Source organism: Sminthopsis crassicaudata, chromosome 4 (genome assembly GCF_048593235.1).
Source record: "Sminthopsis crassicaudata isolate SCR6 chromosome 4, ASM4859323v1, whole genome shotgun sequence".
Lineage (NCBI taxonomy): Eukaryota > Metazoa > Chordata > Mammalia > Dasyuromorphia > Dasyuridae > Sminthopsis > Sminthopsis crassicaudata.
Genome location: NC_133620.1, coordinates 34,332,620 through 34,476,798, shown reverse-complemented (window position 1 = coordinate 34,476,798; position 144,179 = coordinate 34,332,620). Strand labels below are relative to the sequence as shown.

Sequence of the window (144,179 nt, the reverse complement as noted above, 5' to 3'; positions counted from 1 at the left end):
ACCCTCATCAATCAATGCTATTTCCAGCTAACAATATTTATTCCTCTCTTCAGGGATGAATTTCATTTGATTAAATATTAAGTGAGTGAGTGTCTCCTTCTGAAATAGCAAAAAGAAAGATAAAGTTTATATTTCTTGGCTACTTTTTTTTTCTTTTCCCCCCCTATTCCAAACTAGCTTCAGTGGTGTACTAGTAAATGTTTAACCACCAACTCTTTGAGAAAAATGGATTCATAACAGAGTTTTTGGTTCCATCCACTTTATTAGCATTTTTCAACACTTTTTAAAGCCTAACCAACAAAACAGTAAAGTAGTCCCTGATTTATAGTGTGTGCCAATTAATAAGTATAAATGCTTACACTGAATTACCTATTTCAATACAAGTTGACTCCAGCATGAATACAAGAATTTGCGTATATGACAAAAGTCATGGGGAATATTTTCCAAATATCCCTTACTGCATAAGATAGTGCCTTGTGATCAGTGGCTTGTCAATTCAACATCATCATCATCACTATTTATGTGACACTTTTAGATTTGTAAAACACTTTATGAATGGTATCTATCTAATTTTATCTTTGTAACAATGTGGGGAGAGAAAATTCCATTCAATCTGGAATCAGAAAAACCAGATTTCAAATCCAACCCCAATCCCAGTGGGCAAGAAACTTAACCACTGCCTGCCTCAGTTTTTTCATCAATCTTACGAGAATAATAATAGCATCCATATCTTAAAATTATTGTGATGATTTAATGAGGCCTTTTTAAATCTTGAAGGACTATATAAATGTTGACATTTATTTGTTTGTTTATATATTTAAGTGCCTATTCTAGTCCAAGCCTGTGCAAGATGCTGAGATATCAAACTCTAATAGAAATAGATCCTCGTGGGTCACATATGGACTTAGAAAATCATAAATTAATGTCTTCTAATGTATTTTTATTTCTTTCACTAAACACTTCCCAATTACATTTTAATCTGGATCAGTCTGCACTTGGAAATTCTTCAGGTTTATGGTCCATAAGCAGCAAGATTGACAGTTCTGCTACAATTTAGCTTGAAAACTCTTCCATTAAGGAGATTGGATGAAAAATTACACCTTTCAAACAAAGCACACTATTGTGAGGAAACTTGAAATGAAGCATCTTTTACTCTCTATCTCCCTCTATTGCTGGTAAATGAAAAAGCACCCTAATGCAATCAATCCTCTGCTCTGTTAGCTAGAAAATAAACAAAGTCCTCAGGAAGACTGACTTCGGATCCAATGTCATCATCTGTAAAATGAGAGAATTAGGCTAAATGTCCTTTGAGATCTCTTTGCAAAACTCCTAAATGGGGCCCAAACCAGATTAAAATGTAATTGGGAGATGTTTAACAAAATAAGCACAAATTCAAAACACCGTAGATAATGTTAATTTGTGGTTTTCTAAGTCAATCAACAGAGATCCGTTGCTGTTTAGGTTTTAGGCTCATCCTCTTGAGCAATGGTTCTCAAAGTGTGGTTCACAGAATCCTGGGATTTCTGAAACCCTCTCAGAGAGTCTACAAATTCAAAATTAGCTTTTATTTCCAAAATGAAAATTATCTAAAAATATAACCCACATACACAGATCCTCAGTAATAATTGTATAAAGATACTGAGGACAAAAGTTTGAGAAGCACTGCTCTAGAGAATCAGGAAGGGGGTGGACACACCAAGCAAAAGGATTCTTCCCGACCTGCACTGGCAAATTTATGCCAGATATGGAGCCACCTCCTTTTTATTTCCAGGATCTCTGAGAACTGGACATTGCCTAGATGACTTCGGTCCCAGCAGCAGTACTTCTCATGGACAAGGCCTCTGGATGTATGCCCTGGAGCTCCTGCATGAGGTAGATTGCTCAGCACCAGAAGAGAAGGTCTAAGCAATGGCAGGAGTGGAATGGGCCCAGATGAAAAGGTAGGGGGGAGAGAGACATGGAGAAAGGTAGAGAGACACAGAGAAAGACAGAAACAGAGACAGAAAGACAAAGACAGACAGACAGAGACAGACTGAGATAGAGGAAGACCCACAGAGGCAGAGAAAGAAAGGCAGACAGAGAAACAGAGAGATGGAGACACAAGGAGAGAAAAACAGAGACAGAGAAAAAGACAGGGAGACATGGGGGGAAGAAAGCAAGAAAGACACACAGAGAGAAATAGAGAAAGACCAGAATAGAGACTGAGAGGCAGAGACAAAGTCAGAGAGACAGAGACACCAGAAGCACATGGATAAACAGAGACAGAAAAAGAGAGAGAAAGACAGAGGCAGGAGGGGGAAGAGAAACAGAGAGAGATGGAGACATGGTGATAGAGGCAGAAAGAGACAAATAAAGAGACAGAAAGACAAAGAGATGGAGACATGCGGAAGAAAGAGAGGGAAATAAAGACAGAGAGACACAGAAAAGACAAAAGACAGATGCAGAAAAAACAGAAACAAGACAGACAGAAAAAGAGACAGAGACAAAGAGAAGAGTAAGAGAGATACAGAGAAACAAATGGAGACAGAGAGACAAAGACAAAGAGAGACAGAGATATGGGGGACAGAGAGAGACAGACAGACAGAGACAGACACAGAAACAGAGACAGAAACACACAGAGACAGAGAAAGACAGAAATGGAGACAGAAAAACAGAGAGATACAGACAGAGACAGAGACATGAGGAGAAAGAGACAGAAACAAATAAAGAGACAAGAGACAGACAGAGACAGAGTCAGAGAGAGAAACAGAGACAGAGAGGAAGAGAGGAAAGAAGAGAGGGGGAGAAACAGGAAGGGAGGGAGGAAAGAGATTGTCAGATTATGATCAATGGAGAAGAAATATAAACTGATTAATTAGCAGCCTTGCAAAAACTGTTTATGTCCCAATGAGAATTGAATATTAACCTATGAAATTATGTTGTATAATAATAGTATGATGTTTGAATCATTCTTTGATTTTTTTATTGCTTAACATTCCCTTTTCTGTGTGGGAATAAACTACCTTATAAATCTGATCCATGTTTGTACATTGGGTACTTTTTTATTTATTACATTGGAGAAGGGAGTAATCTCCTAGACTAGTACCAAAAGTAATATTATTATAATTACCTATTTTTCTTTGAGAAGTTCAAGAGCAGATAAAAACCCAATGAATATGAGAATTGGGAAGCATGTTCCCTACTGAGAAGTCAGCTTTCCCGAGAACTGACACCTTAACAAATGACAATGTTGGGACTGGAATTAACACCCGGGAGAAGTGGTACCTGGTTAATTACTATGCTAGAAACAACTGTTTCTAGGAAACACCTTATTTGATAAGCAATGAATCAAAAAGAAAACTTTTCAGCCACAGAGAAGAATCACAAATTTTTTTTTAATTTTTCAAAAGGGCATCACATTGGAGATCTAACGGTAAAGAACCAAGAAAGTACCATCACTTGACCACACTGACTACACAGTTTAGCTAGGGACTTTTCTAATTTAAATGGAGGCATGGAATAAGATCAGAAAAGAACAAAATAAATTTTAAAAGATCTATTAAGATGTATATACATACAGAATGATTTGTAAGGAACAGCCAGGTGATTTTACCAACCTTCTTTAATTAAGTAAAATAACCAAATCCTGAAGCAAACTGGGTGGTGGTGGGGAGGGGGAGATTCTGAAAAACTTAAAAGTGAATCATTTAAACCCAATGAAGAACTGGTGATAAAGTGTGAATGTGCCTTATCTCTCTGTAAAATGAAATTAGATTAGATAGCTTCCGGGGCAGCTAGATGGCACAGTGGAGAGAGTACTGGTCCTGCAGTCAAGAAGAGCCTGAATTCAAATCCACCCTCAAACACTTAATATTTATTAGCTGTTTGATCCTGGGCAAGTCACTTAACTCACACACACACACACACACACACACACACACACACACACACACACAAAGACTAGAAAGCTTCTAATGTCCCTTTTATCTCTGATCCTTTGACCTAAATTCCTAATGTTGCTAATTACTAGCTCTGTTAAGTCACTTCAAATCTCTGGAACTCAGTTTCCTTTCCTGAAAAAAATAAGGAGATGAGATGAAATGTTCTCTGAGATCCTTTCCAACTCTAAATCCTAGAAAGCCTGTGAAGGAGACAGTATAAGGATTATCATTAAGACTACCACCTTCTGAGGAGTCAAGAGAAGTTTTTTCTGAGCTACAGAATAAATAATAAATAGATATTTAGAAAACTTTTTCCAGGGATCATTAGACAGGAAGTCAATTTGATCCTACAGATGATGTCTTTGTCTTGTTCTGTGAAATTTTCCTTTCCTCATTCAGGTACCCTTCCTTAATGGAAACTTGTCATATGAAAACAGAAATAATCTTGTTTTGCTTGGCTACAAAGGGCAGAATTAGGACTAGAGGGTGGAAGTTACAGGAAGGCAGATCTCATCCCCAAAATGTTGATAATTAGAGCTTGTCAGGAATGGTATAGAAAAGAGAATTTTTTTTTCCAATAGGAGTTGGACTGTCATTGAGGTCCCTTCCAAATCCCTAATTCTGGGATTCTGTAATTCTGGGCTTTGTCTTAAAATGAAATAAGCTGCCTCAGAAGGTAGAGATTACCTTATTCCTGGAAATCTTCAAGGAGAGGCTAGATACCCATTAGTTTAAAAAAAAAAAGTGCAGATGGGATTCAAGACTTGGCCAGGGCTTGAAATTAATATCTGAAGTCCCTTTCTAGTGTCCTCAATTGTTGAATTCTCAGGCTCTAACCACTTCACTGGTGGCTTTCTAAGTATCTAGGGCCCCAGGCGATTACTGGTCCTGCAATACTTGATTGACTTGATATGCATTTATATATAGTCATCTTTTTCTTTCTTCCCTTCCTCCCTTCTTCATTCTTTCCTCCTTTCTTTTCTTCTTTCCCCTCTCTCTTCCTCCCTTCCTCTTTTCCTCCACATATCCTTCCCTCCTTCCTTTTCCCTTCTTTCCTTTTTCCTTTCTTCCTTCCTACTTTTCTTCCTCCCTTTCTCTCTTACTCCTTCCTGTCTTCTTCCAACCATCCCTCATTCTTCTTTCCTTCCTTCCTCCTTTCCTTCCTCCAACTATTCCTCCTCGCCTCCCCCTACTCTCTCTCTCCTTCCTTCCTGTCTTCTAGACACACTGTCTTTAAATAATCATGGCTTGCATTTGTATAGCACCCTCATTCAATCTTGCATTTTATTAGTCCAAAAGCTAGAGTAGACTTACAATCCTATCTTTTGTCTGCTTCCCCAAACTGCCCTCTCAGCAAGAGTGTTTGAGACCAAGGGCTCTATTTTGGTCCTTGTCCTTGAAGAATGAAGAATATCTTGATTAGGTCTCTAGAGCACAGAGAACTCATAAAAGCCTGGAATAACTCAGTTTGTCCCTGACTCTCCTCCCAGTATTTGCAACATCTCCATTTCCACACTGACTGCTCCCATACCCTTGCCTGGCATTGCCAGTGGCATTCCAAGAGGTCACTCTCCCAGAGAGCAGAGACATGAGACGTGCCTTCCGGACATGAGATTGAGTTTGGTCAACTCAATCTCTGAGAATGAACAGAGGCTAGAGAGAACACAGGAATTCCTTCTATTGCTAATTGGAGGACCACTCCTAGTTCTAACTAACTTTTCTCTGGTTTCTATGGCCATGGAATGCCAATGGGCACATTTCCAAATCACTAGCAGATCTACTTTTTTTTCAAATCAGCCCTTTGGTTTCTTCAACGTGTGGAGCTTCCAACAAAGAAATTCTACTGATGTAAATTGTCACCCACTATACTTGAAGTCAGGTCTTTCTGACTCTCAGGCCTCAGAGTATACTCTGACATGCTTCCTTTCTCTAAATTTTACATTAGATTCTATATTCAATATCCTCCACTTGGTCAATCACTATTTTTTTTAATATTTAGTTTCTCTAAATGTATCTTTTGCAGAATTTAGGGCCTGTTCCTCCTCTCTTTCTTTACTGGATTGAGCCAGTGTATAAGTATTGCTGTCATCTCCACACCCCCACCCCAATCCTGGCAAGCTATCCACTCATGTAGTCTTAGCTCTGGAACATTATCTCTTGTTTTTGAAAAGTTTATATGTATCCTAGGAACTCAAGATGTCAGATAATACACATTTGTTTTTTTAAAAAATTCACACAGAGAACTAAATCTTTTTTCTGTAGTTCTGTGTTTATTATATTTAGAAAATATATAGGTTGTATTTCACTGAGCACTTGAATATAGGGAAATGTTATGAGATACTGGTCATCTCACTCTGCCTGAGTTTGGTTGGATAAGTATTGGGGTGTGCTAGAACTAGCTTTTACTAGTTTAGGAGAGCCAATGGTTAAGATTTCAACAAAAACTACAAATCAGAGTTTGACTTATTGTTTATGAGTTCTCTAGACTTAAAAAATGATGGAGAAAATGTTGATAATAAATATTAAACTTCATTGTGTGTTGTGAAAATATATGTGTATCCTAGAGAGAGGACTGTAGGAACTGAATGTGGATCACAACATAACATTCTCACTCTTATTGTTGTTGTTCGCTTGCATTTTGTTTTCTCACTCATTTACTTTCTTTTTTTGATCTGATTTCTCTTGTGCAGCAAGAGAATTGTATGAATATGTTTATACATATTGGATTTAACAAATTTTAACAAGTTTAATATATATATGTATATTATCATATGTATATTATATTTACCTTTTGGGAAGAGCCTTTAATCATGTTGCTGTCATTGAAGGAAATCGGAGAGTAATATTGGAGGTTGCCTACTCTAGCTTATGTGTATGTTTGGGAGTCAGCTGCTTTATGGGCTCTAGTTATATAGCTAGAATAAATAGTCCAAAGCAAGGATTGCCATCTCAAAGGTGGGGGCAGAGCCATGCTAAGGGGAGCCATGTTGGAGACAGTCCTTGGAACCTGGCTTACAGTATATGTTTATACATATTGGATTTAACATATATTTTAATATGTTTAACATGTATTAAATTGCTTGCCATGTGGGGGAGGGAGTGGGGGGAAAGAGGGGAAAATCTGAAACACAAGGAGATGCAAGGATCAATGTTGTCAAATTATCCATGCATGTGCTTTGAAAATAAAAGGCTTTATTTAAAAAATAAAATAAAATATATGTGTGTATATGTATATATACATATATATGAATACATAGACATAAATGAATGAGAGCATATTTACCAGTGCATCCTTAAATAGGTCAAAATCTTAATCTAATGCTTATTACCTATATGAATTCACCTCCCTGAACTCACTTTCCTAATCTCTAATGTGAAAGAGGTCCCTTCTGGCCCTTGATCTCTGAAACTATCATTCATATAAGTACCAGAGTAATTCAGAGTTATTAGAATTTCATTTCAGAACATTCCAAGTTGCAGTCACAGCTGCCAATCCACTGTGTTTTTCATTCTGGTATTTTGATTCTATTTTAATTCCCACAAGAATCCTGATTTATAACATAAAAATGCTGGCCCTCATTTTAGTCTTGTGGAAAGAGCCAGGTGGTATCAACCCACCAACATAACATGGGCTAATATTATTTTTCTTTTGCTGATTTATGTAAATTTGGGAAAGGGGTGGATTCTTCTTGTACTTCATGCCAGGTCTCAAATAAACTTCTCTGATAGACGAGAAGCAGGCTCCTTCTTTCTTTGGTGACAGGATGATGATATTTCCATGGCCTTGCCTCTGAGACTGAGCCCAAAAATAAGGAGGGGAAAACTGGAAGCCAGGTTCCAAAGACTGTCTCCAACATGGATCCCCTTAGCATGGCTCTGCCCCGACCTGAGATCCTTTGAGATGGCAATCCTTGCTTTGAACTATCTTATTCTAGCCATATGACTAGAGCCCATAAAGCAGCTGACTCCCAAGCATACACATAAACTAGAGTAGGCAACCTGTGAAGTTACTCTAATATTACTCTCCGATATCCATCAATGACAGCAACATGATTGAAGGCTCTTCCCAAAAGGTGAACCCTCAATTGATTTTTCTTTTTTTCATGAATTTTCTACTTAGAAACAGAAGGAGTGATTTAATAGACCAATAAAACAAGGAAACTTCCCTTTTTTATTTTGCTGGGGTGAATCAACCAATTAAAATTTAAGTGCCTATTATGTACCATTGCATTGTGCAGAAATATAAAAAACTTTTGAGAATGTGGGGGAGTTATGGGAGAGACAGCATGAAGTCACCCATATACAAACAAGATTTATATACAGGATAAATTAAGAATGATCACAGAGGTAAAATACTAAGACTGATTTGGAAAGAATTAATTGACCCATACTCCCTCCTTCCCTCCAGATTAGAAGGAAGGACCAGCATTAGTGATGACATCTCATGAGGAATATCATAGATTGTGAATTAGAAAACTTCAGGGATCTTCTGGTCCCACATCTCAGATCTTATCTACAACATTCCCTACAAGAGACCATATGCCCTTTCCTTGAAGGTCTCCAGAGACAGAGAACTCATTACCTGCCAAGGCAGCCCATTCTGCCAAAGGATAAATCTGATTGTTAGGAAACTCTTCTTTATGTTGGGCTGAAATTGTCAGACCACATTCAAATCAGTGACAAGCATTTATTAAGTAAGCACTTTCTGTATGTCAAGCATTGTGCTAAATACTAGGACACAATGAAAAACAAATTTTTCCTAAGTATTGTTCTAGGTATCACATTTTAAGAGGGATATTGACAAATTGCAGTGTCAGGAGGAGGAGGATAGAAGATAGTGGGAGAACTGAATAAAACTCATGCTATGTGAAGATCAGATATTTTAACATAAGGAAGACATAATTTATGAGAAGAAATAAGAATCATGTTTGAAGGACTTTGGTGGGGAAGAGGGCCAGATTTATTCTTCGTAACCCCAGAGGACAGAAATAGGAGTAATGGGCAGGTGAAAGGGAACGTGTCAGGAAGACAGATTTCTCTTTCATAAAGAGAAAAATGTTTGGCTTGTATACCTATTTTATATAACTATATACTCAGGGTCATGTAGAAATTTCTTGGGTGAAAAGGAGTCACAACTGGAAAAAGTTTAAGAAATCCTGGCCTAGACTAACCTCATTTTATTAAGGGCAGGAAACAGTTCCAGAAGCATTCATATGATTCTTCAAAGATATACAATTAGTGAGAAAGTTGAAACTTAAACCTAGGTCTTCTCAAAATCCAGGATCAGGAACTAAATACAAAATTACATTATTTTGGAAAATGTAAAAATAAAACATCAACAATTAGAATATTAAGATAACCATTTTGAGTTGAAACTTCATTAAAGACTTAGAAAATGATCATTGCATTGTATTGTGAAAGTAAATAGATTATTGATCCTATTAATCTAGAGCAGACAGCTGTGTGATATAGGGCAAAACACTTAACTCTGTTTGCCTCAGTTTCCTCATTTGTAATATTAACTGGAGAAGGAAATAGCAAATCATTCTTTGCCAAAAAGAAAGCCCAAATTGTATCACAAAGAGTCAATCACAATTGAAATGACTAAACAACAACAAATTACCACTCTTTTTTAAATTTTATTTTTTGTTTTTCTGAACTGAAATACTAAAAACCATGAATCTTTCCATATATAAAAAAGAACAGAAAGAAAAGATTGCATATTTAAGTGTGAATCCTTATTGTCTATATCTTAGGTTTTTTAAAGTACATAATAATTAGGCACGTTGGTTTCAAAACTATCTTGTTTGACCATGTTGTTCTTGAAACTTCTTTTTCTTCTCTTCTATTCATATAAAAATACTTCATTTAATGCACTTTTCTTTTTTTATCTTCTCTCCTATCAGCTTTTTTTCTCTTTCAATTTCCCCTCAAAAAGGAGTTTATAAAAGCTTCAAATAACTAACAGACATAAATAAAAAAATAATAAAATAAACTTGTTTTTGATCATGTCTGAAAACATTTGCCTTATTCTGTATCCCTAGTCCATCACTTCTTTGTCAGAAGGGAGGCAACACACAGCAGTCCTTTGGAGTAATGAATGAAGATTGCCATCAATCAGAATTCTTAAGTTTTTCAAATGTGTTTTTCTTTAAAATGTTGCAATTGTTTTATAAATCATCCTCCTATTTCTCCTCACTTTGTTCTGCATCAGTTCATAGAAATCTTTCCAGGTTTCTACGAATCCATCTATGAATAACTTCACAAAACATCACTCATAGCCCAGATTAAGATATAAATTCTTCAATAAAAACATAGTAACTCCCAGGTGAAAGTAGTACACAAAGAGATAAAAACTAATTAGGAGATAAAAGTAGCCTAAAAAAATTCACCTGAGGTCTTCAGGGCTGCCTAATAGACAACTAGAATTCTTTGTTCTAGAAATGTCTTACTGATATACTCCTTGCCTGAAGGACAATTTTTAGAGCTGGGTCCCAGGTAAATTTAACTCAAACAGGCCCAGGTCTGCTTATAACAGATCTGATGAGAATGTATTATATGTTTCTATAGTCTTTTAGCTAATATTTAATTTAACTTTTTTTGCAACAAACATATTAAAGATAGTGCCTATAATTTTCACTTTCTACTTTGTCACTCCTTGGTTTAGGTATCAAAATAATAATTGTGTCCTAAAAATCATTTAAAAGATTTCTTTATTTTTCTTTTTCTCCAAGAGTTTATCAAGTATAGGAGATAAGAGGAAGTATGATTTATTGGGAAAAGTACTGGGTTTAGAATCAAAAAAGCTGAATTCAAAATCTTTGCTAGCTCTGTCACATGAGCTATGCAATCTTAGGCAAATTACTTAACCTCTATGGAGTTCAATTCCTCATCCATAAAATGAGGTGGTGACCTCTAATGTCACATTTACCTCTAAATCTAGCATCTAATAATATAAAGATTATCTATTAATCTAAATGTATTACCTATTAAGATAGCTGAAGGTTCCAAAATGGGAAGGAGAAAGGGAAGGCAAAAGAAGATAGAATGTGGCAAGAGATAGGACTGAGCTGGATAGATGGATAAATGAGATTTTTACCTCAGCTCTAGCTCTGAACTATAGTAGAAATCAAAATTCATTCTAATCCCAAACTATCTCTTTTACACAGCATGTGGTAACATTCACCTTGGATTTATCACTTCTCTACCTAAGAGAAGGAAGAGTATATTATCACCAATTCTTGGAATCTAGGTCTCAAGAATTGTATATATAAAATTGTACAAATCATCAAAAGAGAAATAGAAAAAGAGGACTAGAGGATGTCAGGGAGACCCTTTGGGGACAATTTAGGGAGAGAGCTGATCAACAATTGTACAGAATGAGAAAGCTTGAAAGAGCTGTAATCTATACTGTTAGAGGGGGATAAATGCTTAAGAGATCACAGATTTAGTGAATGACAGAAGTATGAAAAATAATGATACAAAGCAATATGTGAATGTTATAATTAATACAGACAATAGATTTTACAGAGAAGAAAAAGATCGCTGTATAATACCATATTCATAGAATGGAGCCTTGACTATTCCATAATGTTTCTCCAAGACCTAAAGTGAATTTTCGTCTTGGATACTGGCCAGATGAATTGGCCAGAGCATGAAGTGCCTTTGCTAATGAGGAAAGAACCCTATAATGTACTATAAAATCATTGAGACTCCCTGGAGTCTCATGATTCTCAATTTCTATATCCTGTATAAAACTTGTATAAACATAATAATTAAGAACAATAAAAAAGCTGACATATATAGCATTTTGAAGATTGGAAAATGCATTACATGTGAAGTGCATCCTCTGGAGTACCTCTCTTAATTCATTGCATTGCTAAATTGGGTCTCCAGAAGAACAACTCCTCTTTTATATTTTAAAAGTAACCCGTTAGCTCATGAACCCTCACTGGTGTGCTTCCCTAATAATAATCATCCAGCAGGTTCAATTAGATTTTTTTTTTTTGCTGAGGCAATTGGGATTAAGTGACTTGCTCAGGATCACATAGCCAGGAAGTGTTAAGTATCTGAGGCCAGATTTGGACTCAGATCCTTCTGACTTCAGGGCTAATGCTCTATCCACTATACCAAATTAGTTGCCCCTCCAATTAGTTTTTTAAAGTGGTATTGACTCAAATGGCATAACAAGAATAATAATGATAGTGTTTCCCCGAAAAAAATCTGAAGCATATTCTCCTGTAAATTTACACCAAAAAAGTGGGCATAAGCTTAAAGTATAATGATCATGAAACATACATGTTGGGGACATACCTGATCAAAATAATTCACAACTTTGGAATATCAGGGTTTTCATGTTCTTTCTTTCTCTGGAGAGTCCTCATGTTATTTACTGCAGGCATTGATGAGTCACTGTTAAGTTGAATTAATCAAGCAGGTCCTTTAGTTATTAAGCTGGCTCCTCACTTGGCTTAGATGTTGATGGGTTAGACCAGGAAGATTGCTCAGACACTGGTCAATGCTATTACTGGGCTGAGCCAGATAGTCTATGGCCAAACTAGGCTAAGCAGGTCACTTGGCAAGTGGGCTGCTGCTCAGGCCTGGGTGTTAGACCATTTGGTCTCTCCATATGGTATCTCTGCTATATGGGACAATTTGCTATACTCCTTGGGGACTTGTTTGTGATGGGAAGTTGCAATGTTTCCCACATGGCTGTGGCAGTTAAGGGCAATAGCCTAAGGTCAATTGTATTTCTAGTGCCTTTCCTCTGTTAATTATTTGCTATTTAACCTGTATGTAGTTTGCTTTATAATATTTATTTGCATGTGTTCTCCTAGATTGGATTGTAAATCCTTTGAAGGCAAGAGCTGTCTTTTGCCTCTTTTTGTAAACCCAGTGCTTGCTAGAGTGCCCCATACATAATAGGTGTTTAATAAATGTTTATTGATTGTGAAGCCGCTTTTTCTGACTTTCTCCAAACTTCCAGGTAGGAGATGGGACAGTTGTAGATTCCCTGTTTGATATACTCTCTGGTTTGGATCAAGAATCTCTTAGGGAGGAATCCCTTTACTTAAAGACAATATCCCAAAATATTTGGATATCCAATTTCGTATGCACCAAAATGGCTAAAAACAAAAGGGAGCAATCTATGTCCTAGTCATCCTTTTTCTTTTCTTTTCTTTTCTTTTCTTTTCTTTTCTTTTCTTTTCTTTTTTTTTTTCCTTTTTTTTTTATGCTGATGCAATTGGGGTTAAATAACTTGCCCAGGGTCATACAGCTAGGAACTGTTAAGTGTCTGAGGCCAGATTTGAACTTGGGTCCTCCTGACTTCAGGGCTGGTGCTGCAATCTATGTCCTAGGGGTAAGTTTACTGTCTGCTGAACTTTTTCACATATAGTTGAAATATAAGACTTAGATCTTTGCTATGACATAGAATGCTTCCTTTATATCTGAAAAGGTTTGTCCTTTACATTGCATTGTGTCTCACTTTTGCTCTTTCCAACCTATATCTTTTCTTAAGGACAAATATCCCCATATAGATATATTATCTCATTTGAACTTCTCTACAACAGGGAATATTATGGTCATTTTATAGAAAAGAAAAAGAGATAATCAAAAATTAAGTGAACGGCCTTGAGTCACAAAGCAAATCAGTACTAGGACTTGAATACAGCTCTTCCTGACTCCAGATTTCATTTTCTATCTATTGTGTCATAAAATACTAGCATTGGAGTTTTTAAAAAAAATCAACTTCACATGTATTAGATGGAGGAGGGATATGGCTAGATAGCAGTTTAGCTGAAAAAAAAAAAAAGATCTGTAGTTTTTATGAATTTCAAGTACAACATGAATCAGTATATTATGGAAGTCAAATAAAAAGGGTAATGGATCTAAAAAAATAAATAAAAAAGGACCATAGACTTTGGCTGAGTTCACAAAAATCTTCTGTATCTTTGAACTTAGTGACCCATCTCCCTTTTAGTCCCAATAAACTTTCCAGTGACTCTCCATGGCACAAAGACCTCTATTCTTACCAGGATGGTACATCTTACAGTAATAAAGTTAAATAAACATGCATCATAACCCTTGTAATAATCGACTTCAACAGGCACTGAATCCAAACTCAGACATATAATGTCACACTACTAACTGAAGAAAAATGTGGAAAAAGATGGAAAATGTATTTTTTACATATGTGCTGGAACTCTGTCTTCCCAGAAATCAGCTGGAGTCAGGATCACTAAATGTCTTTATTCTTGATCTTTTACGGTCAAGGTCAGGGGCTTAGGCCTAACAACCTCACACACACCTTCCTCCCTCAAACGCCCAGAGAGACTGACCCCCTGTCTGCATCTCAATTCCTCTTCCTTCTCCTACTCCTCCCACACACGTCACTTCTCCCTCTTTGTCCCACCAATCAAGTCAGCTCAGAACAGCTGGGGAGGGTCAACCTTCAAACAAGTTAATAGGGAACTGTCCAATTGGCAATTAGTCTCACGTGCTTCATTATCCAAGTGCATTGCTCAGTTCTAGCCCTTTACACATATAAAATAAACTCTCCTGGAAAAAAAAAAAAAAAACAAACTCTCCAACTCAAAGACCATAGTCACAGTCATTTCTTTTCTTTTTTGTTTATCGATTATTTTTTAAATTTTTTATTTATTTCATTTTTAATTTGTGGATTAAAATAAGCATCTCCATAACATAGCATAATAAAAAGATGACTTAATAATAAACTGCAAATCTATTATGTACTCTCACAATCATCTCTATGATAACTTTGTTCAATAATCTTACTGGTTTTGTTTTGCTTTAAAGTCTCACATCAAAATCTAATTTAACCACTGTGTTAATTTAGAAAAAAAAAAAAAGTTTTTTGATCTTGGAAGGAGTTTATGGAGAGATTTCACAGTATTTGGAGGGGCAACTAATTTGATATAGTGGATAGAGCACTAGCCCTGAAGTCAGAAGGATCTGAGTCCAAATCTGGCCTCAGATACTTAACACTTCCTGGCTATGTGATCCTGAGCAAGTCACTTAATCCCAATTGCCTCAGCAAAAAAAATCTAATTGAACCTGCTGGATGATTATTATTAGGGAGGCACGCCAGTGAGGGTTCATGAGCTAACAGGTTACTTTTAAAATATAAAAGAGGAGTTGTTCTTCTGGAGACCCAAAGAGATCTTAAAGAAAGGAAAGGCACCCACATGTACAAAAATGTTTGTGGCGGCCCTTTTTGTAGTGGCAAGAAACAAGAAACTGAGTGGATGCCCATCAGTTGGAGAATGGCTGAATAAGTTATGGTATATGAATGTTATGGAATATTATTGTTCTATAAGAAAAGATCATTAAGATGATTTCAGAGAGGCCTGGAGAGACATACATGAATTGATGTTAAGTGAAATGAGCAGAACCAGGAGATCATTGTACAGCAACATCAGTATTATAGGATGATCAATTCTGATGAACGTGGTTCTTTTGAACTATGAGATGACTGATACCAGTTCCAATGATGTTGTAATGAAGAGAGCCATCTACACCCAGAGAGGACTATGGGAACTGAATGTGGATAACAATATAACATTCTCATTCTTTTTGTTGTTGTTTGCTTTCATTTTATTTTCTTACTCATTTACTTTCCTTTTTGATCTGATTTTTCTTGTGCAGTAAGAGAATTGTATAAATATGTTTACACATATTAGATTTGAGATATATTTTAACATGTATAACATATATTGCTTGCCATCTGAGGGAGGAGTGGAGGGAAGGAGGGAAAAATCTGAAACACAAGGCTATGCCAAGGGTCAATGTTGAAAAATTGTTTGTGCATGTATTTTGAAAATAAAAAGCTTTTAAAAAGAGAGAGAGAGTAGATTCTGGGAATTCAGAGAAAGGATAGTTAAGATGAAATGAAATGGGAAAGCATTTATTATGCCTTATTATTATGCTTATATATTTTGCTATATATTATTATGCTTATTATGTAAAATAAAAATCTTTCCTAAGAATTGAGGATACAAAAAGAAAAAAAGACCTCCCCACCCCCCCCAGTTGTAGTATACAGCATCTAAAAGAAGGCACAGGGGTGGAACAAAAGGAAAAACCCAATAGACCTTAGTAGGGGCTGGCAGAAGAGTAGAAAATAAGGCCCCATACTTTGATTCTACCTCCGGGATCTGGAAGGCCTAATGGCAGAGTTTATTATAAGGCCTAATAGACCTTTAGGAGCAGTAGCAGAGCTGATAGCAAGGTGCAGTGATTTACCATTTTACCAGAATTATTATAGTGTCATTTATCAAGCTCTAGATTCAGAGAAACTCATTATAAAGCTGGCATTTGTTGGACATGGTAGGCCATGCCTGTAATCCCTACTGCTAGGGAGGATGAGGCTGCTGGATTTCTTGAATTGGGGAATTCTTAGATACAATAGACTAAAGATTATCAGATGTTTGAACCAAGCCTAGAGACAATATAATAAAGCTTTAAGCGAGCTCTGGATCACCAGGCGCCAAAAAAGGGGTTATGCAGGGCAGGCTGGCTCCAACCTTCTATTTCAATCAATCACAGGATCAGGCTTCTGAGTGACCTCTACTCTTCTAGAATACTTTCAAAAAGAAAAAAGAAAAGGAGAGGGGATAAGGAGAAAGGGGAAAGGATAGGAGGGAAGGCAAATCTGTTCTCTTTTCTGAGCCTCAATTTTTTTCCTGTAAAACAAGATTGGGCTAGATGGAAAGATAGGAGGCACAGTGGATAAAACACCGAGTCTGAAATCAACAATTTCTGAGTTCAAATCTAGACTCAAAAACTTACTATTTGTGGGATTCTGGGCAAAATATATAACCTCTGCCTGCTTCGATTTCCTTCACTTTTTGTAAAATGAGGGTTGTTTTAAGGATCAAATGAGATAGTATTTATAAAGTGCTTTGTAAATCTTAAAGTGCTATATAACTGCTAGTTTCTTATTTCAGATCACTGTGTCCAGCTCTAAATAGCTTAGACACAATTTTTCTTTTGGCTTTATTTTCCCAGGATAATAACTATAACATATGTCTGCATATCCAGACTCCCATTTAGATAAGGAAGCTAAAAATGCCAAATGATTTAAAAAAAATTTCCTTGATATTTCCATGGGAAATTTACTGAGTTGAAGAAGGAGGACATGCTGCTGATGTATGACCTTTTATGACCTTGAAGTAACTTCCCTTCTCTGAACCTCTGTTTTCTTGTCTGCAAAATGAGGGAGATGGTCAATAACTTCCATGTTCCCTTCCATTTCTAAGAGTCTACCTGTCAATGAAAGATGAAGTGGGAAAGACAAGCACAGTTGTATGCTTTGGGGCAGCTAAAATTGCATTTGCTATTCAGGGACTGGGTGAGCCCTTTTCCGGTATCTTTGGATGGTTACTACACTCCAAAAAGGGCTACCGAGGACTGGAGAGGGAGCATGACATAATGAGTAGAGAGCACTTACCTCTGAGTCAGAAAAATGTAGTTTTAAATGCTACCTTTGATACTTACTAGTTGTGAGATCCTAGGCAAGTTACCTTAATAGGAGATTCAAAGATGAAGTAAATTGAGAATAATAGAATTAATGTATTTGGTGTAACTAAGGGAGTCATATGTTTTAACTGGAATCACCTAAGGTGTCAGCTAGGGGAAGACAAGGGCAACAAGGGAACAATAGTAAAACAGCAAGAACTGCAGTAGCACCCCTCTATTTCTATATAGAAGAAAGAGCTTTTTTTGATCTGATGCTTCAAAAAGATAGTTTGTTGTAGTTTAGTAGTTTGTGATTCCAGTTAGGGTTTTGTTGGCATAGATACTAGAGTGTTTTTTTTTATTTCCTTCTCCAGCTCATTTTACAAATAAGGAAACTGAGGCAAACTGGGTTGAGTGACTTGCTTAGGATTACACAGCTAGTAAGTGTCTGAGACCAGAATTGAGGAAAATAAGTCTTCCTAACTCCAGATCCAGTGCTCTATTCACTACAACATTTAACTGTCTGTAAGACAGTACCGTACCCCCAAAACTTAGGCAATAGCTAAACCCATTAAACAATGGAAATAATTGACAGTTTCAAAGCAAGACAAGGAAGGAAAGGGAACAAAGATATTCTGGAATATTGTCCGAGAACCTTGAGTTTCCTGGTCTCAGAATTCACAGAATCATAGAATTTATAAGTTAGATGGGATCTCAACAGCCAACTTGTTCATCCCCACACACAAAGGATAACATACCAAAAAAAATGGTCCTCTAGTTCCTCAAGAAAGTGGAATTCTTTTACTCTCAAGAAAAGCTATTCATCATTTTTGGACAATTCTGCCATCAATATAAATTGGCCTCTTTGCAACTTCTACCCATCACTCTCAGTTCTTATCCTCATTAGGCAAATAAAACCAATCTTATCTCTTGACCACATGAGAACCCTTCAGATATTTGAGGATAGCTGGCAAGCCCCGATGAGTGTTCTTTTCTCCAGTTCAACATTTTCATTTCCTTCAACTGGTCCTCTTATTTTATGAGCTTAAGTCCCTTCACCACTCTAATTGACCTCCTTTGGGCATTCTTCTCCAATTTATCAATCAGAGCTGAACACAGGACACTAGATGAGCTCCAACAAGTAGGAAAGTGGGATCATTATCTTGCTGTTCCTAGAAGCCATGCCCCATGGTGAAATATTTATCAAAATATGTTTTTTTTAAGTTCAAGGATCCCAATCTAAGAACCTTTAGCTTAGAGGTAATTTAATCCAACTCTTTCATCATAAAAATGAAAAAACAAAGTTGAACAGAAATGCAAGTGGCTTGCCCAAAATCATACAGTAATTCATATGAGATTTTTCCTCTCCTCCCCCCACCAATGCACTGCCAAAATGTTAACAACATAGCCGTTGAAGATCATCATAATGAAACCCTTTACAGAGCAGAAGTCACAAGAATATACTCAACACATTATTTTCACTTTCTTATGTCCCAGTTACTGTTAAACCCCCTTGTTCCAGATGACTTAAGTGAAACTTTTCTTGAGGTTACCAGTGGTCAAGTTTTGGTTGTTTAATATGATGGCCTTTCCACAGTCTTCATTCTTTTTTACCTCTCTACAACGTGATACTTACCGAAAGTATCTGTTCTCTTTTTTGTGATGTTCTTCTCTTCCTGTTTGGCCAACACTCTCATTTGTTTTCATAGTTATATCTACATACACACACACACACACACACATACATATATTTGTCCTGGATTTTTTTTCTCTTCTTTCTCTTTAAATTCTCTTAGTAGTCCTATGAGCTCCCAGTGGTTCCAGATCATTTCTGCACAAAAGATTACCAAATCATGCTCAGTTCTTGTACTTCTTCTGACCTCTTGTACCACCAGTAGCCCAGTGGACCTCTCCACCTAGCTATATCAGAAACATCTCAAACTCACCATGTCCAAAACTGAACCCATCTTTCCACCATTACCCTCAAAGCCAACCATCTCCTGGATATTTATGTTTCTGCTAGGAGCAACATTTTTCTACCTCTCTCCAAGTTTACAACCTCAATGTCATCCTCAATTCCTTATTTTCCCTTCCCTTCATCAAATCCAATCAGATGCCAAGTTTTATTGACTCTAACCTCCAGAAGATCTCTCATAGACATTTTCCCTATTTTCTAGTAATACATCTTAATCTGAGTTTAATTCATCATTACTTCTCAGCTGTGTTATTGCAATAGTTTTCTTACTAGCTTTCCTGTTTCTCCTCTTACTTCCTCAATCTATCCTTCACATAGTTACCAAAGTAACACAGCTATAAAGCACATCTCTAAGATAACATGCAAACTTCTCTATTTTGGTTTTTAATCACTTCATAAACTTCCTGAATTCAAATCTGGCTGCAGACACTTGCTACCTGTGTGACTCTGGGCAATTCACCTACCTTGTTTGTCTTAGTAATGAGCTAGAGAAGGAAATGTCTCTTCCAGTCAAGAAAACCACAAATGGGTCATGAACAGTTGGACACAGCTAAAACAACTGAACAACAAAACATCACCCTAAACCATCAGATCAATAAATGTCCTTCCTTTTATATAGGAGTAAAGAGATGCTGTCGCAACTCTGTCCCACTGCTCATGCTTTAAAACCAATGTATAGATATCAATCTAAAAATGTTGAAAATGCCTAAGGGACATCCAGGTGGAAATATCCAGCATTCATTTTCAAGTTGTTACCTTGAACCCTGAACCTTGGGGGGCGGGGGGGAAAGACCAACTAACTTTGGAGTCAGAGGACTTGAGTTCAAACTTTGCATTTGTTACTTATGATTAGAATGAGAATTCCTGTATACTTCAACAACAATACTATATGATGATCAATTCTGATGGACGTGGCCATTTTCAACAGTGAGATGAACCAAATCAGTTCCAATAGAGCAGTAATGAACTGAACCAGTTATGCCCAGTGAAAGAACTCTGGGAGACGACTATGAACCACTACATAGAATTCCCAATCTGTCTAATTTTGCCCACCTGCATTTTTGATTTCCTTTACAAGCTAATTGTACACTATTTCAAAGCCCGATTATTTTTGTACAGCAAAACAACTGTTTGGACATATATACATATATTGTATTTAATTTATACTTTGACATGTTTAACATGTATTGGTCAACCTGCCATCTGAGGCGGGGGGAAGGGGAAGGAGGGGAAAAATTAGAACAAAAGGTTTGGCAATTGTCAATGTAAAATTACCCATGTGTATATCTAGTAAATAAAAAATATTAAAAAAAAAAAAAGAATGAGAATTCCTTGAGAGCAGAGATCTTGCTTTTCTGCTGAGTTCAAATTATGTCTTTGTCACACGATCAGAAGGGATCTTTTTTGACAGCAGGATCTGTCTTGAATTCACAGTGCCTAGGGCAGCATTTTGCACAAAGCAAACACTTCATAAATGCTTTTTCAGCCACTGAATCCTTCCTTCATTATTCACACTAGCAAGAAAAGGTGTATCATGTACAAAAATGTTTGTGGCAGCCCTTTTTGTAGTGCCAAGAAACTGGAAATGAAGAGGATGTCCATCAGATGGAGGATGGCTGAATAAAGGATGATATATGAATACATGTTTGGAATATTATTGTTCTATAAGAAACGAACAGCAGGATGATTTCAGAGAAGTCGGGAGAGACTTACATGTGAAATGAGCAGAACCAGGAGATCATTATACACAGCAACAATTAAGATTATATGATGATCAGTTCTGATGGATGTGGCTCTTTTCATCAGAGAGATGATTTAGGCTAGTTCCAATGATTTTATGATGAAGAGACCCATCTATACCCAAAGAGAACTATGGGAACTGAATGTGGTTCACAACATAGAATTTTCACTCTTTCTGTTGTTGTTTGTTTGCATTTTCTTTTCTTTCTCACTTTTTTCCCTTTTTGATCTGATTTTTCTTGCTCAGGAAGATAATTGTGTGTGTGTGTGTGTGTGTGTGTGTATGTGTGTATAAATATATATATATACATATATTGGATTTAACATATATTTTTACCATGTTTAACACATATTGGATTACTTGACATCTAGGGAAGAGGGTGGGGGAAGGAGGGGATATTAGAATATGAGGTTTTGCAGGGGTCAATGTTGAAAAATTATCCATGCATATGCTTTGAAAATAAAAAGCTTTAATAAAAAAGAAAAAGTGTGTGAATGATAAATATGCTGAAACCTTTTTACATCTTTCATGGAAACATGAAATATTATTTCAGTGACCCATTTAAGAAGCTTTTAGAGAAACACAGAATCCCTAAGTTGGAATGGGTTCCCTCAAAACTCACCTAGTCATTCCATACCTACATCGACTTGCTTTTGCATTTCACAGTTGTACTAGATTACATGTTCCCAGTCAGTAAATTATAGTAGCCTATACTAATTTTATATAATAAAAGCCAGGTGGCAAAACACAACTTGTTTTAAATATTTTAGCCTGCTAAGCAAATTGTTTCGTGTAAACAACAGTTCCCAAATATTTTCATTTTTTCAGAAAAAAAAAATAACAAAACACTTCAGAATTTTTCCCAAAGGTTTTTTTGGCCTTAATCTGTAGCTGGGATTTTGTCTTCATTATTTGACAGTCTGATTTGAGGAAAGCATTGTGATGTGAGGTTAGTTAGCCCAGCCAGAGTCATAATGCACCCTACTTATAGCAGTGCAACACAGTTTATTGGCCCTTCGGCTGGATCTGACACCCTTGAGCAACCATGGATAGAGTAAGCCTTACAAGGTAAAATGGTTATCTTTGTTTAAATGTTAGAGGTTTAAAATCAGCATCCAGTGTTGTGATTTCTTTGGGGATAATAGCAAGATTCCTGAAAAGAAATGCATTTAAAAGTTGGGATGCCTCAAAGCACCAATCCATGGTCCATCTCAAGTTGCCTTCTTTGGTGTTTATAATTTCCATAACTGGGAAATTATCTATGAAATTCAAAGAAGGAATGAGGAGCAAAGTCCTAAGCTTATAAGTAGAAAACATGAAACACTGGGAAAATAGAACCCTGGCATAAGGTTCACTAATAAAAAGAGAAAAGGAATGCATTCCTCCCTTTCCTTTCTAATTCTCCAAAAGAACAAAAATTTCAGAGCCTTTTTTTTTTAATGAAAATGTGCAAAGTAGAATCATAGAACTAAAGGGAAACTAGAAGGGCTTTATCTCATCCATCTCCTCTCCTAGTATTGAGGGCATAATAAAAATCCACTTTCTTCTTACCAGAGAGAGATGCTCTTCAGTCTCCACTGGTAATATATCATTCTAGTGTCTCATAGTTCTTTCAATCAAGTTGTCTTAAGACGTTGTAAATCAATGATCAGAATAATCACTTATAGGAAGCATTGGAATTGAGTCCTAGACTAGACTAGCCAGTCAGTTATTTGTTTATCTGATGTGATTTTAAGAGTTTCTTGCCTATTTATCAGTCCCAGTGGAGGGAGGTGAGGGGGAGAGAGTGTTTGTATGTGTGATTTTTCCTGGGAGGAACATTCACAATTGGGAGCACTATAAAAATAATGTCAGTCATTTAAAATGGGACCAGAAGAGGTACCATTGAGCAGGATGGATAGGGAGATTGGGACTTTTGAAGTCAGGGAATGATTGCTTCTTAGACATTAGTTATTAAACCTCCAGCAAATCATCCTCTCTGAGTTTCAATTTGTTCATCTTGAAAATGGAGATAGATAATAATTGCACTTGCTTCAGACAATAGTTGTGCCAATCAAGTGAGAGAATAAATGTAAAGTGTTCTGCAAATGTTAAAGGGTTATAATAGAAGTTGCTATTGATTTACGTTTTGCTGCAATGTTTTGGCAACTAGGTGGCACCATAGTGCATAGAGTGCAGGGCCTGGAGTCAGGAAAACTTCCCTGAATTCAAATCTGACCTGGGAGGTGTACTAGCTGTGTGACCCTGGGCTAGTCACTTAACCCTGTTTACCTCAGTTTTCTCATCTATAAAATTAGCTAGAGGAGAGGAAATGACAAATCTCTCTAGTATCTTTGCAAAAAAAAAAATCCCAAATTAGGTCAGAAAGTCATACACAATTGAAAAATGACTCAGACAACACTTATAGTCACAAGATACATTTGATCTTGCCTAACCTCTAAAGTCCATTCTATTTTCCACATTAATTACAAGAATATATTTAGAAATGATTTAAATAAAAAAGAACAATGCTATAAATGCTTTCTTAATATTGCAGAGAAATTTCATCAATCATATTGTAACATAAATAAGTCTGGCAGGTCATCTTGGAAAAATTAGGACTCATTTTTAATATCTTTATTAATAATATTATAGTTATTATTGATAGATCTACACTGAAAATATCCAGAAAATATTGGTGTAATGATTATGTGTGCCTACAGAAGCAATGTGGGGGTGATAGAGAGAAAACTAACTTTGGAATCAAAAAGACCTGAGTTCCATTGTACTGGATTGTGACTTTAGCTGAGCTCATTAATCTCCCAATGCTCTAAGGCAAGCCTTGAAGACAGGGATGGGGAACATCCTCCCTTTGTGCTACATATGACCCTTGAAATAATTTGCTAAGGCAAATCCGCAGAGATGATAGCTGAAAGCTAGGTACAACAACCACTTACTTATTGAATTGTATAATTTGATAAGGTTGTATGGCCAGGGAATGATGTTACAAATATCCAAATGGCCCATGGAAGAAAAAAAAAAGTTCCCCGACCCTGCTTTAAGAATATAAATAATAGAACAACCCTGGTTCTGCATTAATAGAAGAAATGTCTTCACCTGGGTTCCTTAAAACAATTATACAGACCCAGATCTCCACCATGCTCTCCCTACCCCCTCCCAACAAAAAAGTATCTATAGAAGATAACACTTAAGAGACCAGATTACGTGGTATCAGGCAGGCAACAACAACAATGCCCAAGAAAGCCATGGCAAGTTATTTAGCTAATAACTAACTTCTAGGTCTACCAAGATAGACACCTCCTGATAAACAGGGCTACTGTATCATGTGCTAACATGTAAGAATTTGAATCTGTAAACATTTGTTATACTCCTGTCTTGTGGCAAACCACTGCCATGGAAAATACAAAGTTAAAAACTGACAGCATGAAATAGGGAGATAACTGTGGATGAAGCTGACACACAGAATAATTGTTAAATGAAAAGAGAATTGTAATAAAGATGAGAAGGAGGGTATGTGATAGGCAAGGGAAATTTTGGTAGATAGAAGAGCTCAGGATAACATTGGAAAATAGTCATCCAGGTTGTATGGACAGAGTATAAAAAGTCAGGGAGGGGAAGGGAGTAGGGAGTGAGGGGAGAGATAATCTGGAATAAAACTGGTAGGTTAGAGCTAGATAACAGAAGGCCTTGTTGATATTTGAATTCCACTAGAAAGAGTCCATCTTTTATCTTGGAGGCACTAGGGAACCATTGAAGGTAAGTGAGAGTGGGGAATGAGTAATCATATCCTTACAAAGATGGTTTGGGCAGCTATATGTAAAGGGATTGTCTGGAGGAAGGTGAAGTTGGGGGTAGGGAGGAAGAGTAAAAGCCATGGTGAGAGCCTAAAGGATGATGATTGGTGGCAGGTGAATGGAAGAGTAATGTGGAAGAACACACAGATGTTGTGAGCATTCAAGAGCATTCAATGGCCAAGGTTTGTCAACTGATTGGATGTAGAGGGAAAAAGAAAGGGAATAATCAAAGATCACTCTTAAGGAAGAGGGGCAGAGAGAAAGAGAGTCAGAGACACAGATAGAAACAGAAACAGAGAAAGATCTTTTGTCTGTCCATGCTTTTTATAAGCACACTCAGTTCCGGCTCAGCAGCTCTATCTCATCACCTGATAAAGCAATGGGAAACAGTCCATGAATTTCTGTGCATGCTCTATCTTGAAAAGACTTTTCCATAACTATCCCACCATGTATTTGTATAAAATCAAGCTTCCACTCAAATTTGCTGCAGGAAAACATAATGTGCTTGCTTCCAGGATTGGTCCTCCAATGGCTAGTCACAGATTACATTAACAATCACTTTCCCATTCAAATACATTGAGCTTCCTCCATTTCCCTACCCAGTGAGCCATTGTTTCTAACAAAAAATAAAGAAGAGGAAAAATCTATGAAAACTTTTTTTTAAATTTTTTTTATTAATTTTATAATTATAAGATTTTTGGCAGTACATATGCATAAGTAATTTTTTACAACATTATCCCTTGTACTCCCTTCTGTTCTGAATTTTTCCCCTCCTTCCCTCCACCCCCTCCCCTAGATGGCAGGCATTCCCATACATATTAAATATCTTATAGTATATCCTAGGTACAAGATATATGTGCAGAACTGAATTTTGTTGTTGTTGTTGTTGCAAAGGAAGAATTGGATTCAGAAGGTAAAAATAACCTGGGGAGAAAAACAAAAAATGCAAACAGTTTACACTCATTTCCCAGTGTTTCTTCTCTGGGTGTAGCTGATTCTGTCCATCATTGATCAATTGGAATTGGATTAGCTCTTCTCTATGCTGAAGATATCCACTTCCATCAGAATACATCCTCATACAGTATCATTGTTGAAGTGTATAATGATCCCCTAGTTCTGCTCGTTTCACTCAGCATCAGTTGATTTACGTCTCCAGGCCTCTCTGTATTCCTCCTGCTGGTCATTTCTTACAGAACAATAATATTCCATAACCTTCATATACCATAATTTACCCAACCATTCTCCAATTGATGGGCATCCATTCATTTTCCAGTTTCTAGCCACTACAAAAAGGGCTGCCACAAACATTTTGGCACATACAGGTCCCTTTCCCTTCTTTAGCATTTCCTTGGGATATAAGCCCAGTAGTAACACTGCTGGATCAAACGGTATGCACAGTTTGATAACTTTTGGGGCATAGTTCCAAATTGCTCTCCAGAATGGCCGGATTCTTTCACAACTCCACCAACAATGCATCAGTGTCCCAGTTTTCCCACATCCCCTCCAACATTCATCATTATCTTTTCCTGTCATTTTAGCCAATCTGACAGGTGTGTAGTAGTATCTTAGAGTTGTCTTAATTTGCATTTCTCTGATCAATAATAATTTGGAACACTCTTCCATATGAGTGGAAATAGTTTCAATTTCATCATCTGAAAATTGTCTGTTCATATCCTTTGACCATTTATCAATTGCAGAATGGCTTGAAAATCTATGAAAACTAAGCCAGATCACTAATACTGGCTTCTAAGCTAGTGATGAGGCTATCTCATTTTGAGTCAGGTGGCCCCCTTGCTTTCCTAAAAAATTTCCAAGAAACAGGGCCAAAAGTCTTGAAGAGGAACCCTTTCTTCCAGTGCTGGGAAAACTAAAATAGGCGTTCGGAGTTGTTGTTTTTTGTTTTGTGCTAAAGAACGTTGTTAAACCAATAAAATTAAGAAACATTAAAACTAGAAGAGTACAAGAATATATATGTTGTTTTCAGTGTTGAGAAAGCATAGTTGGACTTGTTGATAAGTATTTTGTAAAACAAAGAACTTTTACAGGTAAGTTTCCAGAGGTGGAGTCAAATTTATGTGTGAAATGAGAGTAGTCACAATAATATTGCTTCCACTAAAGTTTCCATCCAGGGTCAGTGACAGCCAGACCTCAGAAGTAAAGGAGACATCAGAAACAACTCTCTGGATCTTAAAAGTAGACCCCTTATCAGGTCTTTAAAGCATTCCTGAATTGTTCTACCCTGTGAAGTTCTGCATAAGGTTACTAATAAAATGTAAAACGATGGCAAAATGATTTCCCAGAGAAAAGCAATAAGAAATGGGGATCCGGTTAGGGATCAGGAAAGGTCCATTTTAAGTAGTGGCACCTAAGTCAAGTCTGAAAAGGGGCTCTGAGATGAAGAGGCTTGAGGAGAAAGGCAATTCTAGGTCTGGGTGTCAGTCCATAGGAAGGCCTATCTGAGTTGTCACCCAAAGTTCTTTGCTACTTAAATATAATAATTAGAAGATTCAAAGCTGGAGTGACTTTCATTTTCTAAGATCCTCTAGTTACCTCTTAGATCTGGTTACAAGGCAAACCATAGATCCCTGGGATGTGTGCTGTGTTCTCCCTGAGAGAGCTTTATTAACTTCCCCGATTACTCGCCTGCCATTGTCAAAGCCCAGAACAGCCATTCCCTTGCGATCTTTTTAATTTAGAGTCCTGCTTTCAGTAAACTACAAGAGAACAAGAGCTACTTTCAGGGAGCATGATCGGGTTATGAATACCATATTGTGAAAGACAGGGATGGCTAGACTGACTCCAACTGCTGGGGGAAGGGCCTCAGGAACCTTGTGGAACACACAAATTTAAAGTGAACCTTGTCTGCCTGCCTGGAGAAAAGCCTAGCATGCAAGTGGGAACAACCAACCCTCTCATTTCTCAGTGTGCAAAGACACTCTGCTCTCTAAAGAAGAATTAGAAGTAAAGTCTCTAGGAGGGCTTATTTTTAGGTCCAAGGCACCACCCTTTCCTCTGGCACCAAACCAGCTTTGTTATTTTAGGTTCAAGGCAGGGCTTTTCACCTCTAAGGCCACTTAGTTTACAGAAAGTTTTCTAGAGAATCTCTTACTGTGCCCTCACTTGGCACTTTTAAAAGCAAGGATTTCAGACTCAAAACTTGCAAAAAAAAGTGAATATTAGCTCAATATTGATTGAGAAAGTGTTAAACTGGTGCAGATGTTGCACAGAAGAGGAATTTAGAGCAACTTCATGCTCCTTTTTTTCACCAGGGGCACACCCAGAGGCACAGAAACAGTCTCAGAATACATAAGCAGAGAGGATGTAAGACAGGATGGGTTGGGTGGAGGTGTTAGTTTTGTTATTATCACCAGGCACGATCAACTACATTTTACAAAAGGAATCCAAGTTAATTTCAGTTTTTAAATAGTAAGATGAGCAATATTGACTTTGATAGATCTATGGTTAACTGATGTGGCTTTTCCTTCCAAAGAGACAGATCGAAGCCTATTTTTGTCTGTGGAGAACTGTGTCTGGTGTTCTGGGTCCATGCCCTCCCCTAACTCTGCCGTCTAGCAGTAAAGTGCTAGTGAAAATCCTAGATTGAAAAGTCAAGGGTTTAACCACCCTTGAACTCTTGGTGGTGAATGAATGTCAGGGGAAGCATAGAATGGTTATTTGTTAGCTACATCCAGAAATCTACTTTTAACACTGGTTTCCTCAGGAATCTGATGCTTGAGATTTAGAAGAGTTCTCTGTAGTTTGGGTGTGTACGGAGTTTTAAAGTCAAACATAGAATGTTGATTTTATTATCAAATCAGGACCAATTTGAAAAATTTGAAAAGTTTCCTACCTAATTGTGCTTTTAAAAATAGCTATACATATTTTTCTTTCTCACTTCTATCACTAAACATGAAAAGAAACCCCTTATAATGAATATACATAGTCCATTAAAAGAAACCCATTAAAATAAATATACATAGTCCATTAAAACAAACCCCTTATACTAAATATACATAATCCAGCAAAACAAACTCTCACATTGATCATGTCCAAAAATGTATGTTTCATTCTACTTTTGTCTATTGCCTAGTGATACTATACTTTTCTTTTTCAATCCCCTATTTGTTCTAGAAAAAGTAAACACTATTTTTCAGGTAAATAGACATACGCATGTGTATATATGTAAATATGTGTGCAAATATATATTTACATTTATATACAAGTGTGTGCATGTTTACATGTACATATGTATATATATATATATATATATATATATATATATATATATATATATACATACATATGTGGGTGTTTCTCCTCCTTTCTAGCTCCTAGAGAAAACACAGTAAAAAAATATCTAAATTTTTCAAACCAACAACAGATTAAATAAGAGGTAAATATTCATTGTCACTTAGAGGCAGTGTGATAGAGTAGTAGTGCTCAACACTTGAAGTCCGTGAATGAATAATAAAAATAATAGTAGTATTCACATAACACAAAGTACTTTACATAGCTTTCAAAGCTAAAAATATCTTATATATGTTATTTCATTTGACAGCCTTGTGAGGGAGGTGCAGTGACTACTCCCTTTTCACAGGTGAAGAACCTGAGGGAAAGCCTAAGGTCACATAGCTAGTGAATATCTGAGGCTAAATTTGGAATCAGGTCTTGCCTCACTCATACTGTGTCACCCAAGTTGCCTCTATTTAAAAAAATTTCCTTTGGGTTCTCTTCCATGTCATCTCTCAGAGACTTAGTTTCCCCATTTGTAAAACAAGAGAGTTGAATCAGATGGCCTCTGAAGTCTTTTTTAGCTCTGTATCTGTGATCTTACAGCTAGAAATTGGGACTGCACCAGTGCTTTCATTGGTGGAATAATTCCTAGGTGAAGAAATTCTCTTTACCAATGTGGGTTGAAATCTTCTCTATATCAACATCTTATAGATATTATAGAACATTGAGAAGTTAAGTGACTTGCCTGAAATCAGAGTAGTCAATATGTATCTTAAGGCAGGTCTTCCTGGTTTCAGGGCTAACTCTATCTGCTTTGCCTTCCAACAACACTACAATGACCTCACTTCAAATTCACTTTGACCATGGACAAGTTCCTTAATCTCCCTGAGACTAGGAAAACTGAACCTTATCTTCTAAATCCTAGAAGGGTTCTAACTCTGTCATGGTGCAGGGAGTTCTCATACTCATACCACAATGAAGAATTCACACATAAGTCTCTAATTCGCATACTCTTGTCACAAAAGATTTTTGCTTAAAAATGAATCTGCCTATAGGCTTCATTGAAATAGGAGCTACTTTCCTTCCAGTAATGGATAAGGGTTCCTTTACACAGGTTCTTAATTAACAGAAAGACTTGAAGGAGAAGGGTAAGGATCCTTCACAGAGGAATTAAAACTAATGCAATGGCAGCCACTGCTAACTATAGAGCAGTAAGCAATTAAGATAAAGTATCCCTGAAATTATATGTCAATAGGAAAAGGTTTCCGGTTTCAAATATTTTGTCAAAATATAAATTTGCTATCAAAGCATTGAAAATTGTCTTCATTATAGGTAATGTTTTCAGTATCAGTAAGTCTTAGATTACTGTGGCCTTCTGGGTCAGTAGTTATTGATGAAGGGTACTGCCAGAAAGGGCTGAAGGTATAATGGCTGCAGAATTTTACTATGATATGAGTAATATTGCAAAGGAAATCCAGAAGAATCCCCCATGCCAGTGTTCCCTGATATCCAACCACATGATCAGACCCTTTTCCAGGGAATAGAGGGTTTTTTGGTTTTGGTTTTTGTTTTTGTTTTTGTTTTTGTTTTTGTTTTTGTTTTTGTTTTTGTTGGGGGAGGATGCCAGGGAACCTAGGAGGCATTATAGATGAAAATAAACACTTGGTTGGGTTAGTTCCCTACTGAAGAGGTTTTGAAGGAGGGTCAGCCAAGTATGGACTTTGAATGAACTTCATTCATATCAGGAGAGGAGTGGTAGTTTATTGGATTTTGGAGGTGAAAAAATTGGTAAGTTAGGCATCCTTTGATAGTGCTGTGGTTCTCAGCTGAATGGTTAGAACATGTGTCTGTATACATAGTTGTCCAGCTACCAACAACAATTCAATAAATTAGCATTAATATAGCTCATTAAGGTTTTCAAAGTACTGTACGCATGTTATCTCACTTGATTCTCATGATATCCAGGGAGGGTAGATGTTATAATGTAGAGAGCCACAGATAATGGGGAACCCTGGAGAAGGTATAAGATCCTTTAGTCCAGGAAAAGAACCCTGCTAATAGTGTCTGATTTGGCTCCCCACATCTGCCTAAGCTCTCACCTTCCTGAGAAGTCTATTATAATTAAAGCAGAATTATACTAAATGGCAAAGAGACATTTACACACAATAGCAAGTTGTTTATGAGGTCCCACATACGCAGCATATAGCTAGTGAATGAGCAGTGTGCTATAGTTATGTAAGGGTATTGGGGTACATAAGGCTGAGAGAATTTGGAATAAATGGTCTCCATGTTTGACCATTCATGTTTCACCCTTTCACTCATCTCCTATGACCAAGAACTAGTACTGAGCTCCCACAGTGAACAAGTCTGCACATTACATTATGATCCCCATTTTACAAATAAGGAAACTGAGGCTTAGAGAGGTCCTGGTAGTGTCTGAGGCAGCATTAGAACTCGGGTATTTCTGATTCCAAACCCAGCCCATTATGCATTGCACCACCTCATTCCCTAGATCAGTTCAAAAAAACCTGAAGGGGTCCGTGGTTTATAGGAGACTAGTAACTTGAGTTTCCATAGTGGCTGGACAACCATTGAAGCATCTTAGTGTCAATAGGGTTCTGGGGACATTAACATGAAATAAAGGCCAGAAGTAAAAGTCTTGACAAGACATATTCTTTGATAAGACATCATCATCAGTATTCAAGGGACGGATGTCAATAAGTATTTAGTAAATAGTAAGCAGAGCAAGGAGAACATAATAATAGACCTCTGGAGCCCTAGGTATGTTCCTACCAAGTTGAGCTGCCTCAGAAGATACAAGGACATTCAACCAGTGAATAAATATTTATTAAGCACCTATGTATTGGCACCTCTGGCATGAGGGCTTGCTGAGCCCATTTCAAGCTGCTCATCTACCTTGGTATCTTAACTCTCTAACTTGTGGTCCCAAGAAGCTGTAGCGTACACAGCAGTCACAGCCTAGTAAACCCTCTCAGTAGATGGGATAAACAAACCTGTTAGTGAATTAGGAGGATCTCTACCCCAAGTGTGTGAAAACTTGATAGAATGCGTGAATGAGAAGTATTTGTTCCAATGGCCATGAAGATGATTGAAGGTGCTGTGGAGCAAGCTTGGTCATATATCAAAGACTCCAAGGGACATCTACTGAATTCTGGACCACCAACTTTTGCCTTGCCACTCGATTTCAGTAACTCTGGAAGAGAGACTAAGGCTGATGATTCTTCACAACTCCTTCACTTAAATCCAGTTCATTTGAAAATCAAGACATCATCTATGATGTCATTGATCATCTTCAAAAATGAAGGACAAACAACAGTGTCAAGCACTGTGGGAAGTTCTGGGTACACTTTTGCTCTTGAGGCTCATGATCAGTGGGAGATCAAACAATTCACAGAATAAAATGAGAAAATCAACAGAGAAGAAGGTACTAGAACAAAGAGAGAATGAGAAAGGTGTCCTGTACGAGGTGAGATTTTAGCTGGTTTGAAGGAAGCCTTCTGGGACCAACTTGAATGAGTCTTCACACGGAGATATAAACACTTGGAAAGCAAGAGTGACTTCAGTTATGTCTTTAAATATACCAGGCCAAAGGGGAAAGGATGAGGAGGGAAGGTGGCCTGCTCAAGGGGCACAGTCAGTATAAATGCTTAGAGTAGAGAGATATGTAGCAAGGAGCGGCAGTATCAATGGATGGAAGCATGGGAAGAATACAGCTATCCTTTTCACATCTTGACTTTTTCTCCTCCTTAGTTTCAATATATTCAATATATGCTAGTTAGCATAAGAAACTAAATGGGAATTTGCTGGGAGAGAGTTTTGCAGAAGCTGCAGATAACATGTGAAAGTCAACAGTTGACAAAGAAAAAGTTTAGAAACTCAGAAGTGGATATAAAGATATATACACCCATACATATATACACACATGTATTTTGTTATATAATATTACATATTTTCTTTTAATACTATTATAATTCATACTTCTTCCCTAGTAAAAAGGGAAGGTCAACACATTTTACATGGATTTTCCAGGTTGGGGGGCACCACATCCCAAACTCCCTCGATGTAGAAGTTGTAACTGTACATGAGGGGGAAGGGTTGTGAGAAGACTGGGAAAACAGGGAGGGGTGAACAGATTATGAAGGACTTTGAATGCCACAGTTTTTATATTTGATCTCAGAGGTGAGAGTCACTAGGAGTGACCGGGGGAAGTGACATGGTCAGACCAATGTTCTAGGAAGATCATTTGGATCTATAATTTCCCCAGTATGGACCAACTACCCAAGTCCATCAGTCAAAGTGAAATGTTTCCAGTTCTGGGGATTTCATTTTAGAAGAGGCACCAATGTGGTGGAGCTCTCCCAGAGGAGCTTGAGCCAGGATGGTGAGGAAGGACTGGAGACCTGGAGGAGCACCTGAAGGAAGTGGATATGTTTAGCTTGAAGAAAAGAAGAAGTGGGAAGATCCTTCAAGTGTTTTAAGGACTGATGGATAGAACTCAATTCAAGGAAGAATCTATAAAATGTCCACCTGTGAGATCTTGCCACTCTTAAGCATTTACACTGGCTATGCCCCCTTCCTGAGATGCTCTTCCTTCCTTATCTCTTCCTCTTGATTTCTGCCTTGTGAATTCAAAGACAAGATCTAAGCAACCTCCGCCTTCCAAGTGCTTGTATTTTAGGGTGGAAAGCCAGTGGACTCCTTCTGGCTAACCCAAGAAGGCAGAAATTCAATGGCAGACTTGGTCTGATAAACAATTTCTTAGTTTAGAGTACAGCCAGCTGCCCCAGGGGAAGCTAAGGACTTTCTCTAAGGGCTCGTCTGGGGGTATTGCAGAGCACCCGTAGAGTTAGTCAGGATCCAGTCTAGACTAAATGACTTTGAACAGCCCTTTCCAAATCAATGTCTAGATCTTCCCCGGTTTTTCCTCTACATAGTAACATCCTCTAGTAAGCCCCGCCCCCTCAGGCTCCACGCCTTTATCTGTTTTGTCTTGGGAATTTGCTTCAGATGCTGGGCAAAGGAAGTCCAGCTTTCTGTGGCAGTTTGGCTAATAAATAAGCCTGGGGTTAGACATCTTTAGAGCCTTCTTAAGGACATTCGAGGTAGGCTTTCTGGAAAGAAGAATGGAGTCGTAAAGAAGTTCTAACACAAGGTGACTTGCTGGAGCTTCAGCCAGAAAGTTGTAAAAGGAGTCGAACAACCACTGAATAATTTTCATCCAGCCTGAGACAGAAGTAGAAGGAGGAAAAGGAGGTGGAACCTATTTTCTGGTGGTCTTTTTGTTAGATCTGATCCCCTTGCTTCCTAATAATTCTCCCGATGGCACAAATTTATTTCCCACCCACTTTGGCAAGCCAGAGTTGCGTAGTTGTTTTGTTCTTCCAGAATCCTCCTTTTATTGCTATCGCTCAGAGAGCAGTGTCTCCTCATAACCTCTCCAGGTCTGCAGTTTGGGCCCAAGACTTTCCACTCAGACGGGGCCGTAAAGATGAAAAGCAAGCTGGGAAGGAAGGAGAGCCAATGGAGCAAAGAGGAGGAAAGGCTTTCCAAGTGGCCGACATGCACAGCCCTGACGCTGCTAGGGGTCAGAGAGCGGGAAGATTAAACCTGGTTTTGCGGATAGTAAATTAGTGAATGAACTCTTAACAGCAACTTTAGGGAACGTGTGGGGATGTCCGAGGGAAGCGACTAGCCAATTAAATAGGTTTATAGCTCTCGGCCCGGGGCTACCTGGGACTGGGGACTGTAGGGGGCCAGACGGTTCAAGAAACTGCAGTTCTCCCCAAGCCCTCCCATTCTGCTCCTACATCTCGGCCCAACTGGGCCCTGCCCTTCTTAACCCTTCTCTCCCGGGCGCCGGCTCGGCCAGGACGGAAAGGAAGGCAAAGAAGGGGGACAGAGGGGGGGGCGAGGGAGGAGAGATTATGGCCGTTCCCATCCCCGGGCTGGAGCCAGGAGCTCCTAGGATGGCTATTTATTTATAACCCCAGCTTCTTCCTCCCAAGCTTTTCGGTTTGATGGAGAGGCGGGAGGTGGGGGGTGTTTCAGCGCCCCAAAGAGCCCCCAGCTTTTCCTAGCATTGTTTGGGATGTGGGACCTTGCGCAGCCAGCAGCCGCCGCCTAATCAGTCCCCCACCTCGCGGAGGGAAAGCGGGGGCACTCCAGCCAGGGAGTTAGGGTTCGCGCCCGTCCAGCCCAAAAGCACAGGGCTGCGGCCATCGCCTACCCCGCTGCCAGCTCCGAGCTAGGGGTGCTGGGGAGAGCGGGAAGATCCCCCTAGATCGCCGGCTTGCGTCACTACGGCCAGAGCTCAGGAGTGGGTGCCGCTGATTTCAGCGCGCCACCGCGGGTGGGCAGGGGGGCGGGAGGCGCGGCCCGCCCTCCCTGGGGCCGGGCGCTGGGCGGCGCTGGCCGCAGCGGCGGCAGCCCCGGCAGCAACGGAATCACAGCGGTAGCGGCGGCGGCGGCGGCAGCAGCAGCAGCAGCAGCAGCAGCAGCAGCAGAAGAAGAAGAAGAAGAAGAAGAAGAAGAAGAAGAAGAAGAGGCAGCAGCAGCAGAAGAAGAGGCAGCGGCAGCGGCAGCAGCAGCAGCAGCAGTAGCAGAAGAAGAAGCGGCATGGGGCCGGGCGCCGGGGGGCGCTGAAGGCTGCTTCATCATCAGAGGCAGCAGCAGCAGCAGCAGCAGCCTCAGCTGGAGGAGGAGAGGAGGAGGAGGAGAAGGAAAGAGGAGGAGGAGGAGGAGAGGGAGGGCTGTTTAGGGGCAGGGGCGTTAGCTGCGTCCTGCCTTAGAACCGGGAGGAGGAAGCCACCGCTGTCGCCGCCGCCGCATTGCTACCACCGAGACGAACCATGAACCGGGCTCCTTGGCGGCCTCCCCGTGGCCCCAAAGACGGCCCTCCCTTCTTGGAGGACAGCCGCCTCCTGTGAGTCCGGCTCGGAGCAACCTCTCCTCGCCTCATCAGCACTCCCGCCCGCCCGAGGACCCAAAGGTAAAGGCGATGGGAGTGGGGGTATTGTCAGGGCGGGGGGGGGGGGGTAGCGGAGGCTGGGGGGGGGGGAGAGGATGGTGAGTGGTGCCAGCCCCAGCACCCCCAGCACCGCCCTCCTGGCTCTGGAGCCTGAGGGAGGAGGAGGGTGGTGGCGGCGGGGCTCCGTTATGTGTGACTACTACAAGAACTTGCCACCACCTCCACCGCCGCCTCTCTTCCTTTTCCTTCTCCCCGCTTGCTCGGGGCTCTCGGTAGCAGCTTGCCTCCGCCATCCTCCGCCCAGCCTCTGCCGTGGCTGTGCCGCAGCTGCAGACAGCCGCCTACTGTGGCAGCTCCAAAAGCTGGCCTCAACCTCCTTGGCCTCGCCCCTTCGCCCAGGCTGGGCTGGCGCCCCCGGTTCCCCAACCTGCCTGCGCTCGGCTCGTGGGCTGCAGGTTCTGGGAACTGGAAGATGGAGGAGGAAAAAAGGCGGTGGCAGGGAGGAGGAGAGATTAGCATCTGTGGGGCTCACCTTGGGCAAATCCCTCTGGGGAATAGGAACTCCTTTCCTCTCAGCCTTTCCCCACACCCAAGCGAAGTCCGAAGTTGAAACTGGCTCTTTAAGACTAAGAAAAGGAAGTGGGAATGAAAAATCAGAGATGGCCAAGGGGTGTCCGAGAGATGTCTATCGTTCATCGGCTTCCTCACCGTCAGGAAGAAAGAGGTGGTAGCCAGACCCATGGGGGCGGGGAGGCATCCCAGGGCTCCGAGGCAGAGGCTGCTCACCTCTTCCCGTCAGAACCTCCAGGCTTGTGAAAACCCTTTTAACCCTTCTCCTGCTTCTACCTTGTTCTTTCTGTGGCTTCTAAAGAGCTCAGTAAAAAAGTGCGGTTCCAGAGGCAGGCAATTGTACCTTCCTTTTGAATCCACTTCCAAGTCATCCTCACAAAACCAGGAACAATTTTAGAGCATCCCTATACATCCATCCTACATCCCCTCCCCCCCACCGTGTGGGTCTTTCAGAATGTTGCTGCAAACTTTAGGAACTGAAGATTCCTTAGGCTTTTAAATTTTACCAGGAAGTCTGGGAGTAAAAAAATTTGGGGAAAGGGAGTGGTCAATGCAGGTTTTGACTATTAGAGGCCTTAATTAGAATATCAATGTCTTTTGGGTTTTTTTTTTTAAGACCGCTAAGAAATCTACACAAGACTGTCAATGGTTCCCGATAAATAACAAACGATTTCCAAAGAAACCAGACTTCGGCACACCTACTTCTTTTAACGAGTCTATTTGCAAATACTGGGAGGGTGGGGAGGGGGAGGTAAGATACTGGTATCTGCAAAAGTTGGGCTCTGGTCTAGATATATTGCAAAAGACACAAACTAAACCAACTGAATGAATGAGATTTGGGAGAATACAAAGTTGGCTGTACTTTCGAAGTTTTGCTGAGGTCTATATATATATACCTTAGTGGAAATAGAAAAATAGCAGATCAGATGTGTACCAAGAGGAATATTTTAAATATCTTGCTTTAGACGGTGGGAGAGTAGAAGAGAAGCTTTCTGGGTTTATGGTTAAATTAAATACTCTACCTAAAATCTAGGCTAGAGGGGGGGAAACACCCCTCCCCCCAAAAAAAGAGTAAGTTTTCTAGGATTGATGTCTAATGTTGCAAATAGTCTGGGTTGAAATGTGTGTCACATAGAGCAAACCAGTCTAATTTTTTTTTTAATTGTCACTAAGCCGATTGAAGGAATGGCATAAAGTTTTTTTGGTTTTTGGTTTTTTTTTTGTTTGTTTGTTTGTTTTTTTTGGTACTAGTCTTTTTTCCAGACAAGCTAATATTTAGTGTAATATATTCAACAAGGAAAATGTTTTCAGAGAGATTTGTGACTTATTAATTACTACAGTAGATAATGGGACACTCATCAAACAGAGCCCAAATTCCAAAACTTTGGAATAGTCATCCACTGTGGTACAAAAAAGAAAGCACTGGAAAGTCTGGGGACCTGGATTCAAATGTTGCCTCTGCTCCTTGTGTGACCTTGTTGAGTCACATCACCTTTTGAAGTAACTTGCATAAAATACTTTTCTGCATGCAGGACATGTATTTCACTCTTTACTTTTCAAATGATGTATCTTAGTAACTACTGATGAATTTTTTTGTGTAAATGGCAATGTAGGGATCTGGTTTTAGCACTGCTTGGACCTTTCAACCTTAAAGCCCTGATCTTAATGCAAAAGTTAAATTTCTAAGCTGTTCAAATTGTTATTGTTGTTACTCAATCATAAATACTTGTGTCCTACTCTTCATGACCCCATTTGAGGTTTTCTTGGCAAAGATGTTGGAGTGGTTTGCCATTTTGTCCTCCAGTCCATTTTATAGAGGAGGATAACTGAGGCAAACACTTAAGTGATATGCTCAGAGTCACATAGCTAGTTAAGTGTCTGAGGCTAGATTTGAATTTTTAAAGATGAGTCTTCCTGATTCTAAGTATCTAAACAGTCTGTCATTTTATACGTGAAGTCAATTTTAAAATGTTGCTCTCAAAACTGTCTTGCTGTTCTTATTAAATGTATTACATGATCATATCATTACTATGTAACAGAAGGCTGGTGGAGGCAGAATACTGGATTGAATCTGGGCTTGAAATCAGAAAGACCTAGCTTGGAACTTCACTAGCAGCTCCATAAGACATCTGCTATATCACTCAAGAGTAGCCATCTGTGAAGGGAGTTTCCCACATTGATGAAGTCATAGATACTTCCTGTATTACTATATGCTCTACATGTGTGAATATATATTGTATATGTTCACAGCTTGATGACTAATCGGTTCAAATAGTGATTCAATTTTGGGACTGATGCATAATTAAGTCATTTTACAAAATCTAAGATGTTCCAAGTATTTTTCTCTGTTGATTTGAACCTTGATTCCTATAAAAGTTTTCTTGACCATTTCTTCCAATTTTCATTACCTTTCTGCCATATCAAAGTTAAATATGTCGCCGAACAGGTAGTTTTTACAACTTTGTGCATATTTCTGAGACTTTTAAAGTAATCTAAAAATTGGAAATTTCAAAATGGCTACCCCAGATAAATTGTACTAATACCTGAGATCTGTCTTATTTAGTTATTTGTTTAATTTTATTTTTTCAGTTGATGATTGGATCATTTAAACCCCATCTCAATTGCCATATTTTTAGTCTCCTTAATTCTTGAATTCATGTTAAATCATTGTAGCTCACAGTTCTCTGAAAATCTCATTTGAAGAAATTGAATGTTTCTGAATACGAAATAGTCTTACAGCAATTCAGTCTTCAGTTGCCATGTAATGTAAAAAAAAAGTTAGCAGTTGCTAAGATACATGATAGTGTCATTTGTAAAAATAAGCAATGAGATGCTTCCTTTTATGAGAGGCCAGAAAGATACTTCTGGCAAGTCATTTTAAAATTTAAAATTTACATAAAAATAGTCAGCAGTTGCTAAGCTATGTAATACTGTAATTTATAAAAATGTACAATATATTGCTACTCTTTAGGAGGGCAGAAAGGTAGTTCTGGCAAGTCAGTGAATTTCCTGATGTCTCAGTTCCTTCATCTGTAAAATAGGGATAATAATAGCATTTCCCTTATTGGATTATTGTGAGCATTAAATGAAATACCATAATTATCACTCCCCAGAATTATTCACCATTGGCCTATCCTTTCCATTTTCTTTGTGTATCTTCCCCAAGGTTTAGCATAGCACCCTGCACTTAGGAAATCAGTCAGTATTAATTGAATTGAATGCCAACACCCTATTAGGAGAAGAAAATAGTATATTTTCTATACTAATGGCATGGCATCCTAATTGGTCCCTAGTCCCCCAACTGTGGTATGCCCTCCAACTATTTTGCATGTATCTATGAGTTTAATTCAACCAATCTTTGATAACTGCTATAGAGAGAACCCCATGCTAAGTGAAGTGAAGAGGAGCAAGATAAATAGGTTCTCTAAGACATGATCTTGCTCTTGTAAAATTTATAGTTTTCTTAGAAGGAAGTGATGGCAAAATGTAAGCTCCCTGAAGTTAGGGAATATTTTGGTTTTGTCATTGTGTCCTTGATTTTAGGATAATGTATTAAATATATATAGTAAGAACACTAATATATATATATGTATATATATATGTATACATATATATATACATATATATATATATATATATATATATATATATATATATATATATATATATATATATATATATATAAATTTAAACTGAATTGCATTTAGTTATGTGCATGATAAGAGTTTAAGGTATTTGTAAACAAAGTGCTTTGTGAGATTGACAAGAGATGAGTTGCCTGGAAAGGGGTCAGAGAATCTTCATGGATGAGTCAAAGTTTTCTGGTCTGTGACAGATCAGGTAGCACCTACTGACAGAAGTGATGAGACCAAGATGTAGAATAAAACATATTTTGGGACAGGACCAAAGTAGAACTGAACTCTGCATGTTGGATATAAGGACCTTATTTTTCTTTTCATTTAGGGGTGAGTAGGAAGGGAAAATGGAAGACTAGAGATAGGATAGCCAAAAAAGAAAAGGAAGAAAAGATCACATTAAAGTAATTTTTTAAGCATAGATAAGAACAGAAGGAAGGTGGACAAGATCCCTAACAGGCCTGCTGCTTTTAAAGTTACAAGATAAATGTGTTATATAAGCTTAAAAGGAAAAAGAACCTTTAGAGGCATAGAGATTCAGGGATGGTAGTGGACAAAGATAGGAATAAACAAATGGGAAAGAAGCTGTCAGATATAGGATGTTGGAAAGGAGGAACCCAGAAATTCCAAACTTTTCAATTAGTGAATAGTGGTGGCCCCGATAAAAATATTGCTGTCAGAGAGAAGTAGATAGTGGGGGAAATTGATGAGTTCAGAGATTTGGATGCTCTTTGTGAGAGCAATTTTAGGAGAATGGTGAGCATTGGAGTCAGATTTAGGTGATTAAGGGAATAGAGGGAAGTGATGGAGTAGAAGGACTGTTTTTTTCTGTGAATTTTGGAAAAGGAGATAGATGGACAGTAGCTGAATAGGATATCAGAAATTGAGGAAAGGTTTTATACTAGAGTATGTTCATATATGTCTGGGAAAGATCTAACCAAAGGGAGGAGTTAAAAGAATGTGAACTAACAGCAAAAGGCTGGAAGTGAATAGGACTTGATTACATAGAGGGGTATAGAGGAAGAATCAACGCCTACACCACAAGGCACCGTGCTGGAGTTATCAAAACAAAAACAACCCCAGCTTTCAGGGATTTTGCAACTTTGTACAACTCTTCCCCACCAATGATACTTATTGGCAAATAAACTTGTAAACCACAAAGTGAAAATGATTTTTTAAGATTTGTCTAGTCATTTTTCTGTTGTATCTGACTCTCTGACCACATTTGAGGTTTTCTTAGAAGAGATAGCTGGAGAAGTTTGCCATCTCTTCCTTTAGCTCATTTTGTAAATGAGGAAACCAAGGCAAACAGAGTTAAGTGACTTGCCCAGGGTCACACAGTGTTAGTATCTGAAGCTGCATTTGAATTGAGGTCTTCCTGATTCTGGGATTGCTGCTCTATCCACTTCACCTAGCCATCCTGTGAAAATAATTCAAGAAGCAATCATAACATTACTTTGAGCAAAAGAGGAAACACTAGTTGCCATCAGGCAGAGGGAAAGAGAATTGATGACAGACAAGATCTCACCTAGTATGCATGTGTTAGGTAAGAGTCAAGAGAAGTTGGCTATTTGCTTATTTCTTAGCTTTAAAAAATGATTCTTGTTAAGTAAGTGCTAAGATCTATTAAAGGAATGGAAATGTCAACATATAACTAATTTTTCAAACCTCACAATCTCTTAAAAATCATCATTCAACAAACACCCTGTTTTTTGGTATCCTAGGGCAAAGCCCCTGCTATTCCACCTTAGTCATGGCTCAAATATATATTAAATCAATATTGTCACTCAAATAGATATTAGATGAATAAATAACTCACGAAAGAAAAAAAAACTTCAATATCTTTGTCCCTATTTAACCTTATTAAGAGAGGGAAATAACACAAGTCTCTATAAACTGTGGATATTGCTGGTCACAAATTAGGCTTCCCTTCTCTGTATTTTGAGAATTGTTTCCTCCATTTGTGCTTCCTCACCCATTAATTTGAATAAAGTAGTGAGTTTGTTTGGAACCCAAATTCCCCAAGGTGAGTTTAGCCCATATGCCTATGGTTTTTATTTAAATATTCTTGATAATCAAAATCTTTCTCTCTGAGGTGTACTCCCAAAGATTAGTATGTGTTTTGTTACTCTTAAAACATTTACCTCCCTTGGCAATATAGTATCCTCTTCTGGATTACGATACAAATGTATATTATTTATTTAGTAAGCCAATAGCAGTCAATGTTATAGCATTCTTGGGAGGGAGTGATGCTTCAGGAGGTGCACCTGCTGCTTAAAAACCATCTTCATTGAGCTGAACAAAATTAAGGGGATTTGAAGTTAATTTTTTTAAAGAAGGAATTTTATTTTTTTAAATTAATTGTATAATTATAACTTTTTTTTTGGCAGTACATATGCATGGGTAATTTTTTACAACTTTATCCCTTGTACTCCCTTCTGTTCCGAATTTTCCCCTCCTTCCCTCCACCCCCTCCCCTAGATGGCAGGCATTCCCATGCATATTAAATATGTTACAGTATATCCTAGATACAATATATGTGTGCAGAACCGAATTTTTTGTTATTGTTGTTGTTGCAAAGGAAGAATTGGATTCAGAAGGTAAAAAGAACCTGGGAAGAAAAACAAAATTGCAAATAATTTACTCATTTCCCAGTGTTCCTTCTCTGGGTATAGCTGATTCTGTCCATCATTGATCAATTCGACTTGAGTTAGATCTTCTCTTTGTTGAAGATATCCATGAAGTCAAATCTTGACTCAGACACTTACTAGTGTGATCCTGGGCAAGTCACTTAAACTGTTTGCTTCAGTAACCTTATCTGTTAAATTGGAACAATAATATGATCTACCTAACAGAGTTGTTGTAAAGTTCAACTGAGATGGCATACATAAAGTGCTTTGTAAACGTACAGCATTATATTAATGCTAGTTATTATTATTATCATTAACTGTCCTTAAACTATCTCTATTCTCCCCCATCCATGCCTGATATATAATATGTTCCTTCTTCACTTCTGCCTCTTTAGAAAGCTCTGGCTTGTTTCAAAGCCCATCTCAAAGGTTGATTTGCAAAAAACCTAGAAAGACTTGTATGAACTGATGGAAAGTGAAGAAAGCAGAACCAGGAGAACTGTATACAGTAACAGCAATATTGTATCATGTATCATTATCAGCTGTGAGTGACTTAGTTCTTCTCAGCAATGCAATGATCCAAGACAGTCCCAAAGGACTCATGATGAAAAATGCTATCCACATACAAAGAAAGAACTGATGGTGACTGAATATAAATCTAAGCATACTATTTTCAACTTTATTTTGTGTGTGTGTGTATTTTTCCCCTTTTGGTCTATGTCTTTTACAACATGACTAATATAGAAATATATTTTGCATGATTGCACATGTATAACCTATATCAAATTGCTCACCATCTCGGGGGAAGGGGTGAGAAGAGGGAAGGAGGGAAAAATATTGGAATTCAAAAGTTTTTTAATGATTGTTAAAATTGTATTTTCAATTGGAAGATTGGGAAAAATTGGGAGAAAATAGTATTTTCTTAACAAGCAAACAAAGCCCAGCCCAAGTATTACCTCCTATGAGAAACTTTTCCTTGTCTCTCTATATATTAGTATTTTCTTTTTCTATACTTCTCTATTTATGTGATATAGGCTACACAAAAGGATCATAGGTATTTTCAGGGCAAGGACTATTTTATCTTTCTTTTTTGATCAAAGGTTAGTGTAGCATCTTGTATCTAGTCAACACTTATCTGTTCAACTGAGTAAACTGTTCAACTAAGTAAATACATCTTGGTTTGGCTAGTATTTAATATTATTGAAGAAGTCACTCCTTCCATTGTGCAGAACAACCTTTCCACATCTTGTTAGCCTGGGAAATTATTGTTTTGCCTCTGTAGAGGGGAATGCATTATGCAACACTATGGAGCTAAGCCTTTGTTCTTAGAGCATTTTGGGGGGTCCTAATGGGTCATTTGAGCTGATTATTCTTTGCTTCTCCTCCTTTATCCAGGAATGGCCCACCTTTGACCATGCTCGACTTTTATTATCTGCACTGATGTCATATATCAGTCTGCTTGTGTCTGTCATACTTCTTCCCATATCTACTGAGTTACCTCTTTTCATTCTTCGTTAGCTCTTGGGTTAGTAAGATTTAAGAATCTTACTAACCCAAGAGCTAATGGGTATAGCATAATGTGAGAAACAGATTTTGTCAGCAGAGTTATTGAAAGTATAGCCCAATTTCCAAAATACATAATAAGTATCTTTTTCCTTGCCCTCCATTCCATGACCCATTTGCCTTTTGTCTATAGCTCTTGCCCAAGATAGCCTCACATGTTAACAGATTGTGGACCGATTTAATCAACTTCTCACCGAACTGTTGTATATTGTGAACTGTTCAAATTGAACTTTCCTCTCATGTTGTTTTTTCCACCACTGATCTTGGGCTAAACCAGTCCCTTGTGTACTTATGGTCTTCTTGAAGTTCTGGAGGCTTTCACAGATGACAAAATCTGCATGATAACCTCATGTAAGGTCCTCATGAGCCATCTTGGATCAACCAAGACATGAAAAAAAGAATCCTCCCTACCACAAACCTTAAAAATACAAGTCCTCTAGCCTGAGCTTGAAGGTCTCTAGTGATGATAAACTTACTAGCTCCCCAAGCAGTACATTATACTTTGGGGACAGCTCTAATTGTCCAGAAGGCTTTTCTTACAGATAATTAACTTCTGGCTCTGTGTGGGTTCCACCCACTGCTCCTTATGCTGCCCTTTGGGACATAGGAGAAAAAGACTAATCTCTTTTCTGTAGAGTATTGTTCCCAGGCTAGATACAATTAGTATGACATCATCTACAAATAGGGATGTTGGAGCACTTCTCATCAATAGGAAATCCTTCCTTTGTCCCTTTGTGAAAGAACTCTTCCACAACACCTTTCCTCTTCTCTCTAATTTAGCCTGAATGTGCTTAAAATCTAAGGAATAGGAAATCTAGAAAAACAGTTAACTTTATTAGTAAAAGTCGGAGGATCTGAAAAAAAGACAAGAGAAAAAGGAAGGGGGAAAGAACAAAAACTTCAACAAACTGTTCCACTAAAAACAGTGGGAATGATAAAAACAGGAAGTTTTGTTATATGACTAATATGGCATAACAGACTAACTAAAGAACTCCCCATAGAATTAATAGATCTTTATAACTCCTTCTTGATCATCATTTTATGATCCTAAATTGAAGCTAGGGATAGGAAGTGTGAGATGCAGAAAGGTCACTGAGCAGAAGAGTTGGTTAAGTAATGGGAGGTATGTGGGCTTCAATTCAAGAATAAAGACAGCCTAATTTATTTCTAGAGATGCAACTCAGGGGCAGATGGGAAAACACTGAATTAGAAAGGATAAGGGGACCCGTCAATAGGGATTTATCTCAAAGGAAAAAGATGATTGAGTAGTGTTTTGACCAAGAGAAAAGGAATAAATGATACTTATTTCCCAAAGATGTTCAGCTCCCAAATGAAAGAATGTCATATTGTCTCACAAGTACCCATAGTTGACTGAGGATTACTTTTAGGTCATGGCATTTTCCCCCCCATTTAATATATGAGCTAATTGAGTGTTGTTGGGTTTTTTAAAGGAAGGTTTGGGGCAGCTAGGTGATGCAGTAGATAAAGCATTTGGGCTTGGAGAAAGGAGGATGTACCGCATTATTTACATATTATCTACCCAAATTAGAATGTAAATACTCTAAGGGTATCATGATCTTTCTCTCATTCTCTCTCTCTCTCTCTCTCTCTCTCTCTCTCTCTCTCTCTCTCTCTCTCTCTCTCTCTCTTTTTCTCCCTTCCCTCCCTCCCCCCATTACTTAGCACAGCATGCTTGTTGAATAAGTCATTTCTTTCAGGACTCAGTTTAAGGGTCATCTTTCACATGTCTTCTTTATTAATTTCTTCCACAATTAATCCTCTCCATCTTTTATCTTTACATAATTTCTACCTCTCCACTTGTACATATTGTTTTCCCTGATAGAATGTAAGGTTTTTGGGGAGCAGAGACTTTTACTTTTGACTTCAAATCCCCATAATAGCATACATAATAGGTGCTTTAAATATATATATATATATATATATATACATATATATATATACACATATATATATATATGTATATATATATATATATATATGTATATATATTTGTTGGGAGCAGCTAGGTGGTGCAGATGGATAGAGCACCAGCCTTGAAGTCAGGAGAACCTAAGTTCAAATCTGGTCTGACACTTAACACTTCCTAGCTGTGTGACCCTGGGCAAGTCACTTAACCTCAACTTTTGCCTCAGCAAAATAAACAAAATAAACTTGTTTATTAGAAATCCAAAAAAGAAATAGGAAGGAGTTAATTAAAAAGTCAATTTTAGCAAAGCATATTTCAAGAAGCTTAAGGGATTATCTAAAAGGCCCCACAGGGTAGAAACATTTAGTATCAAAGGCATCCAGGAGAACTGTCTGTCCTTAAAGAGCAACATGGTAAAGTCCCAAAGGAAAGCTCCCTCCTACTCATGAGAAAGTGAGGAAGACAGGAGGAAATTGAGTTAGCTAAATCCAGAATTCTACTAGGTTCTGGGAGGTCTGAGAAGTCAGAGTACTCAGGGTCATTACACAGAGCAAGTGCAAAAGAATCCTGCCATTAGGGCTGATAACCTCAAATGGGAAATATATAACTATATATGTGCACTGGTGCTGGGTATTCTTGGTGTGAAAATCCCCTTTACCAATCAGTTATTTGTCTATTACTTGGAGGATTATTTATCAATGGCATGGAGAAGTTAAACAATTTACCGGTCATATAATTTGTATATGTCCAAGCCAGAATTGTAATCAGAAATTCCTGATTCCAAGGTAGATTTTCTATCCACTAGACTACATTGCCTTTCATATATGTTAAGTGCCTGTGATCATCATTCCATTAACAAATCCTCCAGATAGATGAATTTAAAAAATTTTAATTAGGCTTCTGATGTTCAAAGTACTGGGGATACAAAACTGTTTCCCTTAGAGCTCATGTTGTAATGGAGATCACACATATAAGAGGTATCAGTTGCAAGTCAGATGGAAAGATCCTTAGGATGTAGTATCAAAGCAGATGGTCCTGACTCTTCTTTGATGTCATTTCCACTGATAGAATCATATCCATTTCTGGTGCTGAACAATTTGGCAGCATCAAGGACTTTGGTGCTGAGAACATTTTTTTTCTGGGTCTTAAGTAGCTCTGGCTATAGCCCCTATAGAGGCAGTTCTCTGGTCTTATCTCTACAGGGCCAGGATGTTGGGAGGTTGACTTCAGGGGTTGAGCCTAGAAACAGGCACAATGATCTGAGAGACCAAGAGATCATGAGTCTGGGTCTTTTAAGTTCACATTTATTTTCATGAAAGTTGGCCATAGTTTGATGTTGGTAATAGTAACATGGTAAATAGTCTCTTTATCTTTACCAGAGTCATCATCTACCTTTAATTACCCTAAATCTGACTTACCTGAAAACAAAATGTCTTCAGAATTCTATGTATTTTTCCTGACTTTTGGCAAATCCAGGAAGTTTTTTCTCTTTATCCCCAGCTTTTCCTTTGTGGAATAAGAGAATTAGATTTGAGATCACATTGCCTCTTATATATGTACACACACATCCTTTTCTATTAATAATTCCTCTGAATGAAAATGAAGAAATGAATTGAGCAGAATAAAAGCGTGGAATAATAAATCCATATAATGTACAAAGCACTATGCTAAAATACAAGTAGAAAAGCAGAAAAAATCCCTTATTCTCAACATTTCAGTGTAAGAGACAACACATCTAAGAACTTACAATCTAAGGTCCCTTTTATCTCATTAAATTGAATAAAAGCATGGAGTAAATCCATACTATGTACAAAGCACTGTGCTAGTGTGCTAAAATACAAATAGAAAAGCAAGGGGAAAAAATCCCTGATCTCAACATTCAATATGAGAGACAACACATCTAAAAATTTACACTTTAAGGTCCTTTTCATCTCTAAATTTATAATCAATCCTTTGGCTCAAAAATCCTACTTGCACTCTAATGGTGAATGCTAAAAATCTGTTCTCTGGAAAATAGCATAATGAGATTTCCTATATGACTTCATCGCTTTCTTATTTCCTTCTTATTATGAGTTCCCTAACAAACAGGGCTGGGCTGTGGATACTTCTGAAAGAATGCCCATCTCCAATTCAGAAGACCTTTTTCAGTCAACAAGTCTAGTTATCCAAGGCCTGGCACATATTATCTGCGTAATAAATGTTTCTTGATTCTTTTGTCAAGTATCAACAGAGTGTCCTGAAACCATGCTCTACGACAAGAGCATCATCACTAATAGATGTAAACAATTGAATTGATGGCAAGGACCAATATTCAGGCATAGGAGACAGCAACAGCATCTGCCATGCTCTTCTCTCTGTCTTCTGGGTACATTGGTTAGTTTTATTTCTCTCTCTAGCCTAGGACTTAATAACCTGGGGTGCTCAGTGTCATCAGCATCATCCTAGTATTTTGATAACTGTATAGTATTTCCCAAAATCTTAATGCACTTTTGAGCTTAGTAATGTCAGAAGTAATAAATTTGAAAGATTAATTATTTATTAGGTATTTAATTAAAAATTAATTATTTAAAAATTTAAACTTTTGAAAGATTTATGATAAAATTAGAAAAACAAGAAACAGTTTACTTGTCAGATTGATGGAAAAGGGAAGAATTTATGAGCAGATGAGAGAGAACACATCATAAAATATACAATGGATAATTTTGGTTATGTCAAACTTAAAAATTTTTGAACAAATAAAAGTCATCGTCATCACCATTTTAGATTATACATTGTTCTAGATGATTTTTGAATTTTGTAAAAACTTTTCTTAGTTATTACTACTCAAAGAATTGCATGAGTGGGGTAGCTAGGTAGCACAGTGGATACAGCACCAGCCCTGAAGTCAGGAGGATCTGAGTTCAAATGTGGTCTCAGACATTTAGCACTTCCTGGCTGTGTGACCCTGGGCAAGTCACTTAACCCAACTTACACACACACACACACCACACACACACACACACACACAACAGACACACACACACAAAGAATTGTATTGGTAATCCTAGGCTTAAGATCATACATTGAACAAGATTTGGATCTGCATGTGACAATTTTGATGTGAGCTCAGAAAAAGTGTTCATGCAGATCAGATGATCGAGGGGGCTAAAGGAGTCCCCTTTAGTAACCCACCAGCTTGAGAAAATATCATTTATATTAGTTAAAAATTTATTCATAAAAATCCACAAAATTACTTAGATGACAAAGAAATATAAGTAATTAATCTTATGTTTTTGGAACTTTGTAGCATTTATTCGTCTGAACCTCTTAAAGCTTAAAACTGCACTAAGACTTTGGGACACAGTATAATTTTTCAGCTTCCTCAGTTTCCTTTGCTCTCTTACCTTTTGGTTTGGGGCACTCCAATGTTTTTCTGAGAATATTCACCAGACTGCCATTAGGAGTCCATGCCACAAAAATGAGTTTGTCTCCTGCACTAGGGATAAGTTCCCTTCCAAACAGTACTGCCCTGCTTCCAAAGCTATTCCCACCATCTTTTCCAAGTGGCCTCTGAAATGTTAAGCTACTGTGATGATGATGTTACTGTAGCTCAGCCAGCTTAAATCGACTTGTAACAGCTGGAATGGAAAGAAGGTGGAAACGGTGTTAGAAGTATTGCCAAACTTAGGATGACCTTTCCTGCTGTACTGAGCTCTTTGGGATTTATGTGAATGAGACAGAACAGAAGAGAGTTTGGAAGTGGGCAATAGAATGGATTATGGGAGCCAACTTGCCTTTTTTCCAGATGCTCCTGGAGAGAGCGGATAACTGAGCTTGATCTCTCTCTGTTGGTGACCCATCTACTACTGTGGTGAGGTTGTTGGGTTTTTTCTTCACATAACAGGTTCTGACAGATGTCAGAAATAATGTGGGTCAAGACGTAGGAATGGTCTATGTGGCAGTGGTTGGGTTATGTTGTGTCAGGAATTGGCTGACTGGGAGATGGAGTTAATAAGGAACCAGAAACAGTTACATATATGCTAAAAATGATGAGAAGCCTCTCAATTTCAGTGATGATTATACATTACATGTACCTTCCACCTTGAGTCTTTGGCCAATTTTCCAGAATCACTTAAAAAACAAAACCTCTGGTAAGGGTGGAGTTGGAAGGGTATGGATATTGAAAAGAAAGTGATGTAAAAACAAGAGATACTTCACACACACACACACACACACACACAGCACAGCACAAATAACCAAATGAAATAGATTCAAATAAGAGAAACGATGGTGAATGGTTTAAGTCTTCTCATTCTTCCCTTCCTCCCACATTCTACCACCTTAAACCCATATCTGCCTCTAACTTCCTTATTTCCCTTAATGGCTCCATCATTCTCCCAGGCCCAGACCTCACTTAGCTTTGACTTCTCTCCCATTCTACCTTCAATATACTTATCCTAGTCAGTTATAGAAAGTTATGTCAGCAAAAATCTTTGATATTTCCATTATCACCACTCTGGTTCAGAGACCCTCATTGATTCTTGACTTTATTATTATAAGAGTATCTGAAGCATTTCTGCTTTCTCCCTTTATTGTTCTTCACTCCCTCCCCCTGCCCTCTAGCAAACACACACACACACACACACACACACACACACACACATACACATTCTTTCATACTTCTGAAAGACCAGTTTTCTTCAAGTATAATATTAAAAGCATCAGAAAGTCTCAGCTCTTCCACAAACTAGATGTGTAAACTTAGGGAAATTTTCTGACCCTCTACAAAGTGTGGAGGGACAGGAGGAACATTAGTACTTGCCTGCCCTGTTAACAGATTTTTTTTAATGGCAAAGTGTTGTATAAAATATCAACACATCATTGCCCTGCTCCAAAGTGCCAATAAATTCTTCATCATTAAATACAGGCTGCTATTTTGGGTCTGGCATTCAGGGCTCTTCACAGTATAACCAAAGTCTGCCTTTCTTACCTCTGCTCCCATGATCCTCATTCTGAATTTCAGTCAAAGTGGTACTTCTTATGTAGTACAGGGGAAAAGAGTTACCTTGGGGACTCAAATCCTACTTCAGGTACTTAATACTTGTATGACATTGGTAAGTCATTTAACATCCCTAGCCTCGGTTTCCTCCCTCTTTGGTGTTAAGCTATTTCCCAGTTGCCAGTTTTGTTCATTCTACACAGACTTTTGCTTTTTTGTCCCCTCTGTTTTGTTCGTGCTGTTCCCTCTAATATCTTTACCTTGGGAGAAGTACAAAGTTCAATTGAGCTCATACCTCCCCTGTGAAGCCCTCTAGTATCCACACAAACTGGACTTGGTTGCTTTCACCTGAATTTTTATCCTTTCTTAAGACACTTATCATTATCTCAGTGATATTTGTCTACCCCTTTCAACCCCTAACCCATATTGCAAGCTCTCGAGAGTAGAAACTGCAGCTTATTGTACCTGCCCTAGCACCCAATAAAATGTACGATAACTTTGTACGTGCTCAGGAAACAAATTCTCTAACCATAGCCATCTTATTTCTCCTTCAACTAAGTCTCATGTTCTTTTATTTCAATAAATTGCTTTTTAATGTTTCTATAATAATAATATCGAGCATTTATAAAAACCCTTTTAGGTTTGCAAATTACTTTACAAGTGTTATCTTATTTAATAATCCTATTAAGGAGATACTATTATTATCCCCATTTTACATATAGAAAACTAAGACTAAGATTAAGCCTAAGAGAATTCCCCAGGATCACATGGCTAGAATCTGTTGTCTTCAGTTTATCCTGATATACTTTGTATATCTTTTATATATATGTATACTGTATATATCCTGTGTATGCCAGTATATATCTGTCATACTGTATGTATACTGCATATCTGTATAGACCTTGTATATCTGTATAGACTTTCTATATCTGTTTGTAAACTGTATATTTTAGTGATCTGCTTATTGTCTACTTCTTCAGACTATAAGCCCCTTGAGAAATCTAGTTGTCTTTTTCATTTCATCATATCTCCAGGGCTTAGCATAATGCCTGGCGCACAGTAGGCATTTATTATTTTGAGAGAGAAGGGGGAAGCAATCACGATTATTTAAGAAATTTGCCCAGGGTTACTTATACAGCTAGTAAATGTCTGAAGCTGGGTTTGAACTTTGGTCCTTCTGACTCCGGGGCTGGTGTTCTATCCACTGTGCTACCTAGCTGCCCTATATATTGTAGGCATTCATTAAATCTTAGTGGGTCAACTGATTGAGGCAGAATTTGAACTAGAGTCCTCTTAGCTCTGAATCCAACATTCAAGCCACTCAGTGAATTACCAGCCTAAGAATCACAGCCTTGGCTGTTGGCAGGATTTCGATGTAAAATACATGGATGACTCTTTCACTAAGGGCGTTCCTCTAGGGCAGGACTGGGCTTTCTTCATCTCTGTGTCTGGGACACAGAGCTTCTCCCAGAGCAGGCCCTCCTTAGCATTCAAAGAGTTTGTTTTGGCCCCAAATGGCAGCGGGTTTGGCCAGCGGTTAGGGGAGTCTATCTGAACCACAGAGGATGAAAGCAGTTAGTTGAGAACACCTTGAGGGCAAATTCTTGTTCAAGCCAGTGCCATGCTGTTCTGAGGGACTCTACTGGTTCCTCTCGAATTCTCTGATTTCCTGGGAGTTTGGGACTAAGTATGCTTTTATCAGGGGGTGAAGTGGAGGGTAGATGCCTGTGATCTTAGCACAGGGGACTTTCCTCATTTCCTCATGTTCACTGGCTCCAATAGTGGTTGGTTTAATGAGGATTTTGGGCGATGGAATTGCTCAAGTCCCAGAATGAGTTTGCCTGAAGCTTGTATGTACAGCTTTTCTTCCAGCTGCCCTATTTGAACTGCATCAACATCATTTGTTTTGGAGACCTCAGAATTCACCACAACAGATGCTTAAAATAGCCCAAGTAGCTGGTTTATTAACCAATTTGTGATTTACTGAGACCTCACAGAATCACAAGATCTCAGAGATGTTAGGGACCTCAGCTAATCCAAATAGTTCCTCACAGGAATCCCCTCAATGACCTAGCTAAGTGGTCTTCCACTTCCTGCTGAAATGACCTCCGTGAGGAAAACCTTCCCTTGAATTCCCTACTAGGCAGATCATGCCTCTAAAATTTGCTTTCCCTTATATGAAGCCACATTTTTCAGTTTACAATTTCTTCTCATTGCTCTTAGCTGGTTATTATTAGCAACAATTATTAATAGTGCTGTATTTTTAATAATATGTTATTACAAAAGTAATAATTATTAAATAATAATAATGATAGCAGCCAGCCTTTAGATAGCACTTACCATGCTCCGGGCACTGTGCTAAATGTTTTACAATATTATCTCACTTGATCATCCTCATAGCAATCATGAGAAATAGGTTTTCTTACTGTCCCCATTTTACAGGTGAAGAAACTGATAAATATTATTTCCCTTGATCCTCACAGCAACCATGGGAGATAGCTGCTATTATTGTCCCCATTTTGTAGATGAAGAAACTGAGGCAAATAGTTTGTGACTTGCCCAGGGTTATACAATTAGTTAGTGTCTGAGGCTGGATTTGAACTCATATCTTGACTCTCTCTACTGGGCCACCTAACTCCCTCTTGGTTCAGCCCTCTGAAGATTAACAGAAGACATTCAGTGCCTTTTTTTAAGAGACTTCTTCAGATTCTTGAAGTCAGGTAATGTGATCCCTACCATCTGAAACACTCACTTCTCCAGGTTAAGCATCCTTAGTTGTTTAGCATCAATAAAAGACTCTTCAGCATCCTTGCCCTCTTCTGCATGCTTCACTGGCTTATTCCTATTCACATACGTTGTTTGGTTTCTCATCTCATCAATATAGAATTTCACCCAATCAGGGCCCAATTTATCCATTCCTACTTATTCTATGAAACCTTTAATCATGTCTTTCCATGAGCTCACCAAGAGAATCCATCCATGGTGCTGAGGACCTTCACCTCATTGCCTTCCCTTGTGAAGGTCCCAGTGGAACGTAATGGCTGTCCATTAATTACTCTTCACTCTCACCATGTGACTCTCTCATCTTCCTTTCCTTTGATTACATCTCTCCCTTCTATTCATGATCATTTCCTTATTGATTATATGGTACAGTGTGCTCACTCTCACCATGTACCTTTCTATTGCCCTGTATGGTGCTCTTTAAAAAATAAATGAATCTCTGAATAATTGAGCATCTTTAGAAAAGACAATCTAGGTTATTCATTTAGAGATATTCATTGGGCTGACTGTGGTATATAAGAGAACACTAAATTTTAAAGTTTATTTTTTCAAGTCCCCAAACACCAGAGATTGTATCTTGAAACCATTCATTACCAACTTGTTGACCTTAAGTCAGTCATTTGAATTGGATTCAGCTAATATTTATTAAGCTCACCAAAGTCTGCTAGGGAACAAAAGAAAGGAAGATACAGGCTCTTAAGTCTGCTCTTAAGACACTTACCACCTATAGGAAAGAAAGACAAACACAAACAATTGTGATACCAGGGAGAGGGATATGCATAAATCAGAGATTTAGGTAAAATACTTTGAGAAACTTGAAGAGGGGGTACCACTTTCACCTGCAATAAGGAAGATCTGAGTTCAAATCTAGCCTCAGATACTTCCTAGATGTGTGACCCTGAGCAAGTCACTTAATCCTGTTTTTCTAATTTTCCTCATCTGTAAAATGAGCTGGAGAAGGAAATGATAAATCTCTCCAGTATCTTTGCTAAGAAAACCCCAAATAGGGTCACAAAGAGTTTGAAATGACTTGATAACAACAATATATAATAAATTGAAAATAATTGACAAAGGGAAGGCACTGGAATTAAGGGGAATCAGAAAGGGTTCCCATAGAAAGTGAGGTTTTAGCTGAGACTTGAAGGAACTTAGGAGATGGATTTGAGGAAAGAGAACATTCCATGAACAGCCATTGAAAATGCCCAGAATTTAGAGATGGAGATTTAAGATGAGAAGAAGCAGATAGAGATGGCATGGAGAGGAGAGGAGGAAGGAAGTTGGGGGAGCAGCCTCTGGCTGCTTAATCTGGCTGCGTGGATAGGAAGGAAGGTCATCTATTGAGAAGGGTAGGGCTCTGGGAGATGAGGTTTGAAACAGCTGTTATGGAGGATGTGCTAAGAAGTCACTAAGAGATAATTAAATTTAAAAATTGACACAAACACAACAGTGCGGGCCTGGTTGTAGTTCTATAACATTTATATGTGGTCAGCACAGTCCTATGACTTTCTCTGGTAACACTTGGCTGGGTAGAGGAAGTTTTAAAATTCTTCGGAATTGAGGATTTGCTCTGCAAGAATGTTATCTGGCCAACAGCAAGGAAGGTCAAAGGTGGAAGAAATCCCATCCTTCTTCCTTCCTCCACGTAGCTGCCATCTGCACAGTGTTGCTAAGTAACTCCACTCCAGTTCCTTCTCCCTCTCGAGTCCTCAATAGCTCCTTCATGCTTTTGCCTGGTATTTAAAGTCTTCTCAAAGCTGGCTCTCAATCTTATTTAAGGTTATTCCCCTTCCATGCAGGGCATTCTCCCTCCAGTACTCCATGCCTCGATTGTATACCTTTTCCACCTCAAAATTGGGGAAGCCTCAGTTTCCTCTCAGTGTTCATGTGCTAGCAGAGGGCCAAGTCCTAACTTAACCAGTAGGAAAGGCTGAGCAAGGGGCCAGTGTGGCTGTTGTCTGAGGATCATCCCAGCAAAATTCAGAACCTACTCATCAGGTTCTTGGCTGGATAGTGTAAATTGAGCAGCAACAACAGCTTTTGGAGGCCTCTTATTAAATTGGAATGAGGTCAGAGGCTATGTCTGTTGACTGAGTGATTGCTCTCTCCTGACAAAATCAAAGTCTGCAGTGAGGGAAAAATAGTAAAAGAATTTGTTAATAATCATGACTTCATTTCAGGCCTTCCCTAACTAAATACTTCATCACTGATCTCATGAAGTGTTAAGAGTAATTCTGAGAGTATCTTTTATGTTTACTCAGCTGTGCTGAAGTTAATTCTTTAGGAAAAAATATCTGTTAGGAGCAATAAAACAGGCATTGGATAAGGATTTGAATTCAAATCCTAGCTCTACTTTTTATTACTTGCACGATTTATGTGGGCTGCTCGTGGATGCAGTGGACAGAATCCCACGTCTAGAATTTAAATTTAGCTGTGTGACTCTGGGCAGATCACCTAATCCAGTTTGCCTCAGTTGCCTCATCTGTAAAATGAGCTGGAGAAGAAAACGGAAAAGTACTCCAAACTTTACAAAACAAGACAAAATAAATGGAGTCGCAAAGGGTCAGACAGTTGAAAATAACCAAAATCATGAACATGGCCTTGAGCAAGAAACATTGCCTGAAAGCCTCTAATTTATTTTTTGCATTTTCAAAATGAGGAAATTTGGAAAAAAAGACTTGTTTTATAAGGTCCTTTAAAACTGAAAATCTGTGATTCATATTGGGGAGGAACCTTATCTCCATCTCTTTCTTAGAGCTATCATCTTACTGGACCCATGATTTCTTTTGTGTAGCATACTTTTATCAAAAAACTCCCTTTTCTAATGTATATCTCACTTCCTCTGCACTTAATTGTCTTAGAGAGTTGCCCCAGTGAAACTAGGAAGTCAATCGACTTATTAGAGTCACACAATCAGTAATAATAATAATAGCTGGTATTGATTGAGAACTTTAAAATTCATCAAGAGCTTTGCAGACACAATCTCATTAGAATCTGTGAGATAAGTACCACAGCTATTAGTATCCCCATTTTACAGATTAGGAAACTTGATTTGTTGAAATTAACTGATTTACATGTGGTCATACAACTAGTATCAAAGGCAAGCTTTTATCAAAGGCAAGCACTGCCATGGAAAGAACACTGGCTCTGGGGGAGAGGATTTAACTCTTACTTACTTGCTACCCAGGTGAAGTTAAGTCATTTAATTCCCCTCTTCCACTTCAGTCTCTTCCATCTTAAAATGAGGGCATTGGGTCAGTTGGTCTCTGAGATCCTTTGTAACTTTGATTTCTGATCTTATGAGGAATTCAGATCTTCAGTGTCCAAGGGCAGCCCACCTAACCCCATTGTATAAGTATTTTCAAAGGTTAGGAAGATCCAGAGTGGATATGAATCCTTACAAAGATCAGTTTTGGGAAAAAGGATTACCCTGAAACCCAGACCAGAAGCTCTTAACTTTTTTTCTATCATGAACTCCTTCTCTTAATCATGTTTTTAAATAACTGAAGAATATTTTAAATTTCCTTTAGAGGTTACTGAAAATAAAGAAAAAAAAAATTTTTGCTATCTAAATTCAAAGATCTCTGTCTGTAGTTCTCCATGGCATCCTTGGGCAGGGGTTTGGAGCCTAGTCTAAGAACTTTGCCCATTAGAACAAGAAGGGTTTCTAGAGCCCAATATTTCTCTCATTAATGCTACCAAAAAGTGTAATTTTGTGTAAAATAAAGGGGAAAGAAGAGAGATGGAGTAGTCTCTTAGACCTCATGTCCACTTTTTTAAAAAATCTGCATGATGGAAAGGAGATAAACAGTATTTCTACTATATCATGGCTTTTGTGTAAAACTTCACTGGACATTTTCAAATCAACATATAAAACATGACCTATTTTAACTGGAAGTCTGCCTGTTTAATTTTTTCCATTCTCTGCTGAAGCACCTTATCGAAATCAACTCTAATGGGAGTTTGAAACAAAGACTCAGCTCATTGTATGATGTAAGTTGGCTAGGTATTACATGACAGCTTTTAGTTACAGTGACTTAGCACAATCCAGAAGCCAGGGATTGGTTTTCTCTAATATTTTGCTTCAAAATGTGTTCAAAATTTGCCTCATTACTAAATGATTTTAATTTTTTTCTATATGTATTCTGAATTTAAATACAAAAAGACAAAAAATGATTTCCACATGTACAGCACAACATAAAAAAGAGAATTTAATGTAAAACCATAAATTTCTATCTCATGCTGTTTACTTTTTTTGAAAAACTAATAAATACTAGGTACCATTTCCAAAGCCATCCTGTTTTTCTATGCTTCCTTCTAAGTTTTCTTTTTCTACCATACACTTTTTTTTCTCCCTCCCTTAGTACCCTGCCCTAGGGAAAGCTAGGACACTAGCACCAAGGGAAAACTTAGACACTAACTATGTTTGCGCACACACACACACACACACACACACACACACGCGCGTGCGTGCATATGTACATATATACAAGTGTTTATGTAGCTGTATGTATATTGTATGTATTCACATATATACATGTATGTGTATGTAAAACATTTCTATTTATTAGTTCTTCCTCTGATATGTTTAGGGGCAGCTAGGTGGTCTAGTGGATAGCACACCAGTCCAGACCTGAGTACAAATCTGGCTTCAGACACAATTGCCTCAAAAAGAAAAGAAAAGAAATTGATTTTTAGCATTTTCCCTTAAAGGTCCTTTGCAGTTGATTTGAGTATTTACAATACTCAAAATGACTTAGTTGTTTAAAGTTGCTCTTCAGACAACATTATTTTTATATATACAACACTCTCTTGGTTCTGCTCATTTCACCTTTCATTATGTCATAAATTATATCCACCCTGGCAAGAGTCAGATTAGAATCCATGTCTCGAGGGTCACTGGGGTGACCTCAAGGGTCAAAGAGACAGTACTTTAGACTGCTCAGACTGCACCCTACTTACTTAAATCAGTTTTTAAAGTTTCTCAATTAACTGTGTTTTGTAGAATTTTCCTGTGTGCCAAGCACCATGCTAAGCCCCAAGGATACAAGGAAAGGTAAAAACAATCCATCCCCACCCTCAAGGAGCATACTTTTTAATGGAGGAGACAGTATGTATATGACTAGGTACTTCCAAATGTAGACAGGAAAACCATGCTAATATAAGAGCTATCAAAGTGGGATGTACCGTCTTGAGACATAGTGGGCTCCCCATCACTGAAGGTTTATAAACAAGCTGGACAGCTTTGCGTGCCATACAAGGCATTATTAGGCTGATTAGTTGCTATTTGGATTAGATGGATTCAGAAGTCCCTTTTTACTCAGCCATGAACTGGCTATATTCTCTTGTCCCTTTCCCATCATCTTAACCCCTTGGTGAATCACTTCAACTCTATATTGTCCTCTTTTCTCAAATCCCAGGCTCCTCTTCTTTATCCTCTCACCAATCTTACTTGCTAAATCAGCCCTGGATTATTCCCACCATGGATTGCCTTCGCTCCTACATACATACATTTGTGCTAAAGAATCCCAGTTGGGCCCTTCTCGTGGCAAGGCAATCCTTCTGCACCTTCCTCAATGGTTCCCTATATTTCTCACCAGAGTAATGCTTCAAAACCTTTTCATCCCTTCTCATAACTCCTATTGCTTGCCCTCTGTCATCCTCTCAGCTGAGAGCCACCCTTTCTTTATAATTTACTGCAAAAATTGAGACTATTCACTGAGAGCTCCCCCTACTCTCTCTCATCCTACACCACTGAAGTGTCCTTTATTTCCTTCACTCCATCTCATATGAAGAAGCAGCCCTACTCTTTGACAAAGCAAACCCCTCCACATGTACTTTTGATCCCAGTAGGTTGCCCTGCCATTAATATTCAATCTTTCCCTGAGATTTGGGAATATGCTTATGTCCTCCTATCATTAAAAAGCATTCTTTAAATCTCAATGATACCTTTTGAAAATGTCTTTCCTAGTGCTTTTTGATGCATACCATGTCTTCCCTCTGAGATTATCTTCACTTGACCCTGTATATATCATGTATGCAAGATTATTTGGATATTGCTTCCCCCATTAGAATGTGAACTACTCGAGGGAAGAGACCATGTTTAGTTTTTTTCTCCTTTCTTTGTAGCCCCAGCATTTAACAAAATGCCTGACCACACAATAAGTGCTTAGTAAAGGTTTTTTTTTTAGCTAACTAAACAGGAATTCCAATAATTAGAAAAACCATTAAGAAGAACTGATATAAAAATTAGAGAAAAATTAAGAAAAAAATCTCCAAAATTGAGTTAAAATCTCAATGGTCAATATTAATTACCCTGAAATTCATCTTTTTTAGAGCCCATCTGTTATAAATTGTTTATTTTTATTGTGACTAATATTTAAGCAATTAATTGTGACTTAATAATTAAGCAATAGTGCAATTGAATTCAGTATCTATGGTTGAACAACAATTTAGGAAGGCCACTGATTATTAATTGAAGAGCAACCAGGGTTTCCAGTCATTGTAGAATACTTGGTTGAAGGAGTTAGGAAGGTAGCCTAGAAAAGAGGAAACTTTGGTTGGTAGAGCTTATATATAGCAGTCTTCAAATATTAGAAGGTCAGGGCTGTCTTATGAAAGAAGAAATTAGATTCATTATGTTTGAGCTCTAGAGAGCAGAACCAAGGGAAATTTAGCTCTTATGTGAGGGAATATATCTTCCTTGCCATCAGCACTATTCCAAATGCCATGAAATGTTTTTAGGAGGGTACAGGTTAGACCTCATTGGGTCATCAAATAAAATCTGAATGGTAACTTGAAGGGTTTGCTGCAGAGAGAATGCTTATGGAGGGATGGGTTTGACTAAAAGGCTGCTGAAATTCTCATTCAGATTGTGAAAATGTCTTTCATCTATTAGCAAAGGTAGAGCTCTTAAGGATGTTTAGCAAGGAAAGTCATGAGTTATATTCAGCCCTAAATCAGGCCCATTTCACACAAACCTTCATTCTCATTGTGAGAATAATTCTATACACAAATTTGTAATTGCACAAGAATTTAAAGAAAGATGAAAATATTTCTCCTCCAAAGATAACTATCTTGTGCCATCAAGTAGATATTTCTTTGCTCTGCAAGTAGGAGAAAAGGTAGTTTAGAGTTTCTTGAGAGAGCATTCAAAGGCACAACTTACAGAAGGATTAAGATAAATGTGAAAACAATGCATCTCTAAATCCATGTACCCTGAATTTTGGCCCCTCTCACATGTTCTTTAACTTTCACAAATCTGGGCTCAGCTTTTATAGGTCGTTATTTTCCCAGAAGGCATTTCATTTTGACTTATTTCTAGGAAACACCACATTCTTTCTCCTGTTACAATATGTTAAGTGAATGTCGGGGGGGGGGGGGGGGAAGGGGGAGGATGTAATAGTTTTCCATAACCCTTTTTAGTTTTCACATGCTAGGCCTTCATAACAATTGACTCAAGCAGCCTAAACAGGTATTACTTTTTTAGAGGCAAATAAAGTGAGACTCAGAGAAGCTAGGTGAGTGACTATGAGTGATCATATTGCATTTAAGAGTCAGAGTAAGAACTGTAGATTTTTGACTGAATGGCTGAATAAGTTATGGTATATGAATGTTATGAAATATTATTGTTCTATGAGAAACAACCAAAGGATGATTTTAGAAAGCCTGGAGAGACTTACAGGAGGAATACATACTAAGTGAAGTGAACAGAACCAGGAGATCATTGTACATGGCTACAGCAAGATTATACATTGATCAATTCTGATGGATGAAACACTTTTCAACAATGAGATGATTTAGATCAGTTCCAAAGGTCTTGTGATGGAGAGAGCCATCTGCACCCAGAGAGAAAACTATGGGAACTGAGTATGGATCATAACATAATATTTTTACTTTCTTTGTCATTTGCTTGCATTTTGTTTTCTTTCTCATTTTTTTCCCCTTTTGATCCGATTTTTCTTGTGCAGCATGATAATTGTGGAAATAATATATAGAAGAATTGCAAATAAAAAACCTATAGTTTTCTTGTTTTTATTATTGTTGATCAGTTATTTCAGTCATATCCCTGATTTTATGACTCCATTTTGAGGGTTTTTTTGGTAAGGTACTGGGATGGTTTGACATTTCATTTCCTTTCTCCAGTTCATTTTACAGATGAGGAAACTGAGGCAAACAGGACAAAGTGACTTGTCCAGGGTCATACGGCTAGTCAGTGTCTCTGAGGCCAGATTTGAACTTGAGTCCTCCTGATTTCAGATCCAGTGCTTTGTCTACTGCACCACCTAGCTACCCTTATCTTACTCTCCCAGTTTAGTATTCTATCAATTAAGCTAGCATAAACAGAGCCCTTCACAAACCTTAAAATAGCCAGTTATCTGTTCACTCTAAGCTGTATGGCTATTGATTAGCTCTTCCAGACAGTTAAGTACAATCAATGATGAAACCATCCACCAGAGAAGACTTGGTTTTTTTCTTCCAAAGTTTTCCACAGTTAGAAGTTATGGAACTTCACTTAGTCAGCTCTTGTTTCGAATTACTAATAACAGCAACTAAAGGCAGAGAACATTCTGATTGCTCCTTAGTTCTTCCTTAAATCTCTTTTCTGCATCTGGGTCCCTCATTTTATTTCATTAGGGCTAGGTCAGCATTCTATATGGGTGCTCTTCAAAGGGATCATTTCCCCCATATTGTTATTGTTTCCAATTTACCCTGGACATATCTTGGGTGTACCATGGTATATTGCATCCCCCTTTCCAATGTTGGAGCTGCTTGAGGACGGGGCTTGGGTTTGCCTTTCTTTAGATCCCAGCCCTTAGCATAGTGCCAAGCATGGAAAGGTCACTTAATACATGTTCACTGACTGGCTAACAATTATTTCACTCTTAGAATCATAGACTTAGAACTGGAAGGGATCTTAGGTGTTTTCTAGTCCAGTCTTCTCATTCTACAGATGAGGAATTTCACCATCAGGCCAAATAACCCAACTTATTTAACTTTTCCATTTAGATTCTGTTTTCTACTCCTTTGTTAATTTATTGTTTTAAAATAAAGGCTCTTTGTTGTTGTATTTTCCTTATCATCGGACAGAAGGAGGAGAGCACCCTGCACTGTGCTAAGCAAGTCACAAATATCCTCATCTCATTTGATCCTTACAACCAACCCTGTGAGATAGATGTCATTATTATCCCTATTTAACAGTTGAGGAAATTGAGGCAAATAGATGTTAAATTACTTGCTCAAGATCACATAGCTAGTAAATGATGAAGCCTGATTTGAACTTGTGTTCCTGATTCTGGTCCAGTGCTCCATCCGATGGACTACCACCTGTCTTTAATAGGGCTCCATACTTAAATGCAAAACTCTAGTGGCAGTCCGAATTATACTGAAGAGTCAACTTTGAGCTCTAGCATATTCCCCATTTTAGGGTCGGGTTCTCTTATATTGGTTATGTATTCAAAGCCTAGATCACTGAAACACACAAGTATAACCAGTACCACTAACTACCTTGTACTAATTAACTATCTCCTACTAACTAATCACCTCCTACCTCTATTCTTGGTTTAGTGATGGTCATACTGGGTTGTGCTCTTCATTCTCCAATGGCAAATGGATGACTGTAGACATTCTCTATTTTGGGAGGAGGGTGTAGGGTGCTTCATTCTATTTCCTCAGAATTACCTGATACTTCCTCTCCTCTCCTCTCCTCTCCTCTCCTCTCCTCTTCTTCTCTCTCTCTCTCTCTCTCTCTCTCTCTCTCTCTCTCTCTCTCTCTCCTCTCTCTCTCTCTCTCTCTCTCTCTCTCTCTCTCTCTCTCTCTCTCTCTCCTCTCTCTGTCTCTCTGTCTTTGTCTCTGTCTCTCTGTCTCTCTCTCTCCTCTCTCTCCTCTCTCTGTCTCTCTCTGTCTCTGTCTCTCTCTTTGTCTCTGTCTCTGTCTCTCTCTCTCTCCTCTCTCTCTCTCTCCTCTCTCTCTCTTCTCTCTTTCTCTGTCTCTGTCTCTGTCTCTCTCTCTCTCTCTGTCTCTCTCTCTCTCTCTCTCTCCCCCCTCTCTCTCCTCTGTCTCTGTTTCTCTGTCTCTGTCTCTGTCTCTGTCTCTCTCTCTCTCTCTCTCTCTCTCTCTGTCTCTCTTAGAAGGGACAAAGAAGCATAGGGAAATTTTAGTGCATCTTAGTCTAAGAAGTAAGAATTAGAAAGGATGTTAGCATGTCATTCTCTTGGAAATAGTTCTTTAACTTCCTCACTAGAAATAGAGAATATTATTCATCAACTTTACCTACAATTACTTTAGGTATTTTTTTTTTTTTGTAAAACCATGGCACAGTGAATCAGGAAAATTTGAATCCTGACTTAGACATTTATTTACTTTGACTCTAGGCAAATCACTTAATCTCTCTCAACTTTGGTTTCCTCATCTATAAAATGGAGATAATAATATCTGTCTCCCAGTGTCATTGTACAGATCAAATGAGGGTAGTATTTATAAAGTGATATAAAATAAATATTTATTAAGTGCCCACTATATGCCACTGGGGGAACAAATCCTGTTCTCAAGTAGCTTACAATTTAATGGGGAAAGATTCACAAAAAGAAGCTGAAAGAGGAAGGGAGGGAGGGAAGGAGGTGCCTTAGCTGGAGGGACACAATGAAGATGATGAAGGAATTGAAACCAAAGAGAGCAGCTGATGGCAAATGAAGAGATGGCTGGCATTTTGAGTTCCCTCTGATGAGAGGGAATTTGTTTTTTACTCCACCTTCCATCCCTGCAAACAAAGAGGCAGAATCAGTGGAGAATATTGATGAGACTGAAGCAATCCCTATGATGAGGAGCTTATTCTGGACAGGGTAAACTTAAAAGCACCATGTAAATTCTATCATTATTGTTATTATCATTATTATTAGTATTACTCCAAAAATGCTTCCGAGAGTACCCAGAGGATGAGCTGACCTCCCAATAGTTTTATTCAATTACAGTAAGCAGTAATTTGATCCCCCTACATAATAGGAGTTTACAGAACAGGACAGATAATAAGACATAGCCAGAGAGCAATATGTCCTTGGGCTACCTCTATCAACTCCAGTGAAAAAAAGGAGACTAGTAGCAATGATAACAATAACTCCTGACATTTTGTGAAGCTTTAATTAAGATTTGCAACATTCTTTCCACATATCATCTCATTTGAACTTGACAATAGTCCTGTAAAACAGGCATAATACAGGATGACCTCCCCCTCTCCCCCCAAAACCCCCTAAAACCTCTTAGTGCCATTTAAGTTTTAAAATGCACAAAGATTTTGGGGACACTGTTTTTACTGCTTTCATTTCTAGATAAAGGATAAGTCCTTCCTCTATAGTGTGACAGCGTGTCTCCCTACATGGATAAAATCAGTCTAGACAAAAAAACAGATAACCAGCCAAAATACAAAAACCAGATGAGAATATGGAAGAAGTAATATGTGACATGGCATGTCAAAGTAACTCTTACTATAGAATACGATGAGGACGGTAATAGTAAAAATGACTGGCTATTATATATGTATTATCTATAATATGGTGCTATAAGGTTTCAAAGTGCTTTATATGTATTATATTGTTGGATTCTCATAATGACCTCATGGATATTTACATGTCCATTTACAGATGAGGAAACTGAGGGGTAGATTAACAAACTTTTCTAGGATCAAATCACTAGGAGGTGTCTAAGAGAGGATTAGAATTTGGGTATTCATGGTTAGGATTACCAGGTGAGAACTCAGGTTGTCTGGACAGTGACAAGGTGAGAATTCAGGTTGACTTGACAGCTCTCTGGCTCAGACCTTTGGTTCGGACCTTTAAAGGGAATTTACACGTTAGGAATTCTAAGAGGAGCAAGTTCATTGGTGAAAGTATTTCTCCATGCCCCGTTGAGTCCTTACAAGCCCATTCTCTGGGAGGATAAAAGAAGGGCAGCATTGGGTCTGGGAGAATCGACTCTGGGATAAAGTTTTGACGCCAGGCAGGCTGAAAGGAGACCAGTCTGATTTGAGGAAGGACAAGAGTTGGAGGAGATTCAGAGCTCTCAAGAAACCTGCGCACAGAGGAAAAGATTTTACAGATCTCCCAGAGAAGGATTATAATTGAGCAGACAGACCCTCACAATTCAAGAACATTACAATTCATGACTCCAAGTCCAGTACTTTTATTCATTATGTTACCTCTTAAGGTAGAAAACTTTACTGAAATAAATTTCAACCTCTCAAAATATATTTTCCCTTATTTTAAATTATATCATCTTTGAAGCATTTTTGCTTTTGCAGTCTACAGAAGGTGAGATCGTCTTTTCAGAGGAGATCTGATAATGATATAGTATTATATTTCCTGTTCAGGATGGAGGAGATAACCAGTCAGATTCTTGCAGAGGCAGAAATGAGACTTTGTTCTTTTGACTTCAGACCCGATGCCATTTCTATACCCCTGAGCTCCTTGAGTCTTAAACTATTTATTCAATAGAGTGAATAAATAGTTCAAGACCTTCAGTTTCTAGCCTGCAGTCTGCATCAAGAATAAATCACAGGATGACTTTTCAGTAAGGATATGCGCACACATATAATACATACATAATGAGAAAAATATATCAGATCAAACAGAATTTATTATCTTTCCCTGCACCTTCCCTTTCATTGTAAAGGGCAATACCATCCTCACCATGTTTCAGACTGGCCTACTTAGTATTATCCTTGACTCTTTACAATCTGTCTTATATTCAATCTGTTGCCAAGGCTTATGTAATTCACCTTTGTAACATACCCTTTTTTTCTTTCACACTACCAAGCCCCCGGTAAATAAAAAACCCTCATTATCTCAAACCTGGATTACTACAATAACTTGCTGGTGAGTCTGCTGTCTCAAGTCTCTCCCCAGTCCATTCAACCTCCATTTAGCCACTAAAGTGATTTTCCTAAAATGCAGGCCCTATAATGCAGTGTTTTTGTTCTTTGTATCTTTGTACTATTAAAAATAATTGAGTATCTATCTGTCCAAAGAGATTTTGTTTATGTGGATTATATTTATAGATATTTACCATTTTTAGAAATAAAAACTAGTATTGAATTTATAGACCCTCTGAAAAAGGTTTCGGAGACCCCCAGGATTTTCTGGATCCTACTTTGAGAAATACTGATATAGTGTCCCATTTAGTGTCCCCCCCCCCCAAAGTGAACCCTTTTTTTGGCATACAAAACCTTTATAACTTAGTGTCCTCCCTCCACCTTTCCTGTCTTCTTATATTTTACTCCTCACCATATACTTTCTTTCCTCCCCTCTGCCCCCCATTTCCTGTTTATTTTCAGGTTGGAGAGGGTTCATCATCTTTTCAATGTAAAAAAAAAAAAAAAAAAAGCAACAATTTCAACACAAAATAGAAATCTAGGAAGTGGGAAGGGGAAGAACTCAAAATAGAAATTGCAGAAGTGGAAAGAATGAGAGAAAGTGAAGGAAAGATTTGGTGATGAGAAGGGAAGTGTCCTGTTACTCTGCTTCCTTCTCTTGGAGGGGATTGATTTTGGGGAAGAATGGAAGAGAATTGAAATCTTCCCCAAAAGAGGGACTTCTCTGGAATTTTGGGAGTTCAAGCAATTCTCACTTCTTACATTGGGAAAAGGTGGGTGAATCCCAAAGTGAGAGGAAGACAAGAACTGAGGGGGCCCATCTCACCATATACTCTTCTGACCAATGCAGACTTTATTTCTCAACTCCAGGCATTTTTTCTGGCTGTCCCCCATACTTAGAATGCCCTCCCACCTCATCTCCACCTTCTGTGGCTTCCTTCAGATTCCAAGTAAAATCTCACATTCTACAGAAAGCTTTTCTTGATGGTACCTTTCTTCTTTTAATTATTTCATATTTATCCTGCACGTACTTATTTGTATGTTCCCCCTCTTCCCTCATTAAATTGTACGTTCCTTGAGAGTTTAGTGACATTGGGCCTCTTTTTGTATTCCCAGTGCTTAAGAAAGTACTTAATAGGTGCTTAATAAATGTTTATTGACTGGCTAGTCTGACATCCCTCATTTAAAAAATGTGTAAGCTAAATGGCCTGCCCAATGTGACACAGATGTAAGTGAAAAGAGTTAGAATTCAATATCTAAATGCAATACTCTTTCATCCTCTGCTGCCTCCCCTCCTCTTATTAGAGAGGGTGAAATGAAAAAAAAAAAACAAACAAACAAACACACACACACAAGACATATTCCTTGCTTTCAAGGAGTTTACAGTTTAATTCAGGAAGGGGACACAGAATATTTAATAGAGTTCATTTTTAGGTTGGGAAGTACAGATACTTTGAAATATTTGGTCTCCACAAGGCAGAAATAGGAAGAAAGCCTAGAGGGAATAATGAAATAGATTTGATTTGAGGACATGGGGAGAAGAAAAGCCAGCCAAAAAAAACCCTGGAAGTTCCTAGCATTAGAACTGTCTGTAAAGCAACTGGTAACTCAACGGTTAGAGTGCTGGCTCTAGAAGACCTGAGTTCAAATGTAGCTTTAGACACTGGTGGATGACCCTGTAAATCTGTAAAACTGGGATAATAATAATAACACCTGTCTTGCAGCGTTGTTGGGAGGATCAAAAGAGATAATGTTTGGGAAAAAAAGCACTTAGCTCAATGTCTAGGATGTAGTAGGTGCTAGTAGCTATTCTTGTTTATTTTTATAAGAAGAATGGGTTGCCTGGGACAGTTTGGCTTTGGAGATCTCCAGATAATCCACTGATTGGATATGTCACAGAAAGAAATTTTATTTAGGTATGAGTTGGAATGGAGACCACTGAAGGTCCTTCCAGGTCCAAATTTCCATACCTCAATGAAATCATGACTGTTCATGTTTGTAAATAAAAGGAATCGGCACACCTGTGAAGTCAAAGCTAGTGCAAGAGCGATCCCCATTGGGGATGGCCAAAAGATTCTTATTTCAGGGCCATCTTGGTATTAGTATTTCATATAATCCCTGGAGATACACTTGAAGGGAGTGTTGGAATCCCAAGTTTGAAATCTGGACTTTGGACTTGTCACATTAGACTTTCTGAACCTCAATTTTCTCAATGATCTTGATGATTCTTGTACTGTCTACCTTATGGCCTAATCAAAACAGGACTAGGTCAGTCTTAAAGCTAAATTTCTCAACCTGGAGTCTATAAAGTTTTTTTTTTTTCTTTTTTCTGAGGCTGGGGTTAAGTGACTTGCCCAGGGTCACACAGCTAGGAAGTGTTAAGTGTCTGAGATCAGATTTGAACTCGGGTCCTCCTGAATTCAAGGCTGGTGCTCTATCCACTGTGCCACCTAGCGGCCCCTATAAAGTTTTTTTTTTTTAAATATACACTTTGATGTATATCAACATAATTGTTTTCCTTGATAATTCTATGTGTTTTATGTATTTAAAAGTATGATTCTGAGAAGAGGATCCAGAGGTTTCAGCTGACTGATAAAGGATCCATGGCACAAAAATATGGGAAAGAAGGAAACAAGCATTTACTATGTGCCCACTATGTGCCAGACACTATGCTAAGTGTTTTATAAATGTTTGCTCACTGGGACAACCCTGGAAGGTAGCTGCTATTATTATCCATATTTTATAGTTGAGGAAACTGAGATAAACAGAACACTTGCCCAGACTCATAAGTGTTCTTAGACTGAAATCTTATTGACTCTGGACCCAATGTTCCACCTGCTTAATACAGGCAATAAGTAAATGTTAACAATGCATCCGCTTATGTCAAGAGGAGGAGAAGTGAATACAAGGGATAATGTTGTAAAAAAAAAAAATTACCCATGCATATGTACTGTCAAAAAAAAGTATAATTATAAAAAAATTAATAAAAAAAAGAATACATCTCTTACCCCCCCCCAAAAAAAGAGGAGGATCTGTAATATGCCTTCCCAGCTCCAAGGCTATATAATTCTTTGAGGGACTATAATCAGGGAATGACAAGATGGGGTTTCTAGCATTTGGTTGTGCCATTAAGTAGCTGAGTGACTGGGTAAGTAGTGTAAAGACATCTCTGGGACTCAGTTTCTTCAACCGGTAAAATGAGGAAGTTGCCCAGGCTAACCTCTAAGGTATCTCTAATTCCATAATTCTGTGGTTTTGACTCCCATTGTCTATCAAGTCCTATCAAGTAGTTCACTGAAATGAAGCCAACTGCTGCACATGAGGGACAGAAAGGTGGACTGCCCCTTCTCCTTTGCTCTCTATAAAATCCATGCACTAGTCTAGCTTTCTCCCTAGAGGAACAGACATTGTGTCCTCTTGGTTTGGTGCAGAGTGATTGGATGCAGACCCAGAGCTTTCAAATCAACTTCCTACATTGGCAGAAGAAACAAATAAAGTGGCAAGATGTTTATGTAACAACCGATTTGCTGAATAGACAAGATATAGCATTACAAGAGTGAAATGCCAGTACCATATTTGTTTACCTTGGCTCTGCTTTACATAATTCAGGGTTTCACCAGTCCCTCGCACAATGTTGGCAGCTCGTAGCTCTCTTTCTGGCATTTTAGGCAATGTACTTGGGTATGACCATGGAGCTATGATCTCATCGATGTGCAACTCAATGGGCTTGCTATCTTAGATTTTTATTTGGCATCTACCAGTCAGACCTGGGGGGCCATTCAGCCTATCAACATTTATTAGGCATTTACTGTATGCCAGACACTACTGGGCCATTCAGCCTATCAACATTTATTAGGCATTTACTGTATGCCAGACACTACTCCTGGGAATATAAAGAAAAGCCCTCAACAAGAGTATATCAAATGAGGGAAGATGGTTACTGTGGATGGGATGATCTTATTTGTGAAGTGTTGTGGCTTGAATCAGGCTAATCTCTTGGGAGTTAAGATTTGAGATTGGAACCAAATGAGACACTTGTAGGTAATTCCAAAATTAAGGTTTACTTGGCCATTAGTTGGAGACAGAAATATACATTGAAGACAATTGTAGTGAAATAGCAAAGTGAAATAATCCTTTATGTGAATCCCCACCACCAAGCTAGAAAACTCCTGATGGCTGGTTTGTATTTAGGTGATGAGGAAACCAGTGATAATAGCCTGAACCAACCAAGTGTTATTATTGTCTTTTAACTTGCATGAAGGTGAAGAGTTAGGATTTCCTGCCACAGATGACCATCTTTTGTTCAATTCAATAAACATTGATTAAGGGTTCTCTTTATGTTAGGCACTAGGGACCAAAGACTGTATCTTCTAGTTTACATTCTAGTGGGGACTGGGGAGTAGGGAGTACAACATATACACAGATAAAGAGAACCAAAGTGTATATGAGGTAAGTTATATTTTGAATTAAGAAGGGGCAGGAATTGAAAGAATATCCTTATAGAGAAGGTAGATTGCAGTAAATCTGGAAGGGGTCTAGGCTTACTATCCTTCTTACCTGGCCTCTAATACAATAATGAAACTGTAGTTTCATTAGTATCTTTGTTTACACCCCAAAACACTGTAATATCTGGGGCTGCTGTGAAGCTCACCTGAGCATTCTAGGAAAATAGATCAAATATTTTTGTTCTTGTTGTTGTTGTTCTTTTTACAGTCTGGAGTATCTCTGTCTAACAAACACATCTTTGGTCAACCCAAGCTCTTTTCAAGCAAGGTGTGAACTACTCTCAGAAAAGAGAAAGGTCTTTATGGTGGCAGGAGGTGGATGTAGGGAGTCGACTAGAAAACAGCTGGAGAGTCATGAAGGCAGATTGTAGGGAGTCTGATAGCTTCCTAAGTGTTTTTACCCCAAGACTCTTTGAGTCTGAGTATTTCCAGTTCTTCAAGCATCCTTTTACGCTCTCATCTTAACACTGAAAGGGAAAGTTATACAGGCAGTAGGAGATCCTTCTCCTGACCACAGGGATGCATATTCAAGTGATGTCTCTTTTCCTCTTTCCACAAGACCATGTTATAAATTCATGAAATGGGAACATTCTAAGATATCATCTCATCCACATTTTAACTATTCCCTAACTCTCCTCATTTTGAAGATGATGAAATAAAAAACAGAACAAACAGCAGTCTCCCAAATTGTTATCCATGGCCCAGACCACTGAGTCATTCTGAAAAAGAGCCCCCATTCAAAGAGGCTATGAGGACTTTTCCCTTCCTTTTGCTGGATTTTAAACCATAGTGTTCAAATGCCACTTTTCCTCTTTTCTGCTATGCTGCTCGGAGATGTGTCCATAATTACTAAAGAGCCCATCGCAACATGATGAGCCTCAAAAGTTATTTCCTTTTCTTGGACCCCCACTAGAAATGCTCCTGCAGAGGAGTCACTACTTAATACTGAGTGACTGATAATTTATCTCTTGGCCCAACATCAACTGCCCCTTCCCAGAATCAGTAACTTCTATTCCCAGCACTAGAGTTTATATTCTAAATATGAACTAGCACCATACCAGTTTAATATCATCATCTTCCTTGGAAATGAATTAATGCTCTTTTTGCCATAGATTGGCAGCCTCTTATCTATTCCCCCTAGGAAAGCGATTAAGAATGCAGGGAAAATAATACCAAGGAAAACGCATTTTTCTTCTCTCAGATAGTTTTTGTCTTCTCATTTTTTCTTGTAAAATAACCAGCCTGAAGCAATGAGTAGAGCTCCTCCACCAAGGGATGAAGAAATAGTTTAATTTAAAAACTTTCCAAGTTCATCAAACTAAACCAATCATTATCTATCCCTTGTTGAAGCAGTATTTTCCTCCTCTTCCTCCCCCTATCCATTTCTTTTTACAAGTAACACAGAGAACCTTTATTAGACCCTTATTGTAATAGTTGCTTTTTCCCTGAATATTTTATTTAATGCTTCATTTGCTCTTTGTTTTTAAATGAACCTTGTAAGTGTACACTAGATAATGTATTCTGAGAGTATGAAGTTTTTTTAATTTTAAGGAAAGTTTTCCTTGGGTTTATTCTGCATTATCATGTTCTTATTTTGTCCAAACATAACACTGTGGGCATTTCTAAGTAATTTCACTTCCTTCTTGAAGTTATACTCTTAAGGGACTTGAGCAATTAAGGTTTTTGTCCTCATGCTGATTCATTACCATTTTGAAAAACCCACAGATTTCTCTTTAGTTTTAATTTTTTTTCAGATACTTGTTTTCATATTAATTCTTCCATTTCCTTTCACCATTTTTCTGGTATATAAGGACAAAAATGCTGAATTATATATTAGATTCTATAGAGAAGACCTTGGAAGACAGAAATTCTTTCTACCTTTGTATAAGCATTTTGTGTTGCCTAAATTGGGGCAGGCTAGGTAGGATAGGACCCACTTTGCATTGGCAAGGTTTGTGATGCTTATTTGGGAGGAGGGAAAGAAGGAAAAAAGCAAACAAACATTAAGCACCTACTATGTGCTCTAGACACTATGTTCAGCCCTTTACAAATACCTTGGGGGAAGTAAGTGCTATTAATAGCTTTATTTTTCAGTGAAGGAAACTGAGGCAGATAGAGATTATGTGACTTGCCTAGAGTCATACAGCTGAATTCGAATTCAGTTCTTTCATGCTCTATTTCCACTCCCTAAACTGATCTACCTCCAAATGGGTTAAGGGGGCTAGTGTCAATGCCAGAACCAGAAACAATACTGAAAAACTACAGCAGGGATCAAGATTGGGGTAACAAGGAGCAGATTTTAGGCTGCAAGTGTGTAGTTCTGGAAATTGAGATAAATGGATTGGATTTTTCACATTGAGAGCTTCATGAGCTCCAAAAAATAACCTCTCTCTCCTCTTCTGCCCTCTTCCCCTTCAAGCCTCTTTCAGCTAGAAAGCTCTCCATGCCAAGGCCTTCATTAAACTTTATGGGATAGTGGCCAGACTAGGGTGTAACTACAAATCCATAATTTATTTTACAAACACAAGGTATAATTGAAATTCTTAAGAGAAAAGCTCCTATTCAGAAGGGAGGTTTCGACAAGCAGAAGTATGGGGGAAGCTCCTATATTCCATTTGGAGGTTGAAAAAGATAGGACTCGTTAGGGAACAGCAAGTAATCTCTTTTGGCTAGTGGGGAAAATAGGGGAAGATTAGTATGTGTGTGGAGTGAGATAGAGTTGGGTCATTCTCTGGAAAATCAGACAGAGAAGTTGGAATTTAAACTAAAATGAAGAGGATTGAAGAATTAGAGCTAGAAAGTACCTTGAAACATTGATTTCATTTTCTTCATGTGGATCTTGAGTCTCAGAAACGTGCTTATCTTGTAAACTAAGAGTCAGGGTTGGAATTGGAATTGGTTCCCCTTAAATCCAAATACTGTGCTGTTTCTTCTCTACCTTGTTGATCTTTAGGAAGCTATTAAAGGTTGAAGGAGGGGAATGATAGGAATGGAAAAACTGCTATACAATAAAAGACAAAGAAAAAAAACATTAAAAACATTACAAATTATTGTTGTTTAGTTTTCTTTTTTATTAGAATATTCAGCTCCCGATAATTAACTTACTTATCAATGAATATTTTCACTTTTATCTTCATCCAGTTGTCTTAGAGGATAGTCAGTAAAGTAGACTCAATAGTGTTAAACTAGTCTAGAGAGTGTCAAAAGGAATCCTCAGAGCTAAATCAGATTAAAATGTAATTGGGAAATATTTAACAAAAGAAAAAATACACTAAAACATAGATAATATGTAGTTTTCTAAGTCAATATGTGGCCTTCATGTATATTTACATATAGTTTCAGTTCAGTCCTTTTTCAACTGGGTTCAGCTCTATGATCACATTTTGGGTTTTCTCTTTTTTTTTATTTAATTTTTTTTCTTTTCTTTTTTTTTTTGGGGGGGGTTCTTTACAGAGATAATGGAGTGGTTTGCCATTTCCTTCTCCAGCTCATTTTACTGATGAAGAAACTGAGGTAAACAGGGTTAAGTGATTTGCCACACAGCTATAGTAGTAAGTGTCTGAGGCTAGATTTGAACTCAGGAAGAGTTCCTGATTCCAAGCCCAGTGCACTATCCACTGCCCCACCTAACTTCCCTTAAATACGTTTTAGTGGCCCCTTTTTCTATTTGTTTGACTAGTGACTTACCCAAGATCATATAGACCACCGTGTGTCAGTACAGGGAACACAGGAATCCTTGAGTCAGATTATCCAACACCCCGTGCTTTTATCCAATGATTATTAGATATTACTCAAGATTTTACCTGAATTTGAACAACCCGATTTTATGGATTCAGAATCTTTTTAGCTGTGGATTTTCTTTGCTCACTTTTCAAACCCCAAATTTTCAGGCTTTGATTCTGTGGCAAGATGAGTTTAAAGGATTAAAGGATAAACAATTCTCAGCAAATCAAGCTTGGTTCAGGCATTTCAAAGGCTAGGAAGCTTTGTGTGACATCACAATCTTCAGTGAAATGCTTACTAGTTCCTGAAGCAATCTTCCTTAAGCAGTTATCTTTAGTTGACAGCCATCTATAAAGAGACTTTTAGGGAAGCTTAGTATGATTTGATGGGTTTTTAAGTAACAGTTCCATTGATGATTTCCTTTGTTTTTTTCTTTTTGATTTTTTTTTCTGCCTGTCTCATTGTAAATTTCCCTGTTACAAGCTGAAGCATTAGTTTGTTGATCCTTCTATATTTGATAAAAGGATCTTTTTTTATGGCTGCAGTCCATAAATCAATTTCTTACAGAACCATTGATTGGCCTTAAGTTCCTGTGGTCCCAGAAAAGTGCTTCCTTCACTTTGTTTTCCCATAATAAAATAAAGCAGGAACAAAATCCTAACCCCAACCACTTTTCCACACTGCCTCCCCACAGGTTTCTTTCCCAAAAGCATATAAAAGATTTCTTTTCCACCATCCCTTAATTCCTAAATTTTCTTTTTTGCTTGACTTCAAAGGTCTTCTTCCTTTTAAATTTTAGCACATAATTCTGCCCAGTTTCCAATCTTTTATAGATGAATTTTAATCTTTTAAGAAATTGCTATTGTGTATTTGAAACCTCCCAATATAACACACTTTTTACACTTATCCCCACCTTTATTCCTTTGTGTCCTTCACACTTTCCAACTAATTGATGAAGTTCTCAAATAAAGCTAAATCAAATAAAGCCATAACTGAGCATCTGAATACTACTTTCAATTCTACGTACATATTGTAGATATGCAAACTGATTTTATAGCTACATAATACAACTCTGTAAACAATGAGAGTGAATAATAAATGCTATATGATTATATATGTATAAATATATTATGAATATTGTAGAAATACATAGTATAAATTATGTAATCATAAATGCATGTATGTGTAAGTTCATGCATCTTTCACAAGTATGTTTTGTGTATATGAATAATCATTACTTTAATTATTTTATTTGTTCTGTTTAACCAAAAAGTTTACATGAAGTAGCTGGTATTTTCAGACAATTTTTAAAGCAATAATCAGTTCTTATTTAGGAAAAGTAATTGAAAAACTTCGAGGCATATAAATATATGAATTGTCATAGATGTGTTTAGTGGATAGAATACTACAACCAGAATCAAAAGAGTCTGGGTTCTAATCCTGGCTTAGGCACTTATTAGCTTCATCAGTGACTCAGTTTCTCCATCTGAAAAATGAAAAAATAGCCCTAGCTGACTGTTAAGGTGCTTTCATCACTTCTAAATCTCTTTAGACACTAATTTAAATAGTTTTTTCCTAGGAAGTGAATCCAATCTATTATGAACAATTAGTTCAATTTGTCTTATAATTTTCTGATTATTACTAAACTTTTCTCTTTGTTCTGTTATCTGATGATGAGTTCAAGTTTGACCATTAAATCTCATCCATCCACTTTCTGTTTAGAGATTGTTATTAAGTTGGCATCTTGGCCTTTTGCTCCCTTTGCCCTAGTGACTATTCAGATTTCAAAACAACTCATTTTTGCCATGTCCTCAATATCTTGTAATTTAAGAAAGCTGATTCCTGATGTTGAAATGCTCAAGTTTTCAGTCCTTAATGAATTCTGTTTTCTTGAAAGAGTTGGTAACATTAACAGATTGACAAAAATGACAAAAGATAGGATTCATCATTGTTGAAAGGGTCCTGGGAAAAGCTGGAGAGATGGTTGGGAATTGGTACAACTGTTTAGGAAAACAATTTGAAATTATGCAAATAAAATAAGGAGAGTACTCATGGCCTTTGACCCAGAAATTCCACTTGCTTTGTCATTGAAAAAAAGTAACTAAATATATACCAAAATATTTATAGAAGTTCTTTTTGTGGTAGCAGTGATTTTTGGAGGCAAAGTTGATGCCCACAGATGGGGAAAAGGATAAGCAGATTGTGATCCGTGAGTGTAATTGAATGTTTCAATGCTACGTGAAATGACAAATATGATGAATACAGAAAATTGCTGACTTATATGAAATAGAGCAACCTGAAGTAAGCAGAGCCAAGAAAACAATATAGAAAATGACTATAAAACAACAAACACCACAAAACATTTGAAAATAAATGTAAAAAAAAATTCTTAAGTGAATTTTAGAAAATTACAAAGAACAGTTTGCTCCAGAGAAGAGGGATGAAAAGATTCCACCTTTATGCAAAAGGTGGGAGGTCTACTAGTATGAAATTGGCTGGGTTTTTTTTTTTTTTGAGACTTTTTTATTGTAATAATTGTTTAATTATTACTTCCTCTTCTACTTTTATTTAATAATGTATTTTGTTCATTGAGATGGCTCTCCAGGAAGGGGAGAATACTGGGAGAAATTTAGGTGATATAAAAATAAAAATTAACAGTAAAATCTATATTAGTTTTTTATTTTTTTTAAATAAGGAAGATTTTTGGGGGGCCTGATAACTATGATGAATTTTTTTCAACTTATTATTTTCTTTAGCTAAATGTAAATATTTTTGTTATACATGTATATTCCATATGAGTCATGTTGGGAGAGAAAAATTAGAACATGAGGGAAAAAAAGGCGAAAATAGTACATGTGGATCCACATTCAGTCTCTATAGTTCTCTCTGGATTCAGATGACATTTTCCACCCAAAGTTTATTGGGATTGCCTTGGATCACTGAACCACTGAGAAGAATCAAGTCTATCATAGTTGATCATGACACAATCCTTCCATTGCTGTGTACAATGTTTTCCTGGTTCTGCTTGCTTCACTCAGCATCAGTTCATGCAAATCTTTCCAGGCTTTTTAAAAGTCAGCCTGTTCATCATTTTTTATAGAACAATAATATTTCAGTACTTTCATATACCATACCTTCTTCAGCCATTCCCCAGTATATGGACATCTACTCATTTTCCAATACCTTGCCATCACAAAAAGGGCTGCTATAACATTTTGCAGATGTGGGTTCTTTTCCCTCTTTACTGTGATTGATTTTTAAATCACTGGCAGTAGTTTAAAAGATCACTGTGGCCATTAGGTGGCACAATGGATAGAGTATTGGAGTGGATCAGGAAAACCAGAGTTCAGATCCAGCCTCTGACACTTGGTTTCTGCCTCAGTTTCCTCAACAGAAAAAATGTCTGTATAACTTTATTTTCTTTTTGAACAGGGTTACTACCTCTAGCTTAACTAGGAAAATATTTGACCCAAACATTATTCTCTTGAATAAAAGAAAGCAACCGACTTCTGTGGTGAGGTGGTTGAATGGTGATAAATAAAATAGTATTTCTTTTCATTGTTTTAATATTTTCTTTTTTCTAATTACATGTAAAAATAATTTAACATTTAAAAAAAAATTGAGTTCCAAATTCTCTCCCTTCCTCATTTCATCTTTTTAAATAATATTTTCTTTTTTTCTAATTACATATAATTTTAACATTAAAAAAAAAAATTGAGTTCCAAATTCTCTGCCTTCCTTCCATCCCCTTTCCTGAAACAGTAAGCAATTCTGCAAAACATGTTTCCATATTGGACATGTGGTTAAAAAAAAAAAAAACAGATCATTAAAAATAATACTTATTAGTGGTTTTAGATAAACATTGCTTATCATTTTAAGGATCATTTATTCCTACGCTTTCTAGTGTGTAGCGAGCTGTCGTCTCTAGAAGCTGCTGGATCGCTCTCTGGGAAGAGATCTGCTGTGTCTTCTACTCAAATCTCTCCGACAGATTCTTCTTCCTGTAATGAACCGTTGTCTCCAGGCAGTTGCTGTTAACTCTTGTCCAAAGAAGTGACTTCCCTTCCTGCAGAGAGCTCCGTCAAGCCTGATGCAATTCAGAGTCTCCTTCTTTCTCTGAGAGTCCTCTCTTTTATTCTCCCAGAGAATGGGCGTGGGATAATGCAAGGGCTTCTGGGAAGAACCACCCCAGCCAATGAGCTTGCCCCCTCTATCAAGTCAACCTGAGTTCTCACCTTGTAATTGTCCAGAAAACCTGAATTCTCACCTTGTCACCATCCAGACAACCTCAGTTCTCACCTAGTAATCCTAACATCTCCCCCTTTCTTTTGATTTAGAACATAGGACAGTCATGACCTTGAAACATAAATCCATCAATATGGGAAGTATTACAGATAATTACATAAATTACATAAGCACATAGTAACATAGTAACATAACACATGCTAGAAGTATATAACATAATCATAATCAAATAAACATAAATTGAAAATTTATAAATGTCCATAAGTCCATTGTCCATTAGTCTCATCTTGTGTGAGGAAGTCCAATGATTCCTGCTGGTTTTTAAAGTTCTTTAACAGTCTTCTTATTATTCATGATCTTTCAGTGTCAGATGTTTCTTAGATCTTCTCCTTTATTTTGAGGTCTTTCTCTTTTTCTGTCTCTCTCTGGTGGACAAGCCGAATATGACTTGTTGGCACCCATCTGATTCCTTCTCCTGCTGAAGAAATACAAGCAAACCCTCTCTCCCAGGCAGTTAACCTATCTAATTACCTTCTATTTACCACTTTCTAAATATCTTCTCATCATCTGGCAATTACATTGGAATTGTTTGCACTGGATACAGCCATGTTGGTTTAAAAGGCCTGTATTCTCCCCAAGTGTAATCCATTTTTGCAATCTGATTGCCTTTTGACTCACTTATCAGGTAATCCCTTTCTGCCATGTGATTGCTTCTCTGCTGATTGATTAAATCAGAGTCCTGGCCTTCTAAAGGTTCTTTGGGTGTAACATCAGCTGCCATCATGCCCCAAGTCTTTTTTGCCAGGGGCCCTGGACCTGGGCCCCTCATCCCATTTCCCTGAATTATTCTACACTCTGATGCCCAATGGAGTCCTCTGTTGCATTTTGGACATGGGGTTTTAGGTCTTCTTTCACCCTGTCTTCTCACTGTATCTCCATACCTACACTGAGCTCTTAGATGTCCAATTTTTCCACATTGAAAACATCGCCGAGTTTCTCTAGAAGTCCCTTGCCAGGAGGGACCCTGCCTTTCCACATTCATCATTGTCCGGGTGTAAAAAGCATTTGTTCCCACTGTAGCACAGCGTCTTATGATCTCCTCTAAAGGAGCATCTTTGTCTAATCCCCATATAATTCTTTTGCAAATCTCGTTGGCTTTTTCCTTAGCCAGATGTCTGGTCATTATTTCTGTAGCTGAATTTTCTCCAATAGTTCTTTTGACAGCAGTTTGCAAACGTCCCACAAAATCTGCAAAAGGTTCATTGGGACCTTGCTGTATTTTAGTGAAAGCCTCTCCACGATCTTTCTGTCCAGGAAGGACACCCCAAGCTTTTATTGCAGCCTTAGCAATTTGTTCATATATTGTCATGGCATAATTAATCTGTTCCGAATTCTCTCCATACTGACCTTCACCAGCTAAGTGCTCAAAAGTGAATTGTGTGTTAATTCCTATTTCCAAATTGCATCTGACTTGAATTTTACATAATTCATGAAATTCCGCAAGCCATAATAAATTTTCTCCAGGTTCCAGACATGTCCTTGCTATGGATTTCCAATCATTCGGGGTTAGGACTTCATAAGACAAACCATCTAGTAACATTTTGACATAAGCTGATGTAGCCCCATAAAGGGTACAACCTTTTTTCAAATCCTTAATTTTATTCAAATCTAAAGGTGCATATCTTCTCCTTTTTTTACCTACAGAGTCAGTATTTTCAATCACAGGATATGCATGTATAAAATCACTTATATCCTGTCCTTCTCTCTTAGCTTTAACCAATGCTTTTTCTAATCTTGTCATAGGCTTAGGCTTCTTCACAGGCAATTCTGTTTGTGTTTCTGCCTCTTCCCCTCTTTCTTCCTCCATCTCTGAAGGTGGGGTTGATGTGGGCCTGTCAATAATCTGTTCTCTAGGCAGGGTTGAAGCTTCTTCAAGAGAATCATACCATAATTCCTCATTTAAATCCTCTTGCTCTAGGGAAAGATCTTGATCTTTCCTTTTTTCCTCACACTTCCTCCTCTGTTCATTTTTAGAACTTTTCCTTCTCCTACAACTTGCTTGATAGTTTAAGGCTAATTGAACTATGTTGTAGATATAAAATACTTCTGCAGAAATTGAACGAGGCCCATTTTTTGCTTGAAATTCTTTCATTTCATATCCCACTAGCTTCCATTTATCTACATCTATCTTTTCTTCCTCTAAGAACCAAGGGGATGTGCGTCTTAATGCAGCCAAGAGTTTAGCAATCTGTACCCAGGTTACAAGTAAACTCTGCTCCTCAATTATCTTGATTATACTCTCTATAGTACCACTCCTGAATGGAGCTGAGGTTGCGTCTGGGGCTGAGGTTGAGTCGGCTGAAGTCCAGGGATTGAATATAGCTAACATCTGCCCCATTTCAGCTATAAGAGATTCCTGGTTTAGCCCTTAACAAGTTAAGTTCCTTATTTATCTATTAGCACGCTCACTTAATCTTTAACAAAGTTTCCTCGTTACTCACAGTTCTGGGTCAGAGAGACTGAGATCTAGATTGGAAGCTTTTCCACTGGAATCAGGACTGTGTCTGTCCCTGTTCAGGCGCCAAATTGCGAAGGTCTGGTCTAGCTCCTCTTGTCAGGATAAGCAAAAGTCCTTGCCCCACGTTGGGCGCCAAATGTAGCGAGCTGTCGTCTCTAGAAGCTGCTGGATCGCTCTCTGGGAAGAGATCTGCTGTGTCTTCTACTCAAATCTCTCCGACAGATTCTTCTTCCTGTAATGAACCGTTGTCTCCAGGCAGTTGCTGTTAACTCTTGTCCAAAGAAGTGACTTCCCTTCCTGCAGAGAGCTCCGTCAAGCCTGATGCAATTCAGAGTCTCCTTCTTTCTCTGAGAGTCCTCTCTTTTATTCTCCCAGAGAATGGGCGTGGGATAATGCAAGGGCTTCTGGGAAGAACCACCCCAGCCAATGAGCTTGCCCCCTCTATCAAGTCAACCTGAGTTCTCACCTTGTAATTGTCCAGAAAACCTGAATTCTCACCTTGTCACCATCCAGACAACCTCAGTTCTCACCTAGTAATCCTAACACTAGTGTTTTTTTTTTGTTTGTTTTTTTAAGGAATGGGTGTTATATTTTGTCAAAAACTTTTTCTGCATATATTGAAATAATCACATGATTTTTTGGTTTGTTACTGATATGCTCAATTTTGCTGGTTGTTTCCCTAAAACCAGATCTGCATTCCTGGTATAAATCTCACCTGGAATAATGTATGCTCTTGTTGATATATTGCTGTAATCTCTTTGCCAGTATTTTATTTAAAATTTTCACATCAATATTCATTAGGGAAATTGGTCAATAGTTTTCTTTCTCTATTTTTGCTTTTCCTGGTATAGGTATTTAGCACCATATTTGTGTCATAAAAAGAATTTGGAAAGACTCCTTCCTTGCCTGTTAATCCAGATAATTTATACTGGAATTAATTATTCTTTAAATGTTTGGTGGAATTCACTTGTAGATCCATCTGGTCCTGGAATTTTTTTCCATAGGGAACTCATTGATGGTTTGTTCAATTTCTTTTTCTAACATAGAGTTATTTAAGTATTCTATTTCCTCTTTTGTTAATCTGGGCAATTACATTTTTGTAAATATTCAAAAATTTCACTTAGGTTATATAAGATTTACTGACATATAATTGGGCAAAATAGCTTCTAATAATAGCTTTAATTTCCTTTTTCTCGGTAATGAATTCATCCTTTTCATTTTTGATAATGATAATTAGCTTTTCTTCTTTTCTTAAATCAAATTAATGATATGTTTTTAAAAAAATTTTTTTAAACAGCCATTTTTATTTAGTTCAATGGGTTTTCTTACAATTTTATTAATTTGTCTCTTAATTTTCAGAATTTCTAACTTGGTGTTTAAGGTGGGGATTTTAAATATGTTCTTATTTTAGAGGTTTTTTTTTTTTAGTTGCATGTCCAATTCATTGATTTGCTCTTTCTCTATTTTATTGATGTAAGTATTCAGAGACATACATTTTCCTCTAAGTACTGCTTTTGCTGCATCCCATAAATTTTGGTATGTTCTCTCATTGTTGTCATTTTCCTTAATTAAATTATTGATTGTTTTTATGCTTTGTTCTTTAATTTCTGCTTCCAAGGTCCTTGTTGAATGTAATTTTTATTGCATTATGATCTGAAGAGGGATACATTTAATATTCCTGCTTTTCAGCATTTAGTTGTGAGTTTTATATACCCTTTTATACACTCTTAATGTGTGGTCAATTTTTGTGTACGTGCTGAGAAAAAGGGCATATTCCTTTCTATTCTCCATTTTTCTTTTTTTTTAATTACATTTTATTTTCAGTTCCAAATTCTCTCCCAGCTTCCATCCCTCCCCTACCCATTGAGAAGGCATGAAAAATAGAACTCATTACAAATACACATAATCATGAAAACAAATTTCTACATTAGCCAGGCACCTAAATCATATTAAAAGGGTTCTATGTAAGACTGATCTTTTTTTTTAATCAGTACCTTGACCAAAAGTATATGTAGTATGCTCCCCAAAATTTGCAGAGAACAAAACTGGAAGGGATAGCTAAAATTAGTCTTTATATAATGCTTTCAGATTTGCAAAGCACTTCATAAACATCTCAGTTTTTATCCTTACAACATACCAGGAAAGAAGGCATTATTATTATCTCAATTTTACAGGTGACTGAGAGAAAGTGACTTGTCTAGTGTCATACAACTAACAGATCTTTGTGTCTCCAGATCCATGACTCAATCCACTGCACCACCTAGCTACCTCCTGACAGAGTCAGGAACCCAAAAGATTTTGACAGGGCAAAATGTTAGGCTGAATCTAGTAAAAATAAATATAGAAGGGATAAAAACATAGTTTTATACATATGAATTTTGTAAATCCAAACAGCTAGACAGAAATTTCTGGAAAATATCTTGGGCTATTTTTTAGTGAATGATGAACTTAATGTGAGTCTTCAGTGTAATCTCTCTGTGGACAGAGAAGCTAATGTAATTTTAGTGTCCAGGCCCTAGGGTTTGTAGTGAGCCTGGTATACTCTGCCCTTGGCAATCACCCATTCAATCAGCCAGTACTGGAAGCTCTGTGTTCATTTCTGGATGCCAAATTTCAGGAAGGACAATGGGGAGAAATAAGGATTCAGAGGGAGAATGATAGATTGATGTCTTCAGTATTTGAAAGGCTATTCATAGAGGGATAAGAATCATTCTTGTTGCATGATAAATATGGAAATATGTTTAGAAGAATTACTCATGTTTAACCTATATTGGCTTACTTGCTGTCTAGGGGAGAAGGTGGAGGGAAGGGAGGGGGAGAATTTGCAAGAGTGAATGTGAAAAAACTATCTTTGCATGTATTTTGAAAATAAAAAAAAAGTATTATTTGAGAGAGAGAGAGAGAGAGAGAGAGAGAGAGAGAGAGAGAGAGAGAGAGAGAGAGAGAGAGAGAGAGAGAGAGAGAGAGAAAATCATTCTGTTTGGGCCCAGAGGGCAGAGTAGGGATCATTGAGGGCAGGTTTGCAGAGAAGTTGGTTTAGAAACTAGAGAAATGTCCAGAAGTGGAGGCTGAAGTGGAGACTCTCATTGGAAAGCTTGAGTTGAGATGGAATGATCACATATGCATGAGTGATGTAAAGGGAATAATACATAGAGCTGGTTTCTGTCCAAAAATTTGAGATCTCTTTTTGCAATGAAATTGTACTTCTATTAAGATAATGAAGACAGCACTCCCCAAAGGGGGCATTTGATTCCCTTCCACACCAGTCCCTGGAGTAAATCATTTGATATAAGCAGCAGATGTGATTAAAATTTATTCATCTTCATAATGATAAAATAATGACTTGAGGAAATCAAATCTTATCATCTAATGACTCACTTGGAAGAAAGATTCTATTAAATTAATATTGAGTTTGGAACCTATCTTGGGTTTAGGTTTTGTTTGTTTTTGCTTCTCCAAAATAAATTTGATATGATAATTTGAATGAATATTCATTCCAGGAATCTTATGTTGTTTTTTTCCTCCCAAGTGAGGGGGAAGGTAGGAAAAGAAAAGAAATGCTTACAAATTATTAAAAATTGTTATTTAAAAAACAAAATGAAAAATTTTCTTGGTGCTTCTTTTTCTTCTAGGCTCAGGTTCATTGCCTCCTATTAGAAGGAGAACCTGGTATCAGTGATTTTTCTTAAACTCACTGGGGAAAACATCCTCATTTGGTTTTACTTGTCCCATCCAAAAGAAAAAAAAAAATCTAGAGCAAAAAAAAAAAATGTTTCCTTTGAATTCCTTAAAAAAAAGAATGAAAAGAAAATTTTTTCATTGGTTCCAATTTCTCTATTGCTTTTAAGAACTCCAATAAGACATCTGTTGGTTTGGGGGCCTATAATAAAATTGAAAAATTAGCAAATAGCCATAGAGGCTAGATGGATAATGAAGAGAAAAATTTCATAATATCTTAGCCTTTCAATCCCATTACAATTTTGATTACTTTTGGATACTACAATCATGCTACTTTTATGATTATCTGAATAATGCTTATTTTATTTCCCCAATAACTTCTGCTTAGCTAAATGGTGGTAATTTTTTTCTCAACTTTCTTTTAGGTTTGCTTAATATAGAAGAAATGTGTTCCTTTAAGAGAAAGTATGATAGTAAAAAATGTTTCATTTGTGAGTTTTAGGTGCTTGAGGACTAAAGCCACATTATGGGATTTGGATAAGCTACATACAAAACAAACCCAGATTTCCTAGGGAGAAAAGATAAGACAGTAAATTCTCTGTAGAGAAGGGATCATGACTTATTTACTTATTCATTTTAACATGGTTACCAGTAAAAAATTTTACCATAAAAAAATCTTTACCAAGGCACTAAATTGAACTTGGACACTATTTCATAAAAAGAATTCTAGCAAGAAGCAGAATATGGCTATGAGGGGAAAATGAAGAACAAGAGGTTATAATCCTTTTCATTTGAAAAATATTTATTTCAAATTAGACTAATTGAAAGTGACTTAACTTCATCTTACCCATTCCTTCTCAGTCCAAAAGGCAGAAGTCTTGCATAAAGGATCCAGGATGAAGATGCAATATTTGTAGGGAGGAAAGAAACCATGCACAGTGTTGAATCTTTTTTTTAATACAAAAAGAAAAAACCCTTTCTGACCTCTCATCATTTTCAAGAAAAGAAACATCCCTGCCTATTTTATTGCATATAATACTTTTATTTTTGAATCTGTTTTCTGTCCATCACTTCCTAATATGTAATTGCTTCTGACCTGGGGAATAATTATAATTTGTCTTTCTCCTTAGCTCCTGAGCTGAGATATAAAACATGATGTTGATCGAAAGAACGTTTCATGACTCAGGCAGAATGCTTTATTTCAAAATATCAGTGAACCTTAAAATTGAAAAGATAAATTATTCCTGTTCCTCTTCCATCTAATTCTCAACCACTCTTTGGTAATGTTGTTTGTATTGTCAAACTGGACCATTGTCAAGCCACAATAGAATAGATTATTTTATTTGTCACTGTCAAGAAATTGAGAAATACTGGCAGTAAGGAAAGCTTTGGGCCTTTAGCTACTTGTATCTTTTGATTTTGTTTCTTATATTCTACATTTTACAGTTTAAATTCTATTTTTAAAAACCAACACTATACTGCCTCCTTCATTTAAAAAGCAAACCATTATTCATCCATAAGTACAGCAACTGGCTTTTCAAACAAATTTTGGTGATGTCAAAAATAAAATATGTTGTCCTAAAAGACTTTGAGGATTTTTTAAAGAAATGCTGTGAATAGGGGCAGCTAGGTGGAGCAGTGGATAGAGCACCAGCCCTGAATTCAGGAGGACCTGAGTTCAAATCTGGTCTCAGACACTTAACACTTCCTAGCTGTGTGACCCTGGGCAAGTCACTTAACCCCAGCCTCAGGGGGAAAAAAAAAGAAATGCTGTGAATAAATATCCTTTGAAAAAATTTCAGGAGGATAGGGAAGAAATAAGATGAAGAGAATATCAACATATGATAAACTATAGAGGATGAATTCACTAAGGGATGGCCAGAATGAGAGAGGATCTGAAAACTCATTTTCTCAGGTTCAGTTGATGGATCCTAGGAAAGTAAGTAGTCATTCAGGCAAATATTAAGTTTTAGAAGTGAAGTCCTTTCTGATGTTTGAGAAAGAAAAGAGAATCTATGTTGATCCAGTGGGCAGAATGAGCACTCAAGAGTAAGTGTTATAGGAGACAGATTTCAGCTAAATTCAACTTAAGAAAAAATATTCTACCAGCTACATATGTCAAATGGTGAAAATAGGTTATTTTGTAAGTAGTAATTTCCATATTATTGGATGTACCTGTGCAGGTCGCATCTTGCTCATCATCTTAAGAAATACAGGTATTAATGGAGGGTTGTTTTTGATGACTTCAAAGATCCCTTCCAACTCCAAAATTGTACTTTTCTGTGGTATTAAGGTTATTTATTATGCCCTAAGAGTTATTTAAATCTGATATTAACTTACTGATGACAATGTTCTGTCCATCTAAACCTAACAAAGGAAGTGGACAAAAATGTCTAAGAAGACACTGGATTTGAAGTGATTGTTTTATAGATCTGAAATGTCCAAGCATAGATATTATTTTGATGTAGCCAAATGAGGTCTACATCGAGTCAGGAGACCAGGTGGCAGGCCTGGGTATGCTGTTAACCAGCATGTGACCTTGATTAAAACTGGGCCTCATTTTGCTTCACCTGGCAAATAGTAGGATTGGAAGATTGTATCTGGGTCCTTTCCAGTTATGGGAGCCTCTGGCATCTGTTCACCATTTTCTTTTTTAATATAATGATCAATAATCATGATAGTCTTAGGAAGATTTTCTTTCTTCCATTCTTTCTTTCTTTTTTTCCTTCCTTCCTTCTAGATGGCTTGCTCAGGGGTCCCACAGCTAGTAACTGTTAAATATCTGAGGGCAGATTTGAACTCAGATCCTTCTAGCTCTAGGGCCAGTGCTCTATCCATTGTACCATCTATCTGCCCCAGAAAGATTTCTCTCTTTATTTTTTTAAAATAATAGTTTTTCATTTTTACAGTACATGCAAAGATAATTTTCAACATTCACCTTTGCAAACCTTGTGTTCCAATTTTTTCTCCCTCCCTTCCCACCACCCTCTCCCCTAGACAGCAAGATGTTCAACATATGCCATTCTTCTGTACATTTTTTAAATGTGCCATGTAAATGACATGCAAATTCAAAATTTTATTTGTGTATATATATATATATATATATATATATATATATATATATATATATATATATGTATACATAAACACTCCCAGGATTCTAGAGATGTAAACATTTCTCAAACTCACATGAATTATTATGCTCCATGATCCCTGAGTAATCTTCACAGGGTTGTGATCTGATTGGGAAAGTAAACTGATGTATTTATTTAGTTAATGATCAACTCTCTGGAGAAGGAGCCTCCATGAATTTAGCTAGATTGGTATTATCTCAGAGGACAAGTACATGGTTTGTCATGTTGCTAGTACTTAACTCAGACACAGTAGCCTTTCGAAGCCCTGGGAGAGCCCTTTTATAAACATGATATTCTGTCCCAACTTCTTAGGTCCCTTTCTGCTGAGGGACACAGAGATGGTCAGAGGTCAATATAGAGACAGCAATGCTGCCTCCCTGAGATAGAATATGGTAGCAGAGCTTCTCCAGAATTCTTGTATCTGATAGCTGCTAACTAGATGGTGGATGTTAAAATGTTTTGCAAACTTTAAAGTGCTACCTGAATGTCAGTGGTTGTTTTCTTATTACCATTATTACTCTCAGACAACTTATCCAGGTCAGAAAGTCCTGGGTTCAGAAGATTCTGGCTCAGCTACATGATCCCTCAGTAGCCCCAAGCAAGTCCCTGAGACTAATTTCTATGAGCTGGTTCAGCTTTTTGTAGATAAGTGGAGTTGTTCTGTGGAAGAAAACACTGGTTCAGACCCCAAAAGAACATGTCACCTACTACTTTTATGGCTGATGATCTTTTAAGTAGGAATAGATTGACCTAGTCAGAAGGGTTCAAATTTGAACACTTTGGTTCATAGGTTTAGAATTGGAAGGAATTTTAGATGTCCTTGATTTTAGGCCTCTCATTTGACAGATGAGGAAACTGAGGCTGAAGTTGAGAAGTAAAGGGACTTGCTTAGGGTCACTCACGTAGGAATTGCTGAGATATGAACCTCTCCCAACTGAAGCTCCTTCTACCCCGTGATTCTGCCTTAGCTTCAGCCCTTCCTTGAGATATTGAGATTTAAAGGACTTACCCAAAATCAAACATTCAGAGATGAGATTTGAATCCAGGACCAGTGATACTTCTTCTTTCACCTTATTCCTTTGTCTCTGATATTGGGTTCTTCTTTAAGGCTTCCTTCTCTTTGCCTCTCACATCCAATCGGGGATCCCATTTGTAGCGTTACAGCTGTCCCTTTGTCTTTCTTCCCTCTGCCAGTCTCATTACATCATTAGATGAAGGCTCATAAACACCAACCCAGACTTTGGCAAATGATTCTTCGAAAGCCCTTCAGGCTCCATTTCCTGTCTCTTTCTAGTCTTATTTTATAGACCTAATTATGTTATATTTATGTCACGTATATTATATGACATAATTATGCCCCGTGTTATATATGTCAGAAAATTATATTTATAGATCTAATTTATAAATTTAATTATGCTTTACATATATTACATGTCATATATAATTGTTATATTGATATATCTATTTTATGAATAGATTTATAGATCTAATTCCTTCTCTGCTCCAAAATCTTCAGTAGATCCTTATTGGCTCCTGATTAAAGAACACATGCCTTCCCTAGCATTCATAGATTTCTCCAACTTGACATTCCTCCACACATTACAAGCATTTGTCATATTAACCACACGCTCTGTGGTCTGCCAAAACCATTTTCCAAGCTGCCTTGGCTCATGCATTATACACTCCTACCTGGAAAATCTCAGTTACCCTCCCTGCGTCTCAAGTAGATGGGGAAGACTTGCCTTTTCTGGTCTCTGTATGTTTTGGCTTCTTGCCTATAGAAGCTCAATCACATAGCTTCATAGACTGTTTGTTCCTCTAAATCCTATTTTGTTTGCTATGATTGACTACTTAAACTATTAGTAATTTTCATTAAGAAATTTATTACCTGCTGGTCTTTTGACCTGTATGTATATGATTAAACCATAAAAAAAAAACAATAGTAATATTTGTATACTTTTTAAAGGTTTGAAATGAACTTTACATATGGTATTTCATTTAATGCTCACAACAACCCTGTCTAGTCAGTGTTATTATTAACCTTATCTTAAAGATGAAGAAACTGAGGTTGAGAGTGACTAAGTGATTCCCCCTCTTTCCCCCAAGATTTGCCAACTAATAAATGTTTGAGGCAGGAATTTAAGCTGAGTTCTTTTTGACTCCAAAACCACCACATAGTGTGAGCCAGCACTGGCTCACAGAAAAAAAAAATGGAAAACTTGAAAATAGAGATGGAAAATCATTTATAGATTAGTTAGAAGTTCAGAAATGCAAATGGTTGAACCCAATTCAATGCTTCTTCCCTCCATGAAACCCCACAATCTACTTAGCATTAGCATTAGTGATGGAGTTATGTGTGGAAACTCTAGGCAAAAGTGGAGTGAAAGTCTTGAATATTACAAAGTAGTAGAAAGTGTATAAAGAAAGGCTGTATGGGGAAATAGCTTAAACAATGACCCAAGCTTAGCTCTTACAAGTTTCCATAACAAAATGTTATTACTTGTTTACCTCTGGGAGGCCATGATTTGTTATGAAAATGTATTGTAAGTACATAATAACATTTTGTAGTGACAAACATTTCAGATTGGAAGAGGAAATGTGTTTCATTTCCTTTCTGGGAAAGCTTAGTGTGGGGACAGAAAAAGAGTAGATTAAATGATTAATTCTTGTTGATCTTAAATAAGCATCTTTTTGGATTCCCTTTGTTGTCTTTTGAGAGATCTCTTTCTTAGAGCCCCCTCAGAAGTTGGTCATGGCAGATAATTTGCCATGGGTTATTGAAGTTCTTCCAGAGAGAGAGTAGATTCTCTGGAAAGGGAGCTGGAAGGGAAGAATGGCCTTGATATGCAGATGGTGGAAGGACCAGGCTGGGTAAATTAGGAAAAGTTCATCATCAGGTTGATCATATTATGAGAAATGTTTTGTCCAGAGCAATTCACAAAGACTAGTCGCTCAACAGGCTTTTGTGAAATGCCTTCTTTATGTAAGGCATTGTGCTAGATTCTGGGATTACAGAGACAAAAATTAAAATGCATGCCCTTAAAGAATATTGTATATTACCAGGAAAAACAAGACCATAAATAAGTAAATACAGCTAGAAACAAAATTGAGAAAAGATTTAAAAGGACCCATAGAACTCTCAAAGGCTATCTATAAATCAATCCACAAGCATTTATTAAGTACCTACTATGTACTTGTTGTGCACCCCCTACTGAGTATTATATCATATATATATATATATATGTATATATATATATATATATATAAAATATATATATATATATATATATATAAACAGAGAGAGAGAGAGAGAGAGAGAGAGGCATTGTGATTATAAAAACAAATCCTTATCCTCAACAATTTTACTACCTGGAGAGATAACATGTACACAAGTAAATAAATATAGATTAAATTACCAAGAAATGAAAGCCTCTTCCAATAGGATCATAAATTTGAAATCACATAGGGATTTTAGAGGCCATGCTTTGCAGATTAAGAAAGTTAGGCAGGAGTGAAAGGGAAGATATTAGCAATTAGGGAACCGAGGAAAGACTCATTTAGTGTCTTTTTGGAGTAATGTTTTGAAATGCATAAAATAGAATACAATGCATTGCAATGGAAAATAATTATACTCCCAGAAAATCAAGTTTACAATCTGAATGTTAAGAACTCTTGATGTATAAAAGATTATGCTTAATTAAGCTGACTCTTGAAGTAAGAGATTCTAAGAGGTAGCGGTAGGGATGGATGGATGGATGGAGGAGAATGTTATTTGTGTCTGGGGAGAGAATTCTCAGGCTTGTTAAATTACAAGAGCCTGCACCCAGAGAGAGGATTGTGGGGACCCAGTGTGGATCTCAGCATAGTATTTTCACTTTTTTGTCATCGTTGTTTGCTTACGTTTTGGTTTTTTCTCATTTTTTTTCTTTCTTGATCTGATTTTTCTTGTGCAGCATAATTGTGGAAATATGTATAGAAGGATTGCATATGTTTAACATATATTTTGGTTAACTTACCATCTAGGGGAGATGGTGGGGGGAAGAGAAGGAGGAAAAAATTGCCACACAAAGTTTTGTAGAGGTAAATGTTGAAAACTATCTATGAATGTGTTTTGAAAAGAAAAAGCTTTATTAAAAAATAAATTACAAGAACATAAAGTAGCCAATATTTCTCAGAGAGCATTGTGTAAATGAGGTTGAATAAAGGGAAAAGAAAGGGTGGAGACCCTCATCATTTACACTTGTGAAAAAGGGAAATTTTCAAGATATAGAACCTGAAAGGGGAGGAGGGGAGAATAGACTAGTTAGCTCCTACAATTATTTCAAAATGGTTCCCTCTCAAAGAAATGGTGATCCAAAGTTGAGCTAAATCATTTGCTTCCCACTGAGTAGTGATTAAAAAGTAAGCATGTATAACTATAGCTGCCATACAAGGTCTTTGTGAATGTGGAGAAAACTCCTCAGGACAAAAAGTACAAAGAATTCCCTGGAGCAAACAGTGCCCATGTTTTAACTAGAGTTTCTAGTTTGACTGACTTTTTATAATTTTCGGTTTTGTCTTTTGTTTTCATTTGTTCTATTTCTCAGGCTATGTAAAACCTGGCAAATGACAGTAGCCTGGACCATCCTGTTGCAAAGATCTACAAATATCCAACAGAGGAGTTTTCATTTTCTTTTAGTGGTCCTCAAGGAGCCACTGCATTTTCTTGAGCAGAAAGTAACATAATTGGATCTGGCATCTTTTCTTCCTGGGAAATTTGGTATAAACATTCAAGAGAATCATAGTATTAGAAAACTTTGATTCATTTCTGCCAGCTGAGGGTAAAGTCTAGCTTAAATAAGCAGTCCCAAGACTGAAAAGCAAAGCACGAATTTAGCATGTATAACCTTAAATGTTGGTTCAAGATCCAGTAAAGTGTAATTATTTCCTCGTTTGTCCGTAATGATGATGTTGTTCAGTCATATCTGCTCTTCACAATCCCATGGACCATACTGTCTGTTGGGTTGGCAAAGATACTGGAGTGGTTTGCCATTTCCTTCTTCAGCCCTTGATAATAATATTCAATTGCCATGGAATTCCTATGAATCCCTTGTGGGTGAGAGCTGTAAGCTATAGGCCTTAGTAATGGATTCCCTGAAGAAAAGTTGAAAGAGGACAATTCTGTTTTATTCTTTGAGTCCCTGAGTACTTTGTACCCAAAACTACCCTAAACTTAAAAAGTCATTTCAGGAAATTTATTTTCTATCATACTAGTCACAATCAGAGAGGAGAGAATAACCAACCTCTTATTTGTAGGATGCATGCCTGTGCAAGGTTCACATTATAAGAGCGAATAACCAAATAAGCAGTCTACTTTAGCTTTGTTTATAGCTGAATTAGAGAAAGAGTTTGAATCCTGCTTTAGATACTTAATCACCAAACTAATCACATATAACTTACAAGCTTCATAACTTCAAGCTCTTCTTTCATCCTTTATTTTTTTATCTTTAAATACAATATGCTAAAGCTTTATTAATTTTCTGCTGTGTATCAGTCACTGTGCTAAATGCTAGGATACAAATAAGGAAAAGAAGTCAGTCCTTGCCCTCAAAGAACTTACTAATTCACAGAAGCTGAAAGATGAGACCCAGACAGTTATGGACTTGGCTGAGGGGCGCAGATGAAGATAATGGTGAAATCAAAACAATTGGAAGGATTGGTGGCAAATGAAGAGATGGCTGTTTTGAACCTTCTATTAAGAAAGGTTTTTGAAAGAGTTTTTTGCTCTGCCCTCTAACCCCCCAATCAAAGAGGCAGAAGCAATTGAAAACAAGGAGGTTTGAACAATCTCCAGGATGATGCATTTTTCTTATGATGATCCTGGATTGGGCAAGATGTAGATGATAATGGTTTTGGAATCAAGCAGAGAACCTCCTGGCAAGTGAAGAGTGTAAGATGGGAAAAATAAGTATACCTGTCTTCTGAGGTTGCTGTGAGCCTCTAATTTGGTGGCGTATAGGAAAGATGTTTATACATATCATCTTTATGCTTGTTTTAAGATTGGCAAGTTTAACAATCCTATAAAAATGTTAGCAGCTACTACTGCTACTACTACTACTACTACTACTACTACTAAACTATTTTGGCTATTACTATCAAGGGCTAACTTCTCTCCTCCTCTTCCCATTTGCTGTTACTGCTAACAACAATAGCAATTGCTACTACCACCACCACCATCACTAATATTACCATGATTAATTCTACTACTACTACTACTACTACTATTGCTACTACTACTTGGGCTGTTATTATCAAGGGCTAACTTCCCCCCTCCTCTTCCTATTTGCTACTACTACTAAGAACTGTAGCAGCTGTTACTACTACCACTTCCCTCAGTATCACTACTACTACTATTACTGATGTGGTTGATGATGTCGGGTTTGGTTATGTGAAGAATTCACAACAGTCATTCTCTTTGGCAAAAGAGGTTGGGGAAGAAAATATAGACAAAATGAAGTAGACACTGGGAATTTGTCCCACTCTATTTCATATTTACCATTCCAGATAATTTTAGTGGAACCTGACTTATTTCCCTTTAATTGCCCTTGAACCATCTCTAACTTTTTGAGGACAGGGATAAATCTTTGACTCCTTGTGAAGATAAAAGCAATATGAGTAACTGAATGAAAATAAATCCAACCAGAATTTTTGGTAATATTGGGGAAATGGATTGTCCTTGGAGATCATTAATGGGAGAACAAAAGCAAAAGAAAACATACATAATATAGGAGAAAACTCAAACAGTCCTGAAACTCCCTGTATTTCTTTAAAAGTTTTTTAAGCTCCATATGTTCCCCCAGTCCCTCTGGTTGGAGATGGTAGGAGTGGATATTTAGGAACTGATCCTCTACCATGTAAGGAATTCTCCTTAGCTATGGAATTCTCCTTATCTTTTCCCACCTGGCTGCTTTCCTGGATTTCATCATCTCCAGAAATTCATCATTCTACAAAATGAAATCAACCCTGAAACTGTCGCTTCCTATGATGACTTCATTATCCCCCCAACTCCTTCTGTGAACCTAACCTCCCTTATTCTTTTCAGCTTCTTTTTATGAGTTCTCTCTCCCAGTGTTGGGTACACAGTAGTCACCCAAATAACTGTTTATTGATCTTGATTTTATTTCTCACTGTCTAGCAATGTGCATTATATGTTGCACAACAGAGATATCAAACTTGCTGCCCATGCAAAACTCCCAAGTGGGACCTGAACTAGACTAAAGTGTAGTTGATTGGAAAATGTATAATAAAATTTAAAAAATACAATGGAGAAGGTTAATTTGTATTGACACAACTGCTTTACAGTACCAATAATGTTCAGTCAATTTATTCATTTATTCCAAAAAGTGGTGTTTTTTTCCAAAGCTATAAGTGCTGACTACTAGGCACCAAACTGCATAACCATATCAGACAATCCCTGCCTTCAAAGAATTTATATTCTGTTCAAGGGAAATGAAAGTTTATATAGATAAACTGATACAAAATAGATTTTATTATAATCATTTGTTTCAATCACATCCAATTCTTCTTGACAAAAACATTGGGGTGGTTTGCCATTTCCTCTTCCAGGTTATTTTATAAATGAGGAAACTGAGGCAAAGAGAGTTAAAGTCTGTATATAAAATGTAAACAAGATGAATATAAGTATTATGGAGGGTGAGGAATTAAGACTTGATAAAGATTCTAAGAGGTAGAAGAAAACACATTCTAGGCCTGGGGACAAGCCTGAGCAAAGTCTAGAAACTGAAAAGAGAATGACTACAATTCATCGCCTTTGGCAGCACAATAGTGCATGAAGGAGAGTGAGTGAAATGAACTTGGAAAGACTGGCCAGACTTAGACGGTGAGAAGCTTTATTTAAATGATGAAAATAAGAAGTTATATTAGAGGTTATAGGGAAGCACAAATGCTTCTTGAGATCAAGGTTAGATATGGGCAATTTTCTAAATCTATGAATGATGCAAATTGTTGGTGGCAGAAAGGAGAGAACTGATTTGTGTTCATTGAAAAATATTTTAACTAAAAAAAGTGATGAGTTTTCATAGGTACAAATGGAATGGTACGTTGAGTAATGGAAAGAAAAGTGAACTGGGAAGTTAGGAGCGACCTGAGTTCAAATCTTGGCCCTGATAAAAGTGTGACCATTGTCATCAAACTGATGTCCTCATTTGTAAAATGAAGAAAATAGGATATGTAGTCCTTGCCTCATTCCAGGTTTTTGTAAAGGCCAAATAAGCTAATGTTTGTAAAGCACTTTGTGAACCAGAAGAGATTACATAGACAACAGCAATTATTACCCAGTGTTGTTACTAATTTAACACTGAATATTTTTGAACATCAGTTTTCTGAATATGTGAGAATCCCCAGGCAAATTACAACCTCTCAGTGGCAAAGACAGCTAAGACTATCGATTGTAGAACTGCATGGTAAAAGTTTTGCATTCAGGAATTCCTTATACTAAAGAAATTATAGGATCCCTCCCTCCTCCTCATTTAGCCCAATAGGTCTGTGTGACCCAAGCTTACCAGAAGATTAGCCAATCTAGCTGCCTGTCTTATATAAATTGGGCATAATAAGTGTCTGATAAATCTAAGTTTAAATTGAATCTAGATATTACATAAATATGATCTAGTAATATATGAAAAACATCAGATTTACCTATTTGTGCTTGGCTTTTTGAGACTCCCAGGCCCTTCTATTCTTCACTATCTCCCAAAGTCTGTCCAAGTTTGTCTTGCTGCTTCCATGACACTGTCCATCCATCATATCCTCTGCTATCCCCTTTTCCTTTTGTCTTCAATCTTTCCCAGCATCAGCATCTTTTCCAATGATTCCCATCTTATGTGGCCAAAGTATAAGCTTCAGCTTCAGTATCTGACCTGCCAGTGAATAGCCTAATTTTTTTTAACTACCAACTGTTTTGATCTCCTTGCTATCCAAGTCTTCTCCATCCCCACAATTCAAAAGTCTGATTTCTGTGGCATTCAGCTTTTCTTATCTCTATGGAAATGTATTTACTTGTTAAACTCATGTGTATTTCTCCTTGTTTTTCAGAATCATGATTCCGGTAACGGAATTCAGGCAATTTTCTGAACAGCAGCCTGCTTTCCGAGTACTCAAACCATGGTGGGACGTGTTTACGGAATATCTCTCTGTAGTCATGCTAATGATTGGTGTGTTTGGCTGTACCTTACAAGTAAGTAAATAAAACCTTAGCATAAATCCAGAGGTGGGAAATGTGGAAACAAAGGAAAGCTTTTCTTTTAAATAAAATTTTTGGTGCCTTATATTTTTATATGTTATTTCCAGAAATATTCTCCCTCTTTTCCGTCAATCTCTCTCTCAAAATTGAATTAATATAATAAAGCAAAAACTCAATATGGAGACTACTACCCACAAGGAAATGACAATACTACACCTCAATAGTTCCCCTTCTCCTCTGCTTTCTAGTAACATTGGCATCTCTGAAGTTCTTTATATGCCACTTTCTATCTCCTGGCTCAGCATTTTCATTGCCTGAACCCCCAACGCCTAAAATTGTCTCCTTCCTCAGGGCCAGCTCTTGGTTCTCCTGGCTTCCTTCAAGCTAATTTACAACTATTCCTACCTGCTACAAGATGCCTTTTCCAGTGCTTCCCTCTCAGCCCTACACCCTGATTATCTTATACATATTTTGTTTGTTTTGTTAACATATTGCCTCTCTCTTTAAACTGTGAGTAAGTTCCTTGGGAGCAGGATCTATTCCATTTGCCTTCTCTGGATGTCCAGTGCTTAGTAAGCACTTAACTTTGGTTGACTGGATAAAAGGAGGGGGAGGGGAGGATTCATTATCTGCTCTCCAGGATCATCTTTAGTTTTTCATTTACTTTTATGATCCTTCACATTGTTGCTGTCATTTGTGTATGTCCCAACTTTTTAAACTGTTGATGACCCCATATGGAGTTTTGTAACTGAATGCAGGAATCATGAAATTATGATTTATTATCAGTAAATTTTGATTTGTCTACCTATTTTTATATGCCTATATATCTAGTGTCAAATAAAAATTTCTCTGGTGAAAAGGGGTTATGAGTAGAAAAGAAGCCCTGGTGTATGTTATTCTTTGGGTTCTGTTTATTTCACCTTGCACCTCCCCCTATTTCTCTGAAATGAAAAGAAACCATTTTAAAGAATCACTGGAGTTTGATTTTACATGTATCCTTTCCAGGGGTTCTCAAACTATGGCCCGCAGGCCAGATGCGGCCTGCTGAGGATGTTTATTTTTGATCTTAAGAATTTTTAAAAAACGAAATTTATTAAAATAATTACATTTTTGAATTAGGATCTCAAGAGCATAAATTCAGAGCCAGGGACAACTTTAGATGCAATCACCCTCTCCTCCTGATTCTATTGGTGAGGAGCTGAAGCTCAAAATGGTTAAGACTTGTCCAAGGTCTCACATCCCTTGATTTCAAACCTAGTCACTTCCTCCTATGCCAAATTCTTTCAAAGGGCATATTTTTCTTTTTCTATCTTTTTTTTTTTTTAAGGTATTGAGGGATAAGTGACTTGCCCAGAGTCACACAGTGGTAAGAGTCTTAAATCCAGATTTTAATTCAAGCCCTCCTAATTTCAAGGCCAGTGCTCTATCTGCTGCGCCATCTCAGCTGCTGAATATGTTTCTTTTTTTAAGCTTCACAAATGAATGCCTTTCTGCCCAATAGTAATCTCTTATCACACCTCCACCGGATGGGAGTGGAATGAAACCCACCCTCTGCCTGTCTGAATATTCCTTGGCTGCTAGTGCTCCTCTGGGCCTTGTTCATGAAATACAAACACAAAAAAGGATCTGTCCCTCCCTTCAGAGAGCTTCCATACCAAGTGTGTGCTAACAGTGTCCCCTGTAAATCCTTTTGGGATTGTCTCCACCATATTTGGATATGTGACACTTCTCAGAGCTTGCTTAAGATGCAATGGAATCATTAACCTTTAGAAGTAAAGAAAATCTTAATGTCTTTTCATCCAGCTCTCTCCTTTTAAGATGAAAATACTGAGACAGAAATAGTTCAGAAATTTAAGATCAGGTATTTTGGGGCGAGTTTGGGGATTAGAAAGTAACCCTCACATGGCCAAGTCTAGGATTCTTTCCAAGTCTTCCTTATGTTTGTATTTCCTATGACAAGGAGACTTTATGGAAACTCAGAAAAATACTATGAAATTCAAGATTACATAGGAAAATAGTATCACTGAGTATTCTTTATTGTAGAAGTGTAAAATATAAGGTCAGCCAGGTGATACCATGGATGTAGGGCCAGACCTGGAACAGGAGGACTTCTCTTCATAAATTCAAATCTGGGCTCTGATACTTTCTAGCTGTGAGACTCTGGGCCAGACTCTTAGCCCCATTTGCCTCAGTTTCCTTATCTGTAAAATGAGCTAGAGAAGGAAATGACAAATCACCATAGTATCTTTGCCAAGGTAGTCACAAAGAATGGGACACAGCTGAGAACCAACTGACCAAAAGTTGTCAAACATGAGGTGGCTGTTGTCTTCCATACTCCTCACTGTAGCAGAACCAGATAAAAATGTAATTGGGAAATGTTTGACATCTAATAACTATAATAAATTAGTAATAATACAAGTATAATAAAAACATCAGTAATGTTACATTTTAAAAGTAAGTCAGTGTGTGCCCTTGGGGATTCTTATGTCTGGGCCCGTTTCTATTTGAGGTTGACAGCACTGATTTAGAGAACAGATCTCCCTTAGGTCCAGGATAACGTTCCAACATTCTCTGCACATTTGGCCTCATTAGGACATATTCCTACATTACCACATTACCATGGGGGATAGGGAGGGAGACTGTGCAGGCTATGTAAGTCCCTTAGCTCATGGGAGCATTTCTGCACTCCGATCTGAAACTCTGCTCTTTGTTCTTTTGCAATGATGGGCTTCTGTAGTTTGTCTTGGAAGTTAGATAGTCTTCATTTATTTATTAAGTTGAATACTAGAAACATATAATAGCAGGAGCAAGTATTAAAGGGGCAATCAATATAGATGAGAGCACTTGAAAAGGGGAAGAGATGGTCATGGGCTGGACTGTTAAAGGAAGGTTTTGAAAACATAATAGGATTTGAGTGAGTCCTGAAGGATATTTAGACTTCATAAGCAGTGGTAAAGAGTGTTAACGCGTGAAAGATCAATAAACATAAAGAACACAGTAGTAGGCTTACAAAAGTCCTTGTGTGGAAAGACAGGGAGTAGATAAATTGACTTAGAATGGAGGTTTCCTTTGGTTCCCAATGGGTTAAAAAAAAAGCTGAGGCTAAGGACTACGATCTTATCCTATAGGCAATGAGAACCACTGAGGACCTTTGAGCAGAGAAGTGACAAGCTGAGAATTATACATCTGTTTGAATGTGTGTGAGATATCCAGTTAGAAATGTAAACTAGTGATATACACTCTCAAAAGGTAAATTCAAATATACTACTTCTAGATAAGGCAATGAGTGATAGTAGGCATGGATTTAGGCTACCGACTAAATCTATAGGATGTGGGTTAGTGATATCCCAGAACAGGAAATACCCTCCTTCAATCCAGGTCAGCCTCTTTTCTGAAGCTGATTCTTAAATAATGTTCTAGATCAGTAACTTGCCCTGTAGCTAGAATGTGGTAGAGCCCAGATGAACTTGGCTTCTAGGTCTCTCTCCACTTTGCACTGTTGCCTCTTTTAAAACAACAGAACCAATCCCTGCCTCCAAAGAGCTCACCTTCTGCTGCTGCTGCTCCTGGTATACATTGATATAAGCACTGGGGTATATTCAGGAAGGATGAGCGGTCTGAGGCTAGGGCTGCTCATTGTTTACCCACCATCCCAAAAGCTGTAGCTTGCACAGTTGCCACATCCTGCCTAAACCGTGCTAGCAGACCAGCTAAATAAGGCCTGAGGGTAACCAATAAGCTTCAAACTCATCAGTGAGTTAGAGAGGTTCTAAACCAAGCATGTGAAGACCCTCCCCTGGTGGAATGGATGGAGCAGAACAACTTGTCCCAATGGCCAGGAAGGTGGGAGAAGCAGCAGCTATGGAGGGATTAAAGTTTGATAAGACATTGAAGAAGCCAAGGTCAGCTGAATCCTGGACCATCACCAATCATCCTTGACTTTTATCTTGCCACAGAACTCTGGTGACTGGAAGAGAGAGTGAGATTGATGACTTTGGACTGTTCTGCCTCACTTAAATCCAATTCACTTGAAAGATAAGACATCACCCTGTTATGTCATTGGTTCTCTTTGGGAAAAAAAGGACAAGCAACAATATAAGCACTCTACAGTTTCTAAAATATTTAACTGTACATTATCTTAATGGAACTTCACAACAACTGTGTAATGAAAATGCTTACACAGATAATTATTCCCATTTTAAAGAAGAGGAATAAATGCCCTTGGAAGTTAAGCAATTTGTTGAGCTAGAAGGCACAGTAAATAGAGCATTACACTTGGAGGCAGGAAGATATGCGTTCAAATCTACTAACTAGCTTTGTAACACCGGGCAGGTCACTTAATTTCTACTTGTCCCTATTTGTTCATCTTCAAATTGGAAATAATAATAACACCTACTTCCCAGGGTTGATAAAATAATTCTCTCTCTCTCTTTTTTTTTTCTCTTTCTCTTTCTCTTTCTCTTTTTCTCAAAAAGTGGTTAAGACTTACACAGAGAAACACAGCTAATAAGTGTTAAGTGTCTGAGACTGCATTTGAACTTAGGTTCTCCTGACTTCTGTCATCCAACTGTCCCCATCATTTTAAATGTTAAAATGCTGGCTATTATATTTTTTTTAGTCACCTGCATAATTAATTGCTGCAGGATCTGCACCTAGATTTTCCAGATACCAAACTCAATGTTCTTTTCACACTATACTGCTTTTCTAAAGAGGTCTGATTTCAAGTGTGACCTCATGCTAGCTGTGTGACCCTGGACAAGACATTGTACCTTTTTCAGTCTGTTTCTTATTTGCAAAATGGGGATAGTAATACTTCCTACCTTCCAAGGTTATTGTAAGGATCAAATGAGATAATAATTGTGAAGCACTTAGCACAGTACGTGCCACATAGTAAGCACTGTGTAAATGTTAGCTATTATTATTATTAAATAATAGTACTTGATATTTAGGTATGGGAGGGGGAAAAGACAAGATTCACAGAAATGACACTGATGTTTTGACTTTGCTTAAATGAGAGACCTTGTATGGAATAAAGATATTAAGAAGAAAAATTCTTTGTGAAGCCAAGGGAGGAAGATTTGGAGAGGGAGGAGAGGAAATATAATAAATTAAAATAACCTTTCCTGAGCCCTAGCTATTGAATGTTTACTCAATCTTTGAATTATCAAATACAATGTATATTTCCTATCGGGAGAATTTTTTATTTTTGGCTTTTTATTTAGTACTTGGTAAAAAGTAGTAGGTTCCTTAATAATTGCTTGTGGTATTCGAAAACACAAGAATAAGATTCCTTGCTTTTTTTCCTTTAAGAGACACTTTTGCTAATTAGTTTTATGGGGTAGAGGTGGGGGGCAAAAAAGTAGGAATTCTAAGCTTTGTTGCTTGACCTTTCTTTCCCTTTTCAGACAGCTGGGAGGCAGGCAGATGTTCACAAAAGGGACTCAGTGACGATAGGGATCAGCTGAATGTGTTCCCATTGGTTCTTTTTGGCCTTGCCCAAGGTTCTGTCAGAATTATTGTCCTGTCCAAGTATTTACTGACATTGTCCTCTCCTCTGTGATCTGTTCCAGTGCAACAGACCATTTCCCATCATTTTTCCTTATAAGTCTGGAGCTTGTTTATGAAAACCAACAAAGGTTGACAATGGTGTGCTGATTTGGACCAATGTGTGGACATTTGTATGCATCCTGTATTCAAATGGAGTGGTAGAGGAAACCACAGATCATGTCCTCTTTCTGGGCAGTGCCAGTAGCCATATCAGGTCACATATACCATATTTATAACATGAAGGCAAGGAACCATTGGCCTTTGGCCAATTCATACTGCATTAGATTTAGTGTCAACCTTATACATGAAAACTGACAAAGGGGTCAAGTGGGATAGCTTTCCATGACAGCTGGATAAGTGAATCAAGTAAAAATGAAAACAGAATTACTAAGGAAAATAAAACTACCCAAAATGCTTGCAGAAGGAAGCAGTCCAACCTTGGAGAGAGATATAATAGAGGCTTTTAATTTTAGCTCTGCCCAAATTATCTAATAAAGTTGGACTTAATGATGCCTTCCCAGCCAACAAAGAGTCCTTTCTGAGGCCATAACTTGGAGCACTAGATTTCTATTCCCATTTGGCGTTGGCATTTATTGAATTGAACAGATCAGGACTATTTCCTGGGACCTTGATTTTTCCACCTGTAAAAATAGAAATACTGCAGTATTTTCAGGACTTATTTGTAAAGTTCAATTAAGGTAGAGAGACAAAGTGGCATAGTGAGTCAAGTACTGGATTTGGTTAGGAAACTTTGGTTCCAATCAGACCTCTGAAACTTAGCTGTATTACTATGGGCAAGCCCTTTAACCCCTCTGAGACTGAGTTTCCCCTCCGTAGAAATGGGGTAGTAAAACATAATTTTGTTCTTTAGTAATGTCTATTGAACCTGCCTCACTGGGGTATATTATGAATACTAGTGAGATAATGAATGTGAAGTGATTTGCAAACATTAAAGCACCATGTGAATTATTAGTAGTAAATTTATTAAATAGAAGCTTGGTACCTACTTACAACAAGGTGACCATATGTTGTCCTCGAGGTAGGCTTTGAAGCCAGGTCTTTCTGATTCCACATCCATTCTGTCTACAGTAAGACAGTCAGCAAACTGGCTCACAGTGGGCACTTACTCATTGCTTATTGATGTGACTTTACTACTCCTTTCTGTGAATATTAGTTGGAGCTTTTGATAAGACTTTATAAGATTTAATAAAAATTAAAAAATCATTTAATCATTGATTAATTATAAAATATTTTTAGTAATGAATGCTCACCTGCTAATTCACATACAACATTTGAGTGTGATAAATCACACCTTCCAGGGCACTATTGGTAAATTGACAATAATAACTAGTAATAAGAATAACAATATTAATAATAACAATAATAGCTAACATTTATATGGGGCTTTGACAATTTAGATCTTAAAATATATTATCTCATTAAAACTTTGAAAACTCTTGTGTGATAAGCCATACGAGTTAATATCACTCACTGTTCTATAAGTCCATCATTTGCCTTGTTTATATTTACATGTATGTGTGTTTGCTTCCACAGAATTTAAGATTCTTAAGAGTACCTACTAATAGGTTGTGTTTTATTTTTGTATTCTTCAAGTCCAGCACCAAGAATATTGGGTGCTTAATGAATTTTATAATAACATTTTAATAATGATGATGTTATAATAATGATACATATTGATAACATTAGACTGTTATAATGTTGTGTCTTATGATAACAGAACATTATGATGATACAAGTTTTATAACATTAGAATATTATAATAACTATATGTTTATGATAACATGGGAGTGCTATAATAACACTGCATGTTTATGCTAATGTTAAAATGATATAATATATGTTTATGATACATTTAACTATTACAATGATACATTATGATAACAGAACATTATATAATGATTTAAGTTTATAATATTAGAATGCTATAGTGATAATACATGTTTATGATAATATTAGAACATGATGATAATGATACATATTTTATAACATTCAACTTGTTATAATGATGTATGTCTTATGATAACATTAGACCATTATGATAAAACATGTTTTGAACATTAGAACATTATAATAATGATATATATTTATGATAAATTAGAATGTCATAAGTATATATATTTTATTATATCTTTAGAATTTTATTATATAATAAATCAAATGTTGATTGATGAGATGGTAAGTTCCAAGAAATGACAAGGTGATCATATCTTGTCCTTGAGGTAGGCTTTGAATCCAGGTCTTTCTGACTCCACATCCAACATTCTATCTACAGTAAGACAGCCAGCAAACTGGCTCACAGTAGGCACTTACTTATTGCTTATTGACTTGACTTTACTACTCCTTTCTGTGAATATTGGTTTACATGGGGAGCTTTTGATAAGATTTATAAAATTGAACAGTTAAAGATGAAAAAGTCTCTCAGGTCAGCCCACTAAAAATTACCTCCTAATTTTTCTTGCTTACTTGCTTTTGTAAACAAACAAAATTCATATAGAATGTATTCACATCATCCCAGTGATGCAGATTCAACAGATATTATTAAAGAACAAAACAATGTATTTGAGGAAACTAAAGCCCAGAGTAATTAATTGACTTGATTGAAGTCAGGTGGGTAGGAAATAGCAGAGATGAGGGTGCCCTCCCTACTCTCCTCTCTGTATCATGTCAATCTACTTCGGAATCTGTCTACAAATATTTCTACCTATTTCCTTATTAATCCTTGTGGGAAATATTAAGTAGAAGTTTAATGAAAGTATAAAATTCACATGCAGGATAGGTGTCTTTTAAAGGTGGATGGTAGTCATAGCTCTGCCCCATAAATATTTATCCAATCTGTGAATGATTCTTGAAATTGTGATTCTTCTTGTCATTATAGTTTAGCTTTTGCCAGCTGAGGTATTTTGTACATAGGCTATTTCACCAACTTTCAGATCTAGACTTCAGAGACCATGTGTAGTAGTCCAACCCATCTCTGAAAAAGACACCTACAAAACTCAACAAGTGGTAATGTTTAATCTTTGCTAGAGGACCTCCAGTGAGATGGAACTCAGCACCTGCTGTAGCAGCCCTTTCTGCTTTTGATTATTTCTAATTGTTAGGAAATCCTTCTTTACATCAAGTTTAAATTGGCTACCTAGAAATCATTCTACCTAATTCTGCTTTCTGGAGGCCCAGCAAAAAAAAAAGCTAAACAAAAAAAAAAATTAATAACTAAATAAAATTTTAAAAGAAATTTAAAAAGAAAAGATTAAAAAGCTAAATCCTTTTCCAGTGATTTATTTCTAGAAAAGTGATTTTTTAAAAATCATTGTAGAAAACAGTTCCTAGAATCACCCTTGTTTTAAATAAAAAATTTGTTATTCATTTAAAGGCAGACAAACATACAGCATATTCCTAGGAGGCTGTGTATGCCCAAGAGACTAATAGGGTAAACACCCAGATTAGTGTGGTATAAACATTATTTAGAAACTAACTATGTTATAGACCCAGTCCTAAAAGGTCAGTCTGTTGCTTCCTGGAAAAATGTTAACTTTATTTTTTAAAACACACACACACACACACACACACACACACACACACACACACACACACAAACACTTTTTTTTTTTTTCCTGAGACATTTGGGATTAAGTGACTTGCCCAAGGACACACAGTAGGAAGTGTTAAGGGTCTGAGGAGATATATTTATTTTATTCTGAACTTTAGAAGTAAAATAAGCATTTCCATAGAAAAACAGAGGATTGTACCTGAAATTGCAAATCCATTATATACAACTTGCTATTCCCTTCAAATATACAACAAAACTGTCATGCAGTTTTTCCCTCCCCCCCCATCCAACCTTTGAGAATGGCTACCATTAGACATAAATCTGTATAGGTATGTGTACATAAATACATATACTTGTGCATGAGTCTTTTTCTGGATCCAAAGAACATCTTCCTTCATAGGATCTTTGTGATTAATTTAGTTGTTTATAATAGAATGACTTAGTTGCTCAAAGTTTTTTTAAAACAATACTATTACTGTATACAATGTTGTCTTAGTTCTGCTCATTTCACTCTTATTTTGTGAAGTTCTCTCCATGTTTTTCTAAAAACATGAAGTTTATAAAGAATCTCTTCCTTATCTCTACTTTAACTCTCCTTTTTCTTGTTCAACCTACTCCTTTAAGAATCCTTCCTTTTTTCTCACCCCACTCTCCTAAATCTTAATCTACATACCTTTCTAACCACCTTTCATCCTGTTCCCTTCCCTTCTTGTTTCTTTACAAATTTAGAAGATACACACCCACACACCCTTCTAGCAGTCTATATTCTTCTGTTTAACCCAGATCTGATGAGAGAGCAGGGTTCCAGTACTACCGTACCTGATTTCTCTGTATCAATTCTTCCTCTTATGCTTTATTTGTTCTTTTTACCTTTTCCTATACAATTTTGCTTCTTAGAATCAATGCATCATATTTAGTACATTCCCAATCTTTCTTTTGAGCTACCCAATTACTAATAACGGCAGTCTTAAAAAAATAATGGTTTACATTTTTATATATAAAAAGTAAACATTTTTCCCTTATAGAACCCCTTGTAATTAGTCTTTGAGTTCTCCTGGATCTTATATGTCAAATTTTCCATCAAGTTATGGTCTTTTTATGACAAAAATCTGAAAATCTACCAATTTATTGATATCCATTTTCTTTTCATTCATAAGTTTGCTGGTTATTTTTGTTCACAATCCCAGTTCTTTTGCTTTTTGATATATAATGTTCCAAAATCTGCAGTCTTTTCTTGTAACATCTTGGGTGGTTCTAATTATGATTCCTTAGTATTTGAATTGTTTTCTTTTTTCTTGTTGTTCATAATATTTTCTCTTAACCTGGGGATTTTGAAATTTGGCTATGATAATCCTGTAAGTTTTCATCCTAAGATATCTCTTAAGGTTTTTATTGGTATGTATTTTTTTTTCTATTTCTACTTTTTCCTTTTGTTCTAAAACTTTAAGCCAATTTTCTTTTATTTTTTGTAATATTGTATCAAGATTCTTTTGAGGAGGAAGGTGTTGTAGCTTTCAGGTAGTCCAATAATCCTTACTTTTTCTCTTCTTGATTTGTTTTCTTTTGAAATTTTACATTATTTTTTTTTTCATTTTTAAGTCCTTTTTAAGTTCTTTCAAGAACTCTTTTTGGACAAGTGACCATTTGGTGTTATTCTTTGAGATAGGGGAGGCTTTTTTTGTTTCAGAATCCTCCTCTGAAAAGAAATACGGTTCTTCTGTATCCCCGCAGTAGCTGTCTGTGATTGGGTTTGTTCTCCTTTGCTTATTCATTTTTATTTTGTTGTTGTTGTTTTAATTTTTTATCAGCTTTTTAATCACTTCTAGTTCTGGGGTATGTGGGACAGTGACTCTGGCTTCAGGTCTTTCTTACTATTATTTTCTGAATATGTCCAAAGCCTAGCTTGCTCCTTTAAGCTTGAGTTTTAAGGGCATTCTCATCAGATTGCTAAAACTTGCATGTGTAGGTCATAAAAATTAACAGTAAGGCCAGGACCAAACATTTGTGTTTGTTGAATTTGTTAAAGTTCTTCTAAGCATTTTCAGTGCTTTGCTTTGTCGGCACCACTTTCCCCCTTGAAGTCATAGGGCTTCCAGTCATGCTATGCTGAAAATGCTCTTGCTCCCTGTGGATCTTCCAGTGGCTGAAACTTTCAATTCTCTGACCTGAAACCAAAACCAGGAACTCAGCTCCCCTGCAAGTGTCACAGCCAGCAGCATCCCTCAAGTACTGCTTCTGCACTCACTGGGCCCATGCTGGTTCCTTCTCACAGCCCAGGTTTATACAGTTGGGCTTAACATCCCTCGGCAGCAGAGAATCCTTCAATCTTGCCCTGCTCAAATGTTTGACCCCCAAAAATGTCTGGGAGTTGAGAACTTCAGTGGCTGAGGATGAGGCTGAGGCTACCAATTCAATCCAGCTGCCCCCAGGACTTATTTGTTGCTTCAATGGAAATAGCCTGGCAATATTTGATATTTGCTTTTCACACAGGCCAAACTTTGGTCCCTGGGGGTCTTTCCTAGGGTATCTTCACTGGGGTCTTCTCTAGTTGTCCCAAGAAGACCACTGCTCTGCTCCAACTCATATATTTTTGCCCCTCTACATGCACAGTGCTATTTTGTCTTGTTTATAGAAAAAATCTGGAGAGCTGGGAATTTTCTGACCTATTCCGCCATCTTCCCAGAATTCCGCCCTCCCAACCTCCCAGGTTATCTTCTTAAAATCCAATTCAAAACAACCCAGACTCTGACCAAATATAGCTAAATGTTCTAAAATGGAAACAGGAACTAGGAGACATCCACCCTTTTGAAGCCCCAAAGGACCTATCCTTGTGAATTCAACAGAAGAAAGGTATTTCCTGCTCTCTTTATTAAAAAAAAAAAAAAAAGTCATTGAAATAACTCAAGGCTACCATAGATGATTTGTCCCTCTCAGCCTTCAAATGGTCTCTATTGTGGTTCATTCTAGGAAGTGACATCTGATATCCAGAATCCCAGAGTCTACATCTTTAGAAGTCACCATGGACCCTCAGCAGCTCTGGGATCTGCAAGTAGGATGAAGTAGTATTGATTGTTTGATAATTTAGGCCAGTGGTGAATTCTTGAGTAATTCAAAAAAGATGATGTTAGAAACTAAAGATACCTAAAGATAGTTGGCTTTTACATTTTACCAACCCTCACGGATTCTTTTTTCCCTTCTGCCAAATCAGATTTGACCTCATGAAAGGATGCTCAGAAATTTTCACTTGCATGGGCATATTTTATATGTCGGAATTCAGAGTGTGGGTGAGTTTGCAAAGGGTGCTAATGGGGATGCTTAAAATAAAACCTGAATTAGGACAGGTTTAGATATACACTGATAAAACTCTTTGCCCAGGACAATTCAGCATTCTGCTCAAGTTTGGGGAAAGAAGTAGGCTAGGACATTTGAGTATTAATGTTATAAGAGGAAAAATTTTAGAATTTTTATTAACATATCTTTAAATTAATATAGCCACAGGTAGGACCTGGGTTCAAAGCTCTGATAGGTCAATTACTTCTTATGGAACAATTGACAAGAATCAACCATCTCTAAACAGGGAATGATAATATTCTACAAACATCTCCAAGTCATAGAGCTAGAAGGGACCTCAAAGGCCCATGTAATCCATCTTCATCAATTTACAGATGAGGAAACTGAGGCATAGCAAAGTGAAGGCAGGATCACAAATGCTAAGTAGTCACAAAAGGCAGGATTTGAACCTAGTTTGTTCCTCTGACTCATGAGGCAGTGTTCTTCCTACTGACTCATGGTACTGGTTATACTTTGCAAACTGTAAAAACCCTTTATAAGTTGACTACCATTATGTAGTCATTTGCTCTTTTTTTCTCTAGATCTGTGATTTCACCCATGTGAGAACTCTTTCTATCAATGTGTATGGACAGACCTCTATAACCTAGATCAACAGTTTTCAAATTTTTTGGTCTCAGGATCCTTTACTCTTAAAAATCATTGATGGCAAAAGAGCTTTTGTTTATGTGGGTTATCAATATTTACCACATTAGAAAATTAAATTAGAAACTAAAATGTTTTGATATTATTACAAAAACAGAACCATTTTTTAAGAAGCATTGACTTAGAGAATTATCAGGGAAAATTGACAATTAAATTGACTTGTCCAGGATTGGATGATTTCTTTATACCAGAGATAAAAAATCTTTCACATCTAAGAATTCCTAACTCTAGGGATATAATATAATAAACCACCAATAAGGCAGGTAGGAGGTAAAGTGGACAAAATAGTGGCCCTGATATTAGGACTAACTAAGTTCTAGTCTGGTCTCTGACACTAGTATTTACTTTCTATGTCATTTCATCTTTTGCTTCAGTTTCATCATCTGTAAGATAAAGACAATAAAATGAATGCCTTCTCCCGGGATTGAAGAGCAAATGAGATACAATTTATAAAGAGTTTTGCAGATCTTCAATCCCTACGTAAATGTTAGCTATTATACTATTATGAATAAATAATGTTATTCTTATACTTTTACTTTTCATCTTCCTAGAACTTTTCATTGTGAGTTCATCATTCTTTGGAATATTTCCATATAGAGAATGGCAGTCCTTGATGAGAATGAATGAGCTTTTCTTTTTTTCCTCCATTCTCTATGATTCTATAATACGGTGCTGAAAAGAATTCTCTTAGATCATCAGATGACACCATTTCAATACTACTGGCAATTAACAGGAAACACATTTGTTCTCTCAGATCATTGTTATGGATTTTTGCACTACTCTTGTTGATGTTATAGATTTTAGCAACACATGGCATCCTCTTCAAATTAATAATGTAAGACATTGCTATACATATTGTGAATTTTCTTTTGTCAGTCCAATGAAAATGATCTCTTTGACAAGAGTGTGAATACTTCAAAACTTGTGCCTCAGGGTTCATATATCCCTTGGACACCAAGTAGAGCAAAAAAAAAAAAAAAAAAAAATGGATTTTATATACAATTATAGCCTTTGATCTTGGAATTTTTTACAATTATAGCATTGCACTGAGAGACTAATTTTAGCAACACCTTTTCTCCTTAGTCTATTCTTCCTTCAACTCTTCTCTATAGTTGTAGGTTCCTTGTAATACTCGGGTTTGATAGGGATTTGTGAGAAACCAATAGCAAGTGCTTTTCTCTCTCTCTCTCTCTCTCTCTCTCTCTCTCTCTCTCTCTCTCTCTCTCTCTCTCTCTCTCTCCTCCTCCTCCTCCTCCTCCTCCTCCTCCTCCTCTTCTTCCTCTTACTCTCCTCCTCCTTCTTCTTCTTTCTGTCTTTTAAAGAAATAAAATCTCCATGGCTCATGGATTCTTAACTATTTTTCTGTCATGGATGCCTTTGGCTCTCTGGAGACTATAGCCATTTTATTTTGTTAAATATTTCCCAATTACATTTCTAAAACTTTTAAACATTTATTTAAATTTTTTTAAATTCCAAATTACTCCCTCCCTTTTGCTCTTCTCCCATCCCTTGAAAAGGTATGAAGTAGAATATTGGTTATACATGTGAAGGTCATACAAAACATATTTTCTTATTAGCTATGTTGCAAAAGAAAACATACACAGGGAAAATAAAGAAAATGAATATATGTGAAAAGATCCAACCGTTCTGGAGAACAATTTGGATCTATACACAGAGGGCTATAAAACTGTGCATACTCTGTGACCCAGTAGTGCCATTACCATGTCTGTATCCCAAGGAAATCTTAAAGGAAGGAAAAGGACCCACACGTGCACAAATGTAACAGCTCTTTTTGTGGTGGCAAAGAACTGGTAAGTGAGTGTATGCCCATCGATTAGGGAATGGCTGAGCAAGTTGTGGTAGATGAAGATCATGGAATGTTATTGTTCTATAAAAAGTGTTGAACAAGCTGATTTTAGAAAGACCTGGAAAGATTTGCATGAACTGATGCTGAACGAAACAAGCAGAATCAGGAATACATTGTACGTGATTACAGCAAGAATGTGCAATGATCAACTGTGAAAAACTTGGTTTTTCTCAGTGGTTCAGTGACCCCAAGGAATTCCAATAGACTTGGACAGAAAATGCCCTCTGCATCCAGAAAAAGATCTAAGGAGACTGAATGTAAATCAACACATGCTATGTACACTTCTTTTTTTCTGGTTTTTTAATCTGGTTTTTCCATGGTTATTCCACCTTCTTTTTTTCCCTTTTGCTCTTATATGTTTCTTTCCCAACATGATTCATAAAGTAATGTATATTAAAAATAATAAATTTACCAGAAGGAAAAAAATGAATATAAAGTATACTTTGCTTTGTACTCAGAATTCACCTTTTTCTCTCTCTAGAGGTAGATGGCATTTTTCATCATGGATCCTTTGGACTTGCCTTGGATCTTTGTCTTGATCAGAGGAAGAAAATCTTTCACAGTTGATTATCCTTAAAATATTGCAGTTATGCTGTGTACAACATTCTCCTGGTTCTGTTCACCTTGCATGAGTTCATGTCAGTCTCATAAAGTTTTCTGAAACCATCTTGCTTATCATTTCTTAGAGCACAATAGTATTCCATCACAATCATATACCTCAACTTTTCCCGATTAATGCGCATTCTTAGCTACCACAAAGCTGCTGTGCATAATTTTGTGCACGAAAGTCCTTTTTCTTTTTAGAATAATGTTTTTAAATACTTTTTAAAAAGTTTAAATTTTAGAGGTGACTGGAAATAAAGTCTCAGGAGTTTATTTCTTTGTCTCCATTGTAATGGATCTTCTGAAATCTATCCATGGACCCCAGACTTTTTCTAAGTGATTGATAGCTTCAAGGTTTTTTGTTTTTTTTCTTTCAAGAAAAGGCTGGAATGCTGCCCCTTGTTGGTTTTGTTTGTTCTTTGTTCTCAAAGAAGACCATGACACTAGGAAGGTGATACTATAAAATGTGAGTGAAATGAATTGAAGTGAAGATTTAAGGAAGGATTTAAGATCAGCAGCCTTACTTTTTCCTCTAGCATTATCTAGGTCTAGTGATCCTATATAGATCAAGATGACTGTAGATGGCCCTGGATGCAATGTGAGACTTTAAAGCTAAGGTCCTTAATAGGTCTCAGTTTAACTGAGGTAATGTCCAATCAGCAATTAAGACTGGGTAAGAAATGTGCAGATAATAGCCTCTTTTTACCTATCAAAAAAAAAAAATTTCAATCTGGGGGAGTGGAAGACCTTCAGGCTTTCTAGCTAAGACAGAAAAATTGCTATTTACATTCACTTCTAGCTGAAGAAGCTGTAACCCCCACAGAGTTTTTTAGCCTCTCTCCCATTTTCTTTAGTAGAATTTCTGGGAATAGCAATCCTGTCTTTTTAGCCTTGGCTCAATATTCTAAGTGTGCGAATTGGCATTGATTTTTAAATCATGTTTCATACATTTGAAATTTCTGGTTCTTATTTCAGAGTATTTAACTTTGTCTCCCCATCAGCTCCCCAACAAATTATGAGAACTATATCAAATACCCCATTTCATGGATTAATACTTAGGATATGCTTTTTTCCCTTTTTTCCCCTAATATCTTATTCAGCTTCTCTGTTCAAATCCAGGTGCCTTCCTAGCTACTGGATATATTTCTATAGAAAATTGTCTATTGTATTCTGATGGACATTGAAAACATTTGAACTCCAAAATAATGATAGTATTATTAACTAACCTTTATATAGGGCTTTTACAGTTTATAAAATGCTTTACAGATATTATTTCCTGATTCTCACAACAGCCCTTTGAGGTACATGTCTTTATTATTCCCATAGATTTGTTCCCCAAAGAAGCCCTTGTTAAGAAAAAACCCTCCATCCAAACCAACATATTTATAACAGCATTTTTTTTCTGGTAGCAAATAATTGGAAACAAGATAGACGCCCATCAATTGGGGAATGGCTAAACAAATTATGGTATATGAATATAATAGAATATCATTGAAATGATGAATGTGATGAACACAGAGAGAAGTCTGGGAAGACTTACATAAACTGATGCGGAGTGAAATATACAGAGCCCAGAAAATAACCTACATAATAATGGAAATGTAAATGGAAAAAACAACCACACAGAGAGACATGAAAAGTGAATATTGCAAAATTAAAAAGAATAAGCAAGGCTCAAAGAAGAGAAATGAGAAGATGTCTCCACCTCCCACTCTTTTGCAAGACAGAAAAGTCTCAGACAAAAGTGAACCATATTTTCATTCCTCCTTCATGCTTATACCGGTCTCCTAACAACTTGGAGCCCAGCCTCCTTGACACCACACCAGACTAAGTGTGGGGCAGAACATAATCAAGTGATTGGAATTCTAGACAGAAAAATAAGAGCATAGCCCAGGCTTGTCTGGGTAAGGATCATGGTATTTAGCCCCTGGTTGTCTATTCTTATAATTTGCAGGGCAGCTAGGTGGTACTATGGATAGAGTACCTGACCAGGAATCAGAACACTCTGCTTTCAAATCTGGCCTTGACCCCTTAGTAGCTATGTGACTTAGGCAAGTCACAGCACCCTATATATCACTTTTCTCATCTGTAAAATGAGCTAAAAATAAATGGCAGACCACGCCACTATCTTTGCTAAGAAAATCCTGTGGACAAGTCTATGGGGTCACAAGAAGTTGAACAGGATTGAACAATTCTTAGAGGAAGCACTGTAAAAACTACAAGGAAATAACTAATATAGCTATGGGAGAGGAACCAAAACCAATATGTCAATTGAGGAATAATGCTGAGGATGTCTCTTAAACATATGGTTGTTGAAACAAATCATTTACTTTAATTAAAGTTAGCTCTCTCAGCAATGGGATTTGTCTGTGGGTACAGTGGAAAAAGCACTAATCTTAGAGTCACAGAACCTAGATTCAAAGCCCAGCTTTGGTACTTAACTATACATGACTCTTAGGGAATCACTTGACCACTTTGCCTCAGTTTCCTCATTTTTAAAATGAGAGAGTCAGACTAGATAAATTCCAAGGGCCCTTTAATCTCTAAATCTTTGGCTTCCCTATATCATCTGACTCAGAAGTGGGAAATTACATGAGAAAACTTCAATTAGCTGGTTTAAGCTAAAAAATGGGATTCTTCTATTCAATGAAATTTTTGGTAAGCTGAGGGTTAATTTCACATTTTGCCTTTATATCTACTTCAATTTATATTGAATTATATAAGATTTCTACATGGTGTCTATTAATTAAGGCATTCTAGAGGTAAAAAAGAAAATCCTATTTTTTCTAAATTCTGATTTGCTCCATATAAGTGTGCACAATAATTTCTGATAATCCTTGTTACATTTTTCTCTGTGGTTGAATTGACTTTGTTTAAGCATTGTGCTCAGCCAAAAATCAATACATTATGCAGATGGTTGGCAGCAACCACTTGTATTAATCCTTTTCACTTGCTTTGTTCCATTTTCTTAATTAATAACATGATCATCGCTTACTGCTTGTGTGAGCTTGGCAAGTTTGACTTGTCTTTTGGGGGCCTCAGGTTCTTATCTGTAAAAGAAGAGAATGAATTAGTTGAATTCTAAGGTCTCTAAATCTCTAATCCCATTATCCCTTTTGTCTTAAAATTTTAGGAAAGCTCATTGGGTTGTAGGCCTTGGGATTCATCCCAAGAGGAGTCTGTTAGTGGTCTATTAGGTGAATGTTGAACTGGAGATCAGGAGAGCCATGAGAACTGGATATATAGGTTTGGGAGTCATCTGCCCAAAATCATTAGTGGGGCTTGAAACAGCTGAGGACATAGATCACTTCTGAGAACAATCTTGACCATAAGCTAACCCCGGCCTCTGGCTTGTCCTTCCAAATTTGCTCTGGTACATGTTGTTCTGGCTTAAATGTGGTGTGATACAATACATCTAAAAATTCTCAGGAAATTCTGCCCCAACAATAGATTCTTGTCATGTATTTGGCAATGGGAGTACAATAATGACTTTTGCTAGATTCATTAAAAAGGCAATATGTAGAAATGAGAGACCCTGAACTTCAGTCCTGTCTCTGGAATGGATACTGGGGAGGGGGAGAAATCCCTTACCCTCACTGAATCACAGTTTCTTCACCCCAAAATGGGGGGAAATAATGCATTTCCCTCCAAGGATAAGGAAAGTGTTTTGTAAGCTTTATTTTATAAAGTTACCTGATTTTATATATATATATATATATATATATATATATATATATATATATATATATATATATATATATATATATATATATATATATATACATATATATATATATGTATATATATATATATATATATATATATATATAATGTTCTTTGTTGAAAAGTGACATTTTTTAAGAGAATGAAAATTGTGATTCTGTATTGACCTTACAAAGCATAAGTATCTTGTATAATTGTTTCATAATTGCAGATAAGTATTTAAAATTCTCTCTGCAAGAAGAAACAAGGTTTTCAGAGTTTACCATGTTATTCTGTTATTTTGCCACTTCCTGCTTGGCATGAACTTCCTGTCAGACAAAGGCTGTCTGAAAGTGGAATAGATCACCTAAACAAGTAGTGTGTTCCCTGTCTTTGGAGGTGTTAGGGCTCTGAGGCTGGAATACCCTTTTTTGGGTGTGCTTCGGTGCAGATTCCTTCCGAGTTTGGATTGGATTTGGTGGCCACAGGGGTCCCTTCCAGTTCTCAAATTATGTGATTCAATAAATTCCTTTCAACTAGCATTTTTTAGTGCTTACTGGGGGGAGGACGGGAGGACTGAGTAGACAGACAAAAACATGATAGAGAAGCTTACATTTGGTATGGGGGTAGGAAACAGAAGTGCACAACATATTCATATAAGCAAACACAAGATATAGACAAAAATCAATATAAAATAATTTGGAAAGAGGGAGACACCAGTAGCTTGATGAATCAGGAAAGTAGATTCCAGTAGAAGGAGAAAGCCTGGGGGACAGGTAGGAGATGTTTGTTACTCAAAACAGCGAGTAGACCTCTTTGGTTAGAATAGAGAATGTGTGTTCAGAGAGAAAAGTAATGTGTAATTACTCTAGACAGATAGTTTGGAACCAATTTATGAAGTTTTAAGTATCAAACAAATGAGTTTGTATTTTAATCAGGAGTCAAAAAAGAACCACTGAAGATTTTGAGGCAGTGAGGTGGTATAGCAGACAAAGTGCTGTAGTTAGGATGGGCGAGCTCAAATCTGGCCTCAGACGCAGACTAGTCATGTGACTCTGGGCAAGTAACTTAATTTCCTGATGCCTCGGTTTCCCCAACTGTAAAATAGGGATAATAATTATATCTACCTCCCAGGATTGTGATAATAGAATGAGATTGATTTAATTTGTAAAGCACTCACCTATACATGCTTCCTTTCCTTCCTTTCTTGTCAGGACAGTGACATAGTGCTTTAGGAATATCGTTTGAATGGGAGAGTATAGAGACTAAAAGCAGACCAATTAGGAGGTTTTAAAAATCATTTGATAAAGACCTTAACTAGGGTGGTAGATTTGTCGATGGAGAAAAGTAGGCAGATCTGAGAAATATTGTAGAGGTAGAGCTAATAAATCTACACCACTGATTGAATGAGGGCAGGGGAGAGATAAGAGTGGAGTCAAGGATGATGGCCAAGTTGGGAGCTTGGGTGACTGGAGGAAGGAATGGGAGTGCCCTTGACAGGATGAGGGAAATTAGGATGTGAGAGTTTGGGTGGAATGATAATGAGTTTGATTTTGGAAATGTTGAATTTAAGATGCCATGGGGATATCCAGAAGGAAGGGCTGAATTGGAACTAGAGAGAGAGAGCTCAAGAATTGACCTATAGATTTGGGAGTCATCTTCATGGGGCTGATGGTAGAACCTGTAGTAGCTAATGAGATTGTCAAATGAGAGTATAGAGAAAGAAAAGAGCTGAACATTTGAAAGAGGGAACATTTGGATATTGAGCCTTCAAGGGAGATTCAGAAAAGTTGATCATGCTAGTAAGCGGAAAGCCAGAGGGAAGAAAAATCCAGAAGGCTCAGAGCCAGTAGGGGTCAAAATGCCTTATATACTATCAAGTTCCCCCATCATACCTCCCTTAGAACCATTCAACACTGTGTGGATAACCACTTATTGTAGAGATTACAGGGGATGAGGGGATTTGAGTCATCCTTCAGGAAGGCATGATCTACCTCATCAGCTTAGTGATTCTGAGTCTATGGCAAAGCTGTTAGCCACTGACAATGACTGCAGTGACCATACCCCTCGATGTTAGGAACTATAAACAGGAAGAGTAGTCCCCATTTTCTGTAGAGTTCTAGAGTGGGGAGGAACATCTCCAGTTCCCCTCATAGTGTGTCCCAAGCGCATACCAAGTGCTTATTGATTAATTGATGCCTCCTTTTGCTCTTTCTGATGTCAGTTTCCCACCTACCCTTTCATCTTCCTTTCTTGGCTTTCTCCCTGTTGGGGACTGACCCAAGGAACAGATCACTGCCTCAGGCTACCCAGGCTATTCTATATAATATCTCAAAACCCCTATCTTCTCATCAGTCCAATTCTGTATAGCCTGGGTGAGTTGCATGATTCTAAAATAATTAGGGAACATTGGCTTGACTTGGGCAAATTTGCCAGAGAGTGTCATTGTCCCAAACATTCTCCTTTGGACTTTCCCCCTGCTATTCATGCATTTTTTCTTGTATGCAGAAATTTAACACCACATTTCTGGATTCTGTAATTAAGTATTTTAGTAGGGTCTTAGAGCACCCTGCAAATTCTAGGATAAAATCTCAATCCCTATTTTCCTGCTTTAAAGGATTGCTGTAAATCAAAAGCCCCTGACGGTGCAAAAATGTATTTCAGAATCTCCAAATGACTTACTTGTGGCATCCCTGCCCAGGTTCATAATCCCTTGAAAAATGTTTACTTCTCTGTTGCCTTTGGAACTCTTTTATCATTTGGATTTTGAAATAGGTTTTCCCAACCAAGAAATCTTTTCATCCTCCTAGAACCAACAGTCCACTTGGTTGATGAGAGAGGCCATGAGTCTGGGAGTGGACATGATTCTTTAGAAATATTCATTATTCTATCAAGTTGTTCTTTTTCCCATGTTCCTTCTAGTCCATCTTCTCCCAGTAGGGGAATATGGGGCTCTTCCTCCATGAATATAATCTATCTTCAGCTAGATCATAATTATTGGTCCTTTTACTGACTGAAAATCATTCCACTAAGCAGAATGGAAGCAAAAAATTTAAATTGACAAGTGTATTCACATTCATTTCTCAAGATCCCTTTCCCCAAAGTTAGGGTGTTAAGAATCATTTTGACAAGAGAATGAGAGAAGGCTAAAGGGCAGAACATTCCTTCCAATAAAAGTAGTCATTATTTCATCTTCTTTTGGGATCCAAAGTTAGACATAATCAGTGCAAGGTCCTCCCTACTCCTCCCTCTGTGTGTCTCATGAGTCAGCACTCTGCTTTATGTTTAAAGACTTATCAGGTTGCTATCACTTAGGCAGATATGAGGTGGGGGGGCCGGACGGGAAGAGGAGGAGGAGGAGGGAGGAAAGAATGAGTATTCAGAGAAAAGAATTTGCTTTATCTCTTAGGAAGCTGGACTGCTTGTGACAAAAATATTGCCCAAGCCATGCTGACATCTGTGCACAATGGTCATGTCTGTGTTTTTGATTTTAAAACACTTTTTACTCTGCAAGATTTATTTGTGGAAGCTATATTAAATAACTGATGAATTTCCCTCATATTTTCTGCATGCCTTCTACCAATGTGACCGTTGTAATTTGAAGGGTTTTTTTTTTTAACCTTAAAATTAATGAAAGTCTTTTTTTTTTTAGATAAATAAAATGACTACAGTACTAGTGCGCAATTTAAAAAATCATTCTCCTCTCAGTTAACATATACATCAGAGGATCATAATCTGGAATGTAAACTTAGTGGTATTGTTTTTTGTGGGATTTTTTTTTTAAATTTTGGTTCTAGTTTTGATTTGGGTTTTGTTGTTGTTAATTGCAATTTAATAAAATTATGTATTTTATACATTTAGAAACATTCGTTTTAGAAGGGGGGGTCCACATTTTTTCCTTGAGAATTATATTTTTGGGGTAAGAATTTTGGGGTAAAGCAGTTTGCTTTAATGAAGTATTGGGGATAAGTCATTCAATTTTTCAATATTTCAATACCCTCTTGCGTTATTTTCAGACAGTTACATAGTTCTCATAGTTTATCATTAAAATAAAAACTCTGCCCACAACAGATAGGAAAGTGTCAATAATAACTCCTACATGTGCAGGAGGTTGTTTATCCTCCCCCACTTAAGGCAGGGCCCTTGCTTGTACCACTGTGACAGAAAGAACTTGTGGAGGTCAGAGTGGTTCAGTCTTTGCCTTGGCATTATGGCGGTCAGCCTACTCATAGGAGTTCTGGAGAAGCAGGGCCCATTAACTATAAAGGAAAATTTGATATAGAGCTCCCCCAGTGCTGTCTCTGCTTCCCTTTTACTGCTTCATTTCTTCCTATAAAGTATTACTGGATTTGAAAATGGCTGAAAGTGTTGGAGCTGTTTACTGGGGTTCATCTTATCATCCAAAAGAATAAATTTTTCACTTGTTGAAGTTAAATATATCTTAAGATCATAGATTTCAAAATCAAATCAGGCCACTGAGCACAATAGCCTCGTTTATCAGATGACAAACTTAAGGCTCAAAAAAGCTAAGGAGAGATAATAAACATAAAGATAAAGATGTGAGAGTCATTTGCCTAGAGAGTTGTCAGGGCAAGTACACATTCTATTGCTAAGGAAAAGGAGGATGAGAGAGAGAGAAGAGAGCACCTAATAACACCATAAAGGCTTTGATAGATAATGAGCTAATGAAGCAAAAAAGAAAGGGTTAAAGAGGCACCAATTTGTGTCCATTTTTCAAATTCATGCCTGAATCTTAAAGAGTTCTTCAAGCTTAAATCTGTAGTCCTAGAAAAGCTATGTTACTATTTTGAACTTCTGTTTGCCTTTTTTGGTGCCATTAACAAGGCAGCTCCTCACCCAGTTATTGCTTCCAGATTGATAACTCACAAATCTATGCTGGAAGAAACCAGCCGGGGTCTTGCTAATATTGTCTCTTCTACCCTTAATAATTCCAATGACTCACGTTTCTATAACCCTTTATTTTTTTATTTATTTTTACAAAACGTTTCTATCATTCAATTTTATAAATGAGGAAACTGAGGTTCAGAAGAATTAGTGACTTCCCTAGAGTGTAATCAGGATCAAAATTGAATCTAAACACTCTGACTGCAAACCTGGCATTTTTTTAGCACCTCTTTTCCCCATCCTGTATCCCTCAACCCAAGCCATGTTTTTGTCCCAGAATCAAATGTGCCATTTAGTTTATTGTGTTGCACTAAAGTTGTTGTTCTGCAAGGTTGTTGTATGTCCATTCTCAAAGAGGACCATGAAGGTGATACCATGACATGCAAGTAAATTGGATTTAAGAGAGGGAGGGCTGGGCAAGGTCACCTGCTTCACTTTTCCCTCATCCCACAGATGTCAGTATGGCATCTGGGTCCCCTAGGCTGATATAGCTCAGGACAATTAGAGATGAGTCTGGATGCAGTCGGAGACCTTGGCCTTTTTAAGCTAAGGTCTTTTGATCTTAAATACTGGGAATAAGGGACTGACAACTAATAGGGAAAACAAGACCACCACTTTCCTCTACTGTCCATAAACTTCCCAGAGACTTTCCTTCTCTCAGAAGGAACAGTCAGACCTTGCCTATTTTTCACATTCCAACCTTTCACCTGGGGTAGCTGTAGCTCTGGTATGCAACCAAGATAGGTCAATATACTTTTATGTTGCTCCAGTCTACATTTAACACTGTTACTTTGATGTTCTTTTTTACTTTTATCACAGCCCATTAACATCTCACTTAAGCAAATTTCCTCTTTTTTCAACTTGGTACTTATAGTCAATTACTACCCCCCCCTTTTTTTTGGGGGGGGGGTGTCATGATGTTTTCCTTAAAAGCACATCTTAAAGGAGATTTTATTTTGAATTGTTGTGATTAAGCCTTTCATTCCTGACCAAATAAAATTATACAGTGGGTCCCAATTAAGAATAATGATGATAATTTAATATCATTTCCATAGTTCTTTAAAATTTACAAAGCACTTTTACAAATATGATCTCATTTTAATGTCAGGCATTGTTATTATTCTCACTTTGCAATTGAGGAAAGTGAGGGAGAAGTTAAGTGACTTGCCCAGCGTCTCTCAACTTGTCAGTGTCTGAGGTCAAATTTGAACTCACATATTCCTGACTGCGGGCTTAGCTCTCTATCCCCCGCACCACAAGTCATAAAGACTCTGTAATAACATCTAGACTGAGGATGGTAAGAGATCCACTCCGTAGAAAACACAGCTCTTTGATGTTTTATAACATAAGACTTATATACATACATAAATGTGTGTGTGTGTCTCCCCCTCTCTTCATTGCTGAGGCCGATGGAAGTGAGGATGGGGGAAGCGGAGGAGAGGATCTAGACCTTCTTTTCAGCCCAGATTTACATGTTAGGTGATTTTCCTGTATGTCTCATATGTAACCAGATATATTCATTGTTTTTCTTTTACACCTTTTGTTGCAAAAGGATACCTTCCTTGGTAGGGGAAGAACAAACAAGTTATATAGAAATGTCAGGAATATAGAAACAAAAGCTATCAACCAAAATACAAAAAGTTTAACTTTTAATAAGAAAGTTAATAAGTATAGTTACATATAACAAAAAGAAAACTTGAAACCATAAGTTGCAGTAAATTGCTCAAAGGTCCACAGAATGCACATATCTCTGTTGTAACTCTACCTTGCTTACAAGAGGTGTCCCAATTTACTGTACAGAGACCAAACATCCATCAGGATTTTAAGGATCTGTGATCTCTTCAGTCTAGGTTCTTCCTTCAGAGATGCTGATCATAATGTCTCAGCTTTAGTAGATAATCTTCAGGAGTTATCACTTAAAAACCAACTTCCTCTTCCTGATTTCCATATTATTGTTAAGGGCAATCCTCCCTGTCCCCCAGACTTAGCCTAGATGCCATCCTGGACTCACTTTATTTCATTTCCCTCCCCCACCCCAGTCCCAACCTGTCTGTTGCCAAGTCCTGTTGATTCTGCCCCCTTCTGTCCTCCAGTGCGACCTGATGCAGATCCTTATCACTTTATAGCTTCTGATTGTTCTTCCCACCTCAAATCTCTCTTCACTTCAGTCTATCTTCCACTCAGCAAAGGTGACCATGTCACTTCCATACTCAAGAAATTCCAGTGGCTCCCCATTGCCTCCAGAATCAAATATAAAATCCTGTTTAGTTTTTAAAGTTCTTCACAAGTTACCCCCTTCCTGCCTGTTCAGGCTTTGTATATCTTCCTTTTTCTCATACACTCTACTATCCAGTGGCTTCCATGCTGTTCCTGGCACAAGGTGCTCAATTGCTTGCCTCTAGGCATTTTTACTTACTACCTCGGAGACCTGGAATTTTCTCCCTTTTCACCTCCACATTTTTGCCTCCCTGGCTTCTTTCAGCTCCCAGATAAAATTTACCTCTCACAGCCTTTCCTGGTCTCTCTTAAAGCTAGCCCCTTTCCTCTGTGGATAATCTCCATAACTTGCTTTTTTTAAATTAATTAATTTATTTTCACTACCCATTGTTTTATGAATCATGTTGGGAGAGAAAAATCAGAGCAAAAAGGAAAAACCATGGCGGGGGGAGCAGAAAAAAGTGAATGCAGCATGTGTTAATTTGCATTCAGTCTCCATAGTTCTTTTTCTGGATGCAGATGGCATTTTCTGTACAAAGTCTATTGATTTTGCTTTGGCTCATTGAACCCCTGAGAAAAGAACCAAGTCTTCCATATTCTTGTTGTTATTATGTACAATATATTCCTGGTTCTGCTTGTCTCACTAAGCATCAGTCTGTGAAAATCTTTCCAGGCCTTTCTGAAATCAACATGTTCATCATTTTTTTTATAGAACAATAAAATTCAATTATCTTCTATACCACAAGTTAATCAACCAATTCCCCAACTGAAGGGCATTCACTTGTTTTCCAATTCTTAATGTTACCATCAAAAGAGCTCCTATTTTTGCACATGTGAGTCCTTTTCCCTTCTTTATAATTTCCCTTCTTTTTAATTTATAATTTCTTTGGGATACAGCACTGCTGGGTTCCATAGCTTGTTTGTAACATAGGCATTCACTGAAAACTCCCGGAGAGTGGGAACTTTTGTTGTTGTCACTGTTTTGAAGGAGGAAAGGGAGCAGCATATTGAGATATTTTTGTTCTTTATATCACTATTGTTCAGACACTTCAGTTGTGTCCAACTCTTTGTGACCTTATTTGGGGTTTCTAGGAAGCAATATTGGAGTGATTGGCCATTTCCTTCTCCAGCTCATTTCAAATGAGGAAACTGAGGCAAATGGGATTAAGTGACTTGCCCAGTTAGTGTCTGAAATCTGATTTGAACTCTGAGCTTTCTGACTCTAGGCCCGGTACTCTCTACGCCATACACTGCCCACCTGCCCTACTCTTTATATCACTAGAACTTAGTAAAGGGCTTAATAAAAATTTGTCTACTTGCCTTTGTCACCATGGTCAATCATTTGAGTATGAACTCATTTGAACTTAAGTCCTGAAATAACACATACATGTATACATTGTCACAGTTTGGGGCCTTGTGGTCCAAACCTTGAGAATATGGGACCAACCATGAAAAAAAGGCATTGGGGAAGACTTTAGTATGGAGAAAAATATATAATATAATTGTAATAGCAATGCTCCAGCCTAACTGTAACAGACTTTCAATGGACATTTTGCTTTCTTCCTTAGTACTGTGAGAAGGGCAGTGTGGAGAAGGTAGAAAGATGGTCTTAAAGGCAGAAAGGCCTGAGTTCAGATCTCTTCTTGGTGACATATAGTGACTATGTGACTCTGGGCAACCATAAAAACCCTCAATGATCTAGGTAACTCTATTGCAAAGATGATACTAACCTCCATTGGTAGGTGGAGTTTCTTTATCCAAAAGTCCTTTCTGTAATGAAATCTCAGGTGATTCCTAAACTAGCTTGGAATTTAGAATGCGTGTGTTTGTATGTGAATGAATGTGTATGGGACAGAAAGAGACTTGATGCTCATCTCTCTTTAAAAAGTTTTTCATGTGGATAAAGCACCAGCCCTGAAGTCAGGAAGACCTGAGTTCAAATCTAATCTCAGACACTTTACACATCCTAGCTGTGTGACCCTGGGCAAGTCACTTAATCTCAATTGCCTCAGCAAAAAAAAAAAAAAAAAAAAAAAAAGTTATTCATATGAAATCTTACATTTTTTTAGTTAATTAATGCAATTCAAAAAATGTATGTAACTAGTGAAATAAACCTGACGAGTTGAAGAATTACCATACATATAGGTCTTTTATTTATAATTATGTCAGAAGCATGTCTTTAGGCTCTAAGTATGGCCATGTAGGGACCAAATATGGGCCATGATTCATCATATAACAGGAAACCATTTGAAACTGGGCCCCACAAATAGGGAGAAGTCCATCCATTAGCCCCTACAGTCTTACTTTCAGCTGAACTTCTACAAGGAGCAAGGATGGGACCACAAGGAGTTTTAAAACTAAAAACAGATAGATTCAGGCCAGAATGGAAAGTCATAATATGAACAAGTTGTGATGGGGGGCCAAGGCTAAAAGATGTCTGGTAGACTAGACCACAAGAACTGAGACGTAGTTCAAAAGAGATTTCATCATCAAAGGCTGAATGGGCCCAGAGGGTCGCACAAGGCAAATTTGATTCAGGTACATTTGCCTAAATGGGAAACAGGAGGAAAGATAAAAAACACTTGCTGGTCACCAAACTTCTCCAAAGCTTGACTCCCTAGAATTAGGCTGAGGTAGCTTGAACTCTAAAATCTAAAATAGGGGCTTCGTTTTGGGGTCCTTTAGAGAAAAATCTTTGACTTAAGCTGGTTGGTGGGAATAACATGAAGGGAGACACATTTAGGTTGTTTCCAGTAGGATGAGAATAAAAAGTCATGAGATATGACTGAGCTGGGGGAGGAAAGAAAACAGAACCTGGCCTGGCTTGGTATTCCCACACCTTAGATCAGGAGAAGCAGACACAGGAGGGGTGGAGAAGTAGATTCCTAAAGGCTAAGGCAATAGCCTAGCTGGGAAATCAGTGACAAAGGAAATAGAACAGTTAATATTGAGACCAAATAGATTAGGCAAGAAGGTGTTAAGGAAGACTGGGCCCCTAAGCCTTTGTTTGATGTTTAATATTGGCATTCAACTTTAAGAAATATGACAGGTATTTCCTTTAACCTCTCCCATTGTCTGATATGAGCTCTCTTCATCCTTCATATGCTTCCTGTGTAGCATGTTTTGAAACTAGCACTTCCTTTTAAAATGTATGGAGCAGGACATGTGTTCTTATCAAGGACGAGAGAGAGAGACAAAGAGAAAGAGGGGGAAAAGAGAGACAGAGACAGAGAAGCTTCTCCTTTAATGAACTGTATTCTAGAGATTTGTTTAAAGTATATATAGATAGATAGATAGATAGATAGATATACATATATATAGATAGATAGATATAGATATAGATATATAGGACAAGTTTTGAAAAGTGAGAAGCTAAAGGGAGGAAAAAGGGGGTAAAAAAGGGATGGCAAAGTGACCTAGAAGATGGGAGATGGATTTTAAAGTCAGGATGTTGTTGTTCAGTCTTGTCCAACTCTTCGTGACCCATATGAGATTTTCATGGTAAAGGTATTGGAATGATTTTGCCATTTCCTTCTCCAGGGGATTAAAAGCAGGGACTTGACCAGAGTCATATGAATGTCTGAAACTCTATTGGAACTCAAGACTTCCTGACTCCAGGCCCAATCCTCTAACCACTGAGCCATCCAGATATCTCTAAAAGCAGTCAGGATAAGCTGAATTCAAATTCCACCTGGACAGGTTGCCTTCCATCTTGCTGCTTCAGTCAACAAAGACCTTAAATTATTGACCAGTTGGGAGAAGGAACTTCCTCACTAGAAGCTCTCCATATTTATTTAATCACTCCTCCCCAAAAACAATGGGAAGGGTCAGCAAGGAACCCATCCTCTCATCCACATACACCTTGTAGACAACAACCAGGGATCAAATGAATGGGAGAGGAAATTTAGAATAATATTATATTTTGGATATAAAACTATTATGAATAAAAGGAAAATAGTTATAATATAGGTTCTTAACATTCTGTCCTTCATTCAAATAGAATTACATTCTATTAGCCAGGTCTTCCTAAATAGCCTATTTTTGATGTTGAGCTTTCTCCTCTGTGAGTCTGGGTCCTTTGTCCCAAACCACCCGGCTCCATGGACTGGCCCACCAAGTCAACAATCGTTTATTAAATCTACTATGTGTCAAGCACTGCTAAGCTCAGGGATCTTACAATCTAAGGGGCGACAACATGCAAATAACCGTGTATGAATAAGATACATACAGGATAAATTGGAAAGAGTCAGGGAGAAGTACAAGATTTCAATGGGATTTGCAAAAGCTTCTTGTAGAAGGTGGAATTTTGGCTAGGATCTGAAGGAAGCAAAGAGGCAGAGATAAGGAGGGAGAATATTCTAAGAATGGGAGCTTTCAGCCTACTTAAGTACCTGGAAGCTGTAAACATGTTGAGTTTTCAGTTCCCCATGGGAGCGAGGCATTTGATTAAAACACCAAAGTTTAGCTATCCTGGTGAAAAAAAAACAACAAAACTACTGATCCTTATTTCTTTGTCAAAGGATTGGGAGAGGGGGGGTTTAATGCTAATAATTTCAGCATAAAATGCAAAGGGACTGATTTAATCTTGTTTTAAGGAACACTAACTTCCCAACAATTAGAGCTATTCACAGAGAGAAGTGGCTGCTTTGGATGACTAGAGGATCCTCCTCCCTAGAAATGTTCCATGAAGAGTGGATAACTATTTGTTAGGCATTTTATCTTTCAAGTACTGGCAGGAATATGGCTTCTTAAACTTTTTCCACTCATGTCCCCTTTTGGCCCAAGAAATCTTTATGTGACCCCAGTTTTGTATGTAAAATTAAACATTTATTGATAATAAATCATAATTTCATAACCCTGCATTCAGTTATGAGACCCCATTTGGGATCACAGCTCACAGCTAGGGGATAGGGTTACACAGTCTTTTGAAGGAGCCCTGTCTAATTGTGTTTTAATAATGACCAGAGTCTACCAGAATTGTCTTTTCTCACCTAGGTAAATGGAGAGCAAATATAAGAAGACAGAGCTGGATAAACTCCTCCAGAGTAACACCCACCCACCCAAACACACACACACACACACATATGTAGCCACAATGGTGGCAAGGTATATAGTGCACTGCACTTGCAGTCAGCTTGGGTGCAAATCCCAGTTCAGACATATAGTTTTATGTCTCTAATCAATCACCCAATTACTCAGTACCTCAATTTTTCCATCTGGGAATGGGGTGAGGTTGTTCTTTATGGCATCTCTAAGGTTCCTTCCAGATATAAATCTATGATCCTTTAAGGATGTTAATGGGTTGATTTCCCAGTTTTAACAACACAGACGAGTCCTTGGGGCAGCATCATTTGAAAATATCATTTCTATATTTCAGGTTATGCAAGACAAGATAATCTGTCTCCCCAAAACCATACAACCTTCTCAGAACAACTCTTCCCTTCCTAACGCATCTCACACCATTGACACTTCAACACCACTGCCTCCACCGCCACCATCTGCCAGCCCTGCAACTGTGGAAATGAAGGGACGAAAGACTGACTTGGACCTGCAGCAGTATAGTTTTATAAACCAGATATGTTATGAAAAAGCCCTCCACTGGTATGCTAAGTACTTTCCTTACCTCGTCCTCATCCACACCCTCATCTTCATGCTTTGCAGTAACTTTTGGTTCAAGTTCCCTGGCTCCAGCTCCAAGATAGAACACTTCATTTCCATTCTGGGGAAGTGTTTCGACTCTCCTTGGACCACCAGGGCTTTATCTGAGGTATCTGGGGAGGATTCTGAAGAAAAGGACAACAGGAAGAACACCTTGCAGAAAACATCTTATCCCTCCCAAACGCCGACTGATACCACTTTGGTCAAATCTCAGTCATTAAAGTCCATACCTGAGAAGTTTGTGGTTGACAAGACCTCTGCTGGGGCACTGGATAAGAAGGAAGGCGAGCAAGCTAAGGCCCTATTTGAAAAGGTAAAAAAGTTCAGGATGCACGTCGAGGAGGGAGACATCCTTTACAGCATGTACGTCCGCCAGACTGTCCTCAAAGTGCTCAAATTCCTGATCATCATTGGTTATAATAGTGCCCTGGTTCCCAAAGTCCAGTTTACGGTCAGCTGTGACATTGACATTCAGGACATGACGGGGTATAAGCATTTCTCTTGCAATCATACCATGGCACACTTATTCTCAAAACTTTCCTTTTGCTACTTATGTTTTGTAAGCATATATGGACTAACGTGCCTTTACACTTTATATTGGCTTTTCTATCGGTCTCTAAAAGAGTATTCTTTTGAGTATGTGAGGCAAGAGACGGGAATTGATGATATACCCGATGTCAAAAATGACTTTGCTTTTCTGCTACATATGATCGATCAATACGACCCTCTCTACTCTAAGAGATTTGCCGTGTTTCTGTCTGAAGTCAGTGAAAATAAATTGAAACAGTTGAACTTAAATAATGAATGGACAGTTGATAAACTGAGGCAGAAACTACAGATGAATGCCCAAAACCGCCTGGAGTTACCACTGATCATGCTCTCGGGCCTTCCAGACACCGTCTTTGAAATCACCGAACTGCAGTCTTTGAAACTTGAAATCATCCAGAACGTCATGATTCCAGCCACCATCGCCCAACTCAGCAACCTCCAGGAGCTCTCTTTGCACCAATGCTCTGTCAAAATCCACAGTGCTGCTTTGAGCTTCCTGAAGGAAAACCTGAAGATTTTGAGCGTCAAGTTTGATGACTTCCGGGAATTGCCGCCCTGGATGTACAGCCTCAGAAATCTGGAGGAGCTCTACTTGTATGGTTCTTTGGGTCACGACATCTCCAGGAACATCACTCTCGAATCTCTGCGGGACCTTAAAAACCTGAAAGTTCTCTTACTCAAAAGCAACATCCCCAAAATTCCTCAAGCTGTTGTGGATGTTTCCAGCCACCTCCAGAAAATGTACATCCATAACAATGGGACCAAGCTTGTCATGCTCAATAACCTGAAGAAACTGGTCAACCTCACAGAGCTGGAGCTGGTCCACTGTGATCTGGAGCGCATCCCCCACGCCATCTTCAGCCTGCTGAGCCTCCAGGAGCTGGACTTGAAGGAAAACAACCTCAAATCGATAGAAGAAATCGTGAGCTTTCAGCATTTACGGAAGCTGACGGTTCTCAAACTCTGGCATAACAGCATTACCTACATCCCGGAGCATATCAAAAAGCTCACCAGCCTGGAGCGCCTGACTTTTAGTTACAATAAAATAGAGGTACTGCCTTCTCACCTCTTTCTATGCAACAAAATCAGACACTTAGATCTGTCTTTCAATGACATTCGGTTTATCCCACCGGAAATAGGAGTGCTACAGAGTTTACAATACTTTTCCATCACTTCTAACAAAGTCGAGAGCCTCCCCGATGAATTGTATTTCTGTAAGAAACTGAAAACTTTGAAGATTGGAAAAAATAACTTATCAATCCTTTCACCAAAAATTGGGAATTTAGCATTCCTCACCTTTTTGGAGGTCAAAGGGAATCAGTTTGAGGTCCTCCCTCCAGAACTTGGTGACTGCCGGTCCCTGAAGCGATCTAGCTTTATTGTGGAAGATGCACTGTTTGAAACGCTACCTTCTGATATCCGGGAGCAAATGAAAGCAGAGTAACTTATTTTTCTTCAAAGTTTGACTGATTATGCTTCTACCAAATACATTATAAATAACTAGGTAGTCTAATGCCTTTACTATTTTTTTTTTCTTTTTCACACAAAACAAAATGTACAGACAGATTTGAAGTAAGGAGTATACATATATTTTTTAATAAAAATTTACTTGTATTTTTTCAATGTTAATATTTTACATTTTTATTTGTCCTGGATACTAATGTACCTTTATTATTATTTTGTACTGGCAAAACCAGATAGTTCCATCTGCTGGTTTTGGGGGTTTTGTTCTGTTTTGTTTTAAGTTCAGTTTATTCACAAGGAAAGAAGGAAGTTTGGAAATGCAGCACATTGTGGATTATTTGCAATTGATGAAGGGTATTTTGCTAAGAGCAAATAAGTCCATCTTTCCGTTGTTTGATAAACCGAGTAGTCTTGTAAACGACGCAGGTCATTTTCCTCTTACCATCTGGCTTTTCCCTAGACAACAAGATTCATTGGTTCTCCTTCTCTAAAGAATTAGAAAGAATTAAATTTAATTAGAATTAAAGAACCAGATTCATCGGTTCTCTTTCTGCTCAGATAAAACTGAAGTCAGTGAGCACAGTAACTAGAGGCACATAGATTTTAAAATCGCCTTTAAGTCCTCATTGCATCCCATAACCCCAAACAAGATGGGTGAGATTACAGAAGAGTTGTGATTGCCTTTGAATGGTGCAAGATTGTATGTGATAGAAGAAAACCATCTTCAGTGACAGTTGTCATGGGGTAAATAGAGTTGAATGGATTTGTACTTTTTGACAATTATTTTTAGAAATCAGATTTTTCAATTGAAATTCTCAGTAGTTTGTTTATCCTTTCGATCTTAACACTGCTGTGCAGCAAGGATAAACAACCTTTGACAGTCTTAATTTATTTTAATATTCTAATTGGTAATAGAATTAAAAATCACAAAATTAGAAGCCTGCTTTTTCAGTAACTCAATCATCTGCAAAATCTTAATATGTAGGTGCATTAAATAGGAACTATGCTCTAGAGCCAGTGAACTCCACTGGTTTTTTCCTTCCTGTTGGGCTGTGTGGCAGTCGTTATCTATTTAAGTTTTGCCTCTTGCCCCCAAATAAATGAAAGACTATAAAATAATCTGTTTATGTATTAAGCAATTTCCCTCCAAACCTTTCTTTCCTGTAAACATACCAATGGCCACCGGTTAACCGTTCAGGCACAGGAAACGTATCTGCTGTGCTTGACTTAAAGCAGGATCTAATTCTAAATAGTTCTGTTCCCCCTTTTTTTTTTAAAGTGTGAACAAATTGTTAAGTGATTTTCACTTAGCAGATTTTGCCTGATGATGGTCAATATTGGCCCTATCTATTCTTGCACTTAGCAATGCAGAAATATTTGGATCTCTGTGTGAAAAATGCCGATGGACTCGAGCTTTGTAATAAGAAGATACAAAAATGGTATTTGCATATGTTGTGATTGGTCATGAGACTTTTGTCATAGTACCAAATTTTCATTGCACTGAGCACTCACTGGTCCAAGAAAGCTTCTCTGACTTTATATCAAAGTCAAAAAGGAAAGTGATGGCCTCAAAAAACTTGCTTTAAAAACTAGTTGTTCAACAAATAATTCAGTGGCTTATTGTTAATCTGCTATGGACTGCATCAATAGGAACTGTTCAGCGTGCATCTGTATCACTGTTTCTACTTTCCCGTTGGGTGCCATATTGAAGATACCCTTTGCATTGTTCTATTCACCTAAGGATCTAGCCAAAGTGATGTTACAGGGCCTACTGAATATTCAGTGTTTCTGAGTGCCAACTGGTCAGCTCACTTATGTGAGGCCAGGAGTGAGGGTTAAAAAACCCTGTGTGTTTGAAGTGGTCTTGTGTTTACATTTCCTCCCCACTTAACCATTCACTTCCAGAATGTTGTTGTGATCCATATATACACTGGTTGTGAAGATTGTGTTGTATTTAGAAATGTGATGTACTTCTGTGATCTGAATATTTTTAAACTTCCAGGGAAGTAGGTTTTTTTTTGTTTTAGTTTTGGTGGAGTTTGTTTGTTTGTTTTTTTGGTTACTTATTATTATTATTATTATTATTTTGGCCACTGAGAAGAACAAACCAACCTTATTTCAGAAGTCAGGACCCCAGTGGAATCTGGGAAGGGGGTGCTCAATTTTTTTGAACTATAGGCATAGGTTTGCTTTTACATGCAGCCCTTTCAAGAAAAAAAAAAAAAAAAAGTGCCATCAAATTTAAAAGCTTCTTTAAGCAACAATTCAGCTTTCTAGGTCTATAAGTATTTATTAAGCACTTGCTGTGTGCGTGAGACATTTCTATGACTTATACCAATTTTGGCAGGATTATAATGCCAAATCAGCCTTGCTTATATTTCATTTGTAAGGGAGATATTACTCCCTTACCTGCCAAAATAAGTCTGATAACAATAATAATAATCTTTAAACTGGTTTTTAAAATGGAATAGCATGAAGCCTTTCAGCTTTGGCCTAAAAAATAAATGTGTAGATATTTCTTTGGGGGCAGAGGTAGGGGCCTTCCCCACCCACAGACATACAATACACAGACCTAGATATTCCCTGATTTTCTTCTCTTTTTTAGCTTTCTAATTTCCCAGTTCATATTTATTAATTAAAAAAAAAGTTTGGCCTTTATTAAAGAAAACTCAGGTAAATAAGTAGCTTGGCTTTCCAAAGGCCATTTTAGTCATCTGCGGGGTCCATTTATGCCCCCATTTTCAGCATTTTAAAAGTGCTCTTGATAGAAGTGAATAATAAATTGTATTTCCCTTCAAAAGGACCTATACAAGGCTACCTATGTAAATATACAGGCACCCTCTGTTTTCTGCTGCTTAAACCTTGATACTCACACAATGGTGAAAGCTTTTATATAGAATAACGCTCCAAGAGCAGACGTTCCTTTCTTGATGAATTGATTGGAACAGCACATATGCTGCATTTCCAAGTGAGACTGTCTATGAATTAGCTCAGCAATGGTTCTGTAGAAGTCTGATGTTCTTGATCCCATGACCTCTGACTGCAAGATTTTGGAGGGTAATTAGAGAAACTTTTGGATCAGATGAACACAATTGTCACTTCTGCCATTTGCAACATGGTCCCTAAGTCCATTAAATCACCTATGGTGCTAATCTAAACTGGTCTTCACAATTCATGCTGTTATACATTCATGATAAAGAAAAGAAAAATGTTATTTTAAATATCTCCTCTGCTAATTCCTAGAGAGGAAGTGTAGTTCAATGGAAAGAACCCTGGCTTTGCAGAGGACTTATATTCAAATAGTGCCTCTGATGGTTAACACCTGGACAACATGGGACAAATCATTTCACCTCCCTGGTGATCAGTATCACTGTCTGAAAAGTGAGAGTATTGGACTAAATATCCTGAGAGTTCTAGTTCTGGATCTATGAGCTATGCGCATGGAAGGGTCAAGCCTTGGGTCAATAAAGCTCTGGGTTCAAGTCCTTCCTCTGTGAGCTAGCTTTACAGCTGCAGGCAAACCAATTTAACATCTCAGTGCTTCCAAGCAACTCTAAGATGACAAGTACTGGGAGAGAGCTATGGGAGGTCCTGAAAAAGACCCTAAAAATGCACCTTTTTTTCATACCTCTTGGGTCAAGGCTAAATGATATGAAATGTCCCAGAAGGCTTAGCCCAGAAAAGAGATGTCTATAGGGGAATATCACGGTTGCCTCCAAGAATTTGAAGAGCTATTTGGGAGAGATTTAGACTGATTCTTCCTAACCCAAAAGACAGGACGAGGAGAAATGGCAAAGGGTTAGGTTTGCTGCTTAGGAACAGATTTAAATTTTCTGTAAAGGAAAACACTTTCCCACAATTAGCTCTTCAAAAACATAATGGGTCACCTCAATAGATAGTGTGAGTGACTGGACTATTCTCCCTTGGAGATCTTCAGGCAAAAGCTGGAGGACTACTTGTTGGAAATGGGATCATGGGATTCTTGTTTATGGATTAGCTGGCCTCTAAGATCTCTTCGAACAGCAAGAATCTGTGACTCCGAGTCTGTGAAATGCTTGGGATGAGGCAAATAGAGGGCTTCTTGACCCTTGTCTTACCCCTTTATTACTAGTATGAAAGAATCAGAAATAACTTGACTGGTATATGGATGTCCTTTTAGTAACATTTTCCCCATCTCCTAAAAAAGTGTAAAAGATGGGTATTTCTATACTTGCCAAAATTCAAGATAAAAAAGTACAGGCTTCCTGTATAATAGCTTCCTTCTATGAAAGTGATTTCTCCTAAACTGACCTTCATATTTATCATCTTTCAAGCACTCATTCAATTCAACAAACATTTATAAATAAGTGTTTCATACCAGACACTATCTAAAAGTAAGATAAGAACGAATGATTGATTCCTTGACCAAGAAGCTTACATTCTACTGAAATGAAGTGACCAATTAGGATCTACAAACCATACATCATTACACAAAATTTTACCGACTCTGGAGCAGTCAATAGAGAACATATTTCAGCATAAATGCATACTTTTAAAAGTCCCATTTAAAGTTCAGGGTGATTCTGAAATGTTCTCCCCATCAGCGATCCTATTAGTGATAAAAATTTGACTTCTCAAATTAATAATGCACAATGGGTTTTCCAAATTAGTATCACAATGTAATTAATGGCCAGCTAGGAGGTTGTGTCCTGAAGGACCTAGCCCTTGGTACTGGGAATTACTTTCCACTCACACTAGAAAAGAGTTGTTGAACAACTATAGACTGGATCTTCTTTGATTCTTCAGGATGGATAAACCTCATTGGTGGAAGGTGAGTACCTTTTTAGATTGTGAACTCCTTGAGGGCAAGGACTGCTTTTTGCAATTTTATATCCCTAGCACTTAGCCCAGTGCCTAACACATAGTAGGTGCTTAATAAATATTGACTGAATGACTGGAAACTTAAGCATGCCATTACTGTCCAGCATCATCACCCCTGTTCCCAATTGTTTCTAATTATCAAGTGTCCATTGGTCCTTGGTCTTCCTGATGAAATTCAGATGAAAATGCTTGGCAGTATAAACAATAAACATCTTATATTTTAAGAAGGCTTTTTATGTCAAATCTCTGTAAAAAACATAAATAAAAGAAAATGAAGATGTTGTGGTCTTGGTTTTATTTGATTGGCAGCTATCTGATAAGTAATGTCTTGTGAATTCACCTGCTTCCTCTGTATCCATCTTCTCCCACCCAATTTCTCCTTTAAAGGGATTTTTTGTTGTTAAAATGCTATATCTGGTGAGCTCAGTCCTTCGTTGTATTCTCCAAACATCAGTGTGTGTGTTCTTATTGTCAAATTCTAAAAAGATCTCTAAGACTGTCAAGAAAAGTTGGAAAGCTGACATGCTAGAGAATAATCTTAAACCGATGGCAAAAAGTGTCTTAATATCATCGCCCGTGTTGTATTATATTGCAGTACAATTCCAACTATCATTGGCCATGTTGTATTATAATGCAGTATAATTCCACCAATGTTAAATGAAATAAAACTTTTTCTAATTTAAAATAGAGATCTGTCTTTTTCAGAGGGGGGATTTGAGGGCATAGGATGTTTGTGTTTTCTGCATCTGCAGTCTCCCAGGAGAAGGACAGCATTTATTATAAGTACTTGAAGTAAATACATTGCAATCTAAAGAGAGAACAATCATTTGTGACTGGAATGTGGGGCACCATTTTGGAAATTTCTTAGCAAAAGACAATGTAAATATAGTGTTACGTCTTGGATTTGAAGTCAAAAGAGATCCTAGGTTCATGGAATTGCTGGAGTAAGAGGAAACCTCAATGTAGATCCGAAAACAAGATTCTCACTACAATATACCAAACAAGTGCTTATGTAGTTTAAACTAAAGACAACCTTTCCAGGCAGCTTCTTCCATTTGGGGGGCTCTAATCAAATCAAAATTTGATTCAGTCACTTCCCAGTTGTGCTCCTAGTTGTGCCTTCTGAGGCTAGATAGAATAAGCCCTAACTCCACTCCCAATTGATGTCAATTGTAATGCCGGAGAAACTGAGGCAGGATAGAGATTAGAGAGTTTTAATATTTTATTTGAAAGGGAGAGATTTACTGGGACCAAATGGATCCATGGTTTGGTCCCAGGGCTGAATGAGACTATCGTCTCCAAGAATCCAGCATCCATCAGCCAATGTGAGTTCTCCATGACATTTATACACAGTAGCTAAACAAAGGCAGGGGAGTGGAGTTGAAACTCTGATGATGGGGAATCTCCAGGCAGGAACAATCAATCTGATTCTGAAAGATGGGGGGTAGGACCATAAATTCTTACTTAACAGGGAGGTAAGAAAGTGTCTGGCTAGAGACAGAAAGTCTGGATTCCCCCTTTTTGAGTTTACACATTGACAATTTATAACCTCTGAGTTATAAGAGGACGGGGAGGGTTTGCAACTAAGGGGATTGAGAAAGAAATTAAGGAAATTGGGGCAGAACAATTTAGGGAAACTGAGTCAGCACCAATTAGGGAAACTGAGGAAGAACAATTTAGGAAAACTGAGTCAGAACAATAAAAAAGAACTGTGGCACAACAAATTACTATGTATGTCCCCCTTGAGACTTCTTTTTTCCAAGCTAAACATGCCCAGTTTGTTTGGTTTTTCTTTTTAACTGATCCTTACATGACATAAATTTGAGGCCCTACACTATGCTTTTTGCTTTTCTCTGGATATTTTCCAGTTCCTTGCCTAATCCCTAGAACTAAAAGGTTTGCTGAGGTTATGGTTCAACTAGGACAGAGTACAGCAGAATTGTCACCCCTTTATTTTTGAAAACAATACTGCTTTTAATGCAACCCACATTTGCATTTGTATTTTAATCACAAAGTTGAGATAAACTGCATTTGCAGCAGAAAAACTACCTCTAACCCGGTGATAGACTGGCAAATTTGAGGGTTACATAGCCAGTGTTCACATTTGGAGGCTTAGCCATAAACGGTTTCTTTGGTTAACTTTGTTCCAGTGCAGGATTCCTCTGAGAACTCTGAATATAGCTCAGGTCTAGGTCTCCACAGATGTTAGTCTTTTTTTTTTTTTCCTTTTTTTTTTAACGCTCACATAAATTGAAGTGAGGCAAAGTTCCATGAATATCAGCCTCAATCTCTCTTCCAGAGTCAATGGAGGCCAGTACTAAAACAGCCAAGAGGACTGATGATAACTCAGGATACAGTGGATAATCCTGGCATCCAACAGAGCTCTAAATGTTCCACAGTGCCTGCTTCTCCCACATTCGTGGCCTGTTGGACCAAATTGTTCACATCTACCCATTCCACTGAGAATGATCGAGGTAAACATCCCTCCCAACCCCTCTACAGATGTGAGGTCTGTCTCAGTCTGATTTAGTCCAGCCTGCCAAGGTGTGTGATCATTGTACATGCTACAACTTCTTGGAACCACAGATTTGGGGGGCAGGTAGACACCAGAGGTAGAAAGCAGTCCTGAAAGGGCTTGGTAGTCCTCAGACTGGAGGTGCTAGTCTTCCCTGAACATTCATACATGTCTATTGCTTTTAAAAAAGGGGGGGATGTCTAGATCCCAGACAAGCATTCAAGGTATACTAACGCAGGGCAAAAGACAATCTTTATTCTACCCCTCATACAAAAATACAGAAAACAAAGAACTCATCGTCCTCAGTGAACTATCGATATGCTTATTCTATTTTTCTAGAAGCTCTCCAGAGCCCAATACAAGCATACGCCCTTTAGGGCTTCAATTCAAAGAGTTCTTGTCAAGGTTCTCAACATTCTAGTGAATTCCAATTTGTTCTAAAGACCCTTATATTCAGTAAGCCTTAGTATATGTCATTGAGGGCTTGGATTCCACAAAAAGCAATGAACAACAGTGGCTATCTTCTTTGCCCTTGGATCTGTACCATCTGAACAACTTAGAGGAATAGTAGAGGCAAAATTCAGGTCTTTTGCATAACTATACTGTGCCTTTAGGCTTTTGCTTTTCATGGAGGTAGGAGTGGGGAAAGAAACTAGGAGGAACATTATGTATGTGGTCATACTATATCCTCAAGAAGCCTGGGCTTGCCCCTCTGTAGAAGATTGGATCCCAAGATTCTCATATGAGGAGTTGCTATTGAAGCAAAGCTGTGCTGCTTTTGCTGAGAAACCCCTGTCTCTCCTGGGCTTGATCTCTGATCCCTTGGTCTCCAGAGACTATTGATTCAAGAATTGTACCCCAGAATTACATGGAATAGAACTCATGAAACTCTAGTCTATTTCTACCCCAGCACAATCATTATTTACTGGGGTGTGGGAAGGGATTAAAAAGGAGATCTTTGGGGTTAGGTCTACTCTTATATCCACTGTCTCTCATCCTACCAAAAAAAAAAAAAGAAAAAGAAAAAGAAAGAACAAGAAACAAACAAACAAAAAAAAAAAAAAACAGGACCTAGGTACTCTTTACTTATACCTCCTATATTTATTTTCTTCTTACTCAAAATGGGGAAACATTGCTGTCATCTCTGATTGTCAACCAAGAATTGAAAGTTCTTTGATTACTGATCTGATTGACATGATGTACAGACTGCATTTCCAAAGGAATCCTGACTAAGAAGCTCACCAGCTGCTTAACAGATGTTTAGTGGTTTTGACTGGTAGGATCTTCCATACAATTTTTTAAAAGCTTTTTTAAAAAATCTTTACTCATATTGTTGGGGTTCAAAAGGAGACCCCAAAAGGTTGGGATCACAGACCAGTGTGACAAGGTATCTCAAAAGAATTTGCAATCTTGACCCCATCTCCAAATCAAGGGGCCAAGTTTATTATGATTTGTAAGGCCAATTGAAGCAAGGTAAGTTCCAAAAAGATTTCATAAAGAACCAGGAGCAAATAGCCAAATTTATAGGTTAAGATGGAGAGATCTGATTCTTCATGTCACTGATACACTAATTTTATGGTCCAAAGGTAGAACTGAGGAGTAGTCAGGTATGCACCTCACTATTTCTCTCAGAAACTCTTATCACTGACCAATAGCTTGTTATCTGGCAGTCAGCAAAGCTTCTAGGACTATACTACAGTATTCCGAAAGCCTGAGGACTTGAAGATCATTGACAAACAGTTTGTTATGATAGTGTTCCTAAGGTCTAGGGCCTCAGGATTACTGCTCTATTTCTCCTAGAAGCTGTACCCTGTCAGTATGAATTCAAATTTCTTGGCCCATTATATTCCCTATGGTGCTAATGTCTTGGGTCCCCACAATTTATTCTGTTTTGTACTCGTTCTTCAGAAAAATGCTACTAAAATGACCACAAATAAGTCATTAGCAACGAGTCCCTTTTATAAGTCAGCAGAGAGCTGTGAATTCTTCTACAGGAGTTCTAACCACTAGTCCTAACCAACCACTTCATCCCTGATCCATCCTCATGAAGTGCCAAGTGGAATATTAAAGGAAAATACAAAAACTTCTAGCTTTGTAAGCTCCCCAGGCTAATCAGAAAACATCTCCAATCAGCTTCCTACTCCCAAGATTTTTTTCAGGGAAACTTCTCTATACTACATGAACTGATGATATTGACTTCTAAAATTTTACCTTTATTTTTTATCACATTCCATCTTATTCTATTCAGCCTAAGTCCTAAGTTTGTCAAAAAAAAAATATATTTTTGGATTCTGACTATTATCCACTGTGATAGTTATCCCTCTCAGTTCTGCGATCATCTGAAAAATTAATGATCTGTAATAATTTTTTGGAAATAAACAAAAGAGAGCAGAAGGAAATTTAGAAGGCACCTCAGACATATAGAGAGCAATGTTCATTTTTAATTATACCTCCCAAAATTGCATGTCTAAGGGAGTTGGGTTTTACTAGGCTCTGAAGTTAACATTTGGGATCACACTCCTTGAAGAGCAACAAAATGAAGGGCTCTGGATTTAGATTAGTCAAGTCATTTAGATTTAGAATCTACTCAGAGTGGGTTGATTCAATTCAACAATGAAATGACTACCACTGCTGTGTCTCACAATAGTCTGGAAACAGGAAAAGTTGTCGGGTTGAAGAGAGATTAAATTGATTTTATCTGCTCCTAGTAGAAGAAGCAGGAGACATAAGCTGAATTTAGCCCTGATGTCAGGAAAATAATTCCTATCCATTAAAGTATCTAAGAGTAGAAAGGGTTGCAACTGGATATAATAGATATACCTCCCCCTTCTTTAGCTTGTTCCACCATATGTGGTATTCACGAAGAAGATGACTACTTTTAAAATATGTTGTCATGGGGATTTAGGAGATGGGGTAGGCAAGAATGTAGATTGGACTAGATAGCTACAGAGTTCCCTTCTAACTGAGATTCTGTCATTCTGTATCCCTCCCAAACCTCCAATGAATAGGTATTACAAGAAAAAAAAAAAAAAAAAAACTACGTAAGTTCAAAGTTATATATACAATTTACTTTTTCACCATTCTTTGCACATTGAAATGTTCATTTGGTTGATGTTTATTCATAATTAAATTCATAATAAAAATATCTTAACTTCATAATTTTTAAAAAGGTTTTAAAAATAAATTTAAGTACCAAGCACATGGTTGGTACAACATATTGAGAAATGCTTATTATATGAAAGGCTTGGATTAGAAGATTTCCTTAGAGATTGCTGTCTGCCCTTTCTCCTTCTAAACTTTCTCCTTTTGCTTCTTTCCTTTTTGCCTGCTCTTCCCATTTTTCCATCTTTCTCAGCTGCTACCTGAAATTTCACCAGCCACCACATCCCTCATCCCTGTTCCTCACTATTAGGGTGAGTTCTTGATTTCCATCTCCCTTAACAGTTCATGTAATCAACAAAATCAAAGGTCATGTAACAGAAGCAATGAAATGTTAAATATATTAATAAAGGGAAAAACCATGTTAACACCCTCTTACCCTTTTATTAAGTTTGAAAGGGTTTTCCAAAATTGAATAGAAAGAAGTACCATCATTGATGAAAGACTGGTGGCCCTTTGAAAAGCTAAATCCACCAGGAAAACAGCTTTAAGAAGCAGAACCTCTGGCATCAAGGAAAAAAGGTGAATATGGATTGGAGAAAGAACTAACAATCAAGAGTCATACTGCAGAGACCCCTGGGGTTCAAATTCTGACTCTAATACTACTTGGGTGGCCTTAGAAAAGCCACTTAAACTCTGTGGGCCTACTTCCCTCTTATTAAAATAAGGCAACATAATGAAGAGGGGACCCTGAAACTGAAAATCCTTAAAGAAGAAAATCTCCTTCAACTCTGCCTCAGTGAGAGACCCCGCCCCAAAGGACAAACAGTTTCATCCTTGTTATCTGGATGGGATTGGCTCAGTCCCGAAACTCATTGAATTCAATTCAAACTCTAGCTCTAGCTGAAACCCAGCAAGGAGCCAAATTGGGACTCCACCCACAGGCCCCCTTTAGCTCAATCTCTCATTATAAAAAGAGCCAAACTAAAATCCTCTCTTTGCAGAGGTTCCAAACATACCATGCCATGCCATGCTAGGCTATGCCATGCTAGGTTATGCTAAGGGCCTCTGTCCACTGGAATACTCTTTCCAGTGCCATCTTCTCTTTACCCTCACCTATTTCCCTAACCAGACTTTATGCTGCTCTGTCAGGATTTCTAACCTTTCTCCCAATCCCCATAATAAACTTTTATCAATCTAGGATTTGGGGTCTGTAAATTCTTTTACAAAGAACCTCTGTGCTGCCAGGAGTCCCCAAAACTCCCTGCCCTTGTGCCAAATCCCAAGGGGTTTCAGGGGAGCCAAACCTCTCTATTTGGTTCCCTGAACCTGGAACCTGCCACTAGACCTTATCATTTAACTCCCTGACCACCAGAAACCCTAATCTCATTTTGGTTCCCTAAATCTAAACCTCATCAATAAGATGGTTTCTAAGGTTTCTTCTAAGTCTAGGTCTGTGATCCTTTTATCCTATAATGTCTAACTGATCAGGTGCATGAGTAGAATTCCCCAAACAC

General features: G+C 37.6%; 1 protein-coding gene across 1 annotated transcript; it reads left to right on the top strand.

The window, feature by feature from the left end:
- Positions 1-36,012: 36,012 nt before the first annotated feature.
- LRRC8C (leucine rich repeat containing 8 VRAC subunit C) lies at positions 36,013-135,397 on the top strand. The gene is made up of 3 exons (XM_074266283.1): positions 36,013-36,151; positions 97,968-98,109; positions 129,895-135,397. The coding sequence occupies exons 2-3, from the start codon at positions 97,972-97,974 to the stop codon at positions 132,166-132,168; spliced, it is 2,412 nt and encodes an 803-aa protein (XP_074122384.1). The 5' UTR covers positions 36,013-36,151; positions 97,968-97,971; the 3' UTR covers positions 132,169-135,397.
- Positions 135,398-144,179: the final 8,782 nt, after the last annotated feature.

Bases quoted from the DNA above. Each gene is read 5' to 3' on its own strand.
- LRRC8C (XM_074266283.1), top strand. From the start codon at position 97,972: ATGATTCCGGTAACGGAATTCAGGCAATTTTCTGAACAGCAGCCTGCT. The intron at 98,110-129,894 runs GTAAGTAAATAA...TCTATATTTCAG, and splicing joins TGTTTGGCTGTACCTTACAA to GTTATGCAAGACAAGATAAT.